General features: G+C 50.4%; 3 non-coding genes and 7 pseudogenes across 3 annotated transcripts; 3 read left to right on the forward strand and 7 right to left on the reverse strand.

Moving 5' to 3' along the window:
- Nucleotides 1-2,451: 2,451 nt before the first annotated feature.
- Nucleotides 2,452-2,634, reverse strand: LOC144669066 (U2 spliceosomal RNA). Its single transcript, XR_013573596.1, has one exon. It is a non-coding gene; the product is annotated as a U2 spliceosomal RNA (small nuclear RNA).
- A 25,638-nt stretch (nt 2,635-28,272) lies between these two features.
- On the forward strand, nt 28,273-28,435 carry LOC144669229 (U1 spliceosomal RNA). The gene has a single exon (XR_013573645.1). It is a non-coding gene; the product is annotated as a U1 spliceosomal RNA (small nuclear RNA).
- A 42,138-nt stretch (nt 28,436-70,573) lies between these two features.
- LOC144669115 (U1 spliceosomal RNA) lies at nt 70,574-70,725 on the reverse strand (annotated as a pseudogene).
- Nucleotides 70,726-78,248: 7,523 nt separating this feature from the next.
- On the reverse strand, nt 78,249-78,439 carry LOC144669232 (U2 spliceosomal RNA). The gene has a single exon (XR_013573647.1). It is a non-coding gene; the product is annotated as a U2 spliceosomal RNA (small nuclear RNA).
- Nucleotides 78,440-85,269: 6,830 nt separating this feature from the next.
- Nucleotides 85,270-85,450, reverse strand: LOC144669034 (U2 spliceosomal RNA; annotated as a pseudogene).
- A 3,328-nt stretch (nt 85,451-88,778) lies between these two features.
- On the reverse strand, nt 88,779-88,950 carry LOC144669121 (U2 spliceosomal RNA; annotated as a pseudogene).
- A 3,330-nt stretch (nt 88,951-92,280) lies between these two features.
- Nucleotides 92,281-92,458, reverse strand: LOC144669241 (U2 spliceosomal RNA; annotated as a pseudogene).
- Nucleotides 92,459-95,816: 3,358 nt separating this feature from the next.
- LOC144669037 (U2 spliceosomal RNA) lies at nt 95,817-95,991 on the reverse strand (annotated as a pseudogene).
- Nucleotides 95,992-106,642: 10,651 nt separating this feature from the next.
- On the forward strand, nt 106,643-106,818 carry LOC144669033 (U2 spliceosomal RNA; annotated as a pseudogene).
- A 3,346-nt stretch (nt 106,819-110,164) lies between these two features.
- On the forward strand, nt 110,165-110,338 carry LOC144669041 (U2 spliceosomal RNA; annotated as a pseudogene).
- Nucleotides 110,339-134,277: the final 23,939 nt, after the last annotated feature.

The raw sequence follows: 134,277 nt of genomic DNA on the forward strand, positions 1-134,277 counted from the left end.
ACCCTCAGGTCCGTCTCCAAGTGGCAGTCCGCCAGTAGGAGGCAGTGGTCAGAGAAGAACACTGGCTTGACCTCGGTGGATCTGACTGTGAATGCACGGGACACAAACAGGAAGTCTATCCTGGAACGAATGGACCCGTCTGGCCGCGACCAGGTGTATCTACGCTGCGCTCCGTCTGCAGGGTTGCTGAAGACGTCGTGCAGCTTGGCATCCTTAACTGTTTCCATCAGGGATCTGGACGTAGCGTCCAATCTGCTTCCGGCCCTGCCGGATCGTCCAGCCGCATCGATGATGCAGTTGAAGTCCCCGCCCAGAATGACCGGCCTGGAGGTCGCCAGCAGCAGTGGGAGCTGCTGAAAAACCTCCAGCCGCTCAGCCCCTGGTCCCGGGCCATACACGTTAATTAACCGGAGTGGAGCGTTCTTGTACATTACGTCTGCTACGAGGAGGCGCCCGCCCACCACCTCCTTGACCTCGGAGACGGTGAAGTTGCCTCCCCGCAGCAGAATACCCAGGCCGGAGGAACGAGAGTCGTTTCCGCCCGACCAGATCGATGGCCCGTGGGACCACCATCGTGACCATTGCCTGTAGGAGCTGAGGTGCGGTATCGCACACTCCTGCAGAAACAACAGGTCAGCTTTGACCTTGGCTAGGTAGTCCAAGGTCGCAACACATCGCGTAGTAGATTTAATGCTACGCACATTTATGGATACAATCTTTAAACCCATTTTAAAGCATTTATTCTCCTACCAAACCCACTGTCTCTGAGAGTCCCAGACCTTTAGTCTGCTCCTTCATACCCGTAGTGAGCTCAAATTCCTTCACTTTGGATGGGCTGAGGTAGATCTCCTTGGCCGTGTTCTGCTCCTGTGGCATCTGGAGGTTCACGTAGTGAGCGGGTTTTGAGATGACCTTTGCTGGAGAAGCTTCTCCAAAACTCACCCCCTCTGGGGTGTTGCTGTTCCCGGCTTCCTGGAGCTGGGGTGCGATGATTGCCTCACTGCTCCCAGATTCCAGGGGCTGTGGTGCACTGGCCTCCTCAGGTTGCAGGCAAAGTTGGGGTGCGCTGGTCTCCTTGTTGTCTCCAATTTTCTGGAGCTCGGGTGTCTCGTCCTCCAACGCCCTGGAGCTTTGCCGCCTCTTCTGTCGGTGCCGCTCTGGCACTTCATCATCCGAAGAGCTGCTGCCCTTGTCGTCCGTGTCGGATGGGAGACGCCTCTTGCCGCTTCTCTGGGAAACGCCTTTGCTTCTTCTTCGCTCCCTCTTACTTTTCTTGTTCTTCACCGTCCGCCACTCCCCCTGCTGCTTTTCCACTGCTGCCTCCTCCTCCATTGATTCGCTGTCCTGAGGACTGGGAGGTTCAGGGGGTAGTGCTGTTGATTGGCTCTCTGTTGCCTCAATCTCTTTCTCCACCTTGTCTCTCTCTGTGTCCTCCTTTGTCCCGTTGAGCTCCCTGGGGGCCTTGGTGGTTGGAGTGACACGAAACATTTCTTCTGCTTCCCCCTGGTCGGCTTTGGCTGCCTGTGCGTAAGTACGGCAGCGTTTGGGGCAGGTCCTGTAGAGGTGACTTGCCTCGCCACACAGGTTGCAGCACTTGGCCTGTTTGCAGTCTTTTGTCTGGTGCCCTTCCTGTTTGCAGATCTTGCAGAGGGAGGCGCTGCAGTTGGCCGCCACATGACCAGCCTTGCCGCATGAGCGACAATGCTTGGGTTGCCCAGCATAGACCAGGTAGCCCCGGTTTCCCCCGATAGCGAAACTGGAGGGAGGGTGGAAAATGGCTCCCTTACCATCGGTCTTTAGCGTGACCTTAAACAGGCGTTTGCCTGTCCAGATCCCCAAGTCGTCTCGAATCTCGGTGCCGCTCCCCACCTTATCGAAGTACCTGGTGAGGAAGGTGACCACGTCGGCGACAGGGACGAAGGGGTTGTACACATGCACCATCACCTCACGTTCCCGTTGCAACGGCAGAGAAAAGTGCGGCTCCGCCGTCAGGATCTTCATCTCCGGCAGGTCTCTCTTCTCCTCGAACACCCTCAGGAGCCGGACGCAGTCTGCCACCCGCTTGAACGTCACGTCAAAATAACCGCCTTTGCGGGAGTCGTGCAGGGTGAAGATCTCCGTAGCTTGGAAGCCGCACGCCTTCAACAGGATCCTCCTGGTGAAGAAGCCCCGATCCATAGGTGATCCTCCTTCGCTGTGGTTCACCGTGACTCGGACGGTGATAGGTAGCCCACGGTATGGATTTGGATTGCGATTGGTTATCGCCCTTCCATCCCGACCTTGCCTTGGCAGGACCATGGTGTCGCCCCTGCAACACTTGATGTTAGCCAAAAGGCCGAGAAGCGATGAGAAAGAAAGAAAGTTGTGTTTTGAAAGATGTGCATGTTGAAAAGTAAAGAAAGCAGATGTTTGTAAGAAAACTATTTTTAGCATTGAAAATCCCCTGGAAAGGGGTGGTGCACCATTCCCAGAGATACTGCAATACCGGGTCGATGCGTGGAGTGGACGGAGCAAGCCCCTATTCCATCTCCCTGCTCCAAAAATCAATTTAATATATGGTCCCCAGATAAGGGACGTATCAGATATTAAACTGATAAGAACAGATTTTTTTTATTTTTTTTTTTGTAAAAATATACTTTATTCATAAAATATCTTCAATCACATTCAAAACCATTTCAAAAACAACATTACAAGGGTACAATCCAGGTTAAACTTTTACAAAATGTATCACCAGGTGCATCAGTACAAACAATATTACAATCATTTACAGCCTTTCATTTTGATCTGTACAGCCCGAGGGGCTCTAAACAGTTCCCAGTCTCTCGGTGCGCTGTGGTAGAAAGGTCTTAGACAGCGACCCTTCCCCATTGCGCCTTTGCGGCAGCTGCCCCAAGCTTTAGTGCGTCCCTCAGCACGTAGTCCTGGACTTTGGATTGTGCCAGTCCGCAACAATCGGTCGGGGACAACTCTTTGTGCTGGAAGACCAACAAGTTTCGGGAAGACCAAAGCGCCTCTTTCACCGAGTTGATGATCCTCCAGCTGCAGTCGATGTTTGTCTCGGTGTGTGTCCCTGGGAACAGCCCGTAGAGCACAGAGTCCTGTGTCACAGAACTGCTCGGGATGAACCTCGACAGCAACCACTGCATCTCTCTCCAGACTTTCTTTGCAAAGGCACAATCCACAAGGAGGTGGACAACGGTCTCTTCCCCACCACAGCCACCTCGAGGGCAACGTGCAGAGGGGGTGAGCTTCCTGGCGTGTAGGAAGGATCTGACGGGGAGGGCCTTTCTCACCACCAGCCAAGCTACGTCTTGGTGCTTGTTGGAAAGTTCTGGCGATGAGGCATTCTGCCAAATGACTTTGACAGTCTGCTCGGGGAACCATCCCACAGGGTCCACCCTCTCCTTATCCCTCAGGGCCTCTAGGACGTTACGTGCTGACCACTGCCTGATGGACTTGTGGTCAAAGGTGTTTCTCTGCATAAATTTTTCCACCAGGGACAGGTGGTACGGCACGGTCCAACTACTTGGAGCGTTCCGCGGCAGCGTGGCCAGACCCATCCTTCGCAACACCGGGGACAGGTAGAACCTCAGCACATAGTGACACTTGGTGTTTGCGTACTGAGGGTCTACGCACCGCTTGATGCAGCCACACACAAAGGTGGCCATCAGTATGAGGGCGATGTTGGGCATGTTTTATTCCCCCTTATCTAGAGGCTTGTACATCGCGTCCCTGCGGATACGATCGCTTTTTGACCTCCAGATAAAGCGGAAGATGGCTCGAGTGATCGCCATCGCGCAGGAGTCTGGAATGGGCCAGACCTGCGCCACGTACAGCAACAGCGAGAGTGCCTCACACCTGATGACCAGGTTCTTACCCGCAATGGAGAGGGAGCGTCGCTCCCAAATGCCCAGTTTCCTTTTCACCATAGACACTCGCTCCTTCCAGTTTCTAACGCATGCCCTGCTCCCTCCGAACCATATCCCCAGCACCTTCAGGCCGTCAGCCCTGACAGTGAAGGGGACAAAGGATCGGTCAGCTCAGTTCCCAGAGAACATGGCCTCGCTCTTCCCACGATTTACCTTGGCTCCCGAGGCCAGTTCAAACTGGTCGCAGATGTGGATCAGTCTGCGCACCGACAGCGGATCCGAGCAGAAGACGGTGACATCGTCCATGTACAGGGAGGCTTTGGCCTGAGTGCCTCCACTGCCTGGGATTGTCACTCCTCTTATGCCTGAACCCTTCCTGATGGACTCAGTAAAGGGTTCTATGCAACAGACAAACAGGACAGGAGAGAGAGGGCAGCCCTGCCTGACTCCAGATTTAATCGGAAAGCTATCTGATTCCCACCCATTGATTGAGACTGCGCTACTGATGTTAGTGTAGAGCAGTTGGATCCAATTTCGAATTCCCTCCCCAAACCCCATTTTGGAGAGCACTTCCACCATGTAGGTGTGCGGTATTCTGTCAAAGGCCTTCTCCTGATCCAAGCTGATGAGGCAGGTGTCCACACCCGTCATGCACATGATGGGGAGGGCCTTTGTCACTATCAGCCAAGCTACATCCTAATGCTAATTTGAAAGTTTTGGTGATGAGGCATTCTTCCAAATTACTTTGACAGTCAGCTCAGGAAACCACCCGACAGCATTCACTATCTCCTTTTCCCGCAGGACCACATTACAATATGTGCAGCCCACTGCCTGATGGACTTGTGGTCAACAGGTTTTTCTGCATAAACTGTTCCACAAGGGATAGGTGATACAGCAGGTTCCAACTGAATGGAGCGTTCTCTGGTAACATAGCCATATCCATTCTTCCCAACACCGGGAAGAGGTAGAATCTCAGCACGGAGTGACACTTGGGCCTGGATTCTTGGGCCTGAGCATTGGGGCGTCTTAGGTCACTGTGCTAATGACATCATTGCTGCATCACTACCCAGCAGCCAAACTCAATGTACATTGCTCAACATGGGCTGCTGTGTTTAACCGACTTCAGTTTCAGGAAAATGTAACAGGAGCACATTTCACTCTGTGCTATTGGACAGTGGTTTAATAGTTGGAAAAGATCAGTGGTGCTCACCAGGGTTCACACCTGAAGAATTGTCAACCTTTGTGTTGCTGCACAGCACAATCAGATAAAGCATTTCTTACCTTCCGTCACTTCCTGTTCCTTCAGCTGTAGCCTAACCAGTGTATCATAACGGTTTGGCATAACTTCCTTCCCTTTGGACTCCACGCCTCAATTTATAAAGCCGAGGATCCTTATTTGTGTTTACATGAATTCTTGCTGCAACAAACGGAGCTTTGGCGAGATCATACCCAGAGTATTGTGTACCATTGTTTTGGTCTCCTCACCAAATGAAGGATATATTTTCCATAGTAGGGATGCAACAATGGTTCAGTAAAGATTGAATGGAGTGGCCAATATTTTCTGGAGTTTAGAAGAATGAGCCGTGGTCTTGGGTTCGCTAAGGCTGTGCTGAGGAAAGTGGAGGGAAGGAGAGTACAGCACAAAGGATAGGAAGGCTGGCACAGGCAAAAGAAACTGCAGCCAACAGGGTGAAGCGGGGTACAGGTGCTGTCACCCTATTTTCTAACGTGGACAACTGCCTTAGTGTGGTTGTGCCTGCAGTTGCACAGAAATCCAACAGGGGGCAGTGTCTGGCCTAGCTGCACAGGAGAAAAATTGCAAGGCCCTGAGCTGAACTTCAGCGCAAATACCCACATGTAAATGGCACATTGAAGGTGAGAAAAGCAACTCTTAATGAGGAGCAGTTTCAGAAGAAATGTAAAGCATGGTCAGGCAGCTGTAAAAACATTGTTCTGTTGACTGTTACATCTGCTCATCGTAAACAGGGGAGTTGCACCATTCTGCTATACCCTGCAAGACCAGGTTAAAGCATGTAGTGGACATCGGCATGTTTTAAAAGTTTTTGTCGCATCAGAATTGTTTAATTTAATAAGAAACTTACTGATGTGTCCCAATGAAACAATTAAGTGGTTCAGTATAATTTTTTTTCTGCCATTTTAAATCAGCTTACTCAGGGACAACTGGTCACCCAGATTACAAATTCTCATTTTATTACAATAAACCAGTTTCAGATATATCACTGAAACATTATCTGTCACCTACCATTCAAATGCATCAAGGAATACAGAGAAAATAAAGTTACTTTTTATTATTCTGCCTTGTTGCGTTGGTTCAGGGAGATTTTGCATTCATGATTTTCCAAATGAATTGGTGGCCAGAAGCCTAACCTAACCTGCACAATTTCAAGTGTTCTTCCCGTGCAATTTCCCGATTGTACCCAAAGTGAAATTATCTCAGCTCGTTTCTGTGATGTAAACTGCTGCATTGTTGAGTGAGATGGAAACAATGGAAAGAAGCATTGAAGAAATTAAAGACATTAGCAAAACAAAGAACATGTGGATAGGTCAGACATGCAAGGAAGTGAGAAGTGAGACACATTGAAAACAAAGACACCCTGCAGATCAGGTCTGACATTCAAACGGAAAATTGCAGACAACTCATGATTTGATCAGAGAGTAAATGCAAAATACTGCTGATGGATGCTGGATGCAGATAGAAATCTGAAACAAGAACAAAAAATGCTGGAAAAGCTCAGCAGGTCCAGCAGCATCTGTGGAGAGAGAAACACAGCTAACATTTCGAGTCCCTTTGACCCTTTGTTTGGAGAGTACTGTGTTCTGACAAAGAGCCTCATCCCAACAGCTACACAGCTCCCCACACCCCAATAAAAAGCCTGTTTCCAGATTGTGTGTGAAAAGCTTGTGGAGCTGGGCTGCCCACTGCTCATAGATTTAAAGAGATAGTCCATTAAAATAACCAAAAGTAATTTGACTTCCATTAGTAGACCTCTAAACTGCTGTTTTTCTGTGGGAAGAGGATTGTGTGAGATCTAGTATCACCCCAGAGAATTGAGCAGATATTCCAGCTAACATCATAACTGGATGCAAAATATTCCATGGCACTATTCAAGAAAGAGTGGCCGAATTCTCCCTGGTCTCCTGGCCAATATTTCTCCTTCAACCAACATTACTGAAAACATTATTTGTCATGATGTCATTTCTGTATGTGGGACTTTGCTGTGAGTAAATTAACTGACACACCATTTCCAGCATCACAACAGATATCAGCACTTCAAAAATATTTAATTGATTGAAGTATTTTGCACCATCCAGTAGCGAGCAGGAATAGAAATGATTGCCTCTTGGTTGAGAAACACAGCAGAAACTGAACCATTAGAATGAAAAACATAAAAGTTCCCACAAGGAAAACCAATCAGATAATGTCACAGAATCACAGAATTGTTAGGGTTCAGAAGGAGACCATTTGGCCCATCATATTTACACCAGCTCTCCGAATGAGCATTATGACTTAGCACCATTCTCCTCCCTTTTCCCCTTACCCTTGCACATTGTTTCTATTCAAATAATCATCTAGTGATAATCCTCTTGAATGCCTCGATTGAACCTGCCTCCACCACACTTCCAGGCAGTGCATTCCATACTCGAACCACTCGCTGTGTGAAAAAGATTTTTCTCACATCACGTTTGCTTCTTTTGTAAATCACTTTAAACCTGTGCTCTCTCGGTCTCGATCCTTTTCAGAGCGGGAACAGATTCTTCCTATCTACTCTATCCAGCCCCCTCATGATTTTGAACACCTCTATCAAATCTCCTCTTAGCCTTCTCTTCTCCAAGGAGAACAGTCCCAACGTTTCCAATCTATCTTCGTAACTGAAGTTTCTTACCCCGGAGACATATTTGTAAACCTCTTCTGCACTCTCTCCAATGTGTTCACATCCGTTCTATAGTGTGGTGCCCAGAGCTGGACACAATACTCCAGCTGAGGGCTAAATAGCATCTTATATGAGCTCAGCATAACCTCTCCACTCTTGTACTCTATGCTCCTCTTAATAAAGCCCAGGATACTGCATGCTTTACTAACTGCTCGCACCACTGTCCTGCCACCTTCAATGACCTATGCACATAAACACCCCGATCCCTCTGCTCCGCCACGTCCTTAAGAATTGTACCCCTTATTTTATATTGTCTCTCCATGTTCTTTGTACCAAAGTGCATCCCCTCACGCTTCTCCGCATTGAGCTTCATCTGCCACCTATCTGCCCACTCTACCAACTTGTCTATGTTCTTTTGAAGTTCTATACTGTCCTCCTCACAGTTTACAATGCTCTGTAATAGATCAGTGCTCTGTACTCTTTTTGTAGTGGCTGCTAAAGGAGAAACATTTGACTCTTTATATCTGAGTAAATTCCAAGTAGAACCTGAAATGCTGCAGTTTTGTCCACTCCCAACCTAGCCTGTACCTGCTGGCACAAATCTTGTATTCAGCTCCTGCTGATCTGAGGTACAGATAAAGGCCTGGAGTGAGAGCAGCCACTGCTGGGAAAATCCTTTGAGCTGGAGCTGGTCAAGCTGCTGTGCACATCCTGTTAAAGAAACATCACCAAAATGCAAAGACCTTTCACAGGAACAAGGATGGTTTGAGGCTTTTCCATACACAGTACACATGAAGGCTACAAAAGGTGTAGTCAGCTAGTCCTTAACATGCAGGTCTAATAATGACACTGGAACCAATTTTTAATGAGTGAGGTAGTTCCAGAATGGAAAGTCTTTAAACTCTACAAGGTTCAGCTGCAGGACCGCAGTGATGCTCGTTATTACTTTATTATTTTGCAATGCCGTTCAAGTGAAAATTTCAAATCAATAGAACTGATCTTTTTGTGCTCAGTCCCAACCATCACCTTCTCCATAAAACACGACCACATCCCACCTCAGCCGCTCTAGAAGAAATACTTCCATATAAATAGTTGCATTTGTGGGTTGACGTGTATTAGATCCCCTGCTTTTTGAGGTATATCTAATAATTTGGATGTAAATGTAGGGGGAATGATCAAGAAGTTTGAAGATTAGTAGAAGCAGAAACACTCATTTAAAAGCGTGTCTGGATATGCACCTTAAAATGCCGGAACCTGCAGGGTTACAGACTAAATGCTGGAAAGTGGGATTAGGCTGGGTGGCTCGCTTTTCAGCCCGAGCAGACACAATGGGCCAAGTGGCCGCTTTGTGCCATAAACTTTCTATGATTCTATTCTGTGTGGAGATGATAATATCCAGCTGCAGATCACTGCTGGCTGGATGACAGGAAACATTGAAAGTGTTTGCTTGGGTTAGACATGCCGTGTCTTTCAATGTACAGTAATCCCTCTGCACTAATTGCTCTCTGGGCTGAAAGCTCTTACTTTACCACTGACAGTGAAAAAGGAGGATGGAAAGGGAAAGTGTTGGGTACCGGTTTATACTCTTGGCTGTCTTTTACTATTAAATCATTCCAAGATATCAGGGCCTATTATAACTCCACCGTTTAATTGCCACCTGTCAATCTAAGACCACGAGTTTTTATACTGACAAAGAGCTTCTCAAAATGCTTTGTTCACTCCCACAATCCTATATTTTGGAGAGGTTCGATCATATTCTTTGCAATGTTTACGTATCGAATAATATAGCAACCTATGAGTCTGAAAATGGGCTTATGGAAAAATTTATCTGGAATCTACTGGATTGGCTTTCATCTAGGGTGAAACTAAAAATCAATTCCAACAGCAGTTTAAGAGCTGTTTACTGTAAGGGTGAAACCCTTTTGCATTACTATCAAGTATTGGTACTTGGGATTGAACACATTCACGTCATTAGTTAATGTAAATTGCAAAATATGAAATCATTCATATGTCAAGAGAACCTGAAACTTTTCTAGGAGATCCCCTCCTGCCTCAGTTGGTAATGGTTTGATTGTTTGATCAGTGCTCAGCTAGCCTGAAACCAGTATTAGTGCAGCAGGAAGGATGCTGCAGAGAAACAGAGCAGAAATATACAGCCAACATACCTGTCAGTTTTCAGCACCAGTTTAAAGTTACTGCATTAGAAGTGCTCCAATGAATTAAGAAAGTCACAACAGTATTGTTTTCAGAGATGAATTCAAATAACTCTTGCGTTAATTCAGTGTTGCCTGTTATTTTGGACCCTCCCAATCCCGATATCTTCGTGCTGTAATTGCTCCTGTTAAAATATTACTGCACTGCTGTTAACCCAGCATCTTCCCAGCTGTGTTTCTCTCGCAGCCGGTCATGTGACAGTCCGGACACTACAGCACCTGCATTGTGGTTTGAACCATCATGCAATTTCCTTTAATGATCCTTTTCTTGAAAGTTTTGGAGGGGATGCAAGAAAAATCAAAGTCTGGAATCCAACTCCAGACAATTTCAGCAACATCAAAATTCCAGTTACTCAACCCCCAGACAGACACAAAAGCAAGCTGTGCTTAATTGTCTGTCTTTTTACGCAATTAATGTCTTAATTAATTAATTGCTTAATAACTTCAAGTGCTTTTGAAAACATTAATTGTTAATTGTAGCTGAGTCAGTATGTAATAGCAGGCTCCATAAAAGGTGCAAGTTATGAATTCACATTGCCAGCTCTGAGCTTCCATACAAAAGGTGCACATGCTGGGAACTGAAACTTGTGAGTCAGTTGACATCAAGGTATCTCTGTCTATTACACCCTATAGGACCTATAGGTACGTGTATCAACAATTCTCCCCCATAGACACTATTTGGTCATTTAAGCTTCGTGCCGACAGTGTGAATCTGCAAGTTGATTTGCTGCCTGCATCTTCTAAAATGCTCATCTCTGTCCCGGAAAGAAAACCTCCCCGCCAAATTAAAATCGGTGTGAAAGTGCAAAGCTTCAGTCAACATTCTGCTAGTTCTCATTTCACCTCTGGACACGATGAGCAAAATCCAGATCTCTCATGTGATAATTGTACAAAAAAAGTCTGCGAAGTAAAACTTGGAGCTGCCACCTTCAGGCAAGTCCCTTCCTCCCAAAGGATGTAATAAAGTCTGTAAATTGTTGAATTAACAATAAAAACAGTTAAGGTTTAATCTGATTCCACTCTTCCCAGACATTACTTTCAGCAGGTTCACCCACTCAACCAGCTCATTCCCCTTTGCATTTGAAGCTCTCCATCTGCAAGAGGTGCTGTGATTGGAAGAAGGAGCGGAGCTTGTAAAAGCAGATTCACAGAATCTGCCTGGAATTTGTTCCAGGGTCATTATTAGACGTAATCACACAAATTGAAAAAAAGAGTGTTCTTCAAATGCAAGGATTCTGAGTCATTGATAATAATCAAAATGTTTATCAGTATCAGTCACTAATGGCCAGCGACTTCAGACTGGAGAACAAGGGAAATTGCACGCGTGCTATACTTTTGAGTATTACCATCATCCTCTAATGATATTGGTTTATTTAACACACAAAAATTATCAGGGCTGATGCTGACCAAATGGATTATGCAGCAGGTATGTGCCTATGGCCAAGTGTTGCTTAAGCAGCGAGGGTAATATCATGGACTTGGATGCCTCTGGATGAACTTTAGCATATTCAGCGCCATCCAAACAGCAAAATTAGCACTGAGCAGAGGATCAGTCAAGTGTAGCTTACTTTGCAAAGTAAAGCAAAAGTAGTAATCCTGGCAGTAGCAAGCTTGTGAAGTGTGCACAAGAGGTGCACAATACGTATGCTGAGGTGAAACCCCAGGGCAGAAAGTCGCTGGAAATGCTAGAAATCACACAGCAGAAACTGGCCACTAAACATTCTGCCAAGAGTCACTGCTTAGAAGGCCCATGTTACAGCTCCATATCTTACTGTTAAAGAAAAGGGAAAACCAAACCAGAGTAGTGCTCTTTAAAAATTTGGGCTTTTTTTGAGTTTCCAAGGTCATATTCCAGTGTTTGTTTTTAAACTTAATCCTGTATTACACGAACAAACTGCATTAAACACTGGGAAGTTAAAATGATGTTAAAATTGGTGGTGGCACAGCACCCATTTCACCTCCATCTCCACTTCCAATATTCCATCTGACCAGTATCAGCATCTGCCCACCACATCACTTGTGTCCTAATTACCAGAGCTCAGGACTCGCCCTAGCCCATGTTTCCTTTCTTTAAAACAAAAATGAACTCATCACTGCCCTGCCAAATGCAAGTGTTGTAAATGTGATGCACCCATTCAGAACACTTAACATCTAGGTCATGCACTTGTTCAGACTTTACACAGCTCCAGGATTTTAGGGCAAATTGATGCCTGCCTGATCTACTCTAAGGAAGCATTTCACTAAATGAACATTGCCATATGAAGCTTCAGATGACAACTGTAGTTGATGCTGCAACAAATTGTACAGACAGACAATCTTGATTGTCCCAGTTCACAATAGCATTGCCTGCAAGCCTTGCTGAGTAACACACCATCCTGCTTTGGAGTCATCATGGAATGTAACAATGCAAAGGGAGGCCATTTGACCCTCGAGTCTGTGTGAACCCCTTGAGTCACGCGAGGGGACTGCTCTCTCCCCATTCTTCTGTACATTCCACCCCTTCTAGCCCTGCTCACAAAAGGGTGCGCTTCCTGAGGAATTTGAAGGAGGATGGCAAATCCATTTGCTCTGAAAAATTTTCATTCATTCTCAAGCTCACTCAGGAAAAAAAAAGGTACACAAGGTTGATCCTGCAACTGAGAAATTGCTGCATTCAGCTAAGGCTGCAGATTCAAGAATAACATTTCTGCCACCAGGGGTGTAAAGTTGTCACCTTTGTAGAGCAGCTGGGGAAAAGAGAGCACGTTGCCAGATTGTATGCTGAGGCCGTTTACGAAGGCTTCCTGGGAAAAGAAAGAGCCAGGCTATGGAAAACACACCCACAACGCCAAGAAATTTAGTGCTGAGCACAGCATAAGAAAGTGAGACTTAGTGCCAGTTAGCATGGTATGAGTGGGAGGTCTGACTGAGATCAATACTCTGGATATGGAAAGAGCTCTGCAGAGCAGGCCAAAGTCTCAAGAGGGAGGAAGGTGATGTATGAACTGCTTTCTCAAGCACTCAGTCACAGTATAAGGTCAAAGAGACTGCACACAGTTAATATTGAAATAAGGCAAACACATAGCACCTCGACAGGGGCTTGTGAAGGGAACATCATCAGATCATACACAGCTGGGATGATAGACAGGGAAAGCCTAGGATATGGACAGAGTATCTAATATCATTGGTTACAGCACTGGAGGACATTCTACCCATCAGATCAGTGCTGGATCTCTGAAGGAGCACGTTGTCCTATCGAGCTTAAGCTACACTTGTCCACAAACATTCATTCCCTCAACCATCAACACACAGTAGCAACGTGTACCATCTACAAGATGCATTGCAGGAATTCGCCAAGGCTCCTTCGACAGCACCTTCCAAACCCACGACTACTACCATCTTGAAGGACAAGGGCAGCAGATACATGAGAAAACCACCACGTAGAAGTTCCCTTCCAAACCACTCACTATCCTGGCTTGGAAATATATTGCTATTCCTTCACCATAGCTGGGTCAAAATCCTGGAACTCCCTTCCTAACAGCACTATGGGTACACCTTCACCACATGGACTGCAGTGGTTCAAGAAGGTAGCTCACCACCACCACCACCTCCTCCTCCTCCTTCAGGGATGGGCAATAAATGCTGGCCCAGCCAGCGAAGCCCACATCCCATAAATGAATTTTTTAAAAAATGACCTTGTCAATGGAATATCCTGCCCATCCAATGGTATAAAAATTGTTGCAAAAAAATAAATAAATAAAAATAAAAGTGCTTAGCCAAGCAGCCTGGGTCAACTACTAGAAGATCAGGGGGTTGACAACTCGCTGTTAATTTCTTGTAACACGTTTGCAACTACCGGCATTATTGCTAATGGGTGTAGGGAATTCTGTGACACCAGTCAGGAGTGTGATGAAATGCTCTCCACTTGGTTGGACGAGTGCAGCTCCAACAACACAAGAAGCTCAACACCTTCTACAACAAGGTAAACTGCGTTCTACCGAGCACTTCAAATGAAGCAGCTCAGGCCTTTTTTTGGCATGATGAATTTATACTGCATGCGGTAGGTTTCAAATATCCCCATATTCACAAACTAAAGATACTGCAGAGCCTCTACAGGTTAGTGTAGGCAGCAAAAGTGGCCCCTTTAAAATCCCAAAGAATCTGTAAATGACCAATCCTGTTGTAGAGGCACACACAATTTGTCACTGGCACACCTCAGGTAACATTTGGAGCACTCATCTGGAGGTCAGAGCCATGGCAGAGGAGCTAAACTTAGGTCAACCACAAGCCATCCATTGAAATGATTTTGTTTTGAAGATGAGATCAAGAGAAATTTGGAAGGAACACATCATAATTTCCAGCATCCTTCACATTGACCGAAACCTCATGTGTTGTCACGCACAATGTATATTCTGGGTGTAAAAGTCCTTTGGAGGTGCTTTTCTATTTGAGAATGAAACACAACATTGATGGCATTAGTTACGTAGCCTGGACCATAAGTAAGCCAGTGACCTCGTGAGACTGAATGGCCACATCTTGCTACCACTTTGCTGAGGTGACAAATGTGACCAGTTTCCCTGCTCTCCTGTCCCACAGACTCAGGCATTACAGAGATGTCCCAGAGGCCCCCCCATTTCAGAGTCTGTGCTATAAACGTACTTTGGTCAACACCTTCAAACTGGACAGGTGATAAGCTGCTGGTCTTCATGCAGTAGGTGGCAGAGATGACATATACCCCCTATGTTGAGGCATACAATTCTAATGCACATCTCACCAAGGCCCTTGTGATTTTGTTACCTGTACATTGCATTCTATGCAGGGTAGGGCACGGTGTTGGGACATGTTCACGTCCTATGCTGCCCCTTCTCTTTTGTTGCCCCTCCTTCACCATAAAAAAGGCTTTACAACGATTTGCAATGGCTCTTCTGAAGAAACCATTCATGCACCAAGAGCTGGATGTTTGTTTACAAAGTCTGGAAATTGATTTTTGACACCCTTAAGGGCCATGATTGTAGGTGCCCTGCCAGTGTTGACAGCCAAAATACTAATGGTTTGGAAATCAAGTTGAGCATCTCTGGAAACTGTACCCAAATTGTTTTCACTTCCTAATAAGAGTAGAATATTGGCACCAATTCATTTTAGCTCAATGCAATAGACTGCATTCTTTTAAACAATCCAGAAATCAGATGATGTAATAAAGACATGTACCTTTTTATTATTTAATACCCTCCAGACTTCCCCCAGCTTCTTACTCCCCAACACGTGTCCACTGTACTATCAGAAATCCCCCAAAAGCAAAAGATGTTGAGAGGGGTGCTTTGTTTGCCTATTCAAGTTGATGTTCAGAAAATATAGGGAGATCAATTACACGACAAGGACAGATGAACACTCATTGCTGTCAGTGACAGTCTGCTGAGGGAAAGGGGTCCCACATTTGCTTAAATGAATACAAGAACCACTAAAATCAAATCAAGATTTTAAAGAGAAAATACTTGCATACTCTGATGAAACTTACTACCACAGAGTAGTAGAACAGATTGCAAACATTTAAGGGGAGCCTGAGGGGAATAGAGAAATACAGGCAGGTGGAAACAGTTCAGAGTGGGAGGGAACTCCTGAGGAGTTTAAAATCAGTGAACAGTTTTGCCAAAGGGCCTCCATTTTAGTGTTGACTCTTTACAATAAGTGACAGCACTTAAACAATTCAGCAGTTTGGGGCATCCTTTTATGGGGAGAGCCTGCACAAAAACACAAGCTGTTGATGTTTACACAACTTCTCACCAATGTCCAGAGCATCAGGAAAATATAAATACTCTCTGGAAATGATCAGCAGCTTCTTGAATCAGGGAACTAATTAAATGCTAAATTAATGAGGATTAATGTGATGAATTCTTGCACCAATGCAGATTCCCATTGATTCTTCAGTGTCTAAAATCATACATTAAAAAAGGCAGCTATTCGACCATTGAGGCTGTGCTGGCTCTTTAAAAGATCCAATTGATCCCATTCCTCTGCTCTCCCCCCAACCCCAGCCATTGTTCCTATTCAAGCTGATGTCCAATTCCTTTAGGGAAATCATTGCATGGGCTTCCAGCATCTTTCCAGGCAGTACATTCTCCACAATGTCTGACCGCATTGGCCTTGTTTTGTTGCAGCCACATTTGCTTCATCCGGATGGAAAGAGAAGAAAAAGCCTGAATGTCACAAGAAGCTTTGGAAAGAGCGGAGAGAGCCGGACATCGAGTGTTAATGTCAGTGGCCGAGCCCGAGCTCTCCACACAGCCTCATCGGACTAAAGCCCATTCGGCCCGTTTTTCCCTCCCTGAGAGTTTCCCCCCAATGAGAGTTCCCAAAGACATAAATTCCCAAACCCTGCCCGCTGGAGAGACAGGGGCTCCGGCGGCGCCTTAAATACCCATTGTCACGTGATGCCGCTCCGGGGCCCTCTCGCGAGGTTTGAGCCGGGTCACGCGGCCGTTGCCGGGGATCGGGAGGCGGCGGTTGGTTTTGGCGGTAAACTGAATGGCGCGCGCGGCGATCGAGAATCAAACGGGAGAGAAAAGGACCGAGGGCAAAATATAGAAATAGCGGAGGAGCGGAGAGAACTCGGGGGGGTGGGGGTGGAGGGGAGAGAACTCGGGGGGGTGGGGGGGGAGGGGAGCGAACTCGGGGGGGTGGGGGGGGAGGGGAGCGAACTCGGGGGGGTGGGGGGGGAGGGGAGCGAACTCGGGGGAGTGGGGGGGGAGGGGAGAGAACTCGGGGGGGTGGGGGGGGAGGGGAGCGAACTCGGGGGAGTGGGGGGGGAGGGGAGCGAACTCGGGGGGGTGGGGGGGGAGGGGAGCGAACTCGGGGGGGTGGGGGGGGAGGGGAGCGAACTCGGGGGAGTGGGGGGGGGAGGGGAGAGAACTCGGGGCAGTGGGGGGGGAGGGGAGAGAACTCGGGGGTTGGGGGGGAGAGAGAGAGAACTCGGGGAGGGGGGGGAAGAGAGAGAGAACTCGGGGGGAGGGGGGGGAAGAGAGAGAGAACTCGGGGAGGGGGGGGAAGAGTGAGAGAACTCGGGGGGAGGGGGGGAAGAGAGAGAGAACTCGGGGAGGGGGGGAAGAGAGAGAGAACTCGGGGTGGGGGTGGGGGGAGAGAGAGAACTCGGGGTGGGGGGGGAAGAGAGCTGGGGGGGGGGAAGAGAGCTGGGGGGGTGAGAGAGGGCTGGGGGGAGCGGAGAGAGAGAGAGCTGGGAGGGAGAGAGAGCTGGGGGGGAGGGAGAAAGCTGGAGAGGAGGGGAGCTGGGGGTGGGGAGAGCTGGTGGGGGAGAAGGGGAGCTCGGGTGGGGGGTACAGCTGGAGGGGGAGGAGGGGAGCTGGGAGGGAGGAGGGGAGCTCGGGGGGGCGTGGCGAAGTGCTGGGGGGGAGGAGGGAGCGGGGGAGGGGAGAGCTCGGGGGAGAGGAGGAGGGGAGGAGGGGGAGCTCAGGGGGTAGGGGGAGGAGGAGAGCTGGGGGGGGAAGGGGAGCTCGGAGGGGGAGAGAGAGCTCTGCGGGGGGAGGAGAGAGAGTGAGCTCGGGGGGAAGGGGGCGGGGGGGTGGAGAGATCGGGGGGTTGTGGGAAGAGGGGAGCTTGTTGGGGGGTGTGGGAGGAGGGGAGCTCGGGTGGAGGGGAGGGGATCTTGGGTGGGGCGGGGGGAAGGGGAGCTCGGGGGGGGTGTGGTTGGCGGGGGGGAGAGAGAGCTCGGCGCGGGGGGGGAGGAGAACTCTGGGGGGTGGAGGGAGAGAGGGAGCGCAGGGGGCTGGGAAGGGGAGCTCGGGGTTGGGGGAAGAGAGCTCGGAGGGGAAGACGGGGGTGTGGTGGGGGGGGAGAGAGAACTCCGGGGCGGGAGACTGGGGGGTGGGGGAGGGGGGGGAGCAAGTTGGTGGGCGGCGGCGGCGGGGAGGGGGCTGGAGTCACAAGCTATTGGGGAATGAAAGGAAAACCGTCATTAGGAAAATTAGAGTTTGTGGGAGCTGGAAAAAGGCTGGGTGGGCGGAAAGAAACGAGTGGAGGAAAATCCGGGTCCAGCTCAGTGTTCAGAAGCTCATCTTGGGGTCAAGATTTCTTGTCAATAAAGGAGCTCAGATTTCGACAGATGCCAGGGATGGAAACAGTGGTCAGGAAACGGAGTTTCTCCCATGACCCAGGACAGTGGCTCCAACAGGGGGACAAACATCGATGGATGTCCCGCTCATTGTTTCTCTGATCACCATCAGAAAGATCCATTATTATTAGTCGGATCTGCAAGGCTTTCGGACAAAGTAAAATCCCATCGATTTGAACAAAATGTCGACGGCCAGTGGATTAATTTAAAAATGAGGAAGTTAGTGGGAAGGTAAGAAGTCAGCCACGTCTATTTTGCCGGGTGGTAGCTGTTGAGCGGGTTCCACGAGAAGCCGGTTAAAGTGGACAGTACGAATAAGCATGTCCGGAGAAAGAGGTCAGCCAAGGCCATTCTCCACTGTCAGCAGCACATTGCATAAAGCAGTTTATCTGTAAAGTGATAGAAGGTAAGAAATAGTTCCAATTTATATCAACCTTACTATAAAGCATTTTGTCTCAATGTGATATGCGATGACACAAAGGCCAACAATTCAAGTATGAACACCGAGCCTGAGGATATCATTGATCCTTTCAGCTTTTCTCTCACTGCCGAGTGACGCAGATTGAAATATATTCATGGGCTGAATCTTCCCCCCTGTCGGGGGTGGGGGGGGGAGTTGTGCAGGGGCCGGCGTGAACCCAATTGACGCCCCCAATCGAGGGCGAGTTGCCATTTTATGTGGGTGGGCCAATTAAGGCCCGGGCAGCGTGATGCTCGCTCGCAATCGCTGAGAGCTACCTGTGTGGTGGGGGGGGGGATTCCCTGAGCCATTCCCTGAGTGGGTGGGGGGACATTCCCCTTGATCTCTCAAGTGCTCTTCCGTATCATTGATTAGCCTTTTAAACACCGCCTGTAACACGTAATGCTGATTCCTCACCTTTCGTAAGTCACCTTCAAACTTTGTCAGACTTTTGGGAAGGTGGGGAATTGGGGCCTGCTTAGGTTCGTCATAGTGTTCCAGGGTATGGTGGAGTGTGTCGGAGGCGTTGACTGAGACCTGACCCCTTTGTTGGACGTACATTATTCACGCTGTGTCTGATAGTAACTGGGAGCCGGGGTTCCCTTGTATCCTGAGCGGGTGTGATGGTTTCCTCTGTGGGTAATTTCTAATATACAACCCTCCGTTCGGTTGTACCCACATTTGTCCAGCACCACCCCCGTTCCAACTGGATGGGAGCAAATTGAGGCTACCTTTCCATCTGCAGCCGCTCAGTGATACCCTGTGTATGCCCTCATTCTTGCGTATGGCATGCATATCTATGGGGTAGTACCGGAGGGAGTCATTGTCTCGGATTAACCCAATGTTCTCCACTTGGTACTGAGGGTGTGGGCCCGTGTCTGCTGTGACTGAGGGGATTGCCCATACCTATCACGTTCATTTGGTTTGAGGTGCACTTCTGAATCACCGCATACACCCTGGTCACTCCTTTCAATGTACATGCGTCGATGATGCCTGGGTTCTTGGCCATCCCCCACAACCGGGCACTGTTGATCCAGCCCGGTACCTCCCCCCTTTGGATCTGGCCCAGATTGTGTCTTAATTGCCCGATCAGCCACTGGCCGTAAGCTGGCTTTTTTAGGTGCTGCCCTCTTGTCGTTCCTCCCTTTCTGTTAATTGGCTGGTGGCTTTAGCATGGGTCTCTATAACGTGTACGCTTTCCAATACAGATGCCACACTCTTGCCCCCTAGGGCCGCTGCCGTTTCACCACCCCTCGCTACTCTTATGAGCAAGCTGCCTCATGATCCCTTTAAGATTCGTGACCTCGGAGTTGATTCCTTGAATGTCGAGAGAGTTTACCAGGGAAGTCCCTGTGTTCACCCCTGTCAGTACATTGTTAACTAACTGTCGCGGAAATCGGAGTGAACACTCAGACCCAGGAGGTTTGTCTCGGAAGCCTTTATTAATCGTGATATCATGGAGAGCCCAGTAACATACAAGCACACTCTGAGGAAGCATCAGAGCACACACATATTTATAGTAGAGGTTGTACATATCAAAGAGCTTGAAGGTGATAAGACTGTCTAACTTTCAATGATCAATTACATTGAGAATCATTGTCACACAATTAGTCTATTCTAAGTTTATGACTATACAGGATATTAGGGGAAGCTCACGTACTAATAAAAAGTGAGACAGAGAATAGATAACCATGCTTGACCTTATCTTTAGTGCTAGGCAGTGTACACTCTAGAGAACAGATGACCATTGCTTGATCCTGTCTCCTTGTGTTGGGGGCAGACATCCCAGCCCCGTCTTAATGACTCCAGGAAGCCTGCCCATGACACTCCCTTTCTCCCCTCCTGCTCAATTAGCTGGCAGCTGCAGGTGTACCTGCTAGAACAAAAGAGGGAACAGTGCTGTAGTATTCCACTGTGGTGCTAACGAGAGAGGGAACAGTGCTGTAGTATTCCACGATGGTGCTAACGAGAGAGGGAACAGTGCTGTAGTATTCCACGATGGTGCTAACGAGAGAGGGAACAGTGCTGTAGTATTCCACGATGGTGCTAACTGTTTAACCCTTAGTTGACCTGTAGATGTATTTTATTCTTCCACACTAACTCTCTCTTCTGGCGGTGGAAAGCAGGATGTCCCCTGAATCTAGTGGCACCCGTGGCGTCGGCCGCCTGATTAATCACAGCCTTACTCAGTAATTTGTATAGTTTTCGTAGAGGTGCTTGGTTACTGCAATACTCAGGCAGTCGCATACCTGCCAGGTTCACAATTACTTGTACAATTTCATGTTTAAAATTATCATACAAGAGTTCACCGTCCGTATACAGTAGCAGTCCATTCTGTGGCCCAGGGGTCATGTCTGGGCAAGATAGTCTCTTTGGTGTCGTCGCGTCCTGTGATAGCGGGGTGGTGTCGGTCCGGGGATCCGCCGTTGCAGTCAACTCTCCGTGTTTGGCCCTCAAGATCCAATGCCAGGTATCTGTCATTCCCAAGTCCTCCTTGTGAAGGTAAATTGCGAAAAATCTCTCACACACTGTATCTGGACCTGTGCCCCCTTCGCACATGTCCAGGGTCCGTCCGAACCATCGCTGATCTGGAAGCATAGTGGACCCTCATTTTTCCATCGGAGTTCCGTTCCCGAATGCGAGCTCTGCCCTAGGCTCTCACCATCGCTCGTTCCAATGGATAGTTGCGTAAGCCCGGTGCCACACTTGAAGAGCATTGACCTTTCCGTTGTGACATTCACACCTTTCACGCAATATCCGTCGCTGACATTCTTGTAGTATAAGCCCATACCGGCCACTGCTTCACGGTTTACATTCTGTATGCCGGTGGCTGCGATAGCCAGGGCCCTGGTAATGATCATGGACACCCAGCTTTTTTCCATCTTGGCGTGGAGGTTACCCGGTTATTGTTATTTCTGTAATGAAGCACACTGCTGGTGATCACCAGGGTTTAGGTTGGATATAAGAGGCAGCTTTCTCCTTTACGTCCCTCCTTGTGCACAGCCCACGGTGACCCTGCCCGTAGTTGAGGATTCCCCCTTTTGTCTTTCAGATGGCCAGTCCTCCAGATCGGGAATGAATCCTAAACCACTTGGCTAACACAGTACGGACTGCTCGTTGCCCGTTTTCCCCCCGCTGCCTGGTAATTTAGTCTTTCTTACTTACATCATACCTTTTCAGTTGCGACCAGTGTTTCCACCTAGCTTTTCCCTTCATATCGGCGCAGGCACGTGAATAATTCCGTACGGTCCAGTCCATTTTGGGGCAAAACCTGGTTGGCTAGGGGTGATTTGAACAAACACCATGTCTCCGACCTCAGCCGGTGGTGACGGGGGTCCCCCTTTTGTCCTCTCTTCTAAATCCCTGATAGCCTGTTGGTCCTTCACTTCCTGTTGTAATTCCTTTAGCTGTCCATCCAATTGCTTAATATCGTTTTTAATTTTATCTCTGATGGGTCCCATATCCTCACTTCCGGTGGCTCTGCCCTCTGGCAAGCGCATAGCCCTCCCGGTCATCCACTCATAAGGGGTTAAACCAGTTGTCCTGTTGGGGGTAGCCCTCAGTCGCATCAATATGCGGGGGAGCACATCCACCCATCCCCTACTAGTTGCTGTGTTTGCCATTGCAATAGCATTTTTTAACGTGCGGTTCATACATTCTTCCATTCCTGAGCTTTGTGGATGGTAAGGTACGTGAAATTTCTGTTTTACTCCGAGCAGCTCACACGTCCTTTTCATAATACTGTCCGTAAAATGCGCTCCTTGATCCGAATCTATCTGTAAAGGGATTCCCCACCTTGGTACTACTTCAAAAGCGAGGATCTTTGTGGCCGTGGTGGCGTTGCAGTCCCTGGTGGGGAAAGCTCTAGTGAACCTCCAGTGCACCTACACCCCCGTAGTTACAATATGCCTCAAACTTCCAATTGCCATATTCATGGGCACTCTCGCCCTTTTCTTGTTTTACTCCAGTCACTGTATTCCAATTAACTGGGGCTTGCCCTAAGACTTGTGCCATTTCTGCTCTAAAGGCTCGGAAATCAGCTTGCTGCTGTGCCTGGTCTGCAGCGATATCATTACACCAGGTTCCGTCCTGATACGCTCGCCGCAGCCGTCCCCAAAACGCCTCAGGTAGTTTTATCCGGACTAACCCGCGAACGTCCCTGTTATGGAGACGGTGGCATTGCCTTATTTCCCTCAATTTTTGCCAAAACGACTCATTCCGTGTCTAGGTTTTAGTTGGGGTAATTTATTTCCAATAGCTTCATAGTGTCGCTAGGTGACAGGGACACATACGTGGTTCTCAGTTGCGCCAGGAACCCCCCGTTATAGCTCTCTGTCCGTGTATTGGCGCCTGGGCCGGCTGCCCATTTTGTGCCGGTACGGCCGCTTGAGCTGGTCTGCCTGGTTGTCCGGACACCGGGGGCACATGCTCTATCTTAATTGGGGCCACGGGTTATGGGGGTGGTGATTCCCAACCTGCTTCCCGTTGTTCCTCATATCCTGCTGCCTGTTGCACCAGCCCGTTCCAATCTATATTATCTGCGTATTGTGCAGCTACTGGTGGCTGTGGTAAAGCTGCCGAAACTGACATGAGATTTTTTGCCGGTACCAGCTCTTCATTTTGGGATTTGTTGGCCAACATTCGATTGACTCGGCCTTTTGGCTAAGATAAAGTGTAGTCGTGAAGCGATGGCTATAACCAGTCGAGCCCCATATGATGGGGTACGTAACACTGTTCGGGTGACGGTGAAGGGCAGCGAAGGAGGAGCACCCATGGATCGGGCCTTCTTCATCAAGCGGATCCTGTTGAAGGCATGTGGATTTGAAGCGGAGGAGATCTACTCCCTGCAAGACTTGCCAAGCGCTGGACATTTCGATGTGACTTTCAAGCGAGTGGCAGCTTGCGTCACGTTCCTGAAGGTGTTCGAGGAGAACAGAGACCAGCCGGAGATGAAGATCCTGACGGTGGAGCCGCTCTTTGCTCCGCCGTTGCAACGGGACCATGTGGTGACAGTGCGTCTCTGTAACCCCTACGACCCTGTCGCCGACGTGTTCACCTTCCTCGCCAGGTACGTCAACAAAGTTGGGAGCTCCAGCGAGGATAGAGACGCCTTCAGGATTTGGACATGCAAACGCCAGGTTAAGGTCACGCTCAAGACCCCGACGGTAAGGGAACCATCTTCCACCCTCCTTCCAGCTTCGCTATCGGGAGAAGCCATGGCTACTTTGTTTACGCTGGGCAACCCAAACTTTGTTGCTCATGCGGCAAGTCTGGTCATGTGGCGGCCAACTGCATCGGCGCCCTCTGCAAGAACTGCAAACAGGAAGGGCACCAGACAAAGGATTGCAAACAGACTAAGAGCTGCAACCTGTGTGGCGAGGCAGCTCACCTCTACAGGACCTGCCCCAAACGCTGCCTCAATTATGCACAGGCAGCCAAAGCCAAAGAGGGGGAAGCAGCAGAAATGCTTCGAGTCACCACTACCAAGGACACTTGCAACACTCCAACCACCATGGCCCCCAGTGAAAACAAGGGGACAAAGGAGGACACAGGGAGAGACAAGGTGGAGGAAAAGATTGAGGCAGCAGACAACCGATCAACAGCACTGCCCCCTGAACCTCCCACTCCTCAGGAGAGCGAATCAATGGAGGAGGAGGAAGCAGCGGAAAATCAGCAGGGGGAGTGGCAGCTGGTGAAGAGAGCCAAAAGGAAGAAGGGACCAAGCCACTTCCCAGACAAGAGGCAAGAGGCGTCTCCCATCCGACACGGATAACAAGGGCAGCTGCTCTTCGGACGAAGAAGTGCCTGGGCGACACCTGCAGAAGAAGCGGCAAAGCTCTAGGGAGTTGGAGGACGAGACACCTGAGCTCCAGAACATTGGAGACAATGAGGAGACCAGCGCACCCCAACTTTGCCCACAACCCGAAGAGGCCAGCGCATCCCAGCCCCAGGAATCTGGGAGCAGTGAGGCGCTCAGCGCACCCCAGCTCCGGGAAGCCGGGAGTAGCAACGCCCCAGAGAGGGAGAGGATTGGAGAAGCTTCTCCAACAGAGGACATTTCAAATCCCATTCTCTGCTCGAACCCCAGATGCCACCTGAGCAGAACATTGCCAATGGGGATGTTCAGGACAGTTTCCTCAGCCCATCCAAAGTGAGGCAATTTGTAAACACTATGGGTATGCAGGAGCAGACCAAAGGCCTGGGACTCTCAGAGGCAACAGGTTTGGTAAGAGACTAAATGCTTTAAAATGGGTGTAAAGATGGTATCCATAAATGTGCATAGCATTAAATCAACTACGCGATGTGTAGCGACCTTGGATTACCTTGCCAAGGTCAAAGCTGACCTGTTGTTTCTGCAGGAGTGTGCGATACCGCACCTCAGCTACTACAGACAATGGTCACGGTGGTGGTCATACGGGCCATCGATCTGATCGGACGGATACGACTCTCGTTCCTCCGGCCTTGGTATTCTGCTGCGGGGAGGCAACTTCACTGTCTCCGAGGTTAAGGAGGTCATGGGTGGGTGCCTCCTCGTAGCAAAAGTAATGTACAAGAATGCTCCACTCCGGTTAATTAACGTGTATGCCCCGGCACAAAAGACCGCCCGGCTGGCGGTTTTTCAGCAGCTCCCACTGCTGTTGGTGACGTCCAGGCCGGTCATTGTGGGCGGTGACTTCAACTGCAACATCGATGCGGCTGGACGATCCGGCAGGGCCGACAGAAGGTTGGACGCTACGTCCAGATCCCCGATGGAAACAGTTAAGGATGCCAAGCTGCACGACGTCTTCAGCAACCCTGCAGACTGAGCACAGCATAGATACACCCGGTCGCGACCAGACGGGTCCATCCGTTTCAGGATAGACTAACTGTTTGTGTCCCGCGCATTCGCAGTCAGATCCACCGATGTCAAGCCGGTGTTCTCTGACCACTGCCTCCTACTGGTTGACTGTCACTTAGAGGAAGACCAGAGGGTGGGCAGGGGGGCATGGAAGCTAAACGTGCAACTGCTGACCCCAGAGAACATTGAGGAGCTCAAGAGGGATTACAAAGGTTGGAGAACCATGAAACCCCTCTTTGAGTCCCTGACACACTGGTGGGAAGCGATCAAGGGAAACATCAAGAGGTTTTTCATCGTCAAAGGCACCCAGAAAGCTAGAAAGGAACAGAGGGAAATGTCCCGACTCCTGAAATACATGCAGAATCTGCTCCGGCTGCAGTCGGTGGGGGTCGATGTCAAGGAGGAACTCTAAGAGGTGAAGAGCCAGCAAGCCTAGCCCTTTGCCTCCAAGAACATCTTCCATTCCGGAGCGCGCTCCGTGGAGCAGGATGAGACGTGCTCACGTTTCTTCTTCGAAAAGGTACAGAGAGAGAGCTCTGTGATCAGCAGCCTGAAGGAAGAAGACGGCTCAGTAAAGTCAGCGCAGTCCGACATTTTGAGGATCAGCAAATCGTTTTATGCCGGATTGTATGACGTGAAGCCCACGGGCAGCACGGCCTCCCAGTCCTTCTTGTCCTCTATCACGGAGGTCTTAGTCGACAGTACACGGGAGAGGCTTGACAAACCGCGAACTCCTGACGAACTGACTTAGGCCCTTGAGTCCTTCGAGAAGAGTAAATCTCCCCAGAAGCGACGGCTTGCCGGTGGAGTTGTATTCGGCTCTGTGGGACTGGAAGGGCCCAGACCTACTAGAAGTGTACGAGAGTATGCTCCTGGCCGGCAGCATGTCAGAATCCATGAGGAAAGGCATCATCACCCTCATCTACAAGCACAAGGAAGAAAGGGAGGAAATTAGAATTTGGCGACCCATTTCACTGTTGAATGTGGACTATAAGATTCTGTCCAAGGTCATCGCCAATCGGGTCGAATCCGCTCTGGAATTGGTGATACACCATGACCAGACCTGCACTGTGCCAGGCAGGAAGATCTCTGACAGCCTGGCGCTGCTCAGGGATACGATTGCCTATGTGCAGGATAGGGGTGTGGACATTTGCCTCATCAGCCTGGATCAGGAGAAGGCCTTTGACAGAATATCACACACCTACGTGGTGGATGTGCTTTCCAAAATGGGGTTTGGGGAGGGAATTCGATATTGGATCCAACTGCTCTACACTAACATCAGTAGCGCAGTCTCAATCAATGGGTGGGAAACAGATAGCTTTCCGATTAAATCTGGAGTCAGGCAGGGCTGACCTCTCTCGCCTGTTCTTTTCGTGTGTTGCATAGAACCCTTGGCCGAGTCCATCAGGAAGGATCCGGGCATAAGAGGAGTGACGATCCCAGGCAGTGGAGGCACTCAGGTAAAAGCCTCCCTGTACATGGACGATGTCGTCGTCTTCTGCTCGGATCCGCTGTCGGTGCGCAGACTGATCCACATTTGCGACCAGTTCGAACTGGCCTCGGGAGCCAAGGTAAATCGTGGGAAGAGCGAGGCCATGTTCTTTGGGAACTGGGCTGACCGATCCTTTGTCCCCTTCACTGTCAGGGCTGACGGCCTGAAGGTGCTGGGGATATGGTTCGGAGGGACCGGGGCATGCGTTAGAAACTGGAAGGAGCGAGTGTCTATGGTGAAAAGGAAACTGGGCATGTGGGAGCGACGCTCCCTCTCCATTGCGGGTAAGAACCTGGTCATCAGGTGTGAGGCACTCTCGCTGTTGCTGTACGTGGCGCAGGTCTGGCCCATTCCACACTCCTGCGTGGTGGCGATCACTCGAGCCATCTTCCGCTTTATCTGGAGGTCGAAAATGGATCGTGTCCGCAGAGACGCGATGTACAAGCCTCTAGATAAAGGGGAAAAAAACGTGCCCAACATCGCCCTCATACTGATGGCCACCTTTGTGTGCGGCTGCATCAAGCGGTGCGTAGACCCTCAGTACGCAAACACCAAGTGTCACTACGTGCTGAGGTTCTACCTGTCCCCGGTGTTGCGAAGGATGGGTCTGGCCACGCTGCCGCGGAACGCTCCAAGTAGTTGGACCGTGCCGTACCACCTGTCCCTGGTGGAAAAATTTATGCAGAAAAACACCTTTGACCACAAGTCCATCAGGCAGTGGTCAGCACGTAACGTCTTAGAGGCCCTGAGGGAAAAGGAGAGGGTGGACCCTGTGGGATGGTTCCCCGAGCAGACTGTCAAAGTCAGGAGTCTCACCCCCTTGGCATGTTGCCCTCGAGGTGGCTGTGGTCGGTATGAGACCGTTGTTCACATCCTTGTAGTTGGTGCCTTTGCAAAGAAGATCTGGAGAGAGATGCAGTGGTTGCTGTCGAGGTTCATCCCGAGCAGTTCTGTGACACAGGACTCTGTGCTCTACGGGCTGTTCCCAGCGACACACACCGAGACAAACATCAACTGCAGCTGGAGGATCATCAACTCGGTGAAAGACGCGCTTTGGTCTGCCCGAAACTTGTTGGTCTTCCAGCGCAAAGAGTTGTCCCCGACCGAGTGTTGCGGACTGGCACATTCCAAGGCCGAGGACTACGTGCTGAGGGACGCACTAAAGCTTGGGGCAGCTGCTGCAAAAGCGCAATGGGGAAGGGCCGCTGTCTAAGACCTTTCTGCCACAGCGCACCGAGAGACTGGGAACTGTTTAGAGCCCCTCGGGCTGTACAGCTCAAAGTGAAAGCCTGTAAATGATTGTAATATTGTTTGTACTGATGCACCTGGTGATACATTTTGTTAAAGTTGAACCGGATTGTACCCTTGTAATGGTGTTTTTGAAATGGTTTGGAATGTGGTTGAAGATATTTTATGAATAAAGTATATTTTTGCAAAAAAAAAAGGTTCTCCCAGGACGATGCTAGCCCATTGCACTTCGGGTGTGCTGACGCCTGCGATGTCCCCAAATGCGGGATACTCGACTGTAAAATTTGTGGTAGTGGGGGACTGCGTTTGCGCTCTCCCCGATTCACAATTCAAAAAATAGATTTCATCATATCTTTCATTTTCTCTTCTATTTCCTGTCAGCAACCTTTTCTGAAAAAAGAAATATATAACCCCCAATGTGTGCTCTTCAAAATCTATACTGGACTGGTTATTTAGCTTTTTCTTTCCTCCTCGCAAATATTATCCAACCCCCATTCTTTTCCTCCCTGTCATTATCAGCCGACAATTATTCCATCTATGCATCATTTTCGCCAGACCGTTTGTTTCGTGGCCGCCAAATTACTCGCGCCATTTTTAACCCCGCGTTTGCCCACTCAAAAATCTCTCTCAAACAACCCCCATCTAACACCCAACCCACCATCACAACAGTCCCCGCACTCCCAGCACCGCCCCACCCCCTATCTATCTGGACGTCTGTATAAATACAAACTCATATCAGCTATTAACTCATATGCATTCACCATTTTAAACATGTAGCAGCGACCCCTCACTATTTCAAACATGAACAAGCACCCTGTCCCCATGTTCATTCTAATTATCCCCCTCCGAAACGAACAGCAGCCTCCCACCCCCTCTGTATAATCTCCCCCTTAATCAGCCCCCTGTGTGACTCCTACCTTCTGAAACTCCTGCCCCCTCTCCTCATGTGTAAAAGTCTTTCCCTGCCCCTTCTGCAGCTCACTTGCCCTGCTGTAGGCCCATCAATTCACCTGTGATTATTCCTTGAAGGCTTAAATAGCGCAAAGCGAAGAAATAAACAGAAAGAAAACTGGAGAAAGGCAGATAGAAATCTAAACCCTCAGTAAAATGACCACCGGGAATCCCGTTTAACCGTCAGAATGATTGCACAGCCCAAAATACACGCATTGTCCCTGAATTATAACAAGATTTTAGGCAGCTTCACTTTAGGACTTTTCATTTCCTCTTGTGGGGCTCCTGTTCCTCACACACTGGAGGCTAACATGTAAGTTTTGGATTGCAAGGCTGGGCTACTTTAACCCCAGGATTTTCTTTTTGAAACTCCAGGCCCGCAGTCCAACAGGAACTGGTTAACCGGAGCCACCGAAAACCAGGGTCCCGGAGAGGAAATGAAATCTCAGGGTAAGAAACGGACACAAACTCACGTGGGCCCATGGGGCACGGCCTTGGAGAAGGTCTCAGGAAACTCCTGAAGAAGAAGAGTCCTTGTCCCAGTCTGGATCTTCAGATTGCAGGTTTCAAAATAAAAATTCTTTGAGGGGTGGGGGAGAAAATTAATTCCATTAAAACAGAGAGCAAAGAACATTTTCAAACAAAATAACGCAAGAGCCAATGATTCACTCTCAGTTACAACTCAGCAACATCCAAATACAAACAAGTCAAAGAGTTATAAAGCAGATTGAGACAGAGGGAACACACACGCACATTAAGCCAGAGTGGGGACTAGCTCCGCACTCTGGAGGCGGTTTTCGGATTGGGTTCCTAGCCAGGTATATCCTGAACGAGCAGTTTGCAGACTCCACCCCTGGCATGTTGGGATGTCTCTCAATCTGCTCCCCAGGAGGCCTGTCCGTTGATATGTTAATCCCAGGGCAGGACAACTTTCTGATTCTTCCTGTCCTTTGACGTGTTCATCCCAGGAAAACAATGTTTCAGCCATTTTCTGGTTAAGGTTAAAACTTTAACTCATCTTGTCGGGAATGTCACTGCAGTTCGAAATATCAAACACTAAACCCCCAACACAAGACTGTGCAAAGCATGTGGATTGTTACTGAGATTCCGTCTGTGATTTTTAGTGATGTCAGTGTGGATTGTGTAATCTGTGTGTGTGTGAGTGTTGCTGGTCCCATAATGTAACGCAAATGTCTCCTCGCAGCCTCTCAGTACGCCACTCATGGTCTCCTGGTACTTTTTGGATTGTCTGGAGAAGACATTGAAAGAATTAGAGTTAAACAATGCTAACACTAGCTGCACTGGACGAGTATATGAGAGCTTATTCTTATCCAGGGGTGTATGTCCGCATTCAGCCCCCATTCCCACACTTGCTCCCACCATGTCGGATCTCTCAAGTGCTCTTCCATATCATTGATTAGCCTTTTAAACACCGCCTGTAACACGTAATGCTGATTCCTCACCTTTCGTAAGACACCTTTCAACTTTGTCAGACTTTCGGGAAGGTTGGGAATTGGGGCCTGCTTAGGTTCGTCATAGTGTTCCAGGGCATGGTGGAGTGTGTCGGAGGGGTTGACTGAGACCTGACCCCTTTGTTGGACGTACATCATTCACGCGTGTCTGATAGTAACTGGGAGCCGGGGTTCCCTTGTATCCTGAGCGGGTGTGATGGTTTTCTCTGTGGGTAATTTCTAATATACAACCCTCCGTTCGGTTGTACCCGCATTTGTCCAGCACCCCCCCCCCGTTCCAACTGGATGGGAGCTAATTGTGAGGCTACCTTTCCTCCTGCACCCGCTCAGTGATTCCCCGTGTATGCCCTCATTCTTGCATATGGCATGCATATCTATGGGGTAGTACCGGAGGGAGTCATTGTCTCAGATTAACCCAATGTTCTCCACTTGGTACTGAGGGTGTGGGCCCGTGTCTGCTGTGACTGAGGGGATTGCCCATACCTATCACGTTCATTTGGTTTGAGGTGCACTTCTGAATCACCGCATACACCCTGGTCACTCCTTTCAATGTACATGCGTCGATGACGCCTGGGTTCTTGTCCATCCCCCACAACTGGGCACTGTTGATCCAGCCCGGTACCTCCCCACTTTGGATCTGGCCCAGATTGTGTCTTAATTGCCCGATCATCCACCGGCCGTAAGCTGGCTTTTTTGGGTGCTGTCCTCTTGTCGTTCCTCCCTTTCTGTTAATTGGCTGGTGGCTTTAGCATGGGTCTCTATAACGTGTACGCTTTCCAATACAGATGCCACACTCTTGCCCCCTAGGGCCGCTGCCGTTTCACCACCCCTCGCTACTCTTATGAGCAAGCTGCCTCATGATCCCTTTAAGATTCGTGACCTCGGAGCTGATTCCTTGAATGTCGAGAGAGTTTACCAGGGAAGTCCCTGTGTTCACCCTTGTCAGTACATTGTTAACTAACTCTCTCTTCTGGTGGTGCCCTGAATCTAGTGGCTCCCGTGGCGTCGGCCGGCTGATTAATCACAGCCTTACTCAGTAATTTGTACAGTTTTCGTAGGGGCGCTTGGTTTCTGCAATACTCTGGCAGTCGCATACCTGCCAGGTTCACAATTACCTGTACAATTTCATGTTTAACATTATCATACAAGAGTTCACCGTCCGTATACAGTACCAGTCCATTCTGTGGCCCAGGGGTCATGTCTGGGCAAGATAGTCTCTGTGGTGTCGTCGTGTCCTGTGATAGCAGGGTGGTGTCGGTCCGGGGGTCCGCCGTTGCAGTCAACTCTCCGTGTTTGGCCCTCAAGATCCAATGCCAGGTATCTGTCATTCCCAAGTCTTCCTCCCCGGGACAGTGACCCCAGTTGTTGTTCTCCTGGGGTGTGAAGGTAAATTGCGAAAAATCTCTCACACACTGTAGCTTTCTCCTTTACGTCCCTCCTTGTGCACAGCCCACGGTGACCCTCCCCGTAGTTGAGGATTCCCCCTTTTGTCTTTCAGATGGCCGGTCCTCCAGATCGGGAATGAATCCTAAACCACTTGGCCTACACAGTACGGACTGCTCGTTGCCCGTTTTCCCCCCGCTGCCTGGTAATTTAGTCTTTCTTACTTACATCATACCTTTTCAGTTGCGACCAGTGTTTCCACCTAGCTTTTCCCTTCATATCGGCGCAGGCACGTGAATAATTCCGTACGGTCCAGTCCATTTTGGGGCAAAACCTGGTTGGCTAGGGGTGATTTGAACAAACACCATGTCTCCGACCTCAGCCGGTGGTGACGCGGGTCCCCCTTTTGTCCTCTCTTCTAAATCCCTGATAGCCTGTTGGTCCTTCACTTCCTGTTGTAATTCCTTTAGCTGTCCATCCAATTGCTTAATATCGTTTTTAATTTTATCTCTGATGGGTCCCATATCCTCACTTCCGGTGGCTCTGCCCTCTGGCAAGCGCATCGCCCTCCCGGTCAGCAACTCATAAAGGGGTTTATCTTAAATCCAGCATTTTTCAGTGTCCTTATGACTATCAGAGGAGAGCTCCGATGTGGCCCCTTTCCGATTCTGACGCTATTAGGATATCATCTGCATATTATAAGATTGTACTGTTGTTAGACTCTACGTCGCACGGACTCAGCTTCTCACTCGTGACCCGATGGAAGATGTTGGGGCTGTTGTGGAATCCCTGTGGGAGCCTCGCCCATGTTCACCGTCTCCCTCCCACTGTGAAAGCGAATTTATCTTGGGATTCCTGGTCCAGTGGTATCGACCAAAATCCATTGGCTACATCTAACACTGTAAATATTTTATGTTCGGGTTTTTACAATTAAAGCACACCTCGGGTTTAGGAACGGCTGCTGCAGTGGCCACCATTTCAGTGGGGTCTGTAACCTCACTGCCGACACCTTTATCTTAGTTTTCCCTATGTGGTTATCTACCCCGGTGGCCCATCTTCCTCGATCATATGTGTTCTTGTCTACTAGCCCGGGCCCGGTGTCTAGGATCGCCTGGTGGGCCCGGTGTCTAGGATCGCCTGGTGGGCCCGGTGTTTAGGATCGCCTGGTGGGCCCAGGCCTGGTGTTTAGGATTGCCTGGTGGGCCAGGCTAAGGCCATCCTTGTACAATTGCATAATCTGTACATCGTCTCGGTTCAGCGCAGCACCTACAACCCTGTAGTTACAATATGCCCCAAACCTCCGATTGCCATATTCATGGGCACTCTCGCCCTTTTCTTGTTTTACTCCAGTCACTGTATTCCAATTAACTGGGGCTTGCCCTAAGTCTTGTGCCATTTCTGCTCTAAAGGCTCGGAAATCAGCTTGCTGCTGTGCCTGGTCTGCCTGGTTGTCCGGGCACCAGGGGCACATGCTCTATCTTAATTGGGGCCACGGGTTACGGGGGTGGTGATTCCCAACCCGCTTCCCGTTGTTCCTCATATCCTGCTGCTTGTTCCACCAGCCCGTTCCAATCTACATTATCTGCGTATTGTGCAGCTACTGGTGGCTGTGGTAAAGCTGCCGAAACTGACATGAGATTTTTTGCCTGGACCAGCTCTTCATTTTGGGATTTGTTGGCCAACATTCGATTTACTTTCTTACTTAACTCTACGTGTTGTCTTAACATTAGGATCCAGGCTTCATCATCTTTGTCTTTTTTCTGATTATCCCACCATTTTCTCTGATCAGCGGGTGAGTCAAATGGGTTCCAATTGTTCTTTATCATTTTGCCTATCGATTTCTTATTTTTGTCAGCTCAATGCTGTGTCAAGGATCCCTCTGGTCCCCACTCGAGTTTGTCACCACTGGCCATCTCTGGGTAAGACGGTCGGGGTATAGTTGTTGTCAGCGGTATGGTTCTTACCCTGGGTCCTTTCTGACCGAACTCGTTACTTGCGGCTAATACCGGATGTAATTATAACAATCTATAAGACAAGCGAACTACCCCACCCTTACCACCCCTTGAACTATTGCCTGGAGCCCAGGTTTCTGATACGTGGGGCGCCTGACGGTTCCTGGATCGGGACGGAGTCGGATTTAGTATGAATAAAAATGAATTCACACTGACTCATCCCATTTCCCCGTCGGTGTCCTGCATCCTTCGGGCCCTGCTCGCAGCACCAATTGAAAGGTCCGAGGAATACTCTGGGACAAAATTTCAACACTCGGAGTCCAGATGCAATATTCAAGTGGTTCCTTTATTACACATGCAGGGAGAAAATGCTGGGAAATTCGGGCGCTTCTCCACCGAGGTTGAAATGAGCACAGTTTATATATCTTTTACTATCAGTTACAACTTAATGGTATTCGTTAGACAAAGGCCACAGCACAATGACCCCCCCGGTGGGCTGATAATTGTGTTCTTGTACAGTAATTGCAGTGCAGGGACTGGGCATTGTCCTTTTGAAGATTGCTATCAGACGGTGCGAAATGGGCTTCCCCATCTCTTGATTGAGTTATCCCGTGTCCCCGCCCGTGTGTCTCCCATTTCCTAACTGCAAATTTACAGCTGAGCCCTTTGTACAAGTTTATAGCTTTCATGTAAGGCTGCGACTGTTTGTGTATGCTTTGGTGCCTTAGCTGCTGGTCCTGGCTAGTACTTTAAAATAAATCCAAATTTTCTGCATCTTCAACGTCGATGTCCTTTTGAAGTTCAAGACTATGCTCATCACAGTTGACAACATTTTGAATCTTTGTATCAACTGCAAATGTTGAAGTCGTGCCCTGCAAACCACAGTCTAGAGCATTAATATATATCAGAAAGAGCAAGGGCCCCACAACTGACCCCTGAGGAACCCCACTACAAACCTTCCTCCAATCTGGAAAACAACCATTTATCACTACTGTTTCCTGTCACTCAACCAATTTCTTATCCAAGTGCCTACTTTCCCTTTTATTCCAGGAGCTAGAATTTTGCTCACAAGTCTGTTGTGTGGCACTGTCTCAAATGCCTTTTGAAAATCCATATACACCACATCAACAGCATTTCCTTCATCAGCCTTCTCTGTTACCTCCGCAAAACTCCAAGTTAGTTCAACATGATTTTCCCTTGATGAAGCCATGCTGACTTTCCTTAATTATCCTGCACTTGTCTAGGTGATTATTGATTTTATCCGGTACTATAGTTTCCAGAAGTTTCCCTACCACTGAGGTCAAACTGACTGGTCTGTAGTTGCCAGCTTTATCCTTGCAACCCTTTTTGAACAAGGGTGTAACATTCACAATTCTCCAGTCCTCTGGCACCTCGCCGGTGTCTAAGGAAGACTGGAAGACTCGGATGCATCTCATCCGGTCCTGGTACCTTATCTGTTTTAAGTAAAGATAGCCTTTCCAACACCACCTTCCTATCAATTGTAAATTCTTCTACTGTACCAGTTACCTCCTCTCTCACCTCGGCCTGGGTAGCATCGTCTTCCTTTGTAAAGACAGACGTTACTTGTTCAATACCTCCACTATTTCTCCAGCCTCCACGTGCAAGTCCCGTTTGTTGTCCCTAATCCGCCCTACCCTTTCTTTTACCAACCTTTCTTTTTATATACATGTTGATAGAAGACCTTGAAATTCCCTTTTATGTTCGCTGGAAGCTTCTTTTCAGGCTCTCTCCTTGCTTTTCTTATTAGTTTCTTCACTTCCCTTTTGGTCTTTCTATATTTAGCCTGATTGTCGATTGTAGTTTCCACCTGACATATGTGCACTCCTTCCATTTCAACCTCACCTCCATCTCTCATCATCCAGGGGCGTTCTGGATTTATTTGTCCGACCTTTCCCTGCAAGGGAATATACCTTGACATTGTCTACAATACTTTCTCTCTGAACATGGTCCATTGTTCAGCCACTGTCTTTTCCGCCAACATTCGATTCCAACTCACTTGACTCAGGTGCATTGTCATCTCATCGAAGTTGTCTTTCCCCCAATTAATTATCCCTGCTCTGGATTGTTCTCTGTCCTTTTCCATGGGCAATCTAAACCTTATGATACAATGATCACCGTCCCCTCGAGGCTCTCCCAGTGATATTTGACCACTTGGGCCAACTCATTGCCCAGAAGCAGGTCCAGCAGTGCCTGCCCTCTGGTTGGATTGGAAAGATGCTGCCGCCGAAAATGATCTTAAGCACATTCCAGGAACTCTGGCCCCTCTTGTCCCTTTGCACTATTCCTATCCCAGTGTGAATTTGAATAGTTGAAGTCCCCCATTACGATTACTCTATAATTCTTGCACCTCTATGAAATTACTTTGCAAATTTATCTCTCCACATCCCTTCCACTAGTTGGCGATCTATATACTACACTGATCAATGTCATTGCAACTTTTTCATTCCTTAGCTCTAGCCAGAGAGATCCTGTCCTTGACCCCTCTGGGACATCCTCTCTTTCCAGTACTGTAAAGCCACCTTTAACCAATATCGCCGCTCCCATCCACCCCCGGCCGTTTCCCCCCTTTCCTGTCTCTCCCAAACACCGAGAATATTTAATGCCCAGTCCTGCCCTTCTTTGAGCCAAACCTGTCGCATCGTGGCCCTGCCTGCTGTTTTGGGAACTCTGGCCATCATGTCAGGGTTAGGTTCCCCTCTGGAACTGGTGCTTTCCCCTCTGGATAGCTAGCTGTGTGCCTGCCGTCAGCATTGCTGACCTGGGCTTGTGGATTACTGGATGTCAGCTTTGCCTCAGCTCCTACATCTGGTTCATCTGCTGCTTATGCCTTTGTCACCAGAATCCTTTTCGACACATGGAGAATTTGTGCCACACAGTACTGCTTCTGGCAGCTGGAGATTCGCACGGTTTCCCTTCTCGGCAATGACAGTGTACAGCTTGGGGTAAAATGGTGTATCCGTTCTCCCTCAGATTCTTTTGTCTCAGCAGTATTTGATCAGACTGTCTCGTGCCCCCCCACCGCCCGCCTTCAGTGGTCTCCATAAAGCTTTGCAGCAGCCTCTGCATTTTTTCAGCATCATGATCTCAGACCTCCTGATCTACACTGATCTCCCTCAGCTCTGGCATCTTGCTGTTGCTTTGTATCCAAGTAGCAGCTCAGCTGGTCTCTTCCTGTTGTGTGTGTCTGTGTGGAGTTGTTCAGTACATGGCCACTAAGTTTTTTCAGGGTTTTAACCTCCAAATCCACTCACCCAATATTAGTTTGTTCTTTTGAGACTTTAACCATTCAGGCAACAGAACACAATCTAGTAATGTAACTCAGGAACGTTTATTAAGCACCAAAAATAAGAATTAACCAATTAGGCAGTGAATTTACTGACTTAATACAGTTTTTACTTCTCCATTCAAGCTAGGCTCACTTGCTCTCTCTCTCTCTCCCGTCTCTCTCCCCCTCCCCCCTCTCTTTCTCCCTCTCTCTCCCCCTCCCCCCTCTCTCTCTCCCCCTCCTTCCCCCTTTCCCTCTCTCTCCCCCTCCCCCCCTCTCTCTCTCTCTTTCTCCCTCTCTCTCCCCCTCCCCCCTCTCTCTCCCCCTCCTTCCCCCTCTCCCTCTCTCTCCCCCTCCCCCCTCTCTCCCTCTCTCTCTCACTCCCCCTCCCCCCCTCTCTCTCTCTCCCCCTCCCCCCACCTTTTCTCTATCAGTTCTGTGGTCTACTGCTCCCAGTTCAATCTTCAAATTCATAGTGCCTGACAGCTTAAAGCTGGTGCTTTTAACTCTTTCCAAAGTACAACCCATGTGCATGATGAGTTCTATTTTTGGATTATGTTAGGAGAGTGTGGTGCCCAACACTACTGATTAACATTTAGACTCATTCACCTAAATGTTACAAATTAATTTTTAAAATAGTGAAAGTGCAAATTGGTACATAGCGTCATAGAAATTACAAAGTTACAGAAAGTACAAACAGTCTACACAAATGCATATATCAGTGCATAGAGATTACTGCTGTATTAAACTTAAGGTAACAAGGTTACCTTGAGGTCACCCCACCAGCCTCTGCATTCGAAGGATCATCCTGCGCCATTTCCGCCAACTCCAGCATGATGCCACCACCAAACACATCTTCCCTTCACCCCCCCGGTGGCATTCCGCAGGGATCGTTCCCTCCGAGACACCCTGATCCACTCCTCCATCAGCCCCAACACCTCAACCCCCTCCCACAGCACCTTCCCATGCATCCGCAGAAGGTGCAACACCTGTCCCTTTACTTCCCCTCTCCTCACCGTCCAAGGGCCCATACACTCCTTTCAAGTGAAGCAGCATTTCACTTGCACTTCCCTCAATTTAGTCTACTGCATTCACTTCTCCCAATGGGAGAGACCAAACGCAGACTGGGTGACAGCTTGGAGGAACACCTCCGGCCTGTCTGCAAGTATGACCCAGACCTCCCTGTCGCTTGCCATTTCAACACTCCACCCTGCTCTCATGCCCGTCCTTGGCTTGCTGCATTGTTCCAGTGAAGCTCAACGCAAACTGGAGGAACAGCACCTCATCTTCCGACCAGGTACTTTACAGCCTTCCGGACTGAATATTGAGTTCAACAACTTTAGATCATGAACTCTCTCCTCCATCCCCACCCCCTTTCCGATTCCCCTTTTTCCAGTAATTTATATGTATTTTTCTTTTCCCACCTATTTCTATTATTTTTCAATGTATTTCCATCCATTGTTTTATCTCTACCTTTTAGCCTATTTCGATCCCTTCCCCCCACCCCACCCCCACTAGGGCTATCTGTACCTTGCTCGTCCTGCTTTCTACCCTTAATGTCACCATTAGCACATTTCTTAGCTAATATCACCACCGTGAACACCTCTTTGGCCTTTTGTCTATGACATCTTTTGGCAATCTCCACCTATCACTGGTCCTTTATCCAGCTCTACCTGTCCCACCTCCCCTTAAACCAGCTTATATTTCACTTCTTTTCTATTTTTTCTTAGTTCTGGTGAAGAGTCATACAGACTTGAAACGTTAACTGTGCTCCTCTCCGCAGATGCTGTCAGACCTGCTGAGTTCCTCCAGGTATTTTTGTTTTTGTTTTGGATTTCCAGCATCTGCAATTTTTTGCTTTTATCTTAAGGTAACAAGGTACAGGTACAAGATATAGACTAATATATCACAGGTTCATAAAGAATAAAAGTCACAGGAACTACACAGCTACAAAAACCGATTACAGAACTTCACTAAATTTACAGAGACGAGGATGGTTATATATTTACAACACTCCCAGTTTAAAAAGACTAAGCTGGTTCTGATTAATTGTTTAGAACCTTGCAGTTGTTTTACTTCACACAATAAACCTTTTAAATTTCTTCATTTAAATTTTGAAATGCAATCTGAATTTCAATTGCTAGGAAGCACAATGACGCTACATTCTAATCGAATCAACATTGACTGACTTCAGAGCACTGGCTTGGGGCCGTGTGGTGTGTCCACTCGATCAAGTGTGGATCTGACTTTTAACAAGGGCCTAGTCATGTGATGCACTAATGTCCTGTATTGACTACAATTCAGCAAAGTCATGTTGGGTTAATTGATGAACATACTTCGATTGGTTGATCACTAAACATAACTGAACTACAAGCTAATTATTAAAGCTAAACTTTCTACAAATCCCCACCCTGAGGATAAAAGGCTTCAGCATTTGATGGCTCACATAACAATTCTGTCCCTGCTTTTTGGAGCAGCCCAGCTCAAATCAGTTGTGCCTCTCTGAAGTCTCCGGGTGAGGTGTTTGTTTTTTTAATTGATGGGATGTGGGTGTCGCTGGCTCGGCCAACATTTATTGCCCATCCCTAATCGCGTTTAGCTGGACTTTTCACAAACCTTCACTCCCTCCACCACCGATGCACAGTAGCAGCAGTGTGTACCATCCCCAAGATGCACTGCAAAAATTCACCAAGGCTCCTTGTACTGCACCTTCCAAACCCACCACCGCTACCACCTAGAAGGAGAAGGGTAGCAGACACATGGAATCACCACCACCTGGAAGCTCCCATTCAAGCCCCTCACCATCCTGACTGGGAAATATATCACCTTTCCTTCACTGTCACTGGGTCAAAACCCTGGAACTCCCTCCCTAACAGTGCTATGGATGCACCTACACCACATAGACTGAAGCAGTTCAAGAAGGCAGCTCACCATCACCTTCTCAAGGGTAACTAGGGATGGGCAATAGATGCTGGTCTAGGCAGTGATGTCCACACCCACGAATAAGTCTTCACCCCTTTGTAGTGCCAGGTTAGGCCGCATTCACTGAGCTACGATGATCTGTGAGACCCTCTGGGGATTGGACTGGAGCGTTCTGCCAGATCTGTCGAGGCTTCAGAATCGCATCTTCAAGATGCCAATATTCTCCTCTACCAACGTGCAGGTAGCGGTATGAGGCTCACTAACTTAACTGTTTAATTGATGTCTAGATGTCTTCTAGAATTCTTATCTGCCTGTGCTTGGTACAAGTTAATTTTAAAAAATGGTGAAAGTACAGAGTGACACGTTGCCTTACAGAAATTACAAAGTTACAGAAGGTACATACAGTCTACAGAAATACATATAGGCCAGACTTTTCACCTGGGCGGGCGTGCGCCCGACTTGAACAAGTGTAAAATGACGGGCGATGGCGGCGGGCGAGTGTCCTGGTGTCATCGCGCACTCGTGCGATATTTCGCTCGGCGGACCCACGCAGAAGTCGGAGCCGCGCCTGCCATTGATAAAGAGGCCAGTTAAGGCCCTTAGCAACTCAGCTGATGCTGACTGAATGTTCCCCGTGCGACTTGTCAGTCCTTGCACAGGCAGGTGGGCAGCCCACAATTCGCTAAACCTCATCCACGTGCGGCATAAGAAGGGTCAGCAGCATTGTCGATGTGAGTAGTGAGGAGTTTTGGAGATAACTTGCTGCTGGTGGCTTATTGGTACTTGTCAGCTGAATCTCTGATCGGGGCTTCATTCAGAGCATTTCCACACGTCATTCCAGGACTCGTTGGTGTCTTCCAGGCCCCCTGAGGATTCGGATCGTGTGGACCCTTCCAGGTATCAGACAGCCTTGTGGTCTCTGCTGGAGGCACCTCCTCTGAGGAGGGAGGGGCAGAAGGGGGAGGAGGCCAAGTGTCCCAATGCAGGTCCAGGGGAGTGACCTGCGGGAGGAGAGTTGCAGGCACAAGGGGCGCAGGGCCAGCAGGTAGTCCAAGGCACAAGGGGCCGCAGAAGATGCCACTATCCTGCTGCCAGGGTTTACAGGCAGTGATGTAGCTACTTCAATATGTCTGAGGTGCAATGCTGAAGGTGGCTCCATCGTTCCAGCGAGACTGTGACCTCCATTTGTCAGATGATCGGGCCTGAGATGACCTCCGACTGCGTGGATGGACACTTCATGCCAGTGGCTCTGAAGGTCACTGTGGCCTTCAATGTCTATGCCTCTGGCTCTTTCCAGGGCTCAGTGGAGCATCTGTGTGGAGCCTCCCAATCAGCTGTCCACAGTTGTGTCAAGCTGGTGACAGAAGCTCTGTTCAGGCGGGTATTGACTTCACTCATTTCCGTAAGACGAGGCCAGCCAGGCTGAGCGAGCCAGAGGCTTTGCAGCGATTACTGGGATGCCCTCCCATCCTGGGTGCAAGTGGGTAAGCCGGATGCCTTCGTCAACAGGAAGGGATTCCCCTCCATGAACGTGCAGATAGTGTGTGACCATAGGATGCAGATTCTGCAAGTCTATGCAAGGTACCCAGGCAGACCCCATGTCACTTACATCCTGAGACACTCCCAGGCGTCAAGGCTATTCAGTGCTACAGCCCATCTGGATTGATGGCTCCTGGGAGACTAGTGCTATCCCCTGAAAAGGTGGCTCATGATGCCTCTCCGTCATCCAAGAGCAGCAATACAACAGGAGCCAAGCCTCCAAAGGGGGGTGGTAAGAGAGGACCAAAAGACTTCAGAAGATGCGCTTCCGATGCCTGGACCGTTCGGGGGAGCACTACAATAACCCCCCAGAGCGGGTGTCACTGATAGTGCTTGCATGCTACGCTCTCCACAATCTGGCAATGGCAAAGGGGGACCCACTGGAGGAAGAGGATCTTGACACAGCTCCATAGGCCACAGATGATGAATCCCGGAGTGAGTCCGAAGAGGAGCACAGTGAGGAAAATGCTGAGGGTGTGGAGGGAGACTCAGTAACGTCTATGGAGGCAGGGATGCCTTGATCCAACGCTCCTTCAGCTAGGCTGCCAAATAAGAACTACCACCTCATGCCAGGGCTGCCACCTCCATCCTGGATCACAGAAATCACCCTTTCCTTGGGCCCCAAGATAGACGCAGTGCCTGTGCAATAAAGTTTTGAGCCACCCACATCCAGCATTACATACCGGCGTACCCTGCACCTACAAAATAAATGAAACAGACACACGCCAATAACACAAAAGCAAATATAATTTAATGTTGGAAGTCACATAGTATTGAAGGGAACAATATCCGCTGTTGGTGGTCACACCATTAAAACAAGATAAACAAAACAGGGAACAATAGATGACCGGTGACCAGTCCCTCTTGTTCTTAAGGTGCTTTAAACTTGCGTTTACGGGTGCTCTCCCCTCACTGGCACCGACATTGGAGACAGCCTGCTGACTCTGCTGTCCTGTTGGCCTTGATGATCTTGGTGTCATCCTCTGGCCAGTGGAGCCTGTGCTGGCCCCGCCTGGGAGGGAGCGGCCAGTGCCACGGCTGGCATCGTCCCAGTCATCGCAGCCTCATCAAATGTGACAGTCACTGGCAGAGGGATGGAGGAGCTGCTGCCATCATCCAGAGCGCCCTGAGAGGAGCCCGCAGAGACAACAAGAAGGTCGTGATCCAACGTGAGGTCGCTGTGCACCTCCCTGCTTGCTGCTGATGGATGGGCAGCTAGCTGGGATACTGGGTGCCCCATCCACTTCCCACACTGACACTGACCACTTGAGGTTAGCGTCTGTGTGAGGGCTTGCAGGCCTGAGCGCAACCCCAGGAACCCCTGATTCTGTCCCTGGAGCAGCCTCTCCATGAGACTCACCACTCTCCTCATGGAGGCGGCAGTGCGCTCAACCATGAGGGTCAACGCAGTGCCGCTGCTGCACCGGAACTCTTCCACAATGGAGACCACGGCACACATTCCCTCATTTATCCCCGCCAGATCCTTCCGCATATCCCACTCTCTGCCTCTGCCTGCACCTCAAGCGAGTGTGAAGCACAGTCACCACATGGTCCCATTGCGGAGCCCGAGTAAAGAGTGGCTCCACCGTGAGGATTCTCAACTGTGGCTGGTCTCCCTTCTCCTCAAACACCTTCAGGAACTGGGCACAGGCAGCAACATTCTTGAAGGTCACATTGAAGTATCCAGCGCTGGGCAAGTCCTGCAGACAGTAGGTCTCAGCAGCTTCAATTCCACAGGATTCCAAAAGGACTCTTTTAATGAAGAAGGCTCAGCCAATGGGTGTCCCTCCTTCGCTGTCCTTCACTGCCTCCCTAACGCTGGTTTGGGGCTTGACTGGTTGCAGCCATCACTCCTGTTCGGCACTGAAGCCTCTTCAAAGGAGGACAAACAACCACAGAAGAGCCTCCAATACCAAAGGGCAAAAAGGCCAAAAGCTTTGCTGAAAAGAAATGATACCCACAAAAACTACATTTGCACATATGCAGAAGCAACATGATCATGGTCTCTCCCTGCCAGGTATCAGCCCGAAGGACTTGCTCAGTTTCTCCAGCATTTTCATTCTTTACTCCCAATCATTTTATGATCGGCTGCCCATCTGGGCTTGAATGTGACATATTAAAGTGATAAGGACAGTGGGTGAAGGGGAGGTTACATCGCGCTGCCCAGTAACAGGAGGTGGTGGGTGGGTGTTGCTCGGGGTTGACTCTGGGGCTCCTGTTAGACTGAAACTTTATTAAACCAAACAATATCTTTTATATTCCAATTCAAACCAGTTAAAGTTAACAAAAGGCCAAAGTCTGTTCCCACTGGTGGACAATCATAGATTTGGAAATTAAAATGCATGTTGTTTATTTCACATCACTGTTCACTGTGTTTTGAATATCACCTCAAATCTTGTTTCTAACAACACTAATAATAATTTTGGAGATAAAAAGTAAAGATATTTGCCTTTTACCAAAAGAATCACCATGATCTTTCCAATCACTGGTGAGAAACGAACATTGGAATTACTGGATGGAAAGAAGACTTGGGGCAGAATTTTTTGCACCGGCGTTCGGGCGCATGCCCAACACGCTCGAGCGTAAGGTGACGCGCGAAGACCTTGGGCGAGCGTCCCAACGTCATCGCACACTCACGGATAGTTCAGTCAGCGGGCACGCATGGGAGTCAGAGCCGCTCCCGCCATTAATTAAGAGGCCAGTTAAGGCCCTTAAGCCAAGTGACACCGATTTAACATTGCCAGTGCAAGTTTGCGCTCATCGCTCGGGCAGCCGACCATTCGCAAACCTCATCCACGGGCGGGATAATAAGGGTCAGCAGCATTTCCAGTGTGAGTAATGAGGGGTTTTGGCAATAGTTTGTTGCTGGTTGCTTATCGGTACTTGGCAGCTTCATCTCTGTTCAGGGCTTCATTTCAGGACTCACTGGTGTCTCCCAGGCCCCCTGACGATTTTGATCGTGTGGCCCCTTCTAGGTATCAGACAGCCTCCTGTTACCTTGGTCATGGGGATTGTGGTCTCCGCTGGGCAGCATCTCCTCTGAGGAGGAAGAGAGGGGCAGAAGGGGGAGGAGGCCAGGTGTCCCAATGCAGCTTCCAGGGGAGTGACCTGCGGGAGGAGAGTTGCAGGCACAAGGGGCGCAGGGCCAGCAGGTAGTCCAAGGCAGAAGGGGCTGCAGGTGCCGCCACTATCCTGCTGCCAGGGTTTACAGGCTGCGATGCAGCTACCTCAATATATCCAAGGTGCAATGCTGAAGGACCTGCAGATCTGACTGTGGGTGGACACCCCATGCCAGTGTCTCTGAAGGTCACTGTGGCCCTCAACTTCTATCCATTGGCTCTTTCCAGGGCTCAGTGGGAGATCTATGTGGAGCCTCCCAATCAGCTGTCCACAGTTGTGTCAAGCTAGTGACAGAAGCTCTGTTCAGGCGGGTATTGACTGTCATTCATTTCTGTATGGATGAGGGTAGCCAGGCTGAGTGAGGCAGAGGCTTCGCAGTGATTGGTGGATGCCCCCATGTCCAGGGTGCCATCCACTGACACACATGTGGCCATCAAGGTGCCAGTGGGTAAGCCGGGAGCCTTCGTCAACAGGAAGGGATCTCACTCCATGAACGTGCAGATAGTGTGTGACCATAAGATGCAGATTCTGCAAGTCTGTGCAAGGTACCCAGGCAGCTCCCGTGACCCGTACACCCTGAGACTCTCCCAGGCGCCGCGGCTTTTCAGTGCTCCAGCCCGGCTGGATAGATGGCTGCTGGGTGACAAGGGCTATCCGTTGAAAAGGTGGCTCATGACTCCTCTCCGTCACCCAAGAACAGAGGCCGAACAGCATTACAACAGGAGCCACACTTCCACAAGGGTGGAGGGGATAGAGAAGACCATATCTTCAGAAGATGCGCTTCCAATGCCTGGACTGTTCAGGGGGAGTACCACAATAACCCCACTAGAGCGGGTGTCACTGAGAGTGCTTGCACGCTGCACCCTCCACAATCTGGCAATGGCAAGGCGGGACCCACTGGAGGAAGAGGATCTTGAGGGAGCTCCACAGGCCACATATGATGAATCCCGTAGTGAGTCAGAATAGGAGCGCAGTGAGGAGAACGCTGAGGGTGTGGAGGGAGACCTCTCTAATCTCCGGTGTGGCAGGCACACCAGGGATGCCTTGATCCAACGCTCCTTCAGCTAGGCTGCCAAATAAGAACTACCACCACATGCCAGGGCTGCCACCTCCATCCTGGATCACAGAAATCACCCTTTCCCTGGTCCCCAAGATACACTCAGTGCCTGTGCAATAAAGTTTCGAGCCACCCACATCCAGCATTACATACCGGCGTACCCTGCACCTACAAAATAAATGAAACAGACTCACGCCAATAACACAAAAGCAAATCTAGTCTGATGTTGGAACTCACATGGCTTTGAAGGGAACAATATCCGCTGTTGGTGGTCACACCATTAAGTAAAGAAAAACAAAAAGAGAAACAAAAGATCACCCATGACCAGTCCCTCTTGTGCTTAAGGTGCTTTAAACTAATGTTTACAGCTGCTATGCCTAGGTGCTCCCCACTCGCTGGCACCGACATTGGAGACAGCCTGCTGACTCTGCTGTCCTGTTGGCCTTGATGATCTTGGTGTCATCCTCTGGCCAGTGGAGCCTGTGCTGGCCCCGCCTGGGAGGGAGCGGCCAGTGCCACGGCTGGCATCGTCCCAGTCATCGCAGCCTCATCAAATGTGACAGTCACTGGCAGAGGGATGGAGGAGCTGCTGCCATCATCCAGAGCGCCCTGAGAGGAGCCCGCAGAGACAACAAGAAGGTCGTGATCCAACGTGAGGTCGCTGTGCACCTCCCTGCTTGCTGCTGATGGATGGGCAGCTAGCTGGGATACTGGGTGCCTCATCCACTTCCCACACTGACACTGACCACTTGAGGTTAGCGTCTGTGTGAGGGCTTGCAGGCCTGAGCGCAACCCCAGGAACCCCTGATTCTGTCCCTGGAGCAGCCTCTCCATGAGAGTCGCCACTCTCTCAATGGAGGAGGAAGTGCGTTCGGCCATGAGGGTCAACACAGTGCTGATGCTCCACAGGGACTCCTCCATACTGGAGACCATGGCACGAATACCCTCGTGTATCTCCGCCAGATCCTCCCGCACATCCCGTTGGACATCCAGCATCTGTCGCCTAATGGACAACTCCAGAGACTCATCATCAGCCCTGAGCACTCTCTGCCTCTGCCTACACCTCAAGCGAGTGTGAAGTGCCTTCACCAATGTGCACTGAGATACTATCTGCCGAACTGATGCCCACCGAGGTGCTGGTATCTGCGCTGGTGTCTGGTTCAGAGAGTGGGTGTGGCGGATGTGCTTGGGGAGCATGGTGGTCCTCTGGGGTCAGGTATAGCTCCTGGGGGTTGTGTGCTTCGCTGCTTGGTGGCAGACCTAGGGGAGAATGAGGACAAGTCATTAGTTTAATGCATGCCAGGCACCCTGGTGAGACAATGGCGATGTGCATCATGGTGCCATCATCATTCAGTGGCCTATGGAGACTCCAGTCTGGAGGCTACCATGAATAATGAGACTGCATGTTTGCACCATCCGACACTCTCACCTCAGTGCACTGCACTCTTACCTTCACCTGGCACTCCCAGCCTCTCCATGGCTGGTTAATTGAGATGCGTGGCACCTCTCAAGCTCCAAGTCCTCCTGCTCATTGTGGGAGAGGCTGAGAAGGTGTGGGGGTCCTCCGCCTGTCCGTGACCTCTCAATATTGTTATAGGATATCTTTTCCTGAAAGGACAGAGGAGCATTGATTGGTCCACTCTCTCCCTGCAGCACCATTGCAGCCTGGCCAACCCCACCTGAGGAGCACCTCACAGGGCTCATCCGAGTTGGGGGCCTCATGCCGCAAGGCACTCAGTCCAAGCAGCCAGGACTCAGCCCCTGGGACAGCTCCGGTGTCGTAGACAGTTGGCAGTCACACTGTAAAACCCCTGAGCTCCACGAGGAGACGGCCAGCCCTTAACATTTCACCACACTGACCCATGCCAACATGGTACTCGCCCTTCCTGAGCGCAGCAGGTCATTAAACCACATCGTGGCTGCTCACCCGGGCTGCCACCTCCTCCCATGCCCTCTTGCTGAGGTGCAGTGGCCTCCTCCTCCTATCTCTGGGGATAAGGGTGTCCCTCCTGGCAGCCACCCCCTCCAGGAGGACGACGAGGCACTCGTCCGAAAAACAGGGTACCGAGTGACCAGCCGACCTCCTCTCCCGCCTGGTCTCTGCATCCTCGTTTGCAGCCATGTCCTTGCAGCAACTCTGACCCGGGCAGCCTCCCTGGCGCTGCCTGCGTCGTTCTTGAACTGGCTGCCGGGTCGCCATTGGACCCAGCGGCCAACAGGCCCCCGCCTGCCCCTTCTCAAACATTTCTGCAGCTGGCGTTCACGCTGGGGGGACAGTTAAGGCCTTAATTGGTCCGCACAGTGTGAAATCGTGGTCACAGCCCACTCGTGGGCAGTGGTCCATTTCCCAGCCGCTCCCGCTCACCCTGCAAATCCTGCCCAACGTGGGCAAAATTCTGCCCTTAAGGTTCATCCAGTTCACCACCTGTGGTAGTTGCATGATAGGATGTTGATGGAGTTGTTCACTAATCACAGCGATCAAACTCTTATCAATTTGTCTCCAACAGGCCCAGGTATAAGGTGAGCAAAACTCCCAGGCCAGAATTTTGAGCTCGGTGTGCAGGCGCCCGCCCGACATGCCCGACTGTGATATAAAGCGAGTTGACCTCAGCCGAGCGCACTCTCAGCATATTTTGCTAGGTGGGTGCACGATGGGGTTGGAGGCGCACCGTCCATTAATTAACTGGCCAGTTAAGGCCCTTGAGACACTGAGTGTCCCGGACTTTACGTAGCCCGTGCGATTTTCAGGCTACCGCATGGGCTAAATGTGCTGGCGTGCAGGCCACATTGACAAAAACCTCATCCACGAGTGGGGTAAGAGGGGTCAGAGAGCTTGTAAATGTGAGTAGTTTGTAGTTTAGGATATAACTTGCTGCTGGTTGCTTGTGTGAATAAGGCATCTTCATTTCGCTTCAGAAGTGCTTTGACAGAAATAAGAGGCTTCAGTTCAGGACTCAGTTTTGTTTTCCAGGCTCCCGGAGGATTCATAACATTTGAGGCCTTCCAGGTATCAGACAGCCTTGGCTTACCCTGCGAAAAGGGATTGTGATCTCCGCTGGAGGCCCCTATTCTGAAGAGGAAGAGAGGGGTAGAAGAGGGAGGAGACCAAGTGTCCCTATTCAGCCTCCAGGCTGACCTGTGGGAGGAGAGGCACAGGCACATGGGTGCGGGGCCAACAGGACGTCCGAGGCAGAAGGGACCGCAGAAGATGCCACTAACCTGCTGCCAGGGTTTAAAGACGGCGATGCAGCTACTCAATATGCCTGAGGTGCAATGCCAAAGGAGGCTCCGTGTCTCAAGGGAGACAGTGACCTCCACCTGTCAGATGATCGGCCCTGAGATCCGTTCCAACTGTGTGGGTGGACACCCCATGCCAGTGGCACTGAAGGTCACTGTGGCCCTCAACTTCTATGCCCTCCGGTATAGAAGGGGTCAGTGGGTGATCTATGTGGAGTCCCCCAGTCAGCTGTCCACAGTTGTGTCAAGCTGGTGGATGCTCTGTTCAGGCGGGTACTGTACTTTATTCACTACCGTACGGACGAGGCCAGTCAGGCAGAGCGAGCCAGAGGCTTTGCAGTGATTGTTGAGTTCCCCCACGTCCAGGGTGCAATCGACTGCACACGAGTGGCCATCAAGGCACCAGCGGGTGAGCCGGGAGCCTTCGTCAACAGGAAGGGATTCCACTCCATGAACGTGCAGATAGTGTGTGACCATAGGATGCAGATTCTGCAAGTCTGTGCAAGGTACCCAGGAGGCTCCCATGACCCGTACACCCCGAGACTCTCCCAGGCGCCGCAGCTCTTCAGTGCTCCAGCCCGGCTGGATGGATGGCTGCTGGGTGACAAGGGCTATCCCCTCAGAAGGTGGCTCATGACGCCTCTCCGCCATCCAGGAAGAGAGGCTGAGCAGCAGTACAATAGGAGTCATGGCACCACAAGGGCGGTGATAGAGACAACCATCGGTCTTCTCAAGATGCACTTCCGATGCCTGGACCGTCCAGGGGGCACACTCCAGTACCCCCCAGATCGTGTGTCACTGATAGTGGTTGCATGCTGGACTCTCCACAACCTGGCATCGGAAAGGGGGGAATCAGTGGAGGATGATGTTGCCACAGCTGCTCTGGCAGCAGACAGTGAGTCCAGTCGTGAGTCCGAGGACGAACACGGTCAGGAGAACGCTGAAGAGATAGATGCCGACCTGGGCAACCTCCAGGGAAGCAGGGACACTCGGGAGGCTTTGATCTACTGTTCCTTCAGCTCGCCTACCACACATGAACCACCACCACATGGCAGGGCTGGAGGCTCCATACTCAATACCTGAGAGCAATAGTTGCTTGGTCAGCAACATGCACTATGTGCCATTTCAATAAAGCTCAGTGACAAACAGTCACTCATAACATCATGGATTCCCCTTCACCTGCAGAACTAATGAAGCACCCAGAGGCTTGTTGAGAACCAACCCATTTAATGCTTTACAGCTTGGCATACAGAAATTAAACTAAATGAAAATGTGTTCCACACCAGCACCAACTTAACAGGAACTTAAAAGCGGGACAAAAGAAAACGACTAGTGTTAAGCCCGTGTTGTGCATAAAGTGCTTTACATTTACACTGGCGGGTGCTACGTCTTGGTGCTCCCCCCTCGTTGACACTGGCATTGCAGACAGCCTGCTCACTCTGCTGTCCTGTTGGCCTTGATGACCTTGGTGGGCATCCTCTGGCCATGGAGCCTATGCTGTCCCTGCCTGGGAGGGAGTGGCCAGTGCCATGGCTGGCATCTCCCCAGTTGCCGTAGCCTCACCAGACGCCACGGTCACTGGCAGAGGGGTAGAGGAGCTGCTGCTCACGGAGTCTCCCAGAGCGGCCTGAGAGGAGCTCGCAGAGACGACAGGCAGTTGGTGCGCCACCGTCAGGTCACTTTGGACCTCCCTGCTCACCACTGATGGATAGTCGCCTAGCTGGGATACTGGGTACCAATCCATCTCCCACACTGACGGTGACCACCTGAGGTCATTGCCGGTCATTGAGGGCTTGCAGGTCTGAGCGCATCCCCAGGAAGCCCTGGTTGTTCTCCTGGAGGAGCCTCTCCATGAGAGCTGCCACTCTCTCTATGGAGGAGGCAGCGCACTCGGCCATGAGGGTCGTTGCATTGCTCATGCTCCGTATGGACTCCTCCACAACGTAGACCATGGCACGCATTCCCTCATGTATCTCCGTCAGATCCTCCCACACAACCTGCTGGACTTCCAGCATCTGCTGTCTCAGGGACGACACCAGAGGCTCATCAGCAGCCACTGACTGAGCATGTTTCTGGTCCCCAGCCGTCCTCCAACTGCCAGCACCCTGGACGTGCTCTGCCTCCGCCTACACCTCAAGCAAGTATGAAGTGCCCTCACCGCTGTGCACCGAGTTTCTAGCTGACAATCTTATTCTCACTGAGGTGCTGGTATCTGCGCTGGTGCCTGCCTGGCTGAGAGGGTGTGGCGCTGGTGCCTGCCTGGCTGAGAGGGTGTGGCGCTGGTGCCTGCCTGGCTGAGAGGGTGTGGCGCTGGTGCCTGCCTGGCTGAGAGGGTGTGGCGCTGGTGCCTGCCTGGCTGAGAGGGTGTGGCGCTGGTGCCTGCCTGGCTGAGAGGGTGTGGCGCTGGTACGTTCATATCATCTGTGTCTCAGGGGTCAGCGGCGGTCCCTCAGGCTCCTGAGACCGGGCGTGCTCTGGTGAGGCTGAAAGGGAAAACCAGGACATTTGATTAGTTGAAGTAGTTACACTGTTAATGTGCATGCCTGGCACCCGGATCAGGATGCGCTCGTCTTTCCATTATCAATGGGAATCCCATGTTGGAGGCTGAAATCAATACATAGCAGATGACCGAACTCAGTGGCTGCCTGCACCGTTTTTGAATAGGCCGCCGGGTCGCCATTGGACCCGGCAGTCATTGGCCTCCTGCCGCTGCCCGCCCCTTGCTGCAGATATCAGGAGGCACGAATTACGCTGGGCGGGCTGTAATTGGCCCGCCCACGTAAAATCGCGGTGTGCAACCGATGGTTTTAGGGTTCCTGCTTCGATACCAATCTGGGCTACAAATTCCAAATGCCCACCACCCTCTGGGTGACACAGTTATTCCTAATATCCCTTCGAACCCTTCTTCCAAGCATCTTAAATCTGTGCCTCCTGCTAATTGACCTCTCCACTGGGGTAAACAGGGCATCTTGTCCTCTCTATCTCGGCCCCTCATAATTTTGTACACCTCAATTAGGTCACCCCTTAGCCTCCTCTGTTCTAAGGAAAACAACCCCAGCCTACCCGGTCTCTCCTCATAGCTGCAATTTTCATGCCCGGGCAGCATTCTTGTAAATCACCTCTGCACTTTCTCCAGAGCAATTATGTCCTTCCTGTAATCTGGTGACCAGAACTGTGCACAAAATTCCAGCTGTGGCCTAACCAGCGCTATATACAGTTCCCTCATTACATCCCTGCTTTTATATTCAATACCTTGTCAAATAAAAGACAGCATTCCATATGCTTTCTTGAGCACCTTATCCACCTGTCCTGCCACCTTCAGGGACCTCTGGACATGCATTCCAAGGACTCTCAATTCCTCAACCCCTCTCAATATCCTCCCATTTATTGAGTATTCCCTTGCTTTGTTTGCTCTCCCCAAATGCATTACCTCAGACATTTCCGATCGAACCCCATTTGCTACTTTTCTGCGCACTCGGCCAAACCATTGATATCTTCACAAATCATGACATGGACAATTTTTGTGACATGGGCAAATTTCCCAACTATGCCTCCCACATTTAAGTCCAAATCATTAATACACACCACAAACAGCAAGGGGCCCAATACTGAGCCCTGTGGAACACCGCTGGAAAGAGCTTTCCTTTCGCTAAAACATTTGTCGACCATTACCATTCGTTTCTTGTCATTGAGCCAATTTTGGATCCAACCCACCACATTCCCCTGTGTCCCCTGTGGCTTTGACTTTTCTGACCAGTCTGCCATATGGAACTTTGTCAGATACCTTACTAAAATCCATGTAGACAACATTCACTGCACTACCCTCATCAATCCTCGTTATTTACTCAAAAAATTCAGTTAAGTTAATAAGGCACAGCTTTCCCTTAAGAAAACCATGCTGACTGTCCCCGATTAATCTGTGCCTTTCTAATTGACAGTTTTCTCTGTGTCTGAGAATTGATTCTAATAATCTGAATACTACCTAAGTAAGACTGACTGGTCTATAATTATTTGGCCTATCTGTACAATGGCACAACATTCACAGACCTCCAGTGCTCTGGTACCTCGCCTGTATCCAGTGAGGAGTGAAAAATGATTTTTTTGTGCAAAACTGTACTTTCAGATATTTTATGAACATAGAAGATGACAAGACATTTCAAAATGGCCTTCACAAAAAGAGTAATAATATTCAGCTTTTCCTTGCAGATCATGTTGCACTCTGAGGTGCTTCAGTACAATTGTGATACATGTAATATTCACTGCATACATTCAATGTGAGTCACACAGCCTGAAGGGTCAATACGATTCCCAGCACCTCGGTGCACTACGGCTGAAAGGTCTTAGACAGCGACCTTTCCCCTGTGCAGCGGCTGCCCCAAGCTTTAGTGCGTCCCTCAGCACATAGTCCTGGGCGTTGGAATGTGCCAGTCTGCAACACTTGGTCAGGGACAACTCTTTGCGCTGGAAGACCAACAAGTTTCGGGCAGACCAAAGAGCGTCTTTCACTGAGTAGATGATCCTCCAGCTGCAGCTGATGTTTGTCTCGATGTGCGTCCCTGTCCCTGGGATCAGCCCGTAGAGCACAGAGTCCTGTGTCACAGAACTGCTCGGGATGAACCACGGCATAAACCACTGCATCTCTCTCCAGACCTTCTTTGCAAAGGCACAATCTACAAGGAGGTGAACAATGGTCTCTTCCCTACCACAGCCACCTCGAGGGCAACGTGCAGAGAGGGTGAGACTCCTGGTGTGTAGGAAGGAACTGACGGGGAGGACCTTTCTCACCACCCGTTAAGCTATGTCTTTGTGCTTGTTGGAAAGTTCTGGTGATGAGGTATTCTGCCAAATGACTTTGACAGTCTGCTCGGGGAACCATCCCACAGGATCCACCCTCTCCTTTTCCCTCAGGGCCTCTTGGACGTTACTGCCTGGTGGACTTGTGGTCAAAGTTGTTTCTCTGCATAAATCTTTCCACGAGGGACAGGTGGTACGGCACGGTCCAACTACCTGGAACGTTCTGCGGCAGCGTGGCCAGACCCATCCTTCGCAACACCGGGCACAGGTAGAACCTCAGCACATAGTGACACTTGGTGTTTGCGTACCGAGGGTCTACAGACAGCTTGATGCAGCCACACACAAAGGTGGCCATCAGGATGAGGGTGATGTTAAGCACATTTCTTCTAGAGGCTTGTACATCGCGTCCCTGCGAACACAATCCATTTTTGACCTCCAGATAAAGCGGAAGATGGCTCGAGTGATCGCCACCACGCAGGAGTGAGGAATGGGCCAGACCTGCGCCACGTACAGCAACAGCGAGAGTGCCTCACACCTGATGACCAGGTTCTTACCCGCAATGGAGAGGGAGCGTCGCTCCCACATGCCCAGTTTTCTTTCCACCATAGCCACTCGCTCCTTCCAGTTTCTAACGCATGCCCTGGTCCCTCCAAACCATATCCCCAACACCTTCAGGCAGTCTCACCTGGTGACGAACGGGACAAAGGATCGGTCAGCCTAGTTCCCAAAGAACATGGCCTCGCACTTGTCATGATTTACCTTGGCTCCCGAGGCCAGTTTGAACTGATCGCAGATGCTGATTAGTCTGCGCACCGACAGCGGATCCGAGCAGAAGATGGCGACATCGTCCATCTACAGGGAGGCTTTGACCTGAGTGCCTCCACTGCCTGGGATCGTCACTCCTCTTATGCCCTAATTCTTCCTGATGGACTCAGCAAAGGGTTCAGTGTAACATCCGAACAGGACAGGGGAGAGAGAGCAGCCCTGCCTGGCTCCAGATTTAATGGGAAAGCTATCTGATTCCCACCCATTGATTGAAACTGCGCTACTGATGTTAGTGTTGAGCAGTTGGATCCAATTGCAGATTCCCTCCCCAAACCCCATTTTGGAGATCACATCCACCATGTAGGTGTGCGATATTCTGTCAAAGGCCTTCTCCTGATCCAGGCTGATGAGGGAGGTGTCCACACCCCTGTCCTGCACATAGGCAATCGTATCCCTGAGCAGCGCGAGGCTGTCAGAGATCTTCCTGCCCGGCACAGTGCAGGTCTGGTCAGGGTGGATCACCAACGCTAGAGCAGACTTCACCCAATTGTCATTGACGTTGGACAGAATCTTATAATCCATATTCAACAGTGAGATGGGTCGCCAATTTCTAATTTCCTCCCCTTTCCACTTCCACTTGTAGATGAGGGTGTTGCCTTTCCTCATGGATTCTGACATGCTGCCGGCCAGGAGCATACTCTCGTACACTTCCAGCAGGTCTGGGCCCATCCAGTCCCACAGAGCCGAATACAACTCCAACGGCAAGGCGTCGCTTCCGGGAGTTTTACTCTTCTCGAAGGACTCAAGGGCCTTAGTCAGTTCGTCATGAGTTAGCGGTTTGTCCAGGCTCTCCCGTGTACTGTCGTCTAATACCTCTGTGATAGAGGACAGGAAGGACTGGGAGACCGTGCTGTCTGTGGGCTTCATCTCTTGGAGTTCCTCCTTGACATCAACCCCATCGACTGCAGCCGGAGCAGATTCTGCATGTTTCGCTGGAGTCAGGACATTTCCCTCTGTTCCTTTCTCGCTTTCTGGATGAGTACCTTCTTGATATCCTCCTTGATCGCTTCCCACCAGTGTGTCAGGGAATCAAAGAGTGTTTCACAGTTCCCCAGCCTTTGTAATCCTTCTTGAGTTCTCTGGGGTCAGCAGTTTCACGTTCAGCTTCCATGTCCCCCGGCCAAGCCTCTGGTCTTCCTGTAAGTGACATTTGACCGGTAGGAGGCAGTGGTCAGAGAAGAACACTGGCTTGATGTCCGTGGACCTGACTGTGAACGCTCGGGACACAAACAGGAAGTCTATCCTTGAGTGGGTGGACCACTCTGGCCGCGACCAGGTGTATCTCTGCTGCGCTTCATCTGCAGGGTTGCTGAAGACGTTGTGCAGCTTGCCATCCTTTACTATTTCCATCAGGGATCTGGACGTGGTGTCCAGTCTGCTGTCGGCCCTGCCAGATTGTCCAGCTCCATCGATGATGCGGCTGAAGTCACCGCCCAGAATGGCCAGCCTGGAAGTCGCCAGCAGAAGTGGGAGCTGCTGAAGGACAACCAGCCACTCGCTGTTTTGATCCGGGGCATACATGTTAATTAACTAGAGTGGCGCATTCTTGTACAATAATGTCCGCTACGAGGAGGGGCCCGCCCACCACCTCCTCAACCTCGGACATGGTGACATTGCCTCCCTGCAGCTGAATACCCAGGCCGGAGGAACGAGAGTCGTTTCCTCCCGACCAGAGGGATGCCCCTTGGGACCACCATCGTGCCCATTGCCTGTAGGAGCTGAGGTGCAGTATTGCACACTCCTGCAGAAACAACAGGTCAGCTTTGACCTTGGCAAGGTAATCCAAGGTTGCAACACATCGCGTAGCAGATTTAACGCTACACACGTTGATGGACTCAATCTTGATCCCCATTTTAATGCATTTTCTCACTTACCAGTCCTGTTGTTTTTGTCAGTTCCAGTCCTTTGGTTTGCTCCTACAAACCCATAGTGTTTGCAAATTGTCTCGCTTTTGACGGGCTGAGGAAACAGCCCAGAACCGCCCCGTTGGAAATGTTCCGCTCAGGTGACAACGGGGGGTTCGTGCAAGGAGCGAGGTTTGGATTGTTCTCTGCTGGAGAAATCTCTCTGATCCATTCCCCCTCAGGGGCGTTGCTGCTTCCCAGAGATGGGGTGCACTGACAGAACACTGACATCGGGAACACGGTAAATGATTTGCTGCAGGACCGATTAGTTTGTGGAGTTCAAGACGATGCCACAGAGCGCCTTTCACTCACCGAGGTAAACATCGTCTTTAAGCGTACCCAAGGAATCTCCCTCGCCATGGAAAGTGCAGTGAGAGACTGGCAGGCTTTGTACACATACAACATGGCGCTGTTCTTCATGTGGGGCAGGAACCTGCTGCTGAGTGTGGCGTGGAAACCAGACCCACAGCATCGAGGGGAGATGCAATGTCTGCTGTTAAAACCATGAAAAGTCCTTTATCAAAAGAAAGAATTCATCAGCGGCTCCAAGATTAAGTTGTTATAGATGTGGAGGTGACCATGTGCCAGACAGCTGTAAATTCAAGGAGGCAGAATGTCATTATTGCCATAAGAAGGGTCGAAACAGCCCACAAAGCATCAAACCAAGAAGATTGAATTAAAGAATACAGCAGAACCTGAAGCTGCTGACACCGATATCTATTCACTGTGTAATGTAACAGCTGTAAAAACCGAGCCTGTGTAATGTAACAGCTGTAAAAACCGAGCCTGTGTAATGTAACAGCTGTAAAAACCGAGCCTGTGTAAAGTAACAGCTGTAAAAACCGAGCCTGTGTAATGTAACAGCTGTAAAAACCGAGCCTGTATAAAGTAACAGCTGTAAAAACCGAGCCTGTGTAAAGTAACAGCTGTAAAAACTGAGCCTGTATAAAGTAACAGCTGTAAAAACTGAGCCTGTATAAAGTAACAGCTGTAAAAACCGAGCCTGTGTAAAGTAACAGCTGTAAAAACTGAGCCTGTATAATGTAACAGCTGTAAAAACTGAGCCTGTATAAAGTAACAGCTGTAAAAACTGAGCCTGTATAAAGTAACAGCTGTAAAACCCGATCCTGTGTAAAGTAACAGCTGTAAAACCCGATCCTGTATAAAGTAACAGCTGTAAAAACTGAGCCTGTATAAAGTAACAGCTGTAAAAACTGAGCCTGTATAAAGTAACAGCTGTAAAAACCGAGCCTGTGTAAAGTAACAGCTGTAAAAACCGAGCCTGTATAAAGTAACAGCTGTAAAAACTGAGCCTGTATAAAGTAACAGCTGTAAAAACTGAGCCTGTATAAAGTAACAGCTGTAAAACCCGATCCTGTGTAAAGTAACAGCTGTAAAACCCGATCCTGTATAAAGTAACAGCTGTAAAAACTGAGCCTGTATAAAGTAACAGCTGTAAAAACTGAGCCTGTATAAAGTAACAGCTGTAAAAACCGAGCCTGTGTAATGTAACAGCTGTAAAACCCGAGCCTGTGTAAAGTAACAGCTGTAAAACCCGATCCTGTATAAAGTAACAGCTGTAAAAACTGAGCCTGTATAAAGTAACAGCTGTAAAAACTGAGCCTGTATAATGTAACAGCTGTAAAAACCGAGCCTGTGTAATGTAACAGCTGTAAAAACCGAGCCTGTATAAAGTAACAGCTGTAAAAACCGAGCCTGTGTAATGTAACAGCTGTAAAAACCGAGCCTGTGTAATGTAACAGCTGTAAAAACCGAGCCTGTGTAATGTAACAGCTGTAAAAACCGAGCCTGTGTAATGTAACAGCTGTAAAAACCGAGCCTGTGTAATGTAACAGCTGTAAAAACCGAGCCTGTGTAATGTAACAGCTGTAAAAACCGAATCCATCACTGTCACAATCCAAGTTAATGAGAAGCCATTAATAATGGAGGTGGATATGGAGGCCTCAACTACAGTGGTGGGAGAGCACACTTTCAGATCCCTGACTAAAGGTAGAAAGTTAGTAAACCTGGAGCAGAGAACCGCTAAATTAAAGATATTGCACTGGAGAATCTATTCAGGTAAAGGGGATCGCCACAGCACCAGTGTCTTACAGGCAACAGACAGCCCAGCTGCCTGTGATAATAGTGACTGGAGAAGGACCCAGTCTGTTAGGCCGAGACTGGTTACAGAAGATCAAGCTTGACTGGTCTGAGATATTTCACCTGAAAACAGGAGTTCCTGAACTGCTAAGGAAATACGCCATGGTATTTTGGGATTAATCAGGGAAGTTAAAAGCCCACGATATATGTGGATCCACAGGTGACACCACGTTTCTTTAAGACCGGACCTGTGCCTTATGCATTGAAGGAGAAGGCGGATGCAGAACTGTGCCAGTTAGAAAAACTGGGCATCGCCCAAGCTGTCCAATTCTCAGAGTGGGCAGCACTCATAGTTCCAGTGGTTAAGCCTGACCAAACCATAGGAATTGGTGGGAAGTATAAGTTGACAGTGAATAAGGCAGCAAAACCAGACAACTGCCCCATTCCAAGGATAGACCAATTGTATGCAAAGCTGGCTGGAGGCAAGTCCTATACAATAGTGGATATGAGCCAACCATCCAACAATTAGAACTGGATAAATCATCGAGAGAATACATGAGTATTAACACACACACAGGTCTTTATCAAAGAACAAAGAAAAGTACAGCACAGGAACAGGCCCTTTGGCCCTCCAAGCCTGTGCCAATCATATTGCCCGTCAGCTAAAACATTTTGCACTTCCGGGGTCCGTATCCCTCTATTCCCATCCTATTCATGTATTTGTCAAGCTGCCTCTTAAACACCACTATCGTACCTGCTTCCACCACCTCCTCTGGCAGCGAATTCCAGACACTCACTACCCTTTGCGTAGAAAACTTGCCCCACACATCTCCTCTATAGTTTCCTCCTCTCACCTTAAATCTATGTCCCCTAGTAATTGACTCTTTCACCCAGGGAAAAAGCTTCTGACTATCTCCTCTGTCCATGCCACTCATAATTTTGTAAACTTCGATCAAGTCGCCCCTCAATCTCCGTCGCTCTAGTGAGAACAATCCGAGTTTCTCCAACCTCTCCTCATAGCTAATAACCTCCAGACCAGGCAGCATCCTGGTAAACCTCCTCTGCACCCTCTCCAACGCCTCCATATCCTTCTGGTAATGTGGTGACCAGAATTGCACGCAATATTCCAAGTGTGGCCTAACCAAGGTTCTATACAGCTGCAGCATGACTTTCCAGCTTTTATACTCAATACCCCTGCCGATGAAGGCAAGCATGCCATATGCCTTCCTGACTACCTTATCCACCTGCGTTGCCACTTTCAGTGACCTGTACACCCAGATCCCTCTGCCCGTTGATGCACTAATGGTTCTGCCATTTACTGTGTAATTCCTGCCTGTATTAGACCTTCCAAAATGCATTACCTCGCATTTGTCCGGATTAAACTCCATCTGCCATTTCTCCGCCCAAGTCTCCAACCGATCTATGTCCCGTTGTATCCTTTGACAATCCTCTTCACTATCTGCAACTCCTCCAACCTTGGTCTCGTCTGCAAACTTACTAATTAGTCCAGTTACATTTTCCTCCAAATCATTTATGTATACTACAAACAGCAATGGTCCCAGCACTGATCCCTGTGGAACTCCACTAGTCACAGCTCTCCATTCAGAAAAGCACCCTTCCACTGCTACCCTCTGTCTTCTATGTATATCAGTACAGGTCTTTATCAGCCCTGACAATATTCCGGCAATGCTACTGAAGACTTGTGCTTTAGTAATTGCCACGCCCCTAGCCAAGCTGTTCCAGTACAGCTACAACACTGACATCTACCCGGCTATGTGGAAAATTGCCCGGATTTGTCCTGTACACAAAAAGCAGGAAAAATCCCATCTGGCCAATTACCGCCCCATCAGCCTACTCTTGGTCATCAGTAAAGTGATGGAAGGGGTCATCAACAGTGTTGCCAAGCAGCACTTGCTTAGCAATAACCTGCTCACTGATGCCCAGTTTGGACTCCGCCAGGGTCACTCAGCTCCTGACCTCATTACAGCCTTGGTTCAAACACGGATAAAAGAGCTGAACTCCAGAGGTGAGGTGAGATTGACTGCCCTTGACATCAAGGCTGTTTTTGACTGAGTGTGGCATCAAGGAGCCCTAGCAAAACTGGAGTTAATGGGAATCGGGAGAAAACCTTCCACTGGTTGGAGGCGTACCTAGCACAAAGGAAAATGGTTGTGGTTGTTGGAGGTCAGTCATCTTGGTTCAGGACATCAGTGCAGGAGTTCCTCAGCGTCGTGTCCTCGGCACAACCATCTTCAGCTGCTTCATCAATGACCTTCCTTCCATCATAAGGTCAGAAGTGGGGATGTTTGCTGATGGTTGAAGATACTGAAGCAGTCCATGTCCAAATGCAGCAAGACCTGGACAATATCCAGGCTTGGGCTGACAAGTGGCAAGTAACATTGGTGCCAGACAAGTGTCAGGCAATGACCATCTCCAACAAGAGAGAATCCAACCATCGCCCCTTGACATTCAATGGCATTGCCATCACTGAATCCCCCACTATTAACATCCTGAGGGTGCCATTGACCAGAAACTGAACTGGACTAGCTGTATAAATACTGTGGCTACAAGAGCTGACCACAGGCTAGGAATCCTGTGGAGAGTAACTCACCACCTGACTCCCCGAAGCCTGTCCACCACCTACAAGGCACAAGTCAGGAATGTGATGGAATACTCCCCACTTGCCTGGATGAGTGCAGCTGCCACAACACTCAAAAAGCTCAACACCATCCAGGACAGAGCAGCGCGCTGATTGGCACCCCATCCACAAACATTCGCTCCCTCCACCACCAACGCTCAGTAACAGCAGTGTGTATCATTTACAAGATACACTGCGGGAACTCACCAAGGCTCCTTAGACAGCACCTTCCAAACCCATGACCACTACCATCTAGAAGGACAAGGGCAGCAGATACATGGGAACACCAGCGCCTGGAAGTCCCCCTCCAAATCACGCACCATCCTGATTTGGAAACATATCACCTTTCCTTCGCTGTCGCTGGGTCAAAATCCTGAAACTCCCACTCTAAAAACACTGTGGGTGTACCTACACTACATGGACTGCAGTGGTTCAAGAAGACCAGAGGCTTGGCCGAGGGGCATGGAAGCTGAACCTGCAACTGCTGACCCCAGAGAACATTGAGGAGCTCAAGAGGGATTACAAAGGTTGGAGAACCGTGAAACCCCTCTTTGAGTCCCTGATACACTGGTGGGAAGCGATCAAGGGAAACATCAAGAGGTTTTTCATCCTCAAAGGCACCCAGAAAGCTAGAAAGGAACAGAGGGAAATGTCCCGACTCCAGAAAAACATGCAGGATCTGCTCCGGCTGCAGTCGATGGGGGTCGATGTCAAGGAGGAACTCCAAGAGGTGAAGAGCCAGCAAGCCTCGCCCTTTGCCTCGGAGGCCTCCAAGATCATCTTCCGGTCCAGAGTCCGTTACATGGAGCAGGATGAGACGTGCTCACGTTTCTTCTTCCAAAAGGTACACTCTGTGATCAGCAGCCCGAAGGAAGAAGACGGCTCAGTAAAGTCATCGCCCTCCGACATTTTGAGGATCAGCAAATCCTTTTATTCCGGATTGTATGACGTGAAGCCCACGGACAGCACGGCCTCCCAGTCCTTCCTGTCCTCTATCACGGAGGTCTTAGACCACAGTACGCGGGAGAGCCTGGACAAACCGCTAATTCCTGATGAACTGACTAAGGCCCTTGAGTCCTTGGAGAAGAGTAAAACTCCCGGAAGCGACGGCTAGCCGGCGGAGTAGTATTCGGCTCTGTGGGACTTGATCGGCCCAGACCTGCTAGGAGTGTACGAGAGTATGCTCCTGGCCGGTAGTATGTCAGAATCCATGAGGAAAGGCATCATCACCCTCATCTACAAGCACAAGGGGGGAAGGGGAGGAAATTAGAAATTGGCGACCCATTTCACTGTTGAATGTGGACTATAAGATTCTGTCCAAGGTCATCGCCAATCGGGTCAAATCCGCTCTGGAATTGGTGATCCACCCTGACCAGACCTGCACTGTGCCGGGCAGGAAGATCTCTGACTGCCTCGCGCTGCTCAGGGATACGATTGCCTATGTGCAGGACAGGGGTGTGGACACCTGCCTCATCAGCTTGGATCAGGAGAAGGCCTTTGACAGATTATCGCACACCTACATGGTGGATGTGCTCTCCAAAATGGGGTTTGGGGAGGGAATTTGCAATTGGATCCAACTGCTCTACACTAACATTACTAGCGCACTCTCAATCAATGGGTGGGAATCTGATAGCTTTCCGATTAAATCTGGAGTCAGGCAGGGCTGTCCTCTCTCCCCTGTCCTGTTCGTGTGTTGCATAGTACCCTTTTCTGAGTCCATCAGGAAGGATCCGGGCATAAGAGGAGTGACGATCCCAGGCAGTGGAGGCACTCAGGTCAAAGCCTCCCTGTACATGGACGACGCCGCCGTCTTCTGCTCGGATCCGCTGTCGGTGCGCAGACTGATCCACATCTGCGACCAGTTCGAACTGGCCTCGGGTACCAAGGTAAATCGTGGCAAGAGTGAGGCCATGTTCTTTGGGAACTGGGCTGACCGATCCTTTGTCCCCTTCACTGTCAGGGCTGACGGCCTGAAGGTGCTGGGGATATGGTTCGGAGGGACCAGGGCATGCGTTAGAAACTGGAAGGAGCGAGTGTCTATGGTGAAAAGGAAACTGGGCATGTGGGAGCGAAGCTCCCTCTCCAGTGCGGGTAAGAACCTGGTCATCAGGTGTGAGGCACTCTCGCTGTTGCTGTACGTGGCGCAGGTCTAGCCCATTCCACTCTCCTGCGTGGTGGCGATCACTCGAGCCATCTTCCGCTTTATCTGGAGGTCAAAAATGGATCGTGTCCGCATGGACGCGATGTACAAGCCTCTAGATAAAGGGGGAAAAAACGTGCCCAACATCGCCCTCATACCGATGGCCACCTTTGTGTGGCTGCATCAAGCGGTGTGTAGTCCCTCAGTATACAAACACCAAGTGTCACTATGTGCTGAGGTTCTACCTGTCCCCGGTGTTGCGAAGGATGGGTCTGGCCACGCTGCCGCTGAACGCTCCAAGTAGTTGGACCGTGCCCTACCACCTGTCCCTGGTGGAAAAATTTATGCAGAAAAACACCTTTGACCACAAGTCCATCAGGCAGTGGTCAGCACGTAACGTCTTAGAGGCCCTGAGGGAAAAGGAGAGGGTGGATCCTGTGGGATGGTTCCCCGAGCAGACTGTCAAAGTCATTTGGCAGAATGCCTCATCGCCAGAACTTTCCAACAAGCACCAAGACGTAGCTTGGCTGGTGGTGAGAAAGGCCCTCCCCGTCAGATCCTTCCTACACGTCAGGAAGCTCACCCCCTCTGCACGTTGCCCTCGAGGTGGCTGTGGTGGGGAAGAGACCGTTGTTCACCTCCTTGTGGATTGTGCCTTTGCAAAGAAGGTCTAGAGAGAGATGCAGTGGTTTCTGTCGAGGTTCATCCCGAGCAGTTCTGTGACACAGGACTCTGTGCTCTACGGGCTGTTCCCAGGGACACACACCGAGACAAACATCAACTGCAGCTGGAGGATCATCAACTCGGTGAAAGACGCGCTTTGGTCTGCCCGAAACTTGTTGGTCTTCCAGCGCAAAGAGTTGTCCCCGACCGAGTGTTGCGGACTGGCACAATCCAAAGTCCAGGACTACGTGCTGAGGGACGCACTAAAGCTTGGGGCAGTTGCCGCAAAGGCGCAATGGGGAAGGGCCGCTGTCTAAGACCTTTCTACCACAGCGCACCGAGGGGCTGGGAACTGTTTAAATCCCCTCGGGCTGTACAGCTCAAAATGAAAGGCTGTAAATGATTGTAATATTGTTTGTACTGATGCACCTGGTGATACATTTTGTAAAAGTTGAACCGGATTGTACCCTTGTAATGGTGTTTTTGAAATGGTTTGGAATGTGGTTGAAGATATTTTATGAATAAAGTTTATTTTTGCAAAAAAAAAGTGTAGTAAAGGAACCACTTGAATATTGTATCTGGACTCCGAGTGTTGAAATTTTGTCCCAGAGTATTCCTCGGACCTTTCAATTGGTGCTGCGAGCAGGGCCCGAAGGATGCAGGACACCGACGGGGAAATGGGATGAGTCACAGTGTGAATTCATTTTTATTCATACTAAATCTGACTCCGTCCCGATCCAGGAAGTGTCAGGCACCCCGCGTATCAGAAACCTGGGCTCCAGGCAATAGTTCAAGGGGTGGTAAGGGTGGGGTAGTTTGCTTGTCTTATAGATTGTTATAATTACATCCGGTATTAGCCGCAAGTAACGAGTTCGGTCAGAAAGGATCCAGGGTAAGAACCGTACCGCTGACAACAACTATACCCCGACCGTCTTACCCAGAGATGGCCAGTGGTGACAAACTCGAGTGGGGACCAGAGGGATCCTTGACACAGCATTGAGCTGACAAAAATAAGAAATCGATAGGCAAAATGAGAAAGAACAATTGGAACCCATTTGACTCACCCGCTGATCAGAGAAAATGGTGGGATAATCAGAAAAAAGACAAAGATGATGAAGCCTGGATCCTAATGTTAAGACAACACATAGAGTTAAGTAAGAAAGTAAATCGAATGTTGGCCAACAAATCCCAAAATGAAGAGCTGGTTCAGGCAAAAAATCTCATGTCAGTTTCGGCAGCTTTACCACAGCCACCAGTAGCTGCACAATACGCAGATAATATAGATTGGAACGGGCTGGTGGAACAGGCGGCAGGATATGAGGAACAACGGGAAGCGGGTTGGGAATCACCACCACCATAACCCGTGGCCCCAATTAAGATAGAGCTTGTGCCCCCGGTGCCCGGACAACCAGGCAGACCAGGCACAGCAGCAAGCTGATTTCCGAGCCTTTAGAGCAGAAATGGCACAAGACTTAGGGCAAGCCCCATAAAACAAGAAAAGGGCGAGAGTGCCCATGAATATGGCAATCGGAAGTTTGAGGCATATTGTAACTACGGGGGTGTAGGTGCTGCGCTGAACCGAGACGATGTACAGTTTATGCAATTGTACAAGGATGGCCTTAGCCTGGCCCACCAGGCAATCCTAGACACCGGGCCCGGGCCCACCAGGCAATCCTAGACACCGGGCCCGGGCCCACCAGGCGATCCTAGACACCGGGCCCGGGCCCACCAGGCCATCCTAGACACTGGGCCCACCAGGCCATCCTAGACACCGGGCCCGGGCCCACCAGGCCATCCTAGACACCAGGCCCGGGCCCACCAGGCCATCCTAGACACCGGGCCCGGGCCCACCAGTCAATCCTAGACACCGGGCTAGTAGACAAGAACACATATGATCGAGGAAGATGGGCCACCGGGGTAGATAACCACATAGGGAAAACTAAGATAAAGGTGTCGGCAGTGAGGTTACAGACCCCACTGAAATGGTGGCCACTGCAGCAGCCGTTCCTAAACCCGAGGTGTGCTTTAATTGTAAAAACCCGAACATAAAATATTTACAGTGTTAGATGTAGCCAATGGATTTTGGTCGATACCACTGGACCAGGAATCCCAAGATAAATTCGCTTTCACAGTGGGAGGGAGACGGTGTACATGGGCGAGGCTCCCACAGGGATTCCACAACAGCCCCAACATCCTCCATCGGGTCACGAGTGAGAAGCTGAGTCCGTGCGACGTAGAGTCTAACAACAGTACAATCTTATAATATGCAGATGATATCCTAATAGCGTCAGAATCGGAAAGGGGCCACATCGGAGCTCTCCTGATAGTCATAAGGACACTGAAAAATGCTGGATTTAAGATAAACCCCTTTATGAGTTGCTGACCGGGAGGGCGATGCGCTTGCCAGAGGGCAGAGCCACCGGAAGTGAGGATATGGGACCCATCAGAGATAAAATTAAAAATGATATTAAGCAATTGGATGGACAGCTAAAGGAATTACAACAGGAAGTGAAGGACCAACAGGCTATCAGGGATTTAGAAGAGAGGACAAAAGGGGGACCCCCGTCACCACCGGCTGAGGTCGGAGACATGGTGTTTGTTCAAATCACCCCTAGCCAACCAGGTTTTGCCCCAAAATGGACTGGACCGTACGGAATTATTCACGTGCCTGCGCCGATATGAAGGGAAAAGCTAGGTGGAAACACTGGTCACAACTGAAAAGGTATGATGTAAGTAAGAAAGACTAAATTACCAGGCAGTGGGAGGAAAACGGGCAACGAGCAGTCCGTACTGTGTTAGCCAAGTGGTTTAGGATTCATTCCCGATCTGGAGGACTGGCCATCTGAAAGAGAAAAGGGGGAATCCTCAACTACGGGGAGGGTCACCGTGGGCTGTGCACAAGGAGGGACGTAAAGGAGAAAGCTACAGTGTGTGAGAGATACAGTGTGTGAGAGATTTTTCGCAATTTACCTTCACACCCCAGGAGAACAACAACTGGGGTCACTGTCCCGGGGAGGAAGACTTGGGAATGACAGATACCTGGCATTGGATCTTGAGGGCCAAACACGGAGAGTTGACTGCAACGGCGGACCCCCGGACCGACACCACCCTGCTATCACAGGACACGACGACACCACAGAGACTATCTTGCCCAGACATGACCCCTGGGCCACAGAATGGACTGGTACTGTATACGGACGATGAACTCTTGTATGATAATGTTAAACATGAAATTGTACAGGTAATTGTGAACCTGGCAGGTATGCAACTGCCTGAGTATTGCAGTAACCAAGCGCCCCTACGAAAACTGTACAAATTACTGAGTAAGGCTGTGATTAATCAGCCGGCCGACGCCACGGGTGCCACTAGATTCAGGGGACATCCTGCTTTCCACCGCCAGAAGAGAGAGTTAGTTAACAATGTACTGACAGGGGTGAACACAGGGACTTCCCTGGTAAACTCTCTCGACATTCAAGGAATCAACTCCGAGGTCACGAATCTTAAAGGGATCATGAGGCAGCTTGCTCATAAGAGTAGCGAGGGGTGGTGAAACGGCAGCGGCCCTAGGGGGCAAGAGTGTGGCATCTGTATTGGAAAGCGTACACGTTATAGAGACCCATGCTAAAGCCACCAGCCAATTAATAGAAAGGGAGGAACGACAAGAGGGCAGCACCTAAAAAAGCCAGCTTACGGCCAGTGGCTGATCGGGCAATTAAGACAAAATCTGGGCCAGATCCAAAGTGGGGAGGTACCGGGCTGGATCAACAGTGCCCGGTTGTGGGGGATGGCCAAGAACCCAGGCGTCATCGACGCATGTACATTGAAAGGAGTGACCAGGGTGTATGCGGTGATTCAGAAGTGCACCTCAAACCAAATGAACGTGTTAGGTATGGGCAATCCCCTCAGTCACAGCAGACACGGGCCCACACCCTCAGTACCGAGTGGAGAACATTGGGTTAATCCGAGACAATGACTCCCTCCGGTACTACCCCATAGATATGCATGCCATACGCAAGAATGAGGGCATACACAGGGTATCACTGAGCGGCTGCAGATGGAAAGGTAGCCTCACAATTTGCTCCCATCCAGTTGGAACGGGGGGGGGGTGCTGGACAAATGCGGGTACAACCGAACGGAGGGTTGTATATTAGAAATTACCCACAGAGAAAACCATCACACCCGCTCAGGATACAAGGGAACCCCGGCTCCCAGTTACTATCAGACACAGCGTGAATAATGTACGTCCAACAAAGGGGTCAGGTCTCAGTCAACGCCTCCGACACACTCCACCATGCCCTGGAACACTATGAGGAACCTAAGCAGGCCCCAATTCCCCACCTTCCCGAAAGTCTGACAAAGTTTAACGGTGACTTACGAAAGGTGAGGAATCAGCATTACGTGTTACAGGCGGTGTTTAAAAGGCTAATCAATGATACGGAAGAGCACTTGAGAGATCCGACGGTGGGAGCAAGTGTGGGAATGGGGGCTGAATGTGGACATACACCCCTGGATAAGAATAAGCTCTCATATACTCGTCGCAGTGCAGCTAGTGTTAGCATTGTTTAACTCTAATTCTTTCAATGTCTTCTCCAGACAATCCAAAAAGTACCAGGGGACCATGAGTGGCGTACTGAGAGGCTGCAAGGAGACATTTGCGTTACATTATGGGACCAGCAACACTCACACACACACAGATTACACAATCCACACTGACATCACTAAAAACCACAGACGGAATCTCAGTAACAATCCACATGCTTTGCACAGTCTTGTGTTGGGGGTTTAGTGTTTGATATTTCAAACTGCAGTGACATTCCCGACAAGATGAGTTAAAGTTTTAACATTAACCAGAAAATGGCTGAAACATTGTTTTCCTGGGGTGAACACATCAAAGGACAGGAAGAATCAGAAAGTTGTCCTGCCCTGGGATTAACATATCAATGGACAGGCCTCCTGGGGAGCAGATTGAGAGACATCCCAACATGCCAGGGGTGGAGTCTGCAAACTGCTCGTTCAGGATATACCTGGCTAGGAACCCAATCCGAAAACCGCCTCCAGAGTGCGGAGCTAGTCCCCACTCTGGCTTAATGTGCGTGTGTGTTCCCTCTGTCTCAATCTGCTTTATAACTCTTTGACTTGTTTGTATTTGGATGTTGCTGAGTTGTAACTGAGAGTGATTCATTGGCTCTTGCGTTATTTTGTTTGAAAATGTTCTTTGCTCTCTGTTTTCATGGAATTAATTTTCTCCCCCACCCCTCAAAGAATTTTTATTTTGAAACCTGCAATCTGAAGATCCAGAATGGGACAAGGACTCTTCTTCTTCAGGAGTTTCCTGAGACCTTCTCCAAGGCCGTGCTCCATGGGCCCACGTGAGTTTGTGTCCGTTTCTTACCCCGAGATTTCAATTCCTCTCCGGGACCCTGGTTTTCGGTGGCTCCGGTTAACCAGTTCCTGTTGGACTGTGGGCCTGGAGTTTCAAAAAGAAAATCTTGGGGTTAAAGTAGCCTAGCCTTGCAATCTAAAACTTACATGTTAGCCTCCAGTGTGTGAGGAACAGGAGCCCCACAAGAGGAAATGAAAAGTCCTAAAGTGAAGCTGCCTAAAATCTTGTTATAATTCAGGGATAATGCGTGTAATTTGGGCTGCGCGATCATTCTGACGGTTAAACGGGATTCCCGGTGGTCATTTTACTGAGGGTTTAGGTTTCTATCTGCCTTTCTCCAGTTTTCTTTCTGTTTATTTCTTCGCTTTGCGCTATTTAAGCCTTCAAGGAATAATCACAGGTGAATTGATGGACCCACAGCAGGGGAAGTGAGCTGCAGAAGGGGCAGGGAAAGACTTTACACATGGGGAGAGGAGGCAGGAGTTTCAGAAGGTAGGAGTCACACAGGGGGCTGATTAAGGGGGAGATTATACAGAGGAGGTGGGAGGCTGCTGTTCGTTTCGGAGGGGGGTAATTTGAATGAACATGGGGACAGGGTGCTTGTTCATGTTTGAAATAGTGAGGGGTCGCTGCTACATGTTTAAAATGGTGAATGCATATGAGTTAATAGCTGACTGATATGAGTTTGTATTTATACAGACGTCCAGAGAGATAGGGGGTGGGGCGGTGCTGGGAGTGTGGGGACTGTTGTGATGGTGGGTTGGGTGTTAGATGGGGGTTGTTTGAGAGAGATTTTTGAGTGGGCAAACGCGGGGTTAAAAATGGCGCGAGTAATTTGGCGGCCACAAAACAAACGGTCTGGCGAAAATGATGCAGAGATGGAATAATTGCCGGCTGATAATGACAGGGAGGAAAAGAATGGGGGTTGGATAATATTTGCGAGGAGGAAAGAAAAAACTAAATAACCAGTCCAGTATAGATTTTGAAGAGCACACATTGGGGGTTATATATTTCTTTTTTCAGAAAAGGTTGCTGACAGGAAATAGAAGAGAAAATGAAAGATATGATGAAATCTATTTTTTGAATTGTGAATCAGGGGAGAGCGCGAACGCAGTCCCCCACTACCACAAATTTTGCAGTCGAGTATCCCGCATTTGGGGACATCGCAGGCGTTAGCACACCCGAAGTGCAATGGGCTAGCCTCGTCCTGGGAGAACCTTTTTTTTCTTTTTTTTGCAAAAATATACTTTATTCATAAAATATCTTCAATCACATTCCAAACCATTTCAATAACAACATTACAAGGGTACAATCCAGGTTAAACTTTTACAAAATGTATCACCAGGTGCATCAGTACAAACAATATTACAATCATTTACAGCCTTTCATTTTGAGCTGTACAGCCCGAGGGGATTTAAACAGTTCCCAGTCCCTCGGTGCGCTGTGGTAGAAAGGTCTTAGACAGCGACCCTTCCCCATTGCGCCTTTGCGGCAGCTGCTCCAAGATTTAGTGCATCCCACAACACGTAGTCCTGGACTTTGGATTGTGCCAGTCCGCAACAATCGGTTGGGGACAACTCTTTGTGCTGGAAGACCAACAAGTTTCGGGCAGACCAAAGCGCCTCTTTCACCGAGTTGATGATCCTCCAGCTGCAGTTGATGTTTGTCTCGGTGTGTGTCCCTGGGAACAGCCCGTAGAGCACAGAGTCCCGTGTCACAGAACTGCTCGGGATGAACCTCAACAGCAACCACTGCATCTCTCTCCAGACTTTCTTTGCAAAGGCACAATCCACAAGGAGGTGAACAACGGTCTCTTCCCCACCACAGCCACCTCGAGGGCAACGTGCAGAGGGGGTGAGACTCCTGACGTGTAGGAAGGATCTGACGGGGAGGGCCTTTCTCACCACCAGCCAAGCTACGTCTTGGTGCTTGTTGGAAAGTTCTGGCGATGAGGCATTCTGCCAAATGACTTTGACAGTCTGCTCGGGGAACCATCCCACAGGGTCCACCCTCTCCTTTTCCCTCAGGGCCTCTAGGACGTTACGTGCTGACCACTGCCTGATGGACTTGTGGTCAAAGGTGTTTTTCTGCATAAATTTTTCCACCAGGGACAGGTGGTACGGCACGGTCCAACTACTTGGAGCGTTCAGCGGCAGCGTGGCCAGACCCATCCTTCGCAACACCGGGGACAGGTAGAACCTCAGCACGTAGTGACACTTGGTGTTTGCGTACTGAGAGTCTATGCACCGCTTGACGCAGCCACACACAAAGGTGGCCATCAGTATGAGGGCGATGTTGGGCACGGTTTTTCCCCCTTTATCTAGAGGCTTGTACATCGCGTCTCTGCGGACACGATCCATTTTTGACCTCCAGATAAAGCGGAAGATGGCTCGTGTGATCACCACCACGCAGGAGTGTGGAATGGGCCAGACCTGCGCCACGTACAGCAACAGCGAGAGTGCCTCACACCTGATGACCAGGTTCTTACCCGCAATGGAGAGGGAGCGTCGCTCCCACATGCCCAGTTTCCTTTTCACCATAGACACTCGCTCCTTCCAGTTTCTAACGCATGCCCCGGTCCCTCCGAACCATATCCCCAGCACCTTCAGGCCGTCAGCCCTGACAGTGAAGGGGACAAATGATCGGTCAGCCCACTTCCCAAAGAACATGGCCTCGCTCTTCCCACGATTTACCTTGGCTCCCAAGGCCAGTTCGAACTGGTAGCGGATGTGGATCAGTCTGCGCACCGACAGCGGATCCGAGCAGAAGACGGCGACGTCGTCCATGTACAGGGAGGCTTTTACCTGAATGCCTCCACTGCCTGGGATCGTCACTCCTCTTATGCCCGGATCCTTCCTGATGGACTCGGCAAAGGGTTCTATGCAACACACGAAAAGAACAGGCGAGAGAGGACAGCCCTGCCTGACTCCAGATTTAATCGGAAAGCTATCTGTTTCCCACCCGTTGATTGAGACTGCGCTACTGATGTTAGTGTAGAGCAGTTGGATCCAATTTCGAATTCCCTCCCCAAACCCCATTTTGGAGCGCACATCTACCATGTAGGTGTGCGATATTCTGTCAAAGGCCTTCTCCTGATCCAAGCTGATGAGGCAGGTATCCACCCCCCTGTCCTGTACATAGGCAATCGTATCCCTGAGCAGCGCCAGGCTGTCAGAGATCTTCCTGCCTGGCACAGAGCAGGTCTGGTCAGGGTGAATCACCAATTCCAGAGCGGATTTGACCCGGTTGGCGATGACCTTGGACAGAATCTTATAGTCCACATTCAACAGTGAAATGGGTCGCCAATTTCTAATTTCCTCCCTTTCCCCCTTGTGCTTGTAGATGAGGGTGATGATGCCTTTCCTCATGGATTCTGACATGCTGCCGGCCAGGAGCATACTCTCGTACACTTCTAGCAGGTCTGGGCCGATCAAGTCCCACAGAGCCGAATACAACTCCGCCGGCAGGCCGTCGCTTCCGGGGGTTTTACTCTTCTCGAAGGACTCGAGGGCCTTAGTCAGTTCGTCAGGAGTTAGCGGTTTGTCTAGGCTCTCCCGCGTACTGTGGTCTAGGACCTCCGTGATAGAGGACAGGAAGGACTGGGAGGCCGTGCTGTCCGTGGGCTTCACGTCATACAGTCCGGCATAAAAGGATTTGCTGATCCTCAGAATGTCGGACCGTGATGACTTTACTGAGCCGTCTTCTTCCTTCAGGCTGCTGATCACAGAGCGCTCTCTGTGTACCTTTTGGAAGAAGAAACGTGAGCACGTCTCATCCTGCTCCACGGAGCGGACTCTGGAACGGAAGATGATCTTGGAGGCCTCCGAGGCAAAGTGCGAGGCTTGCTGGCCCTTCACCTCTTGGAGCTCCTCCTTGACATCGACCCCCATCGACCGCAGCCGGAGCAGATTCTGCATCTTTTCCTGGAGTCGGGACATTTCCCTCTGTTCCTTTCTAGCTTTCTGGGTGCCTTTGAGGATGAAAAACCTCTTGATGCTTCCCTTGATCACTTCCCACCAGTGTGTCAGGGACTCAAAGAGGGGTTTCACGGTTCTCCAACCTTTGTAATCCCTCTTGAGCTCCTCAATGTTCTCTGGGGTCAGCAGTTGCACATTTAGCTTCCATGCCCCCCTGCCCACCCTCAGGTCTTCCTCCAAGTGGCAGTCCGCCAGTAGGAGGCAGTGGTCAGAGAAGAACACCGGCTTGACCTCGGTGGATCTGACTGTGAATGCACGGGACACAAACAGGAAGTCTATCCTGGAACGAATGGACCCGTCTGGCCGCGACCAGGTGTATCTACGCTGCGCTCCGTCTGCAGGGTTGCTGAAGACGTCGTGCAGCTTGGCGTCCTTAACTGTTTCCATCAGGGATCTGGACGTAGCGTCCAATCTGCTTCCGGCCCTGCCGGATCGTCCAGCCGCATCGATGATGCAGTTGAAGTCCCCGCCCAGAATGACCGGCCTGGAGGTCGCCAGCAGCAGTGGGAGCTGCTGAAAAACCTCCAGCCGCTCAGCCCCTTGTGCCGGGCCGTACACGTTAATTAACCGGAGTGGAGCGTTCTTGTACATTACGTCTGCTACCAGGAGTCGCCCGCCCACCACCTCCTTGACCTCGGAGACGGTGAAGTTGCCTCCCCGCAGCAGAATACCCAGGCCGGAGGAACGAGAGTCGTTTCCGCCCGACCAGATCGATGGCCCGTGGGACCACCATCGTGACCATTGCCTGTAGGAGCTGAGGTGCGGTATCGCACACTCCTGCAGAAACAACAGGTCAGCTTTGACCTTGGCTAGGTAGTCCAAGGTCGCAACACATCGCGTAGTAGATTTAATGCTACGCACATTTATGGATACAATCTTTAAACCCATATTAAAGCATTTATTCTCCTACCAAACCCACTGTCTCTGAGAGTCCCAGACCTTTAGTCTGCTCCTTCATACCCGTAGTGAGCTCAAATTCCTTCACTTTGGATGGGCTGAGGTAGATCTCCTTGGCCGTGTTCTGCTCCAGTGGCATCTGGAGGTTCACGTAGTGAGCGGATTTTGAGATGACCTTTGCTGGAGAAGCTTCTCCAAAACTCACCCCCTCTGGGGGGTTGCTGTTCCCGGCTTCCTGGAGCTGGGGTGCGATGATTGCCTCACTGCTCCCAGATTCCAGGGGCTGTGGTGCACTGGCCTCCTCAGGTTGCAGGCAAAGTTGGGGTGCGTTGGTCTCCTTGTTGTCTCCAATTTTCTGGAGCTCGGGTGTCTCGTCCTCCAACGCCCTGGAGCTTTGCCGCCTCTTCTGTCGGTGCCGCTCTGGCACTTCCTCATCCGAAGAGCTGCTGCCCTTGTCATCCGTGTCGGATGGGAGACGCCTCTTGCCGCTTCTCTGGGAAACGCCTTTGCTTCTTCTTCGCTCCCTCTTACTTTTCTTGTTCTTCACCGTCCGCCACTCCCCCTGCTGCTTTTCCACTGCTGCCTCCTCCTCCATTGATTCGCTGTCCTGAGGACTGGAAGGTTCAGGGGGTGGTGCTGTTGATTGGCTCTCTGTTGCCTCAATCTCTTTCTCCACCTTGTCTCTCTCTGTGTCCTCCTTTGTCCCGTTGAGCTCCCTGGGGGCCTTGGTGGTTGGAGTGACACGGAACATTTCTTCTGCTTCCCCGTGGTCGGCTTTGGCTGCCTGTGCGTAAGTACGGCAGCGTTTGGGGCAGGTCCTGTAGAGGTGACTTGCCTCGCCACACAGGTTGCAGCACTTGGCCTGTTTGCAGTCTTTTGTCTGGTGCCCTTCCTGTTTGCAGATCTTGCAGAGGGAGGCGCTGCAGTTGGCCGCCACATGACCAGCCTTGCCGCATGAGCGACAATGCTTGGGTTGCCCAGCGTAGACCAGGTAGCCACGGTTTCCCCCGATAGCGAAACTGGAAGGAGGGTGGAAAATGGCTCCCTTACCATCGGTCTTTAGCGTGACCTTAAACAGGCGTTTGCCTGTCCAGATCCCCAAGTCGTCTCGAATCTCGGTGCCGCTCCCCACCTTATCGAAGTACCTGGTGAGGAAGGTGACCACGTCGGCGACAGGGACGAAGGGGTTGTACACATGCACCATCACCTCACGTTCCCGTTGCAACGGCAGAGAAAAGTGCGGCTCCGCCGTCAGGATCTTCATCTCCGGCAGGTCTCTCTTCTCCTCGAACACCCTCAGGAGCCGGACGCAGTCTGCCACTTGCTTGAACGTCACGTCGAAATAACCACCTTTGCGGGAGTCGTGCAGGGTGAAGATCTCCGTAGCTTGGAAGCCGCACGCCTTCAACAGGATCCTCCTGGTGAAGAAGCCCCGATCAATAGGTGATCCTCCTTCGTCGCTGTGGTTCACCGTGACTCGGACGGTGATAGGTAACCCACGGTATGGATTTCGATTGCGATTGGTTATAGCCCTTCCATCCCGACCTTGCCTTGGTAGGACCATGGTGTCGCCCCTGCAACACTTGATCTTAGCCAAAAGGCCGAGAAGCGATTCCATTTGCCTTCCTTGTTACCTGCTGTACCTGCATACTAGCTTTCAGCGATTCGTGCGCGAGGACACCCAGATCCCTCTGTGCTGAAGCATTTCTGAAGTTTCTCTCCATTTGAATAATAAGTCGCCTTTTTATTCTTCTGACCAAAATGGATAACCGCACACTTATTAAACTTATTTAACTTAGTTAAACTCCATCTGCCAAATTTTGGCCCATTCACCTAACCTGTCCATATCCATTTGTAAATTTCTTATTTCTTCATTGCAACTTACTTTCCCACCTATTTTGGTGTCATCTGCAAATTTAGCTATAGTACCTTCTACTCCTGAATCCAAGTAAATAGTTGGGGCCCGAGGACCGAACCCTGTGGCACCCCACTAGTTACAGCTTGGCATCCACAAAAGACCCATTTATCTTGACTCTCTGCTTTCTGTTGGTTAGCCAATCCTCTATCCAAGCTAATATATTACCCTTAGCTGCGTGTGATCTTATCTTGTGTATTAATCTTTTGTGCGGCACCTTATCAAATGCCTTCTGGAAGTCCAGACATACTACATCTACAGGATCCCCGTTATCCACTTTGCTTGTCACATCTTCAAAGAACTCTAGCAAATTAGTCAAACACGATTTACTCTTCGTAAAGCCATGCCGACTCTGACGGATTGCATTTTGACTTGCATTTTAGGAAGGTAGTGGAGGCATTGGAGAGAGTGCAGAAGAGGTTTACGAGTTTGGTTCCAGGGGCGAGGAAGTTGAGTTATGAAGTAAGATTGGAGAAGTTGGGACTGTATTCCTTGGGGAAAAGAAGTCTGAGAGGAGACTTGATAGAGGTATTGAAAATCATGAGGGGTCTGGAGAGAGTAGATAGGGAGAAACTGTTTGCACCGGGGCAAGGATCGAGAAGGAGAGGGCACAGGTTTAAAGTAACTGGCAAAAGAAGCAAAAGCGATAGGAGCAGCGAGCGGTCAGGGTCTGGAATGCACCACCTGATAGCGCGGCGGAGGCAGGTTCAATTGAAGAGGGAATGAGATGATTATTTGAAAAGAAAGCATGTGCCGGGTTACGTGGAGAAGGCAGGAGAAAGGCACGAGGTGAAATGTTCACCGGGAGAGCTGGTGCAGGCACGACGGGCGGAATGGGCTCCTTGTGCAATGTAAGGATTGTGTGAATGTGGATGTAGAGGTTTCGGAGTAGCTGTGTAAAGTGTGTGAGCTTTGAGGTGTGAGTTTTGATTGTTGCTGTGTCAGCAGCAGCAGCGGCAGCGGCAGCAGAGAGCTGGTTTAAAATGTTGTGAGGCGAAAGGTGCAGCTGAGAGAGTGTTTGAGAGGTGTATTTGCAAGTGAAAGCTGTTTTTGTATAAGTGAGGTAGAGTGTTTGTGAGATGAGAGTGCTGTCTGTGAGTGTTGGGTGAGCGTGCGTGTTTTTTGTGTGTAGCTGCTGCGGGTGAGTGAGTGAGAGAGAGAGAGAGAGAGAGAGAGAAAGAAAGAAAGTTGGATAAAAACAAAAAGCTAAAAGCTACTGCGGATGCTGGAAATCCAAAACAAAATAAAAACAGAATTACCTGGAAAAACTCAGCAAGTCTGGCAGCATCGGCGGAGAAGAAACCAGTCAACGTTTCGAGCCCTCATGGCCCTTCAGCAGAACTGAAGCATAGTTTCAACAAGGGAGAAATATAAATTGGTTTAAGGTGGGTGGGGGGGGGAAGAGACACATTGAGGGTGTAGTGTGAGCAGATAATCAAAAGATGTCAGAGACAAAAGGGTCAAAGAGGTGTTGAAGGTGGTGGTCTTTGTCTGAGAAAAGTGCTAATTAAGAATGCAAGACAGGATATTCAAAGTACAGCTCTAGTGGGGGTGGGGTGGAAAGACTAAAGACCTTTAGTCTTTCCACCCCACCCCCACTAGAGCTGTACTTTGAATATCCTGTCTTGCATTCTTAATTAGCACTTTTCTCAGACAAAGACCACCACCTTCAACACCTCTTTGACCCTTTTGTCTCTGACATCTTTTGATTATCTGCTCACACCACACCCTCAATGTGTCTCTTCCCCCCCACCCACCTTAAACCAATTTATATTTCTCCCTTGTTGAAACTATGCTTCAGTTCTGCTGAAGGGCCATGAGGGCTCGAAACGTTGACTGATTTCTTCTCCGCCGATGCTGCCAGACTTGCTGAGTTTTTCCAAAGAAAGTTGGATTTTGGAACATGTACATGTTGAGAAGTAAAGAAAGCAGATGTTTGTAAGAAAACTATTTTTAGCATTGAAAATCCCCTGGAAAGGGGAGGGTGCACCGTTCCCAGAGATACTGCAATACCGGGTCGATGCGTGGAGTGGACGGAGCAAGCCCCTATTCCATCTCCCTGCTCCAAAAATCAATTTAATATATGGTCCCCAGATAAGGGACGTATCAGATATTAAACTGATAAGAACAGATACTACACTTGATCTTAGCCAAAAGGCCGAGAAGCGATGCCGGCGCCGCCCTTGACTTCCCCGAGTGCCATCTGCCTTCCCTCCTTTAAAGCAGACTGACAGCGTTCAAAGACTTATGTATATATATATCTAAGCACTGACGGTTTCACTGTTGGCATATTTGTCCCGGGATTTCTAATTGGAAAAGTTGCCTTTGTTCTCTCTCTTTCAGTGAGACTGCATCAGAGTTATGTAGATCGGCAGTATTCCACCAATCAGATGGGAGAGGGTTGTGCCTATCCACATGGACGTCAGTGTCAGAGGCTGCTGTGGAAGAAGCTTTTGAAAGCAGTTGCGTGTCTTGCAGGGCGTGAGTGACAATGCAGCAAGCAAGTGTGCAGAGCTGCACACATAGAGTCCTAGATTGGTTAGAGCAGAAAAGGAGGCCATTCGGCCTGTCGTGTCTGTGCTAGCTCTTTGCAAGAGCAACTCCCCTAGTGCCACTCACCTGCCTTTTCCCCATAGCCCTGCAAATATTTTCTCTTCAGATAATTATCCGATTCTCTTTTGAAAGCCACTCTTGAAAGTGCCCCCAGCACACTCTCAGGCAGTGCATTGCAGATTCTAACCACTCGCTGCGCAAGAAGGTTTCTCCTCATGTCGCCTTAGTTCTTTTGCCATTCACTTTAAATGGGGGTCCTCCATGTTGTGTTTTCCACCTTACGCAAACACACCGACGACACAAAGAGGATCGCTAACTCAATTCTTTGATTTGAAGAGATGAAATATATACAACAATATCTAGGTCTCTAGGACAGCTCCTATCATCGGCCCGAGAATTATACATGAGTATATACACGTCACACCCTGCCTGGCGATGCACAGCAATTTTAGATACGCTCTTTAAAGGTATACCACAACAACTCCAAGCTGTACCCTTAAATAATAAGAACTATTTACATTACAACAAATTGCTCTTCTGTGTTTGAACCTACAATTGTACAAAGTGATCACCTTATGAGTCCCTGGGACGGAATGGTGGTTCGTTGATACTGTGAAGTTGGTTTGAGATTGCCGTACGTTCTCACAATTCTGGTTGTCTGTAGGAGTCTTGCGCTGGGATCGTGTCTTAGATCGCGTTCTGCTTGCGATGGGGTTACTTGGTGTTTCTTGTTCTGGTACTTCCCTGATTCGCCATCGGTTTCTTCACAATGGGTGCTCGTACTTGATCTGATCATGGTTCTGGACAGATGCTGCTGATTTCTGCCGGATTTCATGTTCCATCGGTTGGGTGTTGTAGTCATACCTTTTGTCCAATGATGACTGGGAAGGGTTGTTCGCACTGTAATTCTGCTGGTGAAGGAGTGGTTGCACTGAGCGCTGTCGCTCTAAGGTGTAGCATTGTGACAGGCCGTCACAAGCCTTGTTTACTTTGCTGACATTTCATAAGTAAGCACTTTACAGTATATACATTCCGCCATGCTATTGGACCTGGGGCAGTGTGGTGATGCGGTAGTACGGTCAACTCCCCACTTTTCACACATCGGTGCGCAGACCGATCAACACCTGCGACCACTTCGAACCGGCCTCGGGTGCCAAGGGTAAACCGTGGCAAGAGCGAGGCCGTGCCCTTTGGGAACTGAACTAAGCTTTGTCCCTTTCACCAGCAGGTCAGACTGCCTGAAGCTGCTGGGGATATGGTTCGGAGGGACCAGGGAATGCGTTAGAAACTGGAAGGAGCGAGTAGCCATGGTGAGAAAAGAACTGGGCTTGTGGGAGCAAAGCTCCCTCTCCATTGCGGGTAAGAACCTGCTCATCAGGCGTGAGGCACTCTCAGTGTTGTACATGGCGCAGGTCTGGCCCATTCCTCACTCCTGCGCTGTGGCGATCACGCGAGCCAACTTCCGCTTTGTCTGGAGGTCAAAAGTGGACCATGTTTGCAGGGACATGATGTAAAAAACCTCTGGATGAAGGGGGAGAAAACATGCCCAACATCACCCTCATCCTGATGGCCACCTTTGTGTATGGCTGTATCAAGCTGTGTGTAGACCCAAACACCAAGCGTCACTACGTGCTGAGGTTCTACCTGTCCCTGGTGTTGCGAAGGATGGGTCTGGTCACGCTGCCACGGAAAGCTCCAAGTGCCATATCACCTGTCCCGTGTGGAAAAATTATGCAGAGGAACCGCAAGTCCATCAGGCAGTGGTTAGCACGTATCACCCTAGAGGCCCTGCGGGAAAAGGAGATGGTGGATCCCGTCGGATGGTTCGCCGAACAGACTGTCAGGGTCATTTGGCAGAATGCCTCATCACCAGAACCTTCCAACAAGCACAAAGACGTAGCTTGGCTGGTGGTGAGAAAGGACCTTGCCGTCAGGTCCTTCCTACACGCCAGGAGCCTCACCCCCTCTGCACGTTGCCCTCGAGGTGGCTGTGGTGGGGAAGAGACCGTTGCCCACCTCCTTGTGGAATCTGCCTTTGCAGAAAAGGTCTGAAGAGAGTGGCCGTGGTTCTTGTCGAGGTTCATCCCGAGCAGTTCCGTGACACAGGTCCGGACACTGTGCTCTACGGGCTGTTCCCAGGGACACACGCCGAGACAAGCATCAACTGCAGCCGGAGGATCAACTCGGTGAAAGACGCTCTTTGGCTGCCTGAAACTTCTTGGTCTTCCATTGCAAAGAGTTGGCACATTCCAAGGTCCAGGACTACGTGCTGAGGGACGCACTAAAGTTTGGGGCAGAGGCGCAATGGGGAAAGGTGGCTGTCTACGACCTTTCAGCCATAGTGCACCAAGGGGCTGGGATTTGCATAGGCTCCTCGGGCTGTAAGACACACGGTGAATGTTTCCAGTGAATACTACATGTATCACTTTTGCCTTGAAGCACCTCAGAGTGAAACATGATCTATGTAGGCAACTTAAATACCATTGCACTGTCTGACTGTCTGTTATGACCATTTTGAAATGTCTGCAATGTTCCTTCCTGCAATGGTTGCGCTAGATATGTCGTGTAACTGGCAGGTAATGGGAAATTTCGAGAAACGGTCAGTCACAAGGGAGAACACGTGACAGGCATGAGAGACAATCCACGAGTCTTTGTAGCTGAGTTTCCGTGTGAGCAACTAGCTCACAGCGCAGAGGAGTTCTTCGATCGAGGCCTGCTGTATTTTTGTCTTTGCTTTCAGTTTGGGCAGTCAAAGAACAAAGAACAAAAAAAACGTACAGCACAGGAACATGTATTTCGGCCCTCCAAGCCTGCGCCGATCAGTCTGTGGAGCTTGCCGGCTGACCTGGCATGCAGCTAAACTCCTTCCACATCTACAGGGAAGGCAAAGTCAGGAGCGTTTCTCTCAGAGCGTAGTGAGTCTTTGGAACTCTCTTCCTCAAAAGGTGGTGGAAACAGGGTCTTTGAATATTTTCAAGACAGAGCTGGATAGATTAACAAGGCGGGGTGGAAGGTTATCGGTGGTAGGCAGGAATGTGGGGTTGAGGTTGCAATCAGATCAGCCATGATCTTCTGAATAGTGGAGCAGGCTCTTGGGGCCCAGTGGCCTACTCCTGCTCCTAAGTTGTATGTTCGTACATGTAGGGGCATTAGTTTTTACTGATTCCAGTACTTCTCCTGCACTGAACCTGGAGAGTACTACGTCAGCTGCTGTTGAGTTGTTTCCTGATGCCCTGCTTTCTTTTGTACGAGCTGTCTAGCATCCTCGTTATGGGCTTCCTTTGCTTGGCATTGGGCCTTCTTTTGGGCTGACTGTTGGTCTATTTCCTTTACGGGATGTCAGCATGACATCACCAGAAGGGAAATGTGTCATGTTATGAAGTCACAGTAAATAGGTCCAATGCATTATATCATTATAATAACACAAGATGATGATCAGCAGTGAGAAGACAGGTGGCAGCAAGGATAAGTACAGGTACGACACAGTGAACAGCCTTAGATCCTGTTAAAATGTTGAAAATGTTTCTCCCCTTCTCAAAGATTATTTCCTTCAAAATTTTAGAAATCTTTCAGCTTCAACCAGAAGTCACATACAAGCCAAACAACAAAACCACCTGCGTGCACAGCACAGCACAGCACAGCACAGTATCTGCCAGCCTGCAATGATGTCGGCTCTCTTTTAATCACCTTTTCACCTCCAATCAGTCCTATTCAGCAGGCAAGCAAAGGAGCGCAGAAAATACATCTGCACGGCTGCTTCTAACTTCTAGAAAGGGAACAGCCTTATCCTAGGAAAGTGAAAAATATCTATACTGTCACAAAGTGATGCACTTGAACTGCAAAACACCACGCTTACCTGAGCTTGTGTCACAGTTTTTGCTGTCTACCTCAGCCAGTATTTTTCTGTATTCTCAGTCGTCCATCCTGGCTTCTTGCTTTCTCTGCAGCTTTCAGATGCCTCCCCTTGGCCGGCCTCAGTGCTCAGTGACAGATCAGCGCTCGCTATTATTTGTCCTCAGTGGTAACTGCTAGGGGAGAAATGCTTGACTTTTTCAATCACCTTTTACCTCAGTAAAATCCAAGTAGAACCTAAAGTGGCAATGCTTCTCCCTCTCAGCACCCAACATGTCTTGCCTTTTCTTCAGGTTGGCTTTGAGTAAGCACAACAGTTGCTGCCTGGCTGCCATTTCAAGTACAGAGACAAGGGGCAGCCCCATGACCCCTCCCCCGACTCCTGCACAATATGCAAATGTAGCACATTGTCTGAGTGCAATTTGGGAGCTGAGGATGGTTTCACAGTGGGATACAAGATATGAGGAGAGGTCACAGTCAACGTTTCCTCACAGACACACCGCCACATAAGCCCCTTTAAATTTGCGCGGCTGTGCAAAAAATTTAATGGGCCCGCACACTTAAACAAATCGGTCACGCACTGTAATGACTCGCCTCATTCAGTTCAACAGAAATTAGGATCATGTTTTTAACCTGTGCCCTCGTTTTAAAATATTTTGTGTTCCATATTTACTTTCTCAATTTGTTATTAACTTACTTTACACTGCTTTATATCCTATCTTGTCGCAGATGTGGATCAGTCTGCGCACCGACAGCGGATCCGAGCAGAAGACGGCGACGTCGTCCATGTACAGGGAGGCTTTTACCTGAATGCCTCCACTGCCTGGGATCGTCACTCCTCTTATGCCCGGATCCTTCCTGATGGACTCGGCAAAGGGTTCTATGCAACACACGAAAAGAACAGGCGAGAGAGGACAGCCCTGCCTGACTCCAGATTTAATCGGAAAGCTATCTGTTTCCCACCCGTTGATTGAGACTGCGCTACTGATGTTAGTGTAGAGCAGTTGGATCCAATTTCGAATTCCCTCCCCAAACCCCATTTTGGAGCGCACATCTACCATGTAGGTGTGCGATATTCTGTCAAAGGCCTTCTCCTGATCCAAGCTGATGAGGCAGGTATCCACCCCCCTGTCCTGTACATAGGCAATCGTATCCCTGAGCAGCGCCAGGCTGTCAGAGATCTTCCTGCCTGGCACAGAGCAGGTCTGGTCAGGGTGAATCACCAATTCCAGAGCGGATTTGACCCGGTTGGCGATGACCTTGGACAGAATCTTATAGTCCACATTCAACAGTGAAATGGGTCGCCAATTTCTAATTTCCTCCCTTTCCCCCTTGTGCTTGTAGATGAGGGTGATGATGCCTTTCCTCATGGATTCTGACATACTACCGGCCAGGAGCATACTCTCGTACACTCCTAGCAGGTCTGGGCCGATCAAGTCCCACAGAGCCGAATACAACTCCGTCGGCAAGCCGTCGCTTCCGGGGGTTTTACTCTTCTCGAAGGACTCGAGGGCCTTAGTCAGTTCATCAGGAGTTAGCGGTTTGTCCAGGCTCTCCCGCGTACTGTGGTCTAAGACCTCCGTGATAGAGGACAGGAAGGACTGGGAGGCCGTGCTGTCCGTGGGCTTCACGTCATACAATCCGGCATAAAAGGATTTGCTGATCCTCAGAATGTCGGACCGTGATGACTTTACTGAGCCGTCTTCTTCCTTCAGGCTGCTGATCACAGAGCGCTCTCTGTGTACCTTTTGGAAGAAGAAACGTGAGCACGTCTCATCCTGCTCCACGGAGCGGACTCTGGAACGGAAGATGATCTTGGAGGCCTCCGAGGCAAAGTGCGAGGCTTGCTGGCCCTTCACCTCTTGGAGCTCCTCCTTGACATCGACCCCCATCGACTGCAGCCGCAGCAGATTCTGCATCTTTTTCTGGAGTCGGGACATTTCCCTCGGTTCCTTTCTAGCTTTCTGGGTGCCTTTGAGGATGAAAAACCTCTTGATGTTTCCCTTGATCGCTTCCCACCAGTGTGTCAGGGACTCAAAGAGGGGTTTCACGGTTCTCCAACCTTTGTAATCCCTCTTGAGCTCCTCAATGTTCTCTGGGGTCAGCAGTTGCACATTTAGCTTCCATGCCCCCCTGCCCACCCTCAGGTCCTTCTCCAAGTGGCAGTCCGCCAGTAGGAGGCAGTGGTCAGAGAAGAACACCGGCTTGACCTCGGTGGATCTGACTGTGAATGCACGGGACACAAACAGGAAGTCTATCCTGGAACGAATGGACCCGTCTGGCCGCGACCAGGTGTATCTACGCTGCGCTCGGTCTGCAGGGTTGCTGAAGACGTCGTGCAGCTTGGCATCCTTAACTGTTTCCATCAGGGATCTGGACGTAGCGTCCAATCTGCTGCCGGCCCTGCCGGCGAGTGTTGGGTGAGAGTGCGTGTTTTTTGTGTGTAGCTGCTGCGGGTGAGTGAGTGAGAGAGAGAGAGAGAGAGAGAGAGAGAAAGAAAGAAAGTTGGATTTTGGAACATGTACATGTTGAGAAGTAAAGAAAGCAGATGTTTGTAAGAAAACTATTTTTAGCATTGAAAATCCCCTGGAAAGGGGAGGGTGCACCGTTCCCAGAGATACTGCAATACCGGGTCGATGCGTGGAGTGGACGGAGCAAGCCCCTATTCCATCTCCCTGCTCCAAAAATCAATTTAATATATGGTCCCCAGATAAGGGACGTATCAGATATTAAACTGATAAGAACAGATTTTTTTTTTTTTTTTTTGTAAAAATATACTTTATTCATAAAATATCTTCAATCACATTCCAAACCATTTCAAAAACAACATTACAAGGGTACAATCCAGGTTAAACTTTTACAAAATGTATCACCAGGTGCATCAGTACAAACAATATTACAATCATTTACAGCCTTTCATTTTGATCTGTACAGCCCGAGGGGCTCTAAACAGTTCCCAGTCTCTCGGTGCGCTGTGGTAGAAAGGTCTTAGACAGCGACCCTTCCCCATTGCGCCTTTGCGGCAGCTGCCCCAAGCTTTAGTGCGTCCCTCAGCACGTAGTCCTGGACTTTGGATTGTGCCAGTCCGCAACAATCGGTCGGGGACAACTCTTTGTGCTGGAAGACCAACAAGTTTCGGGCAGACCAAAGCGCCTCGTTCACCGAGTTGATGATCCTCCAGCTGCAGTCGATGTTTGTCTCGGTGTGTGTCCCTGGGAACAGCCCGTAGAGCACAGAGTCCTGTGTCACAGAACTGCTCGGGATGAACCTCGACAGCAACCACTGCATCTCTCTCCAGACTTTCTTTGCAAAGGCACAATCCACAAGGAGGTGGACAACGGTCTCTTCCCCACCACAGCCACCTCGAGGGCAACGTGCAGAGGGGGTGAGCTTCCTGGCGTGTAGGAAGGATCTGACGGGGAGGGCCTTTCTCACCACCAGCCAAGCTACATCTTGGTGCTTGTTGGAAAGTTCTGGCGATGAGGCATTCTGCCAAATGACTTTGACAGTCTGCTCGGGGAACCATCCCACAGGGTCCACCCTCTCCTTATCCCTCAGGGCCTCTAGGACGTTACGTGCTGACCACTGCCTGATGGACTTGTGGTCAAAGGTGTTTTTCTGCATCAATTTTTCCACCAGGGACAGGTGGTACGGCACGGTCCAACTACTTGGAGCGTTCCGCGGCAGCGTGGCCAGACCCATCCTTCGCAACACCGGGGACAGGTAGAACCTCAGCACGTAGTGACACTTGGTGTTTGCGTACTGAGGGTCTACGCACCGCTTGATGCAGCCGCACACAAAGGTGGCCATCAGTATGAGGGCGATGTTGGGCACGTTTTTTCCCCCTTTATCTAGAGGCTTGTACATCGCGTCCCTGCGGACCCGATCCATTTTCGACCTCCAGATAAAGCGGAAGATGGCTCGAGTTATCGCCGTCGCGCAGGAGTCTGGAATGGGCCAGACCTGCGCCACGTACAGCAACAGCGAGAGTACCTCACACCTGATGACCAGGTTCTTACCCGCAATGGAGAGGGAGCGTCGATCCCACATGCCCAGTTTCCTCTTCACCATAGCCACTCGCTCCTTCCAGTTTCTAACGCATGCCCCGGTCCCTCCGAACCATATCCCCAGCACCTTCAGGCCGTCAGCCCTGACAGTGAAGGGGACAAAGGATCGGTCAGCCCAGTTCCCAAAGAACATGGCCTCGCTCTTCCCACGATTTACCTTGGCTCCCGAGGCCAGTTCGAACTGGTCGCAGATGTGCATCAGTCTGCGCACCGACAGCGGATCCGAGCAGAAGACGGCGACGTCGTCCATGTACAGGGAGGCTTTTACCTGAGTGCCTCCACTGCCTGGGATCGTCACTCCTCTTATGCCCGGATCCTTCCTGATGGACTCGGCAAAGGGTTCTATGCAACACACGAAAAGGACAGGCGAGAGAGGACAGCCCTGCCTGACTCCAGATTTAATCGGAAAGCTATCTGTTTCCCACCCATTGATTGAGACTGCGCTACTGATGTTAGTGTAGAGCAGTTGGATCCAATTTCGAATTCCCTCCCCAAAGCCCATTTTGGAGAGCACATCCCCCATGTAGGTGTGCGATATTCTGTCAAAGGCCTTCTCCTGATCCAAGCTGATGAGGCAGGTATCCACACCCCTGTCCTGTACATAGGCAATCGTATCCCTGAGCAGCACCAGGCTGTCAGAGATCTTCCTGCCTGGCACAGAGCAGGTCTGGTCAGGGTGAATCACCAATTCCAGAGCGGATTTGACCCGGTTGGCGATGACCTTGGACAGAATCTTATAGTCCACATTCAACAGTGAAATGGGTCGCCAATTTCTAATTTCCTCCCTTTCCCCCTTGTGCTTGTAGATGAGGGTGATGATGCCTTTCCTCATGGATTCTGACATACTACCGGCCAGGAGCATACTCTCGTACACTCCTAGCAGGTCTGGCCCGATCAAGTCCCACAGAGCCCAATACAACTCCGCCGGCAAGCCGTCGCTTCCGGGGGTTTTACTCTTCTCGAAGGACTCGAGGGCCTTAGTCAGTTCGTCAGGAGTTAGCGGTTTGTCCAGGCTCTCCCGCGTACTGTGGTCTAAGACCTCCGTGATAGAGGACAGGAAGGACTGGGAGGCCGTGCTGTCCGTGGGCTTCACGTCATACAGTCCGGCATAAAAGGATTTGCTGATCCTCAGAATGTCGGACCGTGATGACTTTACTGAGCCGTCTTCTTCCTTCAGGCTGCTGATCACAGAGCGCTCTCTGTGTACCTTTTGGAAGAAGAAACGTGAGCACGTCTCATCCTGCTCCACGGAGCGGACTCTGGAACGGAAGATGATCTTGGAGGCCTCCGAGGCAAAGTGCGAGGCTTGCTGGCCCTTCACCTCTTGGAGCTCCTCCTTGACATCGACCCCCATCGACTGCAGCCGCAGCAGATTCTGCATCTTTTTCTGGAGTCGGGACATTTCCCTCTGTTCCTTTCTAGCTTTCTGGGTGCCTTTGAGGATGAAAAACCTCTTGATGCTTCCCTTGATCGCTTCCCACCAGTGTGTCAGGGACTCAAAGAGGGGTTTCACAGTTCTCCAACCTTTGTAATCCCTCTTGAGCTCCTCAATGTTCTCTGGGGTCAGCAGTTGCACATTTAGCTTCCATGCCCCCCTGCCCACCCTCAGGTCTTCCTCCAAGTGGCAGTCCGCCAGTAGGAGGCAGTGGTCAGAGAAGAACACCGGCTTGACCTCGGTGGATCTGACTGTGAATGCACGGGACACAAACAGGAAGTCTATCCTGGAACGAATGGACCCGTCTGGCCGCGACCAGGTGTATCTACGCTGCGCTCCGTCTGCAGGGTTGCTGAAGACGTCGTGCAGCTTGGCATCCTTAACTGTTTCCATCAGGGATCTGCTGCCGGCCCTGCCGGCGAGTGTTGGGTGAGAGTGCGTGTTTTTTGTGTGTAGCTGCTGCGGGTGAGTGAGTGAGAGAGAGAGAGAGAGAGAGAGAGAAAGAAAGAAAGTTGGATTTTGGAACATGTACATGTTGAGAAGTAAAGAAAGCAGATGTTTGTAAGAAAACTATTTTTAGCATTGAAAATCCCCTGGAAAGGGGAGGGTGCACCGTTCCCAGAGATACTGCAATACCGGGTCGATGCGTGGAGTGGACGGAGCAAGCCCCTATTCCATCTCCCTGCTCCAAAAATCAATTAAATATATGGTCCCCAGATAAGGGACGTATCAGATATTAAACTGATAAGAACAGATTTTTTTTTGTAAAAATATACTTTATTCATAAATTATCTTCAATCACATTCAAAACCATTTCAAACACAACATTACAAGGGTACAATCCAGGTTAAACTTTTACAAAATGTATCACCAGGTGCATCAGTACAAACAATATTACAATCATTTACAGCCTTTCATTTTGATCTGTACAGCCCGAGGGGCTCTAAACAGTTCCCAGTCTCTCGGTGCGCTGTGGTAGAAAGGTCGTAGACAGCGACCCTTCCCCATTGCGCCTTTGCGGCAGCTGCCCCAAGCTTTAGTGCGTCCCTCAGCACGTAGTCCTGGACTTTGGATTGTGCCAGTCCGCAACAATCGGTCGGGGACAACTCTTTGTGCTGGAAGACCAACAAGTTTCGGGCAGACCAAAGCGCCTCTTTCACTGAGTTGATGATCCTCCAGCTGCAGTTGATGTTTGTCTCGGTGTGTGTCCCTGGGAACAGCCCGTAGAGCACAGAGTCCTGTCTCACAGAGCTGCTCGGGATGAACCTCGACAGCAACCACTGCATCTCTCTCCAGACTTTCTTTGCAAAGGCACAATCCACAAGGAGGTGAACAACGGTCTCTTCCCCACCACAGCCACCTCGAGGGCAACGTGCAGAGGAGGTGAGCTTCCTGGCGTGTAGGAAGGATCTGACGGGGAGGGCCTTTCTCACCACCAGCCAAGCTACGTCTTGGTGCTTGTTGGAAAGTTCTGGCGATGAGGCATTCTGCTAAATGACTTTGACAGTCTGCTCGGGGAACCATCCCACAGGGTCCACCCTCTCCTTATCCCTCAGGGCCTCTAGGACGTTACGTGCTGACCACTGCCTGATGGACTTGTGGTCAAAGGTGTTTTTCTGCATCAATTTTTCCACCAGGGACAGGTGGTACGGCACGGTCCAACTACTTGGGGCGTTCCACGGCAGCGTGGCCAGACCCATCCTTCGCAACACCGGGGACAGGTAGAACCTCAGCACGTAGTGACACTTGGTGTTTGCGTACTGAGGGTCTACGCACCGCTTGATGCAGCCGCACACAAAGGTGGCCATCAGGATGAGGGCGATGTTGGGCACGTTTTTTCCCCCTTTATCTAGAGGCTTGTACATCGCGTCCCTGCGGACACGATCCATTTTCGACCTCCAGATAAAGCGGAAGATGGCTCGAGTGATCGCCGTCGCGCAGGAGTCTGGAATGGGCCAGACCTGCGCCACGTACAGCAACAGCGAGAGTACCTCACACCTGATGACCAGGTTCTTACCCGCAATGGAGAGGGAGCGTCGCTCCCACATGCCCAGTTTCCTCTTCACCATAGCCACTCGCTCCTTCCAGTTTCTAACGCATGCCCCGGTCCCTCCGAACCATATCCCCAGCACCCTCAGGCCGTCAGCCCTGACAGTGAAGGGGACAAAGGATCGGTCAGCCCAGTTCCCAAAGAACATGGCCTCGCTCTTCCCACGATTTACCTGGGCTCCCGAGGCCAGTTCGAACTGGTCGCAGATGTGCATCAGTCTGCGCACCGACAGCGGATCCGAGCAGAAGACGGCGACGTCGTCCATGTACAGGGAGGCATTTACCTGAGTGCCTCCACTGCCTGGGATCGTCACTCCTCTTATGCCCGGATCCTTCCTGATGGACTCGGCAAAGGGTTCTATGCAACACACGAAAAGGACAGGCGAGAGAAGACAGCCCTGCCTGACTCCAGATTTAATCGGAAAGCTATCTGTTTCCCACCCAATGATTGACACTGCGCTACTGATGTTAATGTAGAGCAGTTGGATCCAATATCGAATTCCCTCCCCAAAGCCCATTTTGGAGAGCACATCCCCCATGTAGGTGTGCGATATTCTGTCAAAGGCCTTCTCCTGATCCAAGCTGATGAGGCAGGTATCCACACCCCTGTCCTGTACATAGGCAATCGTATCCCTGAGCAGCGCCAGGCTGTCAGAGATCTTCCTGCCTGGCACAGAGCAGGTCTGGTCAGGGTGAATCACCAATTCCAGAGCGGATTTGACCCGGTTGGCGATGACCTTGGACAGAATCTTATAGTCCACATTCAACAGTGAAATGGGTCGCCAATTTCTAATTTCCTCCCTTTCCCCCTTGTGCTTGTAGATGAGGGTGATGATGCCTTTCCTCATGGATTCTGACATACTACCGGCCAGGAGCATACTCTCGTACACTCCTAGCAGGTCTGGCCCGATCAAGTCCCACAGAGCCCAATACAACTCCGCCGGCAAGCCGTCGCTTCCGGGGGTTTTACTCTTCTCGAAGGACTCGAGGGCCTTAGTCAGTTCGTCAGGAGTTAGCGGTTTGTCCAGGCTCTCCCGCGTACTGTGGTCTAAGACCTCCGTGATAGAGGACAGGAAGGACTGGGAGGCCGTGCTGTCCGTGGGCTTCACGTCATACAGTCCGGCATAAAAGGATTTGCTGATCCTCAGAATGTCGGACCGTGATGACTTTACTGAGCCGTCTTCTTCCTTCAGGCTGCTGATCACAGAGCGCTCTCTGTGTACCTTTTGGAAGAAGAAACGTGAGCACGTCTCATCCTGCTCCACGGAGCGGACTCTGGAACGGAAGATGATCTTGGAGGCCTCCGAGGCAAAGTGCGAGGCTTGCTGGCCCTTCACCTCTTGGAGCTCCTCCTTGACATCGACCCCCATCGACTGCAGCCGCAGCAGATTCTGCATCTTTTTCTGGAGTCGGGACATTTCCCTCTGTTCCTTTCTAGCTTTCTGGGTGCCTTTGAGGATGAAAAACCTCTTGATGCTTCCCTTGATCGCTTCCCACCAGTGTGTCAGGGACTCAAAGAGGGGTTTCACGGTTCTCCAACCTTTGTAATCCCTCTTGAGCTCCTCAATGTTCTCTGGGGTCAGCAGTTGCACATTTAGCTTCCATGCCCCCCTGCCCACCCTCAGGTCTTCCTCCAAGTGGCAGTCCGCCAGTAGGAGGCAGTGGTCAGAGAAGAACACCGGCTTGACCTCGGTGGATCTGACTGTGAATGCACGGGACACAAACAGGAAGTCTATCCTGGAACGAATGGACCCGTCTGGCCGCGACCAGGTGTATCTACGCTGCGCTCCGTCTGCAGGGTTGCTGAAGACGTCGTGCAGCTTGGCATCCTTAACTGTTTCCATCAGGAATCTGCTGCCGGCCCTGCCGGCGAGTGTTGGGTGAGAGTGCGTGTTTTTTGTGTGTAGCTGCTGCGGGTGAGTGAGTGAGAGAGAGAGAGAGAGAGAGAGAGAGAGAGAAAGAAAGTTGGATTTTGGAACATGTACATGTTGAGAAGTAAAGAAAGCAGATGTTTGTAAGAAAACTATTTTTAGCATTGAAAATCCCCTGGAAAGGGGAGGGTGCACCGTTCCCAGAGATACTGCAATACCGGGTCGATGCGTGGAGTGGACGGAGCAAGCCCCTATTCCAACTCCCTGCTCCAAAAATCAATTTAATATATGGTCCCCAGATAAGGGACGTATCAGATATTAAACTGATAAGAACAGATTTTTTTTTTTTTTTGATAAAATATACTTTATTCATAAAATATCTTCAATCACATTCCACACCATTTCAAAAACAACATTACAAGGGTACAATCCAGGTTAAACTTTTACAAAATGTATCACCAGGTGCATCAGTACAAACAATATTACAATCATTTACAGCCTTTCATTTTGATCTGTACAGCCCGAGGGGCTCTAAACAGTTCCCAGTCTCTCGGTGCGCTGTGGTAGAAAGGTCTTAGACAGCGACCCTTCCCCATTGCGCCTTTGCGGCAGCTGCCCCAAGCTTTAGTGCGTCCCTCAGCACGTAGTCCTGGACTTTGGATTGTGCCAGTCCGCAACAATCGGTCGGGGACAACTCTTTGTGCTGGAAGACCAACAAGTTTCGGGCAGACCAAAGCGCCTCTTTCACCGAGTTGATGATCCTCCAGCTGCAGTCGATGTTTGTCTCGGTGTGTGTCCCTGGGAACAGCCCGTAGAGCACAGAGTCCTGTGTCACAGAACTGCTCGGGATGAACCTCGACAGCAACCACTGCATCTCTCTCCAGACTTTCTTTGCAAAGGCACAATCCACAAGGAGGTGGACAACGGTCTCTTCCCCACCACAGCCACCTCGAGGGCAACGTGCAGAGGGGGTGAGCTTCCTGGCGTGTAGGAAGGATCTGACGGGGAGGGCCTTTCTCACCACCAGCCAAGCTACGTCTTGGTGCTTGTTGGAAAGTTCTGGCGATGAGGCATTCTGCCAAATGACTTTGACAGTCTGCTCGGGGAACCATCCCACAGGGTCCACCCTCTCCTTATCCCTCAGGGCCTCTAGGACGTTACGTGCTGACCACTGCCTGATGGACTTGTGGTCAAAGGTGTTTTTCTGCATCAATTTTTCCACCAGGGACAGGTGGTACGGCACGGTCCAACTACTTGGAGCGTTCCGCGGCAGCGTGGCCAGACCCATCCTTCGCAACACCGGGGACAGGTAGAACCTCAGCACGTAGTGACACTTGGTGTTTGCGTACTGAGGGTCTACGCACCGCTTGATGCAGCCGCACACAAAGGTGGCCATCAGTATGAGGGCGATGTTGGGCACGTTTTTTCCCCCTTTATCTAGAGGCTTGTACATCGCGTCCCTGCGGACACGATCCATTTTCGACCTCCAGATAAAGCGGAAGATGGCTCGAGTGATCGCCGTCGCGCAGGAGTCTGGAATGGGCCAGACCTGCGCCACGTACAGCAACAGCGAGAGTACCTCACACCTGATGACCAGGTTCTTACCCGCAATGGAGAGGGAGCGTCGCTTCCACATGCCCAGTTTCCTCTTCACCATAGCCACTCGCTCCTTCCAGTTTCTAACGCATGCCCCGGTCCCTCCGAACCATATCCCCAGCACCTTCAGGCCGTCAGCCCTGACAGTGAAGGGGACAAAGGATCGGTCAGCCCAGTTCCCAAAGAACATGGCCTCGCTCTTCCCACGATTTACCTTGGCTCCCGAGGCCAGTTCGAACTGTTCGCAGATGTGCATCAGTCTGCGCACCGACAGCGGATCCGAGCAGAAGACGGCGACGTCGTCCATGTACAGGGAGGCTTTTACCTGAGTGCCTCCACTGCCTGGGATCGTCACTCCTCTTATGCCCGGATCCTTCCTGATGGACTCGGCAAAGGGTTCTATGCAACACACGAAAAGGACAGGCGAGAGAGGACAGCCCTGCCTGACTCCAGGTTTAATCGGAAAGCTATCTGTTTCCCATCCATTGATTGAGACTGCGCTACTGATGTTAGTATAGAGCAGTTGGATCCAATTTCGAATTCCCTCCCCAAACCCCATTTTGGAGAGCACATCCCCCATGTAGGTGTGCGATATTCTGTCAAAGGCCTTCTCCTGATCCAACTGATGAGGCAGGTATCCACACCCCTGTCCTGTACATAGGCAATCGTATCCCTGAGCAGCGCCAGGCTGTCAGAGATCTTCCTGCCTGGCACAGAGCAGGTCTGGTCAGGGTGAATCACCAATTCCACAGCGGATTTGACCCGGTTGGCGATGACCTTGGACAGAATCTTATAGTCCATAATTCAACAGTGAAATGGGTCGCCAATTTCTAATTTCGTCCCTTTCCCCTTTGTGCTTGTAGATGAGGGTGATGATGCCTTTCCTCATGGATTCTGACATACTACCGGCCAGGAGCATACTCTCGTACACTTCTAGCAGGTCTGGGCCGATCAAGTCCCACAGAGCCGAATACAACTCCGTCGGCAAGCCGTCGCTTCCGGGGGTTTTACTCTTCTCGAAGGACTCGAGGGCCTTAGTCAGTTCGTCAGGAGTTAGCGGTTTGTCCAGGCTCTCCCGCGTACTGTGGTCTAAGACCTCCGTGATAGAGGACAGGAAGGACTGGGAGGCCGTGCTGTCCGTGGGCTTCACGTCATACAGTCCGGCATAAAAGGATTTGCTGATCCTCAGAATGTCGGACCGTGATGACTTTACTGAGCCGTCTTCTTCCTTCAGGCTGCTGATCACAGAGCGCTCTCTGTGTACCTTTTGGAAGAAGAAACGTGAGCACGTCTCATCCTGCTCCACGGAGCGGACTCTGGAACGGAAGATGATCTTGGAGGCCTCCGAGGCAAAGTGCGAGGCTTGCTGGCCCTTCACCTCTTGGAGCTCCTCCTTGACATCGACCCCCATCGACTGCAGCCGCAGCAGATTCTGCATCTTTTTCTGGAGTCGGGACATTTCCCTCTGTTCCTTTCTAGCTTTCTGGGTGCCTTTGAGGATGAAGAACCTCTTGATGCTTCCCTTGATCACTTCCCACCAGTGTGTCAGGGACTCAAAGAGGGGTTTCACGGTTCTCCAACCTTTGTAATCCCTCTTGAGCTCCTCAATGTTCTCTGGGGTCAGCAGTTGCACATTTAGCTTCCATGCCCCCCTGCCCACCCTCAGGTCTTCCTCCAAGTGGCAGTCCGCCAGTAGGAGGCAGTGGTCAGAGAAGAACACCGGCTTGACCTCGGTGGATCTGACTGTGAATGCACGGGACACAAACAGGAAGTCTATCCTGGAACGAATGGACCCGTCTGGCCGCGACCAGGTGTATCTACGCTGCGCTCCGTCTGCAGGGTTGCTGAAGACGTCGTGCAGCTTGGCATCCTTAACTGTTTCCATCAGGGATCTGGACGTAGCGTCCAATCTGCTGCCGGCCCTGCCGGCGAGTGTTGGGTGAGAGTGCGTGTTTTTTGTGTGTAGCTGCTGCGGGTGAGTGAGTGAGTGAGAGAGAGAGAGAGAGAGAGAGAGAGAGAGAGAAAGAAAGAAAGTTGGATTTTGGAACATGTACATGTTGAGAAGTAAAGAAAGCAGATGTTTGTAAGAAAACTATTTTTAGCATTGAAAATCCCCTGGAAAGGGGAGGGTGCACCGTTCCCAGAGATACTGCAATACCGGGTCGATGCGTGGAGTGGACGGAGCAAGCCCCTATTCCATCTCCCTGCTCCAAAAATCAATTTAATATATGGTCCCCAGATAAGGGACGTATCAGATATTAAACTGATAAGAACAGATTTTTTTTTTTTGTAAAAATATACTTTATTCATAAATTATCTTCAATCACATTCAAAACCATTTCAAACACAACATTACAAGGGTACAATCCAGGTTAAACTTTTACAAAATGTATCACCAGGTGCATCAGTACAAACAATATTACAATCATTTACAGCCTTTCATTTTGATCTGTACAGCCCGAGGGGCTCTAAACAGTTCCCAGTCTCTCGGTGCGCTGTGGTAGAAAGGTCTTAGACAGCGACCCTTCCCCATTGCGCCTTTGCGGCAGCTGCCCCAAGCTTTAGTGCGTCCCTCAGCACGTAGTCCTGGACTTTGGATTGTGCCAGTCCGCAACAATCGGTCGGGGACAACTCTTTGTGCTGGAAGACCAACAAGTTTCGGGCAGACCAAAGCGCCTCTTTCACCGAGTTGATGATCCTCCAGCTGCAGTCGATGTTTGTCTCGGTGTGTGTCCCTGGGAACAGCCCGTAGAGCACAGAGTCCTGTGTCACTGAACTGCTCGGGATGAACCTCGACAGCAACCACTGCATCTCTCTCCAGACTTTCTTTGCAAAGGCACAATCCACAAGGAGGTGGACAACGGTCTCTTCCCCACCACAGCCACCTCGAGGGCAACGTGCAGAGGGGGTGAGCTTCCTGGCGTGTAGGAAGGATCTGACGGGGAGGGCCTTTCTCACCACCAGCCAAGCTACGTCTTGGTGCTTGTTGGAAAGTTCTGGCGATGAGGCATTCTGCCAAATGACTTTGACAGTCTGCTCGGGGAACCATCCCACAGGGTCCACCCTCTCCTTATCCCTCAGGGCCTCTAGGACGTTACGTGCTGACCACTGCCTGATGGACTTGTGGTCAAAGGTGTTTTTCTGCATCAATTTTTCCACCAGGGACAGGTGGTACGGCACGGTCCAACTACTTGGAGCGTTCCGCGGCAGCGTGGCCAGACCCATCCTTCGCAACACCGGGGACAGGTAGAACCTCAGCACGTAGTGACACTTGGTGTTTGCGTACTGAGGGTCTACGCACCGCTTGATGCAGCCGCACACAAAGGTGGCCATCAGTATGAGGGCGATGTTGGGCACGTTTTTTCCCCCTTTATCGAGAGGCTTGTACATCGCGTCCCTGCGGACACGATCCATTTTCGACCTCCAGATAAAGCGGAAGATGGCTCGAGTTATCGCCGTCGCGCAGGAGTCTGGAATGGGCCAGACCTGCGCCACGTACAGCAACAGCGAGAGTACCTCACACCTGATGACCAGGTTCTTACCCGCAATGGAGAGGGAGCGTCGATCCCACATGCCCAGTTTCCTTTTCACCATAGCCACTCGCTCCTTCCAGTTTCTAACGCATGCCCCGGTCCCTCCGAACCATATCCCCAGCACCTTCAGGCCGTCAGCCCTGACAGTGAAGGGGACAAAGGATCGGTCAGCCCAGTTCCCAAAGAACATGGCCTCGCTCTTCCCACGATTTACCTTGGCTCCCCAGGCCAGTTCGAACTGGTCGCAGATGTGCATCAGTCTGCGCACCGACAGCGGATCCGAGCAGAAGACGGCGACGTCGTCCATGTACAGGGAGGCTTTTACCTGAGTGCCTCCACTGCCTGGGATCGTCACTCCTCTTATGCCCGGATCCTTCCTGATGGACTCGGCAAAGGGTTCTATGCAACACACGAAAAGAACAGGCGAGAGAGGACAGCCCTGCCTGACTCCAGATTTAATCGGAAAGCTATCTGTTTCCCACCCGTTGATTGAGACTGCGCTACTGATGTTAGTGTAGAGCAGTTGGATCCAATTTCGAATTCCCTCCCCAAACCCCATTTTGGAGAGCACATCCACCATGTAGGTGTGCGATATTCTGTCAAAGGCCTTCTCCTGATCCAAGCTGATGAGGCAGGTATCCACACCCCTGTCCTGTACATAGGCAATCGTATCCCTGAGCAGCGCCAGGCTGTCAGAGATCTTCCTGCCTGGCACAGAGCAGGTCTGGTCAGGGTGAATCACCAATTCCACAGCGGATTTGACCCGGTTGGCGATGACCTTGGACAGAATCTTATAGTCCACATTCAACAGTGAAATGGGTCGCCAATTTCTAATTTCCTCCCTTCCCCCCTTGTGCTTGTAGATGAGGGTGATGATGCCTTTCCTCATGGATTCTGACATACTGCAGGCCAGGAGCATACTCTCGTACACTCCTAGCAGGTCTGGGCCGATCAAGTCCCACAGAGCCGAATACAACTCCGCCGGCAAGCCGTCGCTTCCGGGAGTTTTACTCTTCTCCAAGGACTCGAGGGCCTTAGTCAGTTCATCAGGAGTTAGCGGTTTGTCCAGGCTCTCCCGCGTACTGTCGTCTAAGACCTCCGTGGTAGAGGACAGGAAGGACTGGGAGGCCGTGCTGTCCGTGGGCTTCACGTCATACAATCCGGCATAAAAGGATTTGCTGATCCACAAATTGTCCGACCGTGATGACTTTACTGAGCCGTCTTCTTCCTTCAGGCTGCTGATCACAGAGCTCTCTCTGTGTACCTTTTGGAAGAAGAAACGTGAGCACGTCTCATCCTGCTCCACGGAGCGGACTCTGGAACGGAAGAAGATCTTGGAGGCCTCCGAGGCAAAGAGCGAGGCTTGCTGGCCCTTCACCTCTTGGAGCTCCTCCTTGACATCGACCCCCATCGACTGCAGCCGGAGCAGATTCTGCATCTTTTTCTGGAGTCGGGACATTTCCCTCTGTTCCTTTCTAGCTTTCTGGGTGTCTTTGAGGATGAAAAACCTCTTGATGTTTCCCTTGATCGCTTCCCACCAGTGTGTCAGGGACTCAAAGAGGGGTTTCACGGTTCTCCAACCTTTGTAATCCCTCTTGAGTTCCTTAATGTTCTCTGGGGTCAGCAGTTGCACGTGTAGCTTCCATGCCCCACTGCCCACCCTCAGGTCTTCCTCTAAGTGGCACTCAGCCAGTAGGAGGCAGTGGTCAGAGAAGAACACTGGCTTAACGTTGGTGGATCTGACTGCGAGTGCTCGGGACACAAACAGGAAGTCTATCCTGGAACGGATGGACCCCTCTGGCCGCGACCAGGTGTATCTACGCTGCGCTCCGTCTGCAGGGTTGCTGAAGATGTCGTGCAGCTTGGCATCCTTTACTGTTTCCATCAGGGATCTGGACGTAGCGTCCAATGTGCTGTTGGCCCTGCCGGATCGTCCAGCCGCATCGATGATGCAGTTGAAGTCACCGCCCAGAATGACCGGCCTGGAGGTCGCCAGCAGCAATGGGAGCTGCTGAAAAACCGCCAGCCGCTTGCCCTTTTGTGCCGGGGGGTACATGTTAATTAACCGGAGTGGAGCATTCTTGTACATTGCGTCTGCTACCAGGAGGCGCCCGCCCACCACCTCCTTAACCTCGGAGACGGCGAAGTTGCCTCCCTGCAGCAGAATACCCAGGCCGGAGGAACGAGAGTCGTTTCCTCCCGACCAGATCGATGGCCCGTGGGACCACCATCGTGACCGTTGCCTGTAGGAGCTGAGGTGCGGTATCGCACACTCCTGCAGAAACAACAGGTCAGCTTTGACCTTGGCAAGGTAGTCCAAGGTCGCAGCACATCGTGTAGTAGATTTAATGCTACGCACATTTATGGATACAATCTTTACACCCATTTTAAAGCATTTAGTCTCTTACCAAACCTGTTGTCTCCGAGAGTCCCAGAACTTTGGTCTGCTCCTGCATACCCATGGTGTTCACAAATTGCCTCACTTTGGATGGGCTGAGGAAACTGTCCTGAACCTCCCCATTGGAGATGTTCTGCTCAGGTGGCATCTGGGGATTCGTGTAGAGGACGGGATTTGAAATGTCCTCTGTTGGAGAAGCTTCTCCAATCCTCTCCCCCTCTTTGGCGTCGCTGCTCCCGGCTTCCCGGAGCTGGGGTGCGCTGAGCGCTTCACTGCTCCCAGATTGCTGGGGCTGGGGTGAGCTGGCCTCTTCGGGTTGTAGGCAAAGTCGGGGTGCGCTGGTCTCCTCATTGTCTCCAATGTTCTGGAGCTCGGGTGTCTCGTCTTCCAAATCCCTAGAGCTTTTGCGCTTCTTCTGTAGGTGCCGCCCCGGCACATCTTCGTCCGAAGAGCAGCTGCCCTTTTCATCCGTGTCGGATGGGAGACGCCTCTTGCCTCTTGTCTGGGAAGTGGCTTGGTCCCTTCTTAGCCCCTTCTTCCTTTTGGCTCTCTTCACCAGCTGCCACTCCCCCTACTGATTTTCCGCTGCTGCCTCCTCCTCCATTGATTCGCTCTCCTGAGGACTGGGAGGTTCAGGGGGTGGTGCTGTTGATTGGCTATCTGCTGCCTCAATCTTTTCCTCCACCTTGTCTCTCTCTGTGTCCTCCTTTGTCCCGTTGTTCTCACTGGGGGCCATGTTGCTTGGAGTGTTGCAAGTGTCTTTGGTAGTAGTGACACGAAGCATTTCTTCTGCTTCCCCCTCATTGGCTTTGGCTGCCCGTGCATAAGTGAGACAGCGTTTGGGGCAGGTCCTGTAGAGTTGACCTGCCTCGCCACACAGGTTACAGTACTTAGTCTGTTTGCAGTCCTTTGTCCGGTGCCCTTCCTGTTTGCAGTTCTTGCAGAGGGCGGCGCTGCAGTTGGCCGCCACATGACCAGACTTGCCGCATGAGCGACAAAGTTTGGGTTGCCCAGCGTAGACAAGGAAGCCACGGCTTGGAAGATGGCTCCCTTACCATCGGTCTTGACCGTGACCTTAACCTGGCGTTTGCATGTCCAAATCCCGAAGGCGTCTCTAACCTCGGTGCAGCTCCCAACCTTGTCGACGTACCTGGCGAGGAAGGTGAGCACGTCGGCGACAGGGACGTGGGGGTTGTAGAGATGCACCGTCACCACACGGTCCCGTTGCAACGGCAGAGCAAAGAGCGGCTCCACCGTCAGGATCTTCATCTCCGGCTGGTCTCTCTTCTCCTCGAACACCTTCAGGAACTTGACGCAAGCTGCCCCTCGCTTGAAAGTCACGTCGAAATATCCAGCGCTGGGGAAGTCTCGCAGGGAGTAGATCTCCTCCGCTTCAAATCCACACGCCTTCAACAGGATCCGCTTGATGATGAAGGCCCGATCCATGGGTGCTCCTCCTTCGCTGTCCTTCACCGTCACCCGAACGGTGTTACGTACCGCATCATATGGGGCTCGGCTGGTTATAACCATCGCTTAACGACCTTGTCCTGGGAGAACGGCTTTTTTTGGAAAAATTTACTTTATTCGTAAAATATCTGGAAGAACATTCCAAACCATTTCAAAATCACCATCAGAAAAGTACAATCAGATTCAACTTTTACACATGGATCACAAGGTGCATCGATACAATCAATGAATATTACAATCATTTGCAGACATACATTTTGCGCTGTACAGCCCGAGGGGCTCTAAACAGTTCCCAGTCTCTCGCTGCACTGTGGCAGAAAGGTCTTAGACAGCGACCCTTCTCCATTGCGCCTTTGCGGCGGCTGCCCCAAGCTTTAGTGCGTCCCTCAGCACGTAGTCCTGGACTTTGGAATGTGCCAGTCTGCAACACTCGGTCGGGGACAACTCTTTGCACTGGAAGACCAACCAGTTTCGGGCAGGCCAAAGAGCGTCTTTCACCGAGTTGATGATCCTCCAGCTGCAATTGATGTTTGTCTCGGTGTGTGTCCCTGGGAACAGCCCGTAGAGCACAGAGTCCTGTGTCACAGAACTGCTCGGGACGAACCTCGACAGAAACCACTGCATCTCTCTCCGGACTTTCTTTGCAAAGGCACAATCTACAAGGAGGTGAACAACGGTCTCGTCCCTACCACAGCCACCTCGAGGGCAACGTGCCGAGGGGGTGAGACTCCTGGCGTGTAGGAAGGATCTGACGGGGAGGGCCTTTCTCACCACCAGCCAAGCTACGTTTTGGTGCTTGTTGGAAAGTTCTGGCGATGAGGCATTCTGCCAAATGGCTTTGACAGTCTGCTGGGGGAACCATCCCACAGGATCCACCCTCTCCTTTTCCCGCAGGGCCTCTAAGACGTTACGTGCCGACCACTGCCTGGTGGACTTGTGGTCAGAGGTGTTTCTCTGCATAAATTTTTCCACCAGGGACAGGTGGTACGGCACGGTCCAACTACTTGGAGCGTTCCGCGGCAGCGTGGCCAGACCCATCCTTCGCAACACCGGGGACAGGTAGAACCTCAGCACGTAGTGACACTTGATGTTTGCGTACTGAGGGTCTACGCACCGCTTGATGCAGCCACACACAAAGGTGGCCATCAGTGTGAGGGCGATGTTGGGCATGTTTTTCCCCCCTTTATCTAGAGGCTTGTACATCGCGTCCCTGCGGACACGATCCACTTTCGACCTCCAGATAAAGCGGAAGATGGTTCGAGTGATCGCCATCGCGCAGGAGTCTGGAATGGGCCAGACGTGCGCCACGTACAGCAACAGCGAGAGTGCCTCACACCTGATGACCAGGTTCTTACCCGCAATGGAGAGGGAGCATCGCTCCCACATGCCCACTTTTCTTTCCACCATAGACACTCGCTCCTTCCAGTTTCTAACACATGTCCCGGTCCCTCCGAACCCTATCCCCAGCACCTTCAGGCCATCAGCCCTGACGGTGAAGGGGACAAAGGATCGGTCAGCCCAGTTCCCGAAGAACATGGCCTTGTCTGAACATATCAACGGACAGGCCTCCTGGGGAGCAGATTGAAAGACCTCCCAACATGCCAGGGGTGGAGTCTGCAAACTGCTCGTTCAGGGTATACCTGGCTAGGAACCCAATCCGAAGACCGCCTCCAGAGTGCGGAGCTAGTCCCCACTCTGGCTTAATGTGTGTGTGTTCCCTCTGTCTCAATCTGCTTTATAACTTTTTGACTTGTTTGTATTTGAATGTTGCTGAGTTGCAACTGAGAGTGAATCATTGGCTCTTGTGCTATTTTGTTTGAAAATGATCTTTGCTTTCTGTTTTAATGAAATTAATTTTCTCCCCCACCCCTCAAGGAATTTTTATTTTGAAACTTGCAATCTGAAGATCCAGATCGGGACAAGGACTCTTCCTCTTCAGGAGCTTCCTCCAGAGGGGACGGACTGAGACCTTCTCCAAGGCTGCGCCCCATGGGCCCACGTGAGTTTGTGTCGGTTTCTTACCCTGAGATTTCATTTCCTCTCCGGGACCCTGGTTTTCGGTGGCTCCGGTTAACCAGTTCCTGTTGGACTGCAGGCCTGGAGTTTCAAAAAGATAATCCTGGGGTTAAAGTAGCCCGGCCTTGCAATCTAAAACTTACATGTTAGCCTCTGGTGCGTGAGGAACAGGAGCCCCACAAGAGGAAATGAAAAGTCCTAATGTGAAGCTGCCTAAAATCTTGTTATAATTCAGGGATAATGCGTGTATTTTGGGCTGTGCGATCATTCTGACGGTTAAACGGGATTGCCGGTGGTCATTTTACTGAGGGTTTAGATTTCTATCTGCCTTTCTCCAGTTTTCTTTCTGTTTATTTCTTCGCTTTGCGCTATTTAAGTCTTCAAGGAATAATCACAGGTGAATTGATGGACCCACAGCAGGGGAAGTGAGCTGCAGAAGGGGCAGGGAAAGACTTTACACATGGGGAGAGGGGGCAGGAGTTTCAGAAGGTAGGAGTGACAGAGGGGGCTGATCAAGGGGGAGGGAGGCTGCTGTTCGTTTCGGAGGGGGGTAATTAGAATGAACATGGGGACAGGCTGCTTGTTCATGTTTGAAGTAGTGAGGGGTCGCTGCTACATGTTTTAAATGGTGAATGCATATGAGTTAATAGCTGACTGATATGAGTTTGTATTTACACAAAAGTCCAGAGAGGTAGGGGGTGGAGGGCGCTGCTGGGAGTCGGGGGACTGTTGTGATGGTGGGTTGGGAGTTACATGGGGGTTTGAGAGAGATTTTTGAGTGGGCAAATGTGGGGTTAAAAATGGCGCGAGTAATTTGGTGGCGACAAAACAAATGGTCGGGCGAAAATGACGTGACAGAAAAAGATGCAGAATCTGCTGCGGCTGCGGTCGATGGGGGTCGATGTCAAGGAGGAGCTCCAAGAGGTGAAGGGCCAGCAAGCCTCGCACTTTGCCTCGGAGGCCTCCAAGATCATCTTCCGTTCCAGAGTCCGCTCCGTGGAGCAGGATGAGACGTGCTCACGTTTCTTCTTCCAAAAGGTACACAGAGAGCGCTCTGTGATCAGCAGCCTGAAGGAAGAAGACGGCTCAGCAAAGTCATCACGGTCGGACATTTTGAGGATCAGCAAATCCTTTTATGCCGGATTGTATGACGTGAAGCCCACGGACAGCACGGCCTCCCAGTCCTTCCTGTCCTCTATCACGGAGGTCTTGGACCACAGTACGCGGGAGAGCCTGGACAAACCGCTAACTCCTGATGAACTGACTAAGGCCCTTGAGTCCATGGAGAAGAGTAAAACTCCCGGAAGCGACGGCTTGCCGGCGGAGTTGTATTCGGCTCTGTGGGACTTGATCGGCCCAGACCTGCTAGGAGTGTACGAGAGTATGCTACTGGCCGGTAGTATGTCAGAATCCATGAGGAAAGGCATCATCACCCTCATCTACAAGCACAAGGGGGGAAGGGAGGAAATTAGAAATTGGCGACCCATTTCACTGTTGAATGTGGACTATAAGATTCTGTCCAAGGTCATCGCCAATCGGGTCAAATCCGCTCTGGAATTGGTGATTCACCCTGACCAGACCTGCTCTGTGCCAGGCAGGAAGATCTCTGACAGCCTGGCACTGCTCAGGGATACGATTGCCTATGTACAGGACAGGGGTGTGGATACCTGCCTCATCAGCTGGGATCAGGAGAAGGCCTTTGACAGAATATCGCACACCTACATGGGGGATGTGCTCTCCAAAATGGGGTTTGGGGAGGGAATTCGAAATTGGATCCAACTGCTCTACACTAACATCAGTAGCGCAGTCTCAATCAATGGGTGGGAAACAGATAGCTTTCCGATTAAATCTGGAGTCAGGCAGGGCTGTCCTCTCTCGCCTGTTCTTTTCGTGTGTTGCATAGAACCCTTTGCCGAGTCCATCAGGAAGGATCCGGGCATAAGAGGAGTGACGATCCCAGGCAGTGGAGGCACTCAGGTAAAAGCCTCCCTGTACATGGACGACGTCGCCGTCTTCTGTTCGGATCCGCTGTCGGTGCGCAGACTGATCCACATCTGCGACCAGTTCGAACTGGCCTCGGGAGCCAAGGTAAATCGTGGGAAGAGCGAGGCCATGTTCTTTGGGAACTGGGCTGACCGATCCTTTGTCCCCTTCACTGTCAGGGCTGACGGCCTGAAGGTGCTGGGGATATGGTTCGGAGGGACCAGGGCATGCGTTAGAAACTGGAAGGAGCGAGTGGCTATGGTGAAAAGGAAGCTGGGCATGTGGGAGCGACGCTCCCTCTCCTTTGCGGGTAAGAACCTGGTCATCAGGTGCGAGGCACTCTCGCTGTTGCTGTACGTGGCGCAGGTCTGGCCCATTCCAGACTCCTGTGCGATGGCGATCACTCGAGCCATCTTCCGCTTTATCTGGAGGTCGAAAATGGATCGTGTCCGCAGGGACGCGATGTACAAGCCTCTAGATAAAGGGGGAAAAAACGTGCCCAACGTCGCCCTCATACTGATGGCCACCTTTGTGTGTGGCTGCATCAAGCGGTGCGTAGACCCTCAGTACGCAAACACCAAGTGTCACTACGTGCTGAGGTTCTACCTGTCCCCGGTGTTGCGAAGGATGGGTCTGGCCACGCTGCCGCGGAACGCTGCAAGTAGTTGGACCGTGCCGTACCACCTGTCCCTGGTGGAAAGATTTATGCAGAAAAACACCTTTGACCACAAGTCCATCAGGCAGTGGTCAGCACGTAACGTCCTAGAGGCCCTGAGGAAAAAGGAGAGGGTGGACCCTGTGGGATGGTTCCCCGAGCAGACTGTCAAAGTCATTTGGCAGAATTCCTCATCGGCAGAACTTTCCAACAAGCACCAAGACGTGGCATGGGTGGTGGTAAGAAAGGCCGTCCCCGTCAGATCCTTCCTACACGCCAGGAAGCTCACCCCCTCTGCACGTTGCCCTCGAGGTGGCTGTGGTGGGGAAGAGACCGTTGTTCACCTCCTTGTGGATTGTGTCTTTGCAAAGAAGGTCTGGAGAGAGATGCAGTGGTTTCTGTCGAGGTTCATCCCGAGCAGTTCTGTGACACAGGACTCTGTGCTCTACGGGCTGTTCCCAGGGACACACACCGAGACAAACATCAACTGCAGCTGGAGGATCATCAACTCGGTGAAAGAGGCGCTTTGGTCTGCCCGAAACTTGTTGGTCTTCCAGCACAAAGAGTTGTCCCCGACCGATTGTTGCGGACTGGCACAATCCAAAGTCCAGGACTACGTGCTGAGGGACGCACTAAAGCTTGGGGCAGCTGCCGCAAAGGCGCAATGGGGAAGGGTCGCTGTCTAAGACCTTTCTACCACAGCGCACCGAGAGACTGGGAACTGTTTAGAGCCCCTCGGGCTGTACAGATCAAAATGAAAGGCTGTAAATGATTGTAATATTGTTTGTACTGATGCACCTGCTGATACATTTTGTAAAAGTTTAACCTGGATTGTACCCTTGTAATGTTGTTTTTGAAATGGTTTGGAATGTGATTGAAGATATTTTATGAATAAAGTATATTTTTACAAAAAAAAAAAAATCTGTTCTTATCAGTTTAATATCTGATACGTCCCTTATCTGGGGACCATATATTAAATTGATTTTTGGAGCAGGGAGATGGAATAGGGGCTTGCTCCGTCCACTCCACGCATCGACCCGGTATTGCAGTATCTCTGGGAACGGTGCACCCTCCCCTTTCCAGGGGATTTTCAATGCTAAAAATAGTTTTCTTACAAACATCTGCTTTCTTTACTTCTCAACATGTACATGTTCCAAAATCCAACTTTCCTTCTTTCTCTCTCTCTCTCTCTCTCTCTCTCACTCACTCACCCGCAGCAGCTACACACAAAAAACACGCACTCTCACCCAACACTCGCCGGCAGGGCCGGAAGCAGATTGGACGCTACGTCCAGATCCCTGATGGAAACAGTTAAGGATGCCAAGCTGCACGACGTCTTCAGCAACCCTGCAGACGGAGCGCAGCGTAGATACACCTGGTCGCGGCCAGACGGGTCCATTCGTTCCAGGATAGACTTCCTGTTTGTGTCCCGTGCATTCACAGTCAGATCCACCGAGGTCAAGCCGGTGTTCTTCTCTGACCACTGCCTCCTACTGGCGGACTGCCACTTGGAGAAGGACCTGAGGGTGGGCAGGGGGGCATGGAAGCTAAATGTGCAACTGCTGACCCCAGAGAACATTGAGGAGCTCAAGAGGGATTACAAAGGTTGGAGAACCGTGAAACCCCTCTTTGAGTCCCTGACACACTGGTGGGAAGTGATCAAGGGAAGCATCAAGAGGTTTTTCATCCGCAAAGGCACCTAGAAAGCTAGAAAGGAACAGAGGGAAATGTCCCGACTCCAGAAAAAGATGCAGAATCTGCTCCGGCTGCAGTCGATGGGGGTCGATGTCAAGGAGGAGCTCCAAGAGGTGAAGGGCCAGCAAGCCTCGCACTTTGCCTCGGAGGCCTCCAAGATCATCTTCCGTTCCAGGGTCCGCTCCGTGGAGCAGGATGAGACGTGCTCACGTTTCTTCTTCCAAAAGGTACACAGAGAGCGCTCTGTGATCAGCAGCCTGAAGGAAGAAGACGGCTCAGTAAAGTCATCACGGTCCGACATTCTGAGGATCAGCAAATCCTTTTATGCCGGATTGTATGACGTGAAGCCCACGGACAGCACGGCCTCCCAGTCCTTCCTGTCCTCTATCACGGAGGTCTTAGACCACAGTACGCGGGAGAGCCTGGACAAACCGCTAACTCCTGACGAACTGACTAAGGCCCTCGAGTCCTTCGAGAAGAATAAAACCCCCGGAAGCGACGGCTTGCCGGCGGAGTTGTATTCGGCTCTGTGGGACTTGATCGGCCCAGACCTGCTAGGGGTGTACGAGAGTATGCTCCTGGCCGGTAGTATGTCAGAATCCATGAGGAAAGGCATCATCACCCTCATCTACAAGCACAAGGGGGAAAGGGATGAAATTAGAAATTGGCGACCCATTTCACTGTTGAATATGGACTATAAGATTCTGTCCAAGGTCATCGCCAATCGGGTCAAATCCGCTCTGGAATTGGTGATTCACCCTGACCAGACCTGCTCTGTGCCAGGCAGGAAGATCTCTGACAGCCTGGCGCTGCTCAGGGATACGATTGCCTATGTACAGGACAGGGGTGTGGATACCTGCCTCATCAGCTTGGATCAGGAGAAGGCCTTTGACAGAATATCGCACACCTACATGGGGGATGTGCTCTCCAAAATGGGCTTTGGGGAGGGAATTCGAAATTGGATCCAACTGCTCTACACTAACATCAGTAGCGCAGTCTCAATCAACGGGTGGGAAACAGATAGCTTCCCGATCAAATCTGGAGTCAGGCAGGGCTGTCCTCTCTCGCCTGTCCTTTTCGTGTGTTGCATAGAACCCTTTGCCGAGTCCATCAGGAAGGATCCGGGCATAAGAGGAGTGACGATCCCAGGCAGTGGAGGCACTCAGGTAAAAGCCTCCCTGTACATGGACGACGTCGCCGTCTTCTGCTCGGATCCGCTGTCGGTGCGCAGACTGATGCACATCTGCGACCAGTTCGAACTGGCCTCGGGAGCCAAGGTAAATCGTGGGAAGAGCGAGGCCATGTTCTTTGGGAACTGGGCTGACCGATCCTTTGTCCCCTTCACTGTCAGGGCTGACGGCCTGAAGGTGCTGGGGATATGGTTCGGAGGGACCGGGGCATGCGTTAGAAACTGGAAGGAGCGAGTGGCTATGGTGAAGAGGAAACTGGGCATGTGGGAGCGACGCTCCCTCTCCATTGCGGGTAAGAACCTGGTCATCAGGTGTGAGGTACTCTCGCTGTTGCTGTACGTGGCGCAGGTCTGGCCCATTCCAGACTCCTGCGCGACGGCGATCACTCGAGCCATCTTCCGCTTTATCTGGAGGTCGAAAATGGATCGTGTCCGCAGGGACGCGATGTACAAGCCTCTAGATAAAGGGGGAAAAAACGTGCCCAACATCGCCCTCATCCTGATGGCCACCTTTGTGTGCGGCTGCATCAAGCGGTGCGTAGACCCTCACTACGCAAACACCAAGTGTCACTACGTGCTGAGGTTCTACCTGTCCCCGGTGTTGCGAAGGATGGGTCTGGCCACGCTGCCGCGGAACGCTCCAAGTAGTTGGACCGTGCCGTACCACCTGTCCCTGGTGGAAAAATTTATGCAGAAAAACACCTTTGACCACAAGTCCATCAGGCAGTGGTCAGCACGTAACGTCCTAGAGGCCCTGAGGGATAAGGAGAGGGTGGACCCTGTGGGATGCTTCCCCGAGCAGACTGTCAAAGTCATTTGGCAGAATGCCTCATCGCCAGAACTTTCCAACAAGCACCAAGACGTAGCTTGGCTGGTGGTGAGAAAGGCCCTCCCCGTCAGATCCTTCCTACACGCCAGGAAGCTCACCCCCTCTGCACGTTGCCCTCAAGGTGGCTGTGGTGGGGAAGAGACCGTTGTCCACCTCCTTGTGGATTGTGCCTTTGCAAAGAAAGTCTGGAGAGAGATGCAATGGTTGCTGTCGAGGTTCATCCCGAGCAGTTCTGTGACACAGGACTCTGTGCTCTACGGGCTGTTCCCAGGGACACACACCGAGACAAACATCGACTGCAGCTGGAGGATCATCAACTCGGTGAAAGAGGCGCTTTGGTCTGCCCGAAACTTGTTGGTCTTCCAGCACAAAGAGTTGTCCCCGACCGATTGTTGCGGACTGGCACAATCTAAAGTCCAGGACTACGTGCTGAGGGACGCACTAAAGCTTGGGGCAGCTGCCGCAAAGGCGCAATGGGGAAGGGTCGCTGTCTAAGACCTTTCTACCACAGCGCACCGAGAGACTGGGAACTGTTTAGAGCCCCTCGGGCTGTACAGATCAAAATGAAAGGCTGTAAATGATTGTAATATTGTTTGTACTGATGCACCTGCTGATACATTTTGTAAAAGTTTAACCTGGATTGTACCCTTGTAATGTTGTTTTTGAAATGGTTTGGAATGTGATTGAAGATATTTTATGAATAAAGTATATTTTTACAAAAAAAAAAATCTGTTCTTATCAGTTTAATATCTGATACGTCCCTTATCTGGGGACCATATATTAAATTGATTTTTGGAGCAGGGAGATGGAATAGGGGCTTGCTCCGTCCACTCCACGCATCGACCCGGTATTGCAGTATCTCTGGGAACGGTGCACCCTCCCCTTTCCAGGGGATTTTCAATGCTAAAAATAGTTTTCTTACAAACATCTGCTTTCTTTACTTTTCAACATGTACATGTTCCAAAACCCAACTTTCTTTCTTTCTCTCTCTCTCTCTCTCTCACTCACTCACTCACCCGCAGCAGCTACACACAAAAAACATGCACGCTCACCCAACACTCACAGACAGCACTCTCATCTCACAAACACTCTACCTCACTCATATAAAAACATCTTTCACTTGCAAATACACCTCTCAAACACTCTCTCAGCTGCACCTTTCGCCTCACAACATTTTAAACCAGCTCTCTGCTGCCGCTGCCGCTGCTGCTGATACAGCAACAATCAAAACTCACACCTCAAACCTCACACACTTTACACAGCTACTCCGAAACCTCTACATCCACATTCACACAATCCTTACATTGCACAAGGAGCCCATTCCCCCCGTCGTGCCTGCACCAGTTCTCCCAATGAACATTTCACCTCGTGCCTTTCTCCTGCCTTCTCCACGTAACCCGGCACATGCTTTCTTTTCAAATAATCATCTCATTCCCTCTTCAATTGAACCTGCCTCCGCCGCGCTATCAGGCGGTGCATTCCAGACCCTGGCCACTCGCTGCTCCTGTCACTTTTGCTTCTTTTGCCAGTTACTTTAAACCTGTGCCCTCTCCTTCTCGATCCTTTCCCCGGTGCAAACAGTTTCTCCCTATCTACTCTCTCCCGACCCCTCATGATTTTCAATACCTCTATCAAGTCTCCTCTCGGACTTCTTTTCCCCAAGGAATACATTCCCAGCTTCCCCAATCTTACTTCATAACTCAACTTCCTCGCCCCTGGAACCAAACTCGTAAACCTCTTCTGCACTCTCTCCAATGCCTTCACTACCTTCCTAAAATGCAAGTCAAATTGCAATCCGTCAGAGTCGGCATGGCTTTACGAAGAGTAAATCGTGTTTGACTAATTTGCTGGAGTTCTTTGAAGATGTGACAAGCAAAGTGGATAATGGGGATCCTGTAGATGTAGCATGTCTGGACTTCCAGAAGGCATTTGATAAGGTGCCGCACAAAAGATTAATACACAAGATAAGATCACACGCAGCTAAGGGTAATATATTAGCTTGGCTAGAGGATTGGCTAACCAACAGAAAGCAGAGAGTCAGGATTAATGGGTCTTTTGTGGATGGCAAGCTGTAACTAGTGGGGTGCCACAGGGTTCGGTCCTTTGGCCCCAACTATTTACTTGGATTCAGGGGTAGAAGGTACTATAGCTAACTTTGCAGATGACACCAAAATAGGTGGGAAAGTAAGTTGCAATGAAGAAATAAGAAATTTACAAATGGATTTGGACAGGTTAGGTGAATGGGGCAAAATTTGGCAGATGGAGTTTAACGTGGATAAGTGTGAGGTTATCCATTTTGGTCAGAAGAATAAAAAGGTGACTTATTATTTAAATGGAGAGAAACTTCAGAAATGCTTCAGCACAGAGGGATCTGGGTGTCCTCGCGCATGAATCGCTGTAAGCTAGTATGCAGGTACAGCAGGTAACAAGGAAGGCAAATGGAATCGCTTCTCGGCCTTTTGGCAAAGATCAAGTGTAGTCGTGAAGCAATGGCTATAACCAGTCGAGCCCCATATCATGGGGTACGTAACACCGTTCGGGTGACGGTGAAGGACAGCAAAGCTTTCTTTACTTTCCAACATGTACATGTTTCAAAACCCAATTGGATCCGACTGCTGTACACTAACAGCGCAGTCTCAATCAATGGCTGGGAATCAGATAGCTTTCCGATTAAATCAGGAGTCAGGCAGGGCTTCCCTCTCTCCGCTGTCCTGTTTGTGAGTTGCATAGAACCCTTTGCTGTGTCCATCAGGAAGGATCCGGGCATATGAGGAGTGACAATCCCAGGCAGTGGAGGCACTCAGGTCAACGCCGCCCTGTACATGGACGATGTCGCTGTCTTCTGCTCGGATCCGCTGTCGGTGCGCAGACTGATCCAGGTCTGCGACCTGTTCGATCTGGCCTCGGGAGCCAAAGTAAATCGTGGGAAGAGCGAGGCCATGTTCTTTGGGAACTGGGCTGACCGATCCTTTGTCCCCTTCACCGTCAGGGCTGTCGGCCTGAAGGTGCTGGGGATATGGTTCAGAGGGACCGAGGCATGTGTTAGAAACTTGAAAGAGCGAGTATCAATAGTGGAAAGAAAAGTGGGCATGTGGGAGCGACGCTCCCTCTCATTTGCGGGTAAGAACCTGGTCATCAGGTGTGAGGCACTCTCGCTGTTCCTGTACGTGGCGCACGTCTGGCCCATTCCAGACTCTTGCGCGATGGCGATCACCCGAGCCATCTTCCGCTTTATCTGGAGGTCGAAAATGGATCGTGTCAGCAGGAACGCGATGTACAAGCCTCTGGATAAAGGGGGAGAATACATTCCCAACATGCCCTCAAACTGTGTGCGGCTGCATCACGCTGTGCGTAGACCCTTGGTACGCAAACACCAAGTGTAACTATGTGTTGAGGTTCTACTTGTCCTCAGTGTTGCAAAGGATGGGTCTGGCCACGCTGCCGCGGAACGCTCCAAGTAGTTGGCCCGTGCCGTACCACCCGTCCCTGGTGGAAAAATGTATGCAGAGAAACACCTTTGACCACAAGTCCATCAGGCAGTGGTCGGCACATATCGTCTTAGAGGCCCTGCGGGAAAAATAAAGGGAGAATCCTGTCGGATGGTTCCCCAGCAGACTGTGAAAGTCATTTGGCAAAATGCCTCATCGCCAGAACTTTCCAACAAGCACCAAGACGTAGCTTGGCTGGTGGTGAGAAACGCCCTCCCGGTCAGATCCTTCCTACACGCCAGGAGTCTCACCCCCTCTGCATGTTGCCCTCGAGGTGGCTGTGTTGGGCACGAGACCGTTGTTCACCTCCTTATGGATTGTGCCTTTGCAAAGAAGGTCTGGAGAGAGATGCAGTGGTTTCTGTCGAGGTTCATCCCGATCAGTTCTGTGACACAGGACTCTGTGCTCTACTGGCTGTTCCCAGGGACACACACCGAGAGGAACATCAACTGCAGCTGGAGGATCATCAACTCGGTGAAAGACGCGCTTTGGTCTGCCCGAAACTTGTTGGTCTTCCAGCGCAAAGAGTTGTCCCCGACTGAGTGTTGCAGACTGGCACATTCCAAAGTCCAGGACTACGTGCTGAGGGACGCACTAAAGCTTGGGGCAGCCGCCGCAAAGGCACAATGGGGAAGGGTCGCTGTCTAAGACCTTTTGTGCTACAGCGCACCGAGAGACTGGGAACTGTTTAGAGCCCCTCGGGCTGTACAGCTCAAAATGAAAGGCTGTAAATGATTGTAATATTGTTTGTACTGATGCACCTGGTGATACATTTTGTAAAAGTTTAACCTGGATTGTACCCTTGTAATGCTGTTTTTGAAATGGTTTGGAATGTGATTGAAGATATTTTATGAATAAAGTATATTTTTGCAAAAAAAATCTCTCTCCAGACCTTCTTTGCAAAGGCACAATCCACAAGGATGTGAACAACGATCTTGTCCCCACCACAGCCACCTCGAGGGCAACATGCAGAGGGGGTGAGACTCCAGGCGTGTTGCGGATTCCCTCCCCAAATCCCATTTTGGAGAGCACATCCACCATGTTTGTCCAGACTCTCCCATGTACTGTTATCAAAGCCCTTTGTAATGGTGGACAGGAAGGACTGGGACTCCGTACTGTCTGTGGGCATCACATCATACAATCCGACATAAAAGGATTTGCTGATCCTCAAAATGTCGGACTGCGATGACTTTACTGAGCTGTCTTCTCCCTTCAGGCTGCTGATCACAGAGCTCTCTCTGTGTACCTTTTGGAAGAAGAAACGTGAGCACGTCTCATCCTGCTCCACGGAGCGGACTCTGGACCGGAAGATCATCTTGAGAGGCCTCCGAGGCAAAGAGCGAGGCTTGCTGGCTCTTCACCTCTTGGAGTTCCTCCTTGATATCGACCCCCATCGACTGCAGCCGGAGCAGGTTTTTCTGGATAAAAGCAAAAAACTGCGGACGCTGGATATCCAAAACTAAAACAAAAATACCGGAAAAACTCAGCAGTTCTGGCAGCATCTGCGGAGAGGGACACAGTTAACGTTTCAAGTCCGAATGACCCTTCAACAGAGAAGTTCTGTTGACGGGTCATTCGGACTCGAAACATTAACTGTGTCCCTCTCCGCAGATGCTGTCAGACCTGCTGTGTTTTTCCAGGTATTTTTGTTTTTGTTCAGGTTTTTCTGGAGACGGGAAACGTTCCCCCAGCCTCTCCCTCTCTCTCTTGCCTTCTGAATACCTTTGAGGGTGAAAACCTCTTCATGTTACTAACAAAAACACATGAACATATGAATTAGCAACAGGAGTCGGCCTCTCAGCCTTTCAAGCCCACTTCGCCACTCAATAAGCTCCCGGCTGATCTGATCGTAACCTCATTTCCACATTACCCCCTACCCTCGATAACCTTTCACCCACTTACTTCTCAATAATTAAAAATATTCAACGATTCTGCTTCCATCGCCTGTTGAGGAAGAGAATTCCAAAGTTTCACGACTCTCTGAGAGAAAAGAATTTCCCCTCACCTCTGTCTTAAACAGTGGCCCCAAATACAAGATTCTCCCACAAGAGGAAACATCCTCTCCACATCCACCCTCTCAAGGCCCCTCAGCTTCTTGTATGTTTTAATCAAGTCGCCCCTTACTCTTCTGAACTACAGCAGATACAGGCCTAGCCTGTCCAATCCTTCCTCATAAGGCAATCCGCCCAATCCAGGTACTAGCTGGGTAAACCGTATCTGAATGGCTTCCAACGCATTGACATTCTTCCTCAAATAAGGAGACCAATAGTGTACACAGTGCTCCAGATGGGGTCACACCAATGCCCTGAATAACTGAAGCATCAGCTCTCTACTTTTCTATTCAACAGTGAGGCCCGAGTGCGCAGGCGCAACTGTTGCTGACGCCTTTCCAGTCAGCGGAAGGAGTTACAGTATTTTCAGTGGTAGCAATAGAATCAACATCAGTGCTGCCTCTATTAAATAGCTCAAGGAACGCTGCTTATGGAAAACAAAGAAAAGATTGCTTTCTATTATTCTGCCTGATTGCGTTGGTTTATTTTAGATTTTACTTTTCTGATTGTGCAATTTAATTAACGGTAATTAATGTTCAGTTCAGGGATCTGTCACCTGCAACATTAAATGACATTTGATTTTGTGTTATTGGCCTGAGTTTGCTTCATTTGTTCTGCAGGTGCAGCGTAGGCCAATGTTTAATGATGCACCGAAATATCGCGAGAGTGCGCGTTGACGTTGGGACGCTCGGCTGATGTCAACATGTGTCATTTCAGGCTCGAGTGAATGGGACACGCGCCCGCCCGCCAAGCGAAAAATTCTGCCCATTGAGTTCAGTCTTTAGCCTAATTTGGGCAGTGAAAGAAGTTGTTTTGGACAATGGAGCCCCAAATACTGGAAAACCGTTCAAACAAAAGCACCATTCACTTGCAAATACACTCTCTCTCTCTCTCTCTCTCCCTCACTCCACTGCAGCTTTTACCTCACAACATTTTAAACCAGTTCTCTGCTGCCGCTGCTGATACCGCTCTTAAAAGTACAGCAAGCTCCCAGCTCAAAGCTCATAGACTTTACACAGCTGCTGACAAGCGTCTAAATTCACGATCACACAATTGTTACGGTGCATAAGCAGGCCAATCGGCCCATCGTGTCTGTACTGGCTCTCTGAATGAGCATCTCAATACCGAGTGTCATTCTCCTACCTTCTCCCAGTAACCCTACAGATTGTTTCTTTTCAACTAATTATCTAATTCCCTCTTGAATGCTTTGATTGAACCACACTCTCAGTCAGTGCGTTCTGGACCCTAGCCACTCTGTGTGAAAAAGCTTTCTCTCAAATCGTTTTTGCTTCTTCTGCCAGTTGCTTTAAATCAGAGCCCCTCGGGCTGTCCAGCTCACAATGCATTGAATGCATTGAATGCTAATTGTATTATAATTGTATTGAAGCACCTCAGAGAGCAACTTGATGGATGTTGATAACTCCAACCCCATTGTCTGACTGTCTGTAATGACCAGATTGAAATGATTGTAATATTCATTGATCGTATTGATGCACCTGGTGATCCATGTGTAAAAGTTGAATCTGACTGTACTTTTTGTGATGGTGAATTTGAAATATTTTGGAATGTTCTTCCAGATATTTTATGAATAAAGTATATTTTTCACAAAAAACGTTTCGGTTCTTCAAAAGAATCCCACCTCAGCAGCACCCCTCCCCTAGCCATGAGGTGGAACCTGGTGGGGGATGGGGGCAACAGCTAAAGCGAGACAAGACCTGTTGGAGTGGATGGCTCCCTTACATGTGCAAATCAGGACCCAGACGCTTCATGTGGGGCCGACAGTAAACTATTAAAAAAAGCTTTACTGCCGGACATTCGGAAAACAATCTCAAAATTACAGAAGCTGCAACATGACACAGCTCAGCCCAATTGAGGCCGTGCAATACAATGAGACAAATTATCAACTTTTGCCGTCACACCATTATTTCCTTCACAATCACTTGAGATTCCATTTTTACAATGTTTATCCGTCCTTCTCCAAGGTTATTTTCTACAACATTTTAGGAATTTTTCAACCTCAACCTGCATTTGAATGCAAGGCAAACTTGGGAACAAAATCACTTGTGAGCACAGAACAATATCTGCCAGGTTGCACCAATTTCCTCTCACTTTACTTTTAATCATCTCCCCATCATTTCATGAAGCCCCTGTGCGACAGGCAAGGTGAGTGGGAAGGGGCAGCAGAAAAGAACAACCGTGCAGATTGAGCAACTTGCAGAAAGGAAAAGGCTTGTTCTAGGAAAGTGAAAATTATCTGCGCTGTAAATACATCTTGCACAACATTTTGAACTTGATCTTCAAACTAGCATGCTTACCTGAGTGTCTTTGCTGCTCAATTCTCCCAGATCTCAGCTTTCCTCTTTTCAATTGAATTTGTCTTGGTCTCTTGTGCTTAGCACAGTTTTCAGGTTCCTCCTGGCAATGCACTGGGCTGGTCAATTCTTGTGAGTGCTCCGTGATAGATCAACACTCGGTATTTCTGTCCTCAGCAGTGGCTGCTCACCTTTGATTGTTTCAATCAAGGCTTGTATCAGTAACATCCATGCGAAAATTAAAATGCCGCTACACTGTTCGCTCACTGCTCCTAGTCTGGTCTTTTCCTCACACTGAATTTGAATAAACATTCCAGGCTGCTGAATCGATCAGATATCAGGGACAGAGAGAAGCCCAACACCTTGACTCCTCCCCTCAGCCCAGTAAACAACAGTCACTGTACTTGATTTGCTGTTGATCTCTAAGCTTGTGAAAAAGTACATTTTGTTTCATAAAATGTGTAAAGCTACATTCCAGAACAGTTCAAATTTAACACATCAGTTTCATTCCATACAGGGTGCCTCACTACACTTAGAGTTACAGGTTACATTACAGCATTCATTTCATGTTAAACATACAGCCCGAGGGGTTTTACACAGCTTCCAGCAAGACTTGGCTTGGCCGGTGGTGAGAAAGGCTCTTCCAGTCTTTTTTCATTCATTTACACAGGACGTGGGTATCACTGGCTAGACCAGCATTTATTGCCCATTCCTAATTGCCCTTGAGAAGGTGGTGCTGAGCTGCCTTCTTGAACCGCTGCAGTCCATGTGCTGTGGATACACCCACATTGTGTTAGGGAGCGCTTCCAGGATTTGGATCCAGCGACAGTGAAGGAATGGTGACATATTTCCAAGCCAGGATGGTGAGTGGATTGGAGGGGAATCTGTAGGTGGGGGTGTTCCCATGTGTCCGTTGTCCTTGTCCTTCAGATGGTAGTGGTCGTGGGTTTGCAAGGTGCTGCCTAAGAAACTTTGGGGAGTTCCTGCTGTGCATCTAGCAGAAGGTACACACTGGTGCCGCTGTGCGTTGGTGGTGTTGGGAGTGAATGTTTGTGGATGGGGTGCCAATTAAGCGGTCTGCTTTGTCCTGGATGGTGTCAAACTTCTGGAGTGTTGTTGGAGCGGCACTCACCCAGGCAATTGGAGAGTATTCCATCACACTCCTGACTTATGCCTTGTAGGTAGTGGACAGACTTTGGGGAGTCAGAAGGTGAGTTACTCGGCGCAGGATTTCTGGCCTCTGACCTGCTCTTGCAGCCACAGTATTGAGATGGTAGTCCAGTTCATTTTCTGGTCAATGGTAACCCCCAGCACATTGATAGTGGGTGATTCAGCGATGGCAATGCCATTGAATGTCAAGGGGTGATGGTTAGATTCTCTCTTGTTGGAGGTGGTAATTTCTTGGCACTTATGTGGCGTAAATGTTACTAGCCACTTGTCAGCCCAAGCCTGGATATTGTCCAGGTCTTGCTGCATTTGGACATGGGCTGCTTCAGTAACTGAGGAGACACGAACGGTCCTGAACATTGTGAAATCATCAGCGAACGTCCCCGCTTCTGACCTTTTGATGGACGGAAGGTCATTGATGAAGCAGCTGAAGATGGTTGAGCTGAGGATACTACCCTGAGGAACTCCTGCACTGTTGTCCTGGAACTGAGATGATTGACCTCCAACAACCACAACCATCTTCCCTAGTGCTGGGTATGACTCCAACCAGCGGAGAGCTTCCCCCCATTTCCCATCGTCTCCAGATTTGATCGGGCTCCTTGATTCCACACTCGGTCAAATGCTGTCTTGATATCAAGGTCAGTCACTCTCACGTCACCTCAGGAGTTCAGCTTTTTTGTCCATGCTCGAACCAAGGCTGTAATGAGGCCAGGAGCTGAGTGACCCTGGCCAAACCCAAACCTGTCAGTGAGCAGGTTATTGCTAAGCAATGGCCGCTTGATTGCGCAGTTGATGACCCCCTTCCATGACTTTACTGATGAACGAGAGTAGAGTGATGGGGCGGTAACTGGCTGGGTTGCGTTTGCCCTGATTTGTCTGTACAAGACATACCTGGGCAATTTTCCACATTGACGGGTAGATGCCAGTGTGGTAGCTGTACTAGAACAGCTTGGCTAGGGGCACGGCATGTTCCGGAGCACAAGTTTCAGTACCATTACCGCAATATTGTCAGGGCCCATAGCCTTTGCAGTATCCAGTGTCTTCAGCCATTTCTTGATATCAAGTGGAGTGAATCGCTTTGGCTGAAAACTGGCATCTGTGATGCTGAGGACCTCAGAAGGAGGTCGAGATGGATCATCCACTCGGCATTTCTGGCTGAAGATTATTGCAAGTGCTTCAGCCTTATCTTTTACACTGATGTGCTCCGCTCCACACTTGGTCAAATGCTGTCTTGATATCAAGGTCAGTCACTTGACTCTGTCTGTCATTTGCTGCTTATGCTGTTTGGCTCGCAAGTCGTCCTGTGATGTAGCTTCACCAGGTTGACACCTCATTTTTAGGTATGCCTGGAGCTGCTCCTGACATGCCCCCCTGCACTCTTCAATGAACCTGGGTTGAACCCCTGGCTTGATGGTAATGGCAGAGCAGGGAACTTGCCGGTTTATGAGGTTAGAGATTGTTTCGAGTACAATTCTACTGCTGCTGATGGCCCACAGAGCCTCATGGATGCAGTCTTGAGTTGCTAGGTCTGTTTGAAATCCATCCCATTTAGCACAGTGGTAGTGCTACACAACACAATAGAGGGTATCCTCAATGTGAAGATGGGACTTTGTCTCAACAAGGACCGTGTGGTGCTCACTCCTACTGATACTGTCATGGACAGATGCTTCTGCAGCAGGTAGGTTGGTGAGGATGAGGTCAAGTATGCTTTCCCCTCTTGTTGGTTCCCTCACCACCTGCCACAGACCCAGTCTAGCAGCTATGTCCTTTAGGACTCGGCCAGCTCGGTCAGTAGTGGTGCTACCGAGCCACTCTTGGCGAAATGGACATTGCCGTCTCCTACCCAGAGTACATTCTGCACCCTTGCCACCCTCAGTGCTTCTTCCAAGTGGTGCTGAACATTGGTGAACACTGATTCTTCAGCTGAGAGGGGTGGTAGGTGCTAATCAGCAGGAGGTTTCCTTGTCCATGTTTGACCTGATGCCATAAGACTTCAGAGTCCAGAGTCAATGTTGAGAACTCCCAGACCAACTCCATCCTGACTGTATACCACTGTGCTACTGCCTCTACTGGGTATAATCCTGCCAGTGGGACAGGACATAACCAGGGATGGTGATGCTGGTGTCTGGGACATTACCTGTAAGCTATGATTCAGAGTATGACCATGTCAGATTGTTGCTTGACTCGTCTGTGAGGCAGCTATCCCAATCTTGGCACCAGCCCCCGCAGGTTACTAAGGGGAACTTTGCCAGGTCGACAGCGCTGAGATTGCCATTGTCATTTCCGGTGTCTAGGTCCATGCCGGGTGGTCAGTCCGGTTTCATTCTGTTTTGACATTTTAGCGGTTTGATACAATGAGTGTCTTGCTGGGCCATTTCAGAGGGTATTTAAGAGTCACATTGCTGTGGATCTGGCGTGACATGTAGGCCAGAGCACTAAGGAGAGCGGGTTTCATTCCCTGAAGGACATTAGTGAACCAGGTGGGTTTTTACAACAATCAACAATGGTTTCATGGTCATCATTAGAATTATAATTCCAGATTTTTATTGAATTCAAATTCCACCATTTACCGTGATGGGATTTGATCCCGGCTCCCCAGAGCACTATGCTGAGTCGCTGGATAACTAGTCCAGTGACAATACCGCTTTGTCACAACCTCCCCCAAGTCACATCCTTCCCAAACGCCTGCATTCTCACCCCCTCTGCACGTTGCCCTCGAGGTGGCTGTGGTGGGGAAGAGACCGTTGTTCACCTCCTTGTGGATTGTGCCTTTGCAAAGAAGGTCTGGAGAGAGATGCAGTGGTTTCTGTTGAGGCTCATGCCGAGCAGTTCTGTGACACAGGACTCTGTGCTCTACGGGCTGTTCCCAGGGACACACACTGAGACAAACATCAACTGCAGCTGGAGGATCATCAACTCGGTGAAGGATGCTCTTTGGCCTGAAACCTATTGGTCTTCCAGCACAAAGAGTTGTCCCCGACGGATTGTTGCAGACTGGCACATTCCAAGGTCTAGGAATATGTGCTGAGGGACGCACTAAAGCTCAGGGCAGGGGCTGCAAAGGATTCGTTCATGTCACAGTTGCTGGAGCAACATTCTCAGAAGCTGTGTGAAGATTTATGGAGCGTGCGCAGTGCATGGTCATCATCATCTTCCTGCAATTGAGTGACTATTAGGGCCTCCCCTGCGTCTCCATGACAGAAGCATTCTCACATTCTGCCATAAGCCAGACGGGAGCCAAACGTTCACAAATGTGATGTGAGGGACTATGGTGTCTCCTCACTGCATGTCATCATCATCCTCCACAAATCTAGCAACTATGAGGGCCTCCCGAGCGTGCCTGCCTCGTCTAGCCTGTGCGAGGTCCTCATCCCCGTCATCGCCGCCTCCGAGGACCTCCTCAGCCTCATCCCCTTCGGCGTCCTCCTCATCGGAGGAGGTCTGCAGCTCCTCCAGCTCCTCCTCAGCCAGCTCGTCTCCCTGTTGGAGCGCCAGGTTGTAAAGGGCACAGCAAACGATGACCCTCAGCCACCAGTCACCTCAACGGCAAGGCTGCACTTGCCCCCCACTCCCCCTCACCCACAAAAGTCGCCTCCGAGGCAGGGCAGCACATACCCCCGACCCCCCCTGTGCCCCTGAAGCCTGGAAAGCAACAGGCAACCCCAGTGAGCTGTTCACTCACCTCCAGTTTACCCAAAGTGCAGCCGCCAAGTGCACGTCACCTCTGTGCTGTTGTGAAACACGTCAGCGTGCTTTCCCGCTGACGTGGACGGATGATCCAGCGGGGGTGCAAGAGCCTGGCGGGATGGCCTGATAATGATATGCTGGTGTATTACAATGAGGTTCCCGATGACCGATGGTGGGAAACGCGGCCTGTCGTTGGCGGGCTGAGCGGACAATCACAACCTGCCTTCCCACCATCGTGAAACCGATCGCGCCACCTATCATGCCCACCACCAGCGGGCACGGAAAATTCAGGGACAAATGCGGGTTAATTAAGAAGAGCCAGCATGGATTTCTTAAGGGAAAATGGCGTTTCCCTAACTTGCTGAAATTTTCTGAAGAGGTAACAGAGAGGGTTGGTGAAGGTGATGCTGTTGATGTGGTGTACATGGACTTCCAAAAGGCATTTGATACAGTGCCACACAGACTTGTGAGAAAAGTTATATCTCATGGAATAAAACAGACAGTAGCAATGTGGATAGAAAATTGACTGAGTGACAAGAAACAGAGAGTAATAGTTAATGGATGATTTTAGGGCTGGAGGCGGGTTTGTAGTGGAGTTCCCCAGGGGTCAGTATTGGACCCTTGCTTTTCCTGATATATATGAATGGTTTAGACCTTAGAGTAGAGGAAAATTTTTCAAAATTTGCAGACGATACAAAACTTGGAAGCAACTGTGAACCGTGAAGAGGGCAGTGGAGAACTTGAAAAGGACACAGACTAGTTGGTCGAATGGGCGGATATGTGGCAGATGAAGTTCAGTGTGGAGAAATATGAGCTGATGCATTTTGGTAGGAAGAACATAGAGAGACAGCACAAAATAAAGGGGGCGTCGACACAGATGGACCTGGGTGTGTATTTGCATAAGTCATTAAAGGTGGCAGGACAAGTTGAGAGAGCAGTTAACACAGCGTTCAGTATCCTAGGCTTTATTAATAGGGGCTTGTATAAGACACGAGTTAGACCACAGCTGGAGTACTGCGTACAGTTCTGGGCACCACATTTTAGGGAGGATGTGAAGGCATTGGAGAGAGTGCCGAAGAGGGATGTGGAAGATCAGTTACGGAGTAAGATTGGAGACGTTGAGACTGTTTTCCTGAGAGAAAAGAAGGCTGAGAAGAGAGTCGATAGAGGTATTGAAAGTCATGAGAGGTCTGGAGAGAGTAGATAGGGAGAAATTGTCCCCACTTGTGAAATGATCGAAAATGAGGGGATACAGATTTAAAGCAACGGGTCAAAGAAGCAGAAGTGACATAAGAGAAACCGATTTCACACCGTGAGTGGCTAGGGTCCGGAATGCACTGACTGAGAGTGTGGTTCAATCAAAGCATTCAAGAGGGAATTAGATAATTAGTTGAAAAGAAACAATCTGTAGGGTTATTGGGTGAGGGCAGGAGAATGGCACTGGGTATTGAGATGCTCATTCAGAGAGCCAGTACAGACACGATGGGCCGATTGGCCTGCTTATGCACCGTAACCATTGTGTGATCGTGAATTTAGATGCTTGTCAGCAGCTGTGTAAAGTCTATGAGCTTTGAGCTGGGAGCTTGCTGTACTTTTAAGAGCGGTATCAGCAGCGGCAGCAGAGAACTGGTTTAAAATGTTGTGAGGTAAAAGCTGCAGTGGAGTGAGAGAGAGAGAGAGAGAGTGGTGGAGAGGTGTATTTGCAAGTGAATGGTGCTTTTGTATGAACGGTTTTCCAGGATTTGGGGCTCCATTGTCCAAAACAACTTCTTTCACTGCCCAAAATAGGCTAAAGACTGAACTCAATGGGCAGAATTTTTGGCTTGGTGGGCGGGCGCGTGTCCGATTCGCTCGAGCCTGAAATGAAACATGTTGACATCAGCCGAGCGTCCCAACGTCAACGCGCACTCTCGCGATATTTCGGTGCATCATTAAATATTGGCCTACGCTGCACCTGCAGAACAAATGAAGCAAACTCAGGCCAATAACACAAAATCAAATGTCATTTAATGTTGCAGGTGACAGATTCCTGAACTGAACATTAACCGGTGTTGTTTGTCACACCATTAAAAAACTCAAAGCAAAATGGGGGAACAAAACATCACCCGTGACAAGACCATCTTGTGCTTAAGGTGCTTTAAATTTACATTTGTGGGTGCTATGTCTAGGTGCTGCCCCCTCGCTGGCACTGGCATTGGAGGCAGCCTGCTGACTCTGCTGTCTTGTTGGCCTGGGTGACCTTGGCGGTCGTCCTCTGGCCAGTGGAGCCTGTGCTGTCCCCACCTGGGAGGGAGCGGCCAGTGCCATGGCTGCCATCTCCCCAGTCGCCGCAGCCTCATCAGATGCCACGGTCACTGGCAGAGGGGCAGAGGGGCTGCTGCCATCATCCGTAGAGCCCTGAGAGGAGCCCGCAGAGACAACAGGCAGCTCGTGCGCCAACGTGAGGTCACTCAGGACCTCCCTGCTCACCATTGATGGACGGACACCTAGCTGGTATACTGGGTACCCCATCCATCTCACACACGGACACTGACCACCTGAGGTCATTGCCGGTGTGAGCGCTTGCAGGTCCGAGTGCATCCCCAGGGACCCCTGATCCTGTCCCTGGGGCAGCCTCTCCCTGACAGTCGCCACTCTCTCCTTGGCTGAGGCAGTGCGCTCAGTGGTCATGCTCCGCATGGACTCCTCCATAACGGAGACCATGGCGCACATACCCTCATGGATCTCCGCTAGATCCTCCCGCACACCCCGCTGGACGTCCAGCATCTGCTTCCTAATGGACGACTCCAGAGGCTCATCATCAGCCTTCGACTGAGCATCGTCCTGGTCTCCAGCAGTCCTCCGACTGCCAGCACCCTGGGCACTCTCTGCCTCCGCCTGCACCTCAAACGAGTGTGAAGTTCCCTCACCAATGTGCACTGAGATACTGGACGGCCATCTAATGCCCACCGAGCTGCTGGTATCTGCGCTGGTGCCTGCTTGACAGAGCGGGTGTGAGGCAGGTGCGTGGGGAACATAGTGATATTCCGGGGTCAGGGGTGGCCCTTCAGGGTCCTGAGTGCGAGCGCCTGCTGCTGAACCCAAAAGGGAGAAGATGAACATGTCGTTAGTGAAAACAAAAACAGAAATACCTCGAAAAACTCAGCAGGTCTGGCAGCATCGGTGGAGAAGAGCACAGTTGACGTTTTGAGTCCTCATGACCCTTCAACAGAACTAAGTAAAAATAGAAAAGGGATGAAATATAAGCTGGTTTAAGGAGGGGGGGAGGAGTTGGTTGGGACAAGAAGAGCTAGGTAGAGGGCCAGTATAGGTGGAGATAACCAAAAGATGTCACAGACAAAAGAACAAAGAGGTGTTGAAGGTGGTGATATTATATAAAGGAATGTGCTAATTAAGGGTAGAAAGCAGGACAGGCAAGGTACAGATAGCCCTAGTAGGGGTGGGGTGGGAGCAGGAATTTTTTTTAAAAAGCTAAAAGGTAGAGATAAAACAACGGATGGAAATACATTTAAAAATAATGGAAATAGGTAGGAATAGAAAAATCTATATAAATTATTGGAAGAAACAAAAAGGAGGGGGAAAAAACGGAAAGGGGGTGGGGATGGAGGAGAGAGTTCATGCTCTAAAATTGTTGAACTCAATATTCGGTCCGGAAGGCTGTAAAGTGCCTAGTCGGAAGATGAAGTGCTGTTCCTTCAGTTTGCGTTGAGCTTCACTGGAACAATGCAGCAAGCCAAGGACGGACATATGGGCAAGAGAGCAGGGTGGAGTGTTAATGGCAAGCAACAGGGAGGTCTGGGTAATGCTTGCGGACAGACCGAAGGTGTTCTGCAAAGCGATCACCCAGTCTGCGTTTGGTCTCTCTAATGTAGAGGAAACCGCATTGGGAGCAACGAATGCAGTAGACTAAATTGAGGGAAGTACAAGTGAAATGCTGCTTCACTTGAAAAGAGTGTTTGGGCCCTTGGACGGTGAGGAGAGGGTAAGTGAAGGGGCAGGTGTTGCATCTTCTGCGATTGCATGGGAAAGTACCTTGGGAGGGGGTTGAGGAGTAGGGGGTGATGGAGGAGTGGACCAGGGTGTCACGGAGGGAACGATTCCTACGGAATGCCGCCAGGGGGGGTGAAGGGAAGATGTGTTTGGTGGTGGCATCATGCTGGAGTTGGCGGAAATGGCGGACGATGATCCTTTGAATGCGGAGGCTGGTGGGGTGATAAGTGAGGACAAGGGGGACCCTATCATGTTTCTGGGAGAAAGGAGAAGGTGTGAGGGCAGATGCGCGGGTGATGGGCCGGACACTGTTGAGGGCCCTGTCAACCACTGTGGGTGGAAAACCTCGGTTAAGGAAGAAGGAAGACATGTCAGAGGAACTGTTTTTGAAAGTGGCATCATCAGAACAGATGCGATGGAGGTGAAGGAACTGAGAGAATGGGATCAGTATTAGTAAGGAAATGGTGTTGGGGAAATTGATGGGACTGAAGGCTGATAAATCCCCAGGGCCTGATAATCTACATCCCAGAGTACTTAAGGAAGTGGCCCTAGAAATAGTGGATGCATTGGTGTTCACCTTTCGAGATTCTATAGACTCTGGAACAGTTCCTACAGATTGGAGGGTAGTTAATGTAACCCCACTATCTAAAAAGGGAGGTAGAGAGAAAACAGGGAATTATAGAACAGTCAGCCTGACGTCGGTAGTGGGGAAAATTCTAAAGTCCATTATAAAAGATTTAATAGCTGAGCACGTGGAAAACAGTGGCAGAATCGGACAGAGTCAGCATGGATTTACGAAAGGGAAATCATGCTTGACAAATCTACTGGAATTTTTCGAGGATGTAACTAGCAGAGCTGATGAGGGGAAGCCAGTGGATGTGGTTTATTTGGGCTTTCAGAAGGCTTTCGACAAAGTCCCACATAAGGGATTAGCATGAAAAATGAAAGCGCGTGGGATTGGGGGTAGTGTATTGAGGTGGATAGAAAACTGGTTGGCAGACAGGGAACAAAGAGTAAGAATAAACGAGTCTTTTTCCGAATGGCAGGCAGTGACTAGTGGGATACCGCAGGGATCGGTGCTGGGACCCCAGCTATTCACTATATATATTAATGATTTAGATGAGGGAATTAAATGTAATATCTCCAAATTTGCAGGTGACACAAAGCTGGGTGGGAGGGTGAGCTGTGAGGAGGATGCAGAGTTGCTTCAGTGTGATTTGGACAAGCTGAGTGAGTGGGCAGATGCATGGTAGATGCAGTATCATGTGGATAAATGAGAGGTTATCCACTTTGGTAGCAAAAACAGGAAGGAAGATTATTACCCGAATGGCTACAAATTGAGAGAGGGGAATGTGCAATGAGACCTGGGTGTCCTCATACACTAGTCGCTGAAGGTAAGCATGCAGGTGCAGCAGGCGGTAAAGAAGGCAAATGGTATGTTGGCCTTCATAGTGAGAGGATTTGAGTACAAGGAGCAGGGATGTCTTGCTGCAATTATACAGGGCCTCGGTGAGACCGTACCTGGAATATTGTGTGCAGTTTTGGTCTCCTTATCTGAGGAAGGATGTTCTTGCTATAGAGGGAGTGCAGCGAAGGTTTACCAGACCGATTCCTGGGATGGCGGGACTGACATATGAGGAGAGATTGAGTCGGTTAGGATTATATTCGCTGGAGTTCAGAAGAATGAGGTGGGACCTCATAGAAACCTGTAAAATTCTAACAGGTCTAGACAGGTCGCATGCAGGAAGGATGTTCCCGATTGTGGGGGAGTCCGGAACCAGGGGTCACAGTCTGAGGATACGGGGTGGACCATTTAGGACTGAGGTGAGGAGAAATTTCTTCACCCAGAGAGTGGTGAGTCTGTGGAATTCGCTACCACAGAAAGTAGTTGAGGCCAAAACATTGTAAGTTTTGAAGAAGGAATTAGATATGGCTCTTAGGGTGAAAGCGATCAAAGGATATGGGGAGAAAGCGGGAGCAGGCTATTGAGTTGGATGATCAGCCATGATCATAATGAATGACGGAGCAGGCTTGAAGGGCCGAATGACCTACTCCTGCTCCTGTTTTCTAAGGAGTCCTTACAGGAGTCAGGGTGTGAGGAGCTGTAGTCGAGGTAGCTGTGGGAGTCGGTGGGCTTGTAATAAATATTGGTGGACGGTCTATCACCAGAAATTGAGACAGAGAGGTCAAGGAAAGGAGGGGAAGTGTCGGAGATGGATCATGTGAAAGTGATGGAGGGGTGGAAATTGGAAGCAAAATTGATAAATTTTTCCAGGCCCAGGCGAGTGAATGAAGCGGCATTGAAACAGTCATCGATGTACTGGAAGAAGAGTTGTGGGAGGGGGCCTGAGTAGGACTGGAACAAGGAATGTTCCACATACCCCATAAAGAGACAGGCATAACTGGGGACCATGTGAGTACCCATAGCCACACCTTCTTCCTCCAAATTTCGACTTCTCTTTAGCTTTGAAGAAGATTCATATGGACGCAAAATGTTAACTCTGTTTCTCTCTCCACAGATGCTGTTAGATTTGCTGAGCTTTTCCAGCATTTTCTGTCTTAATTTTAGAAGTGGGGATGTTTGCTGATGATTGCACAATGTTCAGCACTATTTGTATCTCCTTGGATACTGAAGCAGCCCAAGTCCAAATGCAGCAAAATCTGGACAAGATCCAGGCTTGGGCTGACAAGTGGCAAGTAACATTCGTGCCACACAAGTGCCAGGCAATGACCCATCTACAACAAGAGAGAATCTAACCATCAACCCTTGACACTCAATGGGTTTGCCATCGCTGAATCCCCCACTATCAACATCCTGAGGGTTACCATTGGCCAGAAAATGAACTGGTCTACCATATCAATACTGTGGCTGCAAGAGCAGGTCAGAGGCCAGAAATCCTGTGCCGAGTAACTCACCTCCTGACTCCCCAAAGTCTGTCCACTACCTACAAGGTATAAGTCAGGAGTGTGATGGAATACTCTCCAATTGCCTGGGTGAGTGCCGCTCCAACAACACTCCAGAAGTTTGACACCATCCAGGACAAAGCAGCCCACTTTGCTTTCAGTTATCTCATCCTCTCACATCAGTGTCCTAGTTTTTCACATCCACTTTCTTCTGCTAATGTCTTTCAGCTCTTTGATGCTTCTTTCCATTATATTTACAAAGTTCTGACATGATGGGATGCTGCAAATGTTGTTACACTCAGTGCAAACGGTACCTTCATGTTACAATAAATGTTATAATATCTATTCAACAACTGTCATCCCACAGGGAAAACATTTCACTGCATCAACATTCTCACCAAACACTGAAACATTCCACAAAGCAAGGCTGACAAATTCAACACAAGTTTCTCTTTTTGAGTCTGGTTGGTTTGTCCGGATTCTCTGATCGATTCCTGGTGTTTATCCCCCACATGAGCAGTCATCCTAATCCCATGTCCCTGTGCTGTTCCCATCTCCCTTTCCTGTAAGCACCATCCAGTTACAAACTGCTGATATATGTTGGTAAACACTCTCCTTGTTCGATTAAACCATGTCTGTGATTGCAATGGAAATCGCCAACAGGAGAAGCTGTCATTGGCACCTTTAACTCTGCAGCCAGTGACCAGGAGAATTCTTACTCCTGAGTGAGGACTTTGTCCATTTCTTTTTCGAAGATCCCATCATCACATGAAGGAGGTAAAGTATTTTTCCATCACAGTGACCACAGGGAAGCTTGTAAACAGACTATTTGATGATTAATTCCCATTTTCTTTTCAATCCTGTTTTGAAGGTGAATTCCTCGGACATTCCTGCATTTTACCGTTTGCCTGAAATGGGTGAGATTGTGAATTGGGTCGAGCCCTCCTTATAGGAGTCACCAGGAGAAAGGAAATGTTTACTCAGTAGCATCTTGCTGGCTGCAGTATTTTGGGAGCTAACACTTGGACTAACTCCCTCTCCCAACACTGATCAGGAGTAAACAAACCATTGCTGAGGATTTGGAGAGTTATTTAAAGGGAAATCACCTTTTACTGTTCAATTCCTGCTGGAGATTTGAAGAGGAATTTCGAAACACGTCGGGAGACTCAGAGAATTTGTCAAGATTTCACCAACACTCTCAGCATTATTCTGGAAATTCTCGGAGGAGTTCACCTATAAAGAGTAAGTGCAGTGTTCCTCCACCTTATTGGACACCTTATAGGAGTCACCAGGAGAAAGGGAATGATTGGTCATTGACATCTTGCTGTGTCTGCAGGAGGGATGGGAGGAGAACCTGGGCCCCCTCTCACTCAGTCCCTGAGTGATCCTGAACATGTCACTGTGTGTCAGACAGCACACTCCACACCTTCAGTGGAAGTGGCTGTGCGGAGCCCACATACACTGCTCCAGGAGAATTGCTTCAAACCAGTTCTGGAGTCTTCAAGCTGCCGGTGTCAGTTTTAGTGTCTCCCGGCAAGTTCAAACTCTGGGCATCAGAATGGTGAGTGAAAAGCGGAGTTTCAAACAGGCGGGTCTGATTAACACAGCATCCATTCAGCAAAATAACCAACTGGACTTTGGTTCTGAAAACCAGCCACTTCTGGCTGCTGCTCTGGCAGCTGAAGTGGGACAGGGTCCCTCAGTAACACTCCACACCAGAAGTGACCACCTGGATTTCCACCATGATTTCCCTCCCCTGAACCCTCTGTAACTTGGATCATTTTGTGACTGTCAACCTCCCAGAATCTAATGAATGGGGCGGTGGGTGGGGAGGTAAATGGTTCAATGTGAGCTCACAGGGGGTGATTCTGGAGCACAGATTTCCCACATGTTATGGCGATGATGATGAAACTGCAGTTTCTGAGCAGTCAAGGCTACTTTATCAGAATGTCATTGATGGAAGCAGTAACTGTTCCCACTTCAGGAGTGACCAGAGCTCTTCTGGCCTCCTCCTAATGTCTGACTGGCAGCTACATTGATCTCCTGGACTGTCAGTGCCCAGGGGCTTCCTCACTTCATGTCCTGCCTCCCTCACTGTGTTCTCCATGTGGGTTCTGGGCTCCTCCAATTGTCCCCTCATCAGCACCATGAGTGAAGAGACTGTGTCCACTGCCTGCATGTCAGACCAATGTTCATCAATCCTTGATCTTTACCAGCCGAGGCCTCGGAGATCTGGGTCTTGGAATCCTCAGCTGAGGCCTCCTGCTTATGTCACCTTGGGGGAGAGGCAGATATCTCCTCAAAGTTGTCCCCACTTCTTCCTGCTCACTGCTGCTCTGTGTCAGTAATACTGCCTCCCTGAATGGGTTTGAAGATTCACTGTGACTGTGTTATGTTCTTAGACGGGCACGACAGCACCTCAAGCGTTAACACCTCCTGGTTCTGCTTATTCCCCAACAGGATAATGATTGTGTCCAACACCCCACAACACCCGAGTACCCCCCACCCAACTCCCGGGAAGCGGGTCAAACCCCCAACAACCCGACTACTACACCCCCCACACTCCCCCTCCCCTTCCCCCCACTGACCGGACCACTAAACCCCCCACACTCCCCCTCCCCCCACCCACCACCGACCCGACTACTACACCCCCCACGCTTCCCGTCCCCCTCCCCCCACCGACCTGACTACTTCACCCCCTACACTCCCCCTCCCCTTCCCCCCACTGACCGGACCACTAAACCCCCCACACTCCCCCTCCCCCACCCACCACCGACCCGACTACTACACCCCCACGCTCCCCGTCCCCCTCCCCCCACCGACCTGACTACTACACCCCCCACACTCCCCCTCCCCCACCCACCACCGACCCGACTACTACACCCCCCACACTCCCCCTCCCCTTCCCCCCACTGACCGGACCACTAAACCCCCCACACTCCCCCTCCCCCCACCCACCACCGACCCGACTACTACACCCCCCACACTCCCCGTCCCCCTCCCCCCACCGACCTGACTACTACACCCCCCACACTCCCCCTCCCCTTCCCCCCACTGACGGGACCACTAAACCCCCCACACTCCCCCTCCCCCCACCCACCACCGACCCGACTACTACACCCCCCACGCTCCCCGTCCCCCTCCCCCCACCGACCTGACTACTACACCCCCCACACTCCCCCTCCCCTTCCCCCCACTGACCGGACCACTAAACCCCCCACACTCCCCCTCCCCCACCCACCACCGACCCGACTACTACACCCCCCACGCTCCCCGTCCCCCTCCCCCCACCGACCTGACTACTACACCCCCCACACTACCCCTCCCCCACCCACCACCGACCTGACTACTACACCCCCACACTCCCCCTCCCCTTCCCCCCACCGACCGGACTACTAAACCCCCCCCACATTCCCCCTCCCCACACCAACCCGACTACTACACCCCTCACACTCCCCCTCCCCTTCCCCCCACTGACCGGACTACTAAACCCCCACACTCCCCCTCCCCCCACCCACCACCGACCCGACTACTACACCCCCCACACTCCCCCTCCCCTTCCCCCCACCGACTGGACTACTACACCCCCCACACTCCCCCTCCCCTTCCCCCCACTGACCGGACTACTAAACCCCCCACACTCCCCCTCCCCCCACCCACCACCGACCCGACTACTACACCCCCCACACTCCCCCTCCCCTTCCCCCCACCGACCCGACTACTACACCCCCCACACTCCCCCTCCCCTTCCCCCCACCGACCCGACTACTACACCCCCCACACTCCCCCTCCCCTTCCCCCCACCGACTGGACTACTACACCCCCCACACTCCCCCTCCCCTTCCCCCCACCGACTGGACTACTACAACCCCCACACTCCCCATCCCCCCCTTCCCCCCACCGACCCGACTACTACACCCCCGACACACCCCCTCCCTCCACCCCCACCGACCCGACTACTAAACTTATCTAATAATGATTAACCTTTTACACCAATGTCTCTGCCAAACTGTTGTATTTAGCTGTGTCTGACCAGGTTTCATTGGTGACACCAACTGCTTGTCAGTCTCCAAACAAACCTTTGCTGATCTCACCAATGAACCATGTGTGAGTCATGGGGAAAAACAGCAACAATCCGATCGATTCCTTTCTTCATTCATCAGATGAAAAGCTTTTGTTCATTAAGTAAGTTAATTGATAAGTCTTTAGTTAATTGATAAATGTATTGTTGCTTTATTTTGCTTATGTTCAATGAACTTTGATATTATTTGCTAATTGAGTGTCTGAGTCTTTGCCTCATGGTTATATCTCTGCTGAGCTAAATCAGTTTAAAGGGGTCATTTGGGATGCAGTAATTAGGCTGCATGCAACTAAATTAAATCAAGTCTAAATTTATTAAAGATCCTTTAAAAACTTAAACCCTCCTCCAGAGAAATTATTTGTTCAGCTGCACAGTGTAGATTAACCAGCCAGTCCGACATTACAGGGAATGTTCAGCTGCACAGTGTAGATTAACCAGCCAGTCCGACATTACAGGGAATGTTCAGCTGCACAGTGTACATTAACCAGCCAGTCCGACATTACAGGGAATGTTCAGCTGCACAGTGTACATTAACCAGCCAGTCCGACATTACAGGGAATGTTCAGCTGCACAGTGTACATTAACCAGCCAGTCCGACGTTACTGGGAATGTTCAGCTGCACAGTGTACATTAACCAGCCAGTCTGACATTACAGGGAATGTTCAGCTGCACAGTGTACATTAACCAGCCAGTCCAACGTTACTGGGAATGTTCAGCTGCACAGTGTACATTAACCAGCCAGTCCGACGTTACTGGGAATGTTCAGCTGCACAGTGTACATTAACCAGCCAGTCCGACATTACAGGAAATGTTCAGCTGCACAGTGTACATTAACCAGCCAGTCTGACATTACTGGGACTGTTCAGCTGCACAGTGTAGATTAACCAGCCAGTACGACATTACAGGGAATGTTCAGCTGCACAGTGTACATTAACCAGCCAGTCTGACATTACTGGGACTGTTCAGCTGCACAGTGTACATTAACCAGCCAGTCCGACATTACAGGGAATGTTCAGCTGCACAGTGTACATTAACCAGCCAGTCTGACATTACAGGGACTGTTCAGCTGCACAGTGTACATTAACCAGCCAGTCCGACATTACTGGGAATGTTCAGCTGCACAGTGTACATTAACCAGCC

This window comes from Cetorhinus maximus, chromosome 28, assembly GCF_964194155.1.
Source record: "Cetorhinus maximus chromosome 28, sCetMax3.hap1.1, whole genome shotgun sequence".
Classification (NCBI taxonomy): Eukaryota; Metazoa; Chordata; class Chondrichthyes; order Lamniformes; family Cetorhinidae; genus Cetorhinus; species Cetorhinus maximus.